This window comes from Parus major, chromosome 1 (assembly GCF_001522545.3).
Source record: "Parus major isolate Abel chromosome 1, Parus_major1.1, whole genome shotgun sequence".
NCBI classification, from domain to species: Eukaryota; Metazoa; Chordata; class Aves; order Passeriformes; family Paridae; genus Parus; species Parus major.
The window spans coordinates 64936371-65080549 of record NC_031768.1 but is presented as its reverse complement, the minus strand read 5'-3'; the positions used below and the strand labels follow the sequence as shown (position 1 = coordinate 65080549).

Here is a 144179-nt window from a genome sequence, read left to right as displayed (position 1 = left end):
ACATGTGACAAAATTGTTTCCCAGTATGCTCTCAGCCTTGTGGTCTGGGGTTTTTGGTTTGTCTTTGACTGCCAGCTCTCAGCTGCAGGTTTCAGCTTTGTGGTAGGTGTTGCAGAAACCTAAAACAATCAATTCTGATTCACACCCAAGACTCTGAGGTAATATTATAATTAAAAAAAATGAGAAAGGGATGCAGTTCTGGCTATGGATTGATTCTGTGGTCTTTGTTCCACATAGCAGGGCCCCAGGCATAAAACCTGTAAATATTCTTTGTTTCAGAGTTATCTTGCAATGTTCATTGGTTATTTTGCAGGTAAGACCTCTCCATCTTCATCTTTAAGGATGATACGGTTTTGGAGAAGCAAAGTCCTTTCCTTATACTTCCTTTATAGCTAAAAAATTTAGCCTTCAAGAACAACTTCATCTTTATTGTTTCTACATGCTCTGATTGCATGTCATGCCTAGGGAATAAAGTCATGTCACATTCAGAATCCATTCTTTAAACATAAGAGGGTCCTAACATCAGAGCTGACAAAAAGGAGGAACCTGAATCCATTGCATAATTTCCTTCATGTAGGGTGACAGAAGTTACAGACTATGTGAAACTTTTTACAAGAGTACGTACCCCCTGTTTTCAAATTCCAACAAATCTCACATGCCTAAGTCTTAAGAAAAACAAAAAACAACCAAACAAAAATACAAGGGGGGGGAAAATGAAAACAAAAAACCAAAAACAATCAAACCACAGAACCCACAAAACCCCCATGCCCAGAGAAGTCATTACTTTCAAATAAAGAGAAAACACGACCACACATCTCCAAATAATCTACAGCATCAGCATACAGCCATGCCAGCTCTGAACCGTATGCATAATGAAACTAAATGTAACTGAAGCAAAACAGCTCTTTTACAATCTCTTTCCTTTGGGACTGTCTTTCATGCAGTTTTGTGTATTTAGCTCTGGGATGACAGTGGCTGCTGTCTCATTTCCCCCAAGAGCCTCTCTGTCTTTATGTATCTCATGAGAAGGTAAGAGTACAGGAACTTCCTCACAGGCATAAAGGCAAAAAAACAACTCTAAAAATCAAGGGTTTATACATTTGCTTTCCATTGCAATCACCAAATCAATGCCCCCCCCCCCCCAATCACGTAAATTCATAACACTCTCAATATATTAATTAGTGAATTCACACAGGAAGGGAATAGCCTCACCATGAAGAAAGCAATGCTTCCTATTTCAGTAGTTGGAGCACAAATGTCATTTGGCAAGAGGCAAAAATCAAGTGATTTTCCAGCTATTTAAACACAAAGCACAGCTTCAAGCTAATTAATGCTGTACCAGGCAAGCCAAACGCTAATAAATTTGTATAGTAAAGAGTGCAAGGGGCTTATGCAAAAACCATCACTGAGCTAATAATATATGAACCCATGCTCCACTGTGAAGTTCTGCAAGTGAAACAACCTACCCTGCCATTTTATACAAATAAACAGAAGCCCCTTTTCAGATAGAATGAGGATGTAGCTCTCTTCTTCCACACAAAGACTGACTTCTGTAAATCCCATACACTTAATGGGACAAGAAAACAAGACTGTCCTCCTTGAACTATACCAGTAAGGGAAGATGTATTCACTGAAAGGGTAAGGTATGAAGTCCCACAGGACAAAAAGAAATCCCAATTGCCTTCTTTAAAATAACCCTAGGCTCTCGCACTGTCATTCATTTTGACTGACTGATTAATAACTGGCATTATTCTTCACTAGGGCGCCAAAATAAACCAACCTTACAGGTTGCTGGATTTATTTCTGAATTCAGTTCTTTTTCAAAACTGGTTCTGACTGGCTGCAAAAGGACTGTGCAAATCAACCTTAACATCAATGAAGCTTGCTTCTTGTTGAGCATACCAATCAAATAAGCAAATGCACAAAGATTGCTTTTAAAACAGACGTTGATTAATATTGGTCTGTCCCCCCAGAAATTGATTTTCTCTAGCAATTAAATACTGTCCTGACAAATGTAGTTTTAACTGTGCCTTAAAATTGATAACATTGCTCCTAAGACCAGTTTCCTTTCTACTTCACTACACCTCAGGTCCTAACCTCCAAACCTGTTACTTAGACAGACAGTCCCGCCCCTTCAATTTTCTTCCAGGAGCATCTTCATGTTGTCCCCTAGTTTCCTTTTAACACAAGGAAGATTATCAAGAATATCAGGCTCTCAATACTGAAAAAGCTTTCCTCTGCTTTGACAAAAAGGAGACAACCCAATGGTGGCTGAACACCTGCTATGCAAAGATGTGGTCCTCCTTCAGGAGCCACATTTGGCATTACCCTTTTATTCTTCTCATTTTTCCCATATTAGCCTTCTTCTGATCCTCTCATTTCCTCCTGGTACTGCAAGTTCTCTCACCTGGTGCTAAGAATGAAAATCACATATAAATTACAATCTCTGTTACAACTCTAAATTGGCTGTCTGGTGGCCATCTATCCATTCTTTATTGGTTTGTCCATGGCACACTGGGGCCAGAGGTAAGATGGAAACAAAAATGAATGAATTGTTCCACCTTTATTTATTTGGGACACAATCAAGCACCTGCATTTAAACCTCACAGGTAAGAAATTCTCATTTATGGCCATGTGATAGTCAATGTCTTCATACTCTGCACATTCTGATGTTTTACACTAAAAATCCACTGCAGTCCAGAAGCGCTTCATGTAGGAAAAGCTACTTTACCTATTCGTAAAACTTGTGAAATGTATTATTAATTTTTAAGTGTAATACTCAAATTGATTAATGCTGACAGCTTCTTTTGGCAGTAGAACGACCACTGAAGGAGTGATAAATTTGTTCTCAATGGGCAAATTAATGACTGTCATGTCTGACATTTGAAAGTTACCATGAATTGTCAGTTCTGACCAAATCACTGGTGATGGCTTGTACTGCAGGTACATGAGCCTCTTTTACAGACTACGTAAGATCTCTACAACTACCCGAAGGAGGTTGTAGCAAGGTGGGTGTTGGTCCTCTCTCACAAGTAACAAGCAACAAGACAAGAGGAATAGCCTCAAGTAGTGCCAGAGCAGGATCAGATTGGGTGTTAGGAAAAATTTCTTCATGGAAAGGGCTGTCAAGCATTGGAATAGGCCATCCCTGTAAGTTTTTAAGATGTGCAGACGTGACACTTAGGGATATGATTTAGTGGTGGCCTTGGCAGTTGTGGGTTAATGGTTGTACTCAATGATGTAAGAGATCTTTTTCAACCTTACCAATTCTATGACTGGGGAAAAGGGATAGGCTACAAAGGAAAAAATGTTTACAATCTACCCCAGCTGAATCACAGCTGCAATATTTATGCCACCCAATGAGAAGTTAGCATTTTACTTAAGGCATATTTACCTGTAGAGAAAAGATAGAGCTCTTCATTAGGCTGCACAGACTTAAAAAACCAAAAACATCTGAACTGAATTTCACACAGGTTTCATTAGCACCACAGACCTTTTGAAGTTTAACAGACTAAACTCTCATTGGTACTTTACCCTGCATCTTTACGAAAAGAAGGATAGATGCAATCTTCAGAATCTAGGAGTTCAACACTATGTTGAAAGGAAAAGGTTAGACACGTTCAACAAATAGGAAATAAGTAGCAAGGCAAAAACATTTCAAGATTATTATATTAAGATATTCACAATTCTATTCAGACAATTGAAAATCCTTTCTTTATCAATAAGAATACCATTACCTCTTTTTGAAAGACTTAACAGATTAGACAAAGGCTGACTCAAACTTAGCCTTACACCTCCAGATCTTACTGCTCACCTTCTACTAGCTGGTCCAAGGAGGAAATCTTCTTGGAGCCATCAATTGTATAGATTGTTCTCACTCCCTGGGGCAGGTTCACATTGTCGGACAGAGTTCGGGTCAGGTCAGCCAGGAGAGCTTCAAAGGATCTAAACCGGTCAGGGGAGATGGCATATACAATCCCTTTGAAATACCGGTCTCCGTTACGATAGAAACGAACTTTCTTGGCTTTCTTCTCAGAACTCAGGGTCTGTAGAGTACGGGTTCGGTAAAAGCTGCAGTGGGCACTGTGAGTAGGGCTGGGTAAACCATTCACCCGGGACCCTCTACCATATCGCTGCGCTTTATCACGCTCATCAAAATGCTCCAGCTCCATATCTCTCCCAAGGGACATCTTGAAATTCAACCTAAGGAATGCACAAAGGAGAGAAAAAGCTTAAGAAACTAAGAAGTTTTAAGGAGGACAGTTTAAGACTTCCTGTTCTATATGTGGTTCTTACAGAGGACTACTTTCTAGGTTGAGAAAAATGTTTGAATAAAACCACACTCCATTCACATGGTCATTTTACACATAAGCCTCTTGCCATGCTGTAAGAACTACAGTTAGACGTGTAACAACATCACTCATGAGCCCAAATGCTAACGATATGCAAACACTGAGAAGTGTTTGTCCCAATTCAGTATGTTGGAAAATGAGGTGACGAAGCTGACCTACTGGAAAAAAGGAACAAATGCATCAGCTTTCTACTTTTTCTCATGTTATATTCAGGTGCTATTTGAGTCTCATCTACCTTCTAAACTGTTTGCCACCACCAAACTCTTGGTTCCAATCGTGATCTCAAGAGGTGTTGTTTCAGAAGGACAGCCAGTTGCCAACAACTAAGCAATTAAGAAATTTGCAGAGGAACAGATCTGGCATGTTGGAAATGAGAATCAGGACTATCACTCATAGTGGGTCAATCCCAATGTTAGAATCTACCTGCATATTCCAACCATTGGTTTCCTCACAGCCTAAGCTTTGTAATAAATTACTTCAGTTGTCTTTGTGCAAATGTTTTACACAGTCTGAACCAACAGAAGGGCTCAAAGGACATGAAATTCTATAAAAATATGTTAGAGGGAGACAGTGTTTTTCAATGAGCAAGCTACTTCAGTGCTCTATGTCTTGCAAGATGTATTACTAATATCCTAAGCCTAATACTCAAATTGATTAAGGCAAACAGCTTCTTTTGCCATCACCAAAGGACTAATAAAATCAGTGTAATTGAGCAAATCAGCAGTTGGTGTCTTCCATGTTAGAAACACCCATCAGCCCTGAACAAAACAATACCAGTTGTTCAATACAGTTTACATAAATTGAAGTTCACATGTCCTGAAATAAAATCAAGGAGGAAAATACTTCTGTTCAATTTTGACAACCAACCCAAGACTAAATAGTACAAAGTGCACATTACTCTTCACAAATAGAAGACACAAAAATACCAAAAAAATAAAATTATCAAAATATCATTAGCTTCAAAACATATTCATTTTCATTTAGGAGCCACCTAGATTTGCAGTTGTCTGCAGAATAGTAAAGCACTGTAAGTTTATTTATAGCACAGATACATAGACCTAATTTAGAAGTGGCCTCTCTCATTGATTTCCAATAAAAAGACAAAAACCAGCAAGCACTAGCTTTGTTTCAACCACTCATATTGATGTGACCATTAAGAAAAAAAGATGTATTCAAACCAGCTGTAGAACAGTGGGAGGAAATAGAGAAAAACTTACAGATGCTCTTTGGCTTGCAGAAGTTTGTACTAAACCAGTGATTATATAGCTGGACCCTGATGCTGCAAAGCTGTAGGTGATGTGCTCAGCACCTTCTCAGAGCAGTCCATGTGCTGGACTAGCACAAGCACCTAAGGCAAATGTGGGGCCCCAGTGGAAATTATTTACCCTACTTTGGTTACAGCTCACAACTGATGACATTGTTACATTGACACAGGATCACATGCTTATGTATAAATGCAGGATTTATACTTGTAAATCCTTTAAAAGTACCTACACCTAGTACAGTGTGAGTGTGTGTGTGTGTGTGCTTTCCTATATATATAAGAAAAAGACTAATCTCTGCTTTTCCCATGCACACTACATCCCACTTCAGTGAAATGAACAAGAACATTTGCTGTGGCATTTCACTGATGCTTCTTTATAGGTTAAATGCAAAATATAGCTTAGTGGCCATATTTTAGGATTGAGAACACACCACCACGGCTTCCATGTTTAAAAAAAATTTGTCATTTATTTTAACTCACATCCAGTCCCAGTGGGAACCTGTTATTGAGATTTAACTATCCCAGAATGCACAATTCAGAAACTGTATCTCTGTAGAAATTCCCGTGCCAAGAAAAATGGATTTTTCTTAGGTCTGCTGATTCCTTTACTCAAACCATCTCAAATATACACCAAAATTCCACACACGCCCCCCCAAAAAATATAAAAATAAGAAGTTTAGAAGAAGATATACTCTTTCAGCTTTATTAATTTTAGATGAGGGGAGGAAGTAGTGCCAGTCACTGTCCTTTCTTTCACACGTTTATGCTTTTATCAATAATGCCTATAATTCCCAACTACGTCCTTAAAACCGAACTAGAGCTCCCCTTTAGCTCCACAGTTCTGGTATGTATAGAAAAGCATGTTTAAACCACAAGGTCAGAGCAGACAAAGAAATCCTAAACAATTTGATCTGATATTTCCGTTTGTATGCATAAATACATAGTCTTATACAGGCAGATACAGAAAAACGAACAGACACGCCCCTGAAAAACCACCATGCCAACACTTCACACCCTAACATCTGTTAAAGAATCATTTATAATCCAGGTGTGGGTGATCATTCCCATGGAAAAAAAACACACATGCTGATAAAAAACCCGCACACGCCGCGATGTGTCTGGGACCCAGCGCAGATCATAAGGCGACGAAGCAGCAGGATGACCACGAGTCACCTGCGGAGGGCGGCGGGTTTGGTGGGGGAACACGGATACATGCGGCAGCGGGTTCACGAAAAGATGGGTTTCATTCTGCTGGGGTGGGGGAACGGCGTGTGAAACATCCCCACTCCTCTGGAGGCGGCACCAGGCTCCTCAGCCCCCCGCGACCCTCAGGGTGCCCGAGCCGGGACCGCCCGGGGCAGGGCAGCGCCGCGCCCGCTCCCCGGGGCCGCCCGGGGCTCCCGCAGCCCGGCCCTCGCCCAGCACCCGCGGAGCCGCCGCCCCACACAATGGGCACAGGTGCATCGCTCCGCTCCGCCGACCGCGCCCCGGCGGCCCCGCACGCCGCAGCCCCCGGCAGGACAGGGCAGGGCAGGCACGGCCCCGGCCCCGGCGCTTACCTGTTCTCCGCAGCCTGGCGGGCACCTCCTCACTCAGATTGCCGGCCGGGCGCGGAGGGAAGGCGGCGGCTCGGAATAGGAAGCGGCCAAAGAGCGGCGGCTCCCGCCCTCCCCCCGCGACCACCCGGCTGCAGGCGCAGTAGTTGCCGCAGAAAGCGGCTCCGCTGCCTTTGTTACGCCTCCCCTGGCTGTAGCGCGCTGCTGGGGAGCCCGGGCTGCAGCTGCTTCGCCTTTCTTCTGCTGCTGCCGGTTGCAGTGATTTGCATTAGCCCGGCCCTCATTGAAATGCGGCTCTTCACACCAGCCTCTCCCAGGCGCTCTCCAGAGGGCGGCGCCGCCGCCGCTGTCTCCCCCTCTCTCCCCTCCCGTTGCGGGCTCGCTCTCCCATCGGCGCTGCGGGAATGCCGGAGCCGCTCCGGGCACGGCGCCCTGCCCGCGCCGGGTGCCAGCCCGGCCCCGCCGGGACCATCGGGCACCATCCCCGCGGGATCGCCCCGGGGAGCATCCCGGCCGCACCGCGGGTCGCTGCCCGCCCGGCGCCTCCCTCCGCCCGGACAGCCCCGGCCGTGAGACGTGCCCGATCCGGAGCTGCCGTACCCGGGGCAGAGATGTGCCTGGCGACGGGGGCATCTGGCCCGGGTCCGAAAAGCGCCTTGGGAAGCAATTTTAGCAAATGTGAATGTTGGCGTTTCCAGGAGGTTCGCCTGGGCGCGAACTACTGAAATCCCACCGAGTCCCCAAAGCCCCATGACACGGTTTGGGTGCTGAAGGTGGGATCGATGTGGAATTTCGGTATTACAAGAAGTGGAGCCATTATTCACACCACCCACTTAATTACAGCTGATCTTGGACGTGACTAACTTCCATAGATGCTACGGGTTTAAGGCTGAAATTTCTCAGAACATGTATGGCCAAAGGTATCTCGGGCTTACTCAACACCTAAGCCCATCAGGTTTTGGAGTATGTCAGCTAAGTCAACCTCCACCCAAAAATTCAGCCATACTTGATGCTGGGAAACATTTTGGGGGTGAGATCCTTCTCGAAGTGAAGGTTTGTTCTCCTTTGTGCAACAAAGGCTTCAGCCCTCTTCTGCTTGTCAGGTAAACAGCCTATGGTCCAGGGGGACATGGAAGGGAAGAAAACAGTCTGTCCCTTCTGTTGGAGCTGCTCCACTTTGAAAGAATTAAAAATGCATTAGATCAGAGAGAGGGAATTAGTCTGTAATATCATGGTTATGGCACTCATTTGGGAAGGACAAAAGATGGCTTTGTGTGTCTGTATTACGGACAATTTATGTGTTTTATATCCATAAGTCCAGAGACAATCAGTGGAGCAGGGACTGAAGCCCAGAACGCCCTGCTCCCGTTGAATGGAGGCTCCCATTGAATCTGTCTGAAGGCAAACCAAGCTTTCCATCTACAAAAAATGTAAGAAGCTCAAAAGAAGGGGATGGAGCACTCCCTTTCTTTTCCCCTAGAGAAGTCCACATGTAGGCTCTTGGGAGACAGGAAATTCCCTAAAGGAGAAAAATGAATTGCCCTGTGTTCATCATCCTGGAGGAGTTTTTTAATCACTGAAGAACAGATTAGACAGAAGTCTTCTGGCTACACATATTTCCTTATTTTTTGAAAGAGAAATGAACACCTCAAACCTTCAGAAAAACCTCTCCCCAAAGGAGTAATAGTATTAAAATACCCAAACATCAAAAAGAGTCAGAACTCAATGGACAATTGTGTCCTCAGCACACTGTTATCACCTAGCTTAGTTTTTGTGGATCTTGTTCCAAGACACTTAACTCTTCCCCTATGAGGTGCAGAGTCACTTTACTATAAAGGCTGATGTTTTTCAGGTGCAAGTTCCTAAAAAATGAGCATGTCCACATTGAGTATTTCACCAGCTTTTTAGTCTGCTGCATTTGAAAATGTTTTGGTCTGTGCTTAGACAAAACAGGTACCAGTGATATTGTTAGCTTCGGTATACTTGGGGGAAGAATGGAAACTAATATTAAAAGAATTCTGGTAGTCTTACAACAAAACTTTATTCTTTAAGACACTTCTTTTGTAGGTCAAAAATCAAATAAAATATTCATGACAGTCTTAAATGATAAGAAAAAACAGACAATCACAAAGATTAGAAATGAAAAATACCATTATGGTCCTGAAAAAGGAGGGTTCTTTAACATTCTACAGTGCTATTTTGTTCAGTTCATTTTAAATGACTCATTTAAATGCCTTGCGGCTTCTGCTTCCCAAAGGAAACATCCCTTTAAAGTTGAATTCTTCCAGTGATAATGATTTTTCTTTTTCCTGATGATCAGGTTAATGGAAGTTTCTTACATTTCAACTCGTTACTTTAGCTATAGTGCCCTGCATTCACGTGCATAATTTATTTCTCCCATTGGTGTTTACATCTCTCTGACATGTATTATTTACATCTAGCCTAAGTGTTCAAAATATTTCACAGATGTTCAAGACCTTCACTCTGACTATATTAAAAAAAAGGTCAAAAGAAAAGAATACAGTATGAATCAAGGCAAAAGTATAAACCCAGTAGGAAAGAATCTTTTAAAATGTGTTGTTTTGTTCATTTGAAGTTCTGTGTCTAACGTGAAGACACAACACCGTAATGTTTTTGTCAAGCATTCTTACCATGCTTTTATTTTTAAAGCACTTTAAAATACACTTTACCTTTTTTCTTTTGTTTGTTCTCCACTTGAATTAAAACAATGCAATTCCAAACAGACACGAAGCCTGAATAAAGCATTTCAACACTTATAGAATCATCCTATTAACAAAGCATACTGTTTTCCTAATAGAAAATTATCTTTCCTTGTTGGGCAGACTTTGAAATATTGTGTATTTCTAAGACCCCTGTAAATGCATTTTTATAAACCGCAGTACAGTCTTTTCACTTTGGATAAAATAAGTAACTTTGACTTCTCATGTCTGTTAATGTTGATCAAGTTTTCAGATCTAAGAGTCTTCCAACAACTTCAGCTTTTCTGAATGCTTGTAATTTTTGAGCACCTTTGCCAAAGTAGAACTGGATACATACAATTATGTCACCACCCAACGCTCCTGTATCTGAAGGCTGCACCAAATGCCTTGGAACATTGTTCTGGGAGCTTCTCTTTAGTTGGCTAACCACTGTGACCCCTAAATCCTTTTCAGAGTCACCGCTTTCCAGGACACAGTCTCCAGCCTTCTAAACGTGACCTACATTCTTTGTTCCTGCTGAATGACCTTGCATTCAGCCGTCTCAAAAAGCACGTTCAAGTGATCCTGGCTCACTAAAGGATGTCAATTTCCCCACAGAAAAGCTGGTTTTTCCTTGCATTATTTAGTGCATTATGCATTTCATGTCATCTGAAAATTTTACCATTAATGTTGTTAACTATCTCTTCAGATCACTCAAAAATTCACGCAGTAGCAGAGGACAGCATTTTCTGAAGCGCGGGACTCAATCCCCCACGGCAGCGGTGTCAAGGGTGCGTTTACAGCTCACTCCACTTCTTGTCAGAGAGGCACTCGGCTCTCAGGCTGCCCTGACAGGCCGAGGGAACCGGTGCTAGCACAGCCACATATGCCCAGCTCAGCAAACAGCCTGTGCCAGCTCCCAGCAGGGATGTGAGCAACTGGAGCGGCACCAGCCAGCTGGGCACTGCCGAGCCCTGCGCCGGCCTGGGCTGGGCTGGCAGTCCTGGCACCAGCCGCACGCCGCGAAAAACCCACTCAGGAGAAACAGCAGAACTCTACCAATTCCTCAGGAATTACCCGAGGGATGGCGGTTGGCTGTTTGTACTTACACTTGTAGATCCGCCATTTAGCCGTTTTGCAATTAATTATTATGTGTTGCACTGATTTTGTACAGTGCTAGCCACTTAATTAGGTTGATATACTGCTGTATGTCTGTCGCTTTACAGGAGCATATGTCAGTGCAGTCATCTTTATCAATCATACCCAACAATTGCACCCAGAGAGCTGCACAATTTGACGTGCTCGTTATCACTAATTACACAATCATTTTTGGTATTGATTACATCATGCATCAGGACCCATTGGTTTTACCTGATGGCAACTCCAGCGTAGATAGAATTATAAACTCAAGGTTGTATTTTTTATGTTGTCCAAATGTAACTCTGGCTTTATCCATGTTTTTCTTGCATCCTTAACTAAATCCTAGAATTTTTTAAATAGCAACATTAATTGTTCAGGTAGACCAGTAATAATTTCTTTTTAAATTACTCATGTTCTAAAAACTCTTTCCATATTATTTTAGGCAAAAACATAGGACATTCATGACTGGGATAGGACCATATTATGAAGAAATATTAGTTGAATATTTATGTCTTGATATTTTTTATACAATTGTTATTCTTGAGAATAACAATTCTCAATTGTTATCGGAAATTTCGCCTGTTTCCTTCTGATGACAGCCCTATGATTTTGCTAGGATTAATTTTTTTCAAAGTATTTAATTTTTTTTTAATTCCTCTTTCTCCTTAGTGTTTCTGGTTGTAAAATTTCTCACTGATAATTTCTCACATGTTTGTCGTTGCTACTTCACTTGTCACAGACTTACAATAGTGGGCAAAAAGGAAAGTTTTTGCTACATTATCTGTCCTTCTGTATTTCTCTTCATTGAGGGTGTGTTTTAAAAAAGGCAATGCTCTCTCTAAATGCACAACTGGATTTTTGAACCTGGTAAAATCATTCAGTGTAACAGATTTTCTTTCTCATTTATATTCTTGCTAGTGACTTCTCCAACAAATTCATCTTCTTAAACTGCAGACCAGGAGTTAATTCTCTTTATATACAGGAGATATAATTACATGCTGGTCATTGGATAAAACATTCTTAAAGTTATTTCTACATCTTTGTCCACTGGAAAGGGGTCCCATTGTAAAGGGAACATACTCAGTATTGGAAAGTTATCTTATTTCACTTTCTGATATTCCATGAATGCTTTAACTATGTCAAAAAAAGACCTTCAGCATGTCTTGTCAGACTTATGTCTCCTATTTTTCTTTCAGATATTATTATTTCAGGTACGAGTAAGGACATGTTTAAAGAGCTGTTTTGCTGGTTTGATTCACTCATATTGGTTACCAAATTAAATCTAAAGCCCTGTCCTTTGGGTTTAGAAATTATAAATGAACCATCCATGTGGCAGGTCAAATCCTACCTGTGAAACAACTCTATCCATCTCCAAATATTCTCCATCATCATGTAGTATAGAAAGATATATATTTGAGTAAACTTTTCCTATATTTTTTCTCCTTTCCAGGTTGCAAAAAAACTGAATTAAAATAATTCTGAAATGTAGGATCTGAATTTTTGCTGGTCTTTGGTTTAAACTAGTTAAACAGAATTGATACTCTTCTGACTGGTAACCTTTAGCAGAAGCAATTTAAATAATTTAGGATATGTATGTTAACAATAACCTCAACTCAATCTCAGTGGTATTCACATGCTCTAGGCTGAAGATTTCAGGACTGTCTTTTTCATTTGGAGAGACAGCTGGAATGTTTTATGAATATAAATGCACAAACTGTTTTTTTTCTTAATGACCTAAGAAGAGCATATGTGGTAGTTTTGTTTACCAGCATTTTAAAAACAAGCTAGAGGGGCTAGGGTTGGGATACAATTTTTACAAACGTTGCGTTTAAAAAAGAACTGCTTCCCAAAATAATTCAAAGTGTGAAATTCTTCACCAACTATTGGTACTTTTGAAGTAGAGTCCCAAATAATGTATTTTTGCCAAGGGGCGTAGCTCAGGCTGGATTTTATGAGGAGAGGGAGGGATAGACATAAGCTCATCCTCAGGTAGGTAATCAGCCAGTGTGTGTCCCAAGTCCCTAAGGAATGTGTGAGGGACATAACAGGAAACACCAGGGAATGACTCAGGCCATTCAAAGAGCAGAAATGAAGCGGGAAGACTTTAGTGACACAGGAAGTGTCTCAAATTTTCGCTGCATAGGAATATTTTTTCACCTTCTAGATAGTATTTTTTGTGACCCACTGGCCATACGAGGCTGTCGAGCAGTGTCTACTGGGTTCCACAGCTCCTGTTACAACCCAAATCAGACCCCTTGGGCATTTTTCTGAGTGAGGACATCCTCTCTCACAGTCCATTCCCAGGTTAAGGGTGTAAGGCAAAGCTGTTGCTGTAACAACTGTGGCTCTTACGTTGTCTACACACCTTCCACTCAACCACCCCAGGAAAGAGAGCTGCAGCAGGTAGAACCAATTCCACTGGGTTTGATTAAAGATTTATCTACATTATTGCTGAGAGTAAAAATCTGATTAATTTAAAGGAGATTCAACCCTCAAACTATTGTGGTAATCTTAGAGATTTCAGCCTGTCTAATACTATCAGTGTATGCATAAATAGTAAGTATTATTTTAAGATGCTGAGCAGGAAATAATTTTATTTCCAATTTAAAACATAAGGTCTAGAGAGATGCTCTTTAATAATATCTCTGGTGACGTTAATTTGGCTGTTCTTAGCTACCCTAAATTTGGGTACTGCTGTAAGGTTCATCAGGTAAAAGACAAACAAAATGATCACAGATACCAATCCTAAATATTGCTAAAAAAACCTAAGGTAACAAGGCAGTAAAAGCTTTGTGTCTGATGGAGAAGACTGTTTTAATTAGCAGTGTTTTAATGGAGTAATTGTGACTGTTGTGGTACCATGGTTTAAGGTAAATCAGATCCAAGTATAATATCCCACAGACATCATAGATAATGTCAGGGATGTACAGACAACTAAATCAGCAAACATGGGGGAAAAAGAATGAAAGCTGGAGACTCCCTGAGAGAAACTAAATAGACAGTAAATGGAGAAGGCAATTAAATGTAGCTGATAGTCTTCTTATCTTCCCCCAGAGAAAGAACTTAAATGCCCAAAACTTGACTCAGACTTTAGAAACCTAAATACAAAACTGAAATCAGCCCAACATAGTTCTGGATAGCTCCAGGCACCTCCGGTTCTACTGCACCAAACCAGAATTAGCCTAAAATTTGTCAAAAACTTGACCTTGAAAAGTCTTCAGCCAGTCTAAAAGACAATGATCTGAGATGATTCAAAATTAAATATCTTTAAGAGTTGCTATTTTAGAATTACTTGTTAAAAAATGTAAGGCAAAAGTTCTGGACTGGCATAGATTGATGTTTTCTGTAATTTTAAAACTCTCTGGATTGTCAGCTCAGTCCTTTGATAATAAATAGGGCCATTGTAATCTACAGGGTAACCATGTTTGTGGGGGGAAATTAATGAGGTCTAGAGGAGAATAGGGTAGCAGGCCAGTAACTCTTTTTCTTCTTGTCCATGTATGTAGTTGCATTTTGATGGTTTAGGTGCAGTCAGTGTGAAATAAACTCACATATAGGTTTACAGACAAATTTTGATAAAAAGATGCTGTTACTATTGGTAGCCATAAAGAAGTCAAAGAAAAATCTTAAGATTACATTCAAATCACTGTTGAAAGAAAGGAAATTTGTATTAAGAAAGTTAATCCACATGCTCTTAGATAGTAACAAAGCAAAATCTAATTTGCCATGAAAGTGAAATTCAGCGTCTTCTGTTTTGAAGAACTAATTAATTTTGCTTTAGTATACAGAAGTTTAGTGTAAAATATCCCTTGAAAATTTATGAGAAAGGCTGTTTTACATAAACAGAATTATACCTTATTAAAGCTTTAAAGAACCATAAGTCATGCATAGTTTAAGTTTGTGAAGCTTCAATAAAGGAAGTTATTGTAGAAAAATAGCATTTCTTTAGGGTTAACAATTAATGAATGATATTGCAGCAGATAGTGGTATTAAAACTTGTCTTTTCTTCCTTCCTTTTGGGTTGTGTAGGCCTAGGGGAAACTGCCTCCAAATAATTATTCTTTTTTTCTTCCCTCAGTTTAATTTTACCAGGGTTATTACATTAAGATTTATCCAAATAACAGAAAACCCCCTTATAAGTCAAAAAAAAAAAAAAAAAAAAAAAAGGCTGGGTGGTTTTTTTGGTTTTTTTATGCTCTGGAGTGGCACTGTGGAAGGAATCAGGCATTAAGAAGATATATGAAGCTTCCATGGACTCAGAAGCTGTCACGGAAGCTAGTTTTAACCATTTTTCAATCTTGTTAATTCCACAATTATCAGAGAAGAGAAAGATCTTCTCTTTCATTTGCCAGCTTCCTTTTAAAGTATTTCTAATTCTTTAATTAAATTTCCTTTGTAAGGGATCTCTCAGAGTGATGTCAAAATTTCCACGATAAATCAAGGTTTCCCTGTAAAGCCAGGAGACAAACACTCATTTCTCAGTCTGTAACGCTGCTTGCTGTCTGGTGTGATGGTAACATCTCACTTTTCTCAGCTGCAAGTTATTTTGAGAGTTGAAGAGTAACCAATGTCAAGGTTGCCGAGAAAGATTCAGCTAAGCTTTATTTTTTTTTTGGTCATTCTGAGTCTGCCTTTATTTGTCCTTTGTGGAATCTCACCGTTCTCGTATCCCTCGAGCAGTTTTGGAGCTGAAGCACTCTATCATCCATGACTTAGCCAAAGGGATTAAGGGATTGGGTGAGTTTGAGTCAGTAACCTGGGAAGTGTCACACAGTGAAACAGGTCCTGCCTCTCCTCTTTATCTCTGCCTGTGCCTCATGCACTCGTGCAGTGTAGCACTTTGCTTTCCTAGCCTGACTATCGTGTTCCCCAGAGGATATCTTAGCTCTGCAGCTCCCTGCTTCCCTCCCTTCCTCCCTCTGCTCAATCACATGCTATAAGGTGCCAGACACATCCCACACCATACCCTAATCTGTACTGCTCTCTCATGCTCAGGAGAAAATACTTAAGGAATGCACAAAGATGTGAATCCTTCCTAAAAACAAAATGTGATTTATTTTGGAGAAGAAATAAAGCTCTTAGACTTTTTTTAACAATCTAAAGACATGTTTACATTACTTTAAGATATTAAATTTTGTGATAGCCATCCATAAAGTCTCAGTTTTATTCAAATATATCAAGAAATGTTGACTATGTCTCAGTTTTGTCCTTGGAAACTTGTTTTTGCCTCTGGCTTACAGGATCCTTTTTTTTTCCCTTTGCTATCATTCTTTCAGCCTGTGTTCCCAAGCTATGACTCTTCTGGCCTTGTCTTCTCAGCAAGAGTCTCTAGGACCTATGGCTGTGGTCACTGACCCTTAACAGCTTATATGTCTGTAAGAGCAGCTACACTGAATGTCTTTTCTGCCTGTTTCCTCAGGCACTGTGCTGCCAGATGCCAGAATACAGCAAACGTCCCATTAACCAAGAAAAACACATAATTTCTCTCGGAACAGCACTAAATTTAACATGGTCATTAAAAAAATGCTGCTAGGGATTCATTTCATAGACCTGCTACTATTTTGCAGCCTACAAAATAAAAGACTAGCACGCCATCTTAATTACACCAAATAATTTGAGTTGCAGTCAGAGACTCTTAAGATACATTTACTCCAGAAACTGAGGGGAGCATATGAAAAGGGGAGGGAATTAAAATGAAGTTGATAATAAAGCTGAGATTTTCCTTACTATGCATGTTACCATGTCAACCTGAGTTATGCAGCATCACATTTTAGATCTATTCAAGACCCCTTCAAAAGCTTAGCAACTAACCAGGATATTATAGATGGATTTTCAGCTGATTTTGACATCTTTTGCATGATAAATGCTACTTAACCACATTCTTTTCTGGTTTAATATCAAATACAACTGAGCAAATGTTTAATTATATCCATGCAGATGGTTTATTATGTAAGAGATAATTACTTGTCCCACTTTTAAAGTACTAAACCATGCAGAAAACACGAGGCACAATCATTTTAAGACCACAAGTAACTTAATATAAAGTATTATTTCCTGCACATAGCAGAGAAAAATGTGAAACCTCAATATCCTGTATGTGTATAAATCTCAGATGGTTTAATGGGGATTCTTTTATGTTACTGTGTGAATATTTCCCCTGTTTTAGCTGCCTTCTTAATGTCAGCATAGCCTTCCCACTGCTGTCTGACAGTGGCCTAAAGCCTTCCACTGAAAATTCAAGCAATGTAAATTTTGACAGCTGATCTTTCAGAAAATGCATCTTTCTTTATTTTCAATTACTTAAATATATATAATGTTCTTTATAATTCAAAATACCTTAGATATGTTATGAGAAGTATTAGTTGCAGTTTCAGTGTAAATTTGAGCATTATATAAGCTGGTACACAACAAAAGTTGGTAAATAGATGCTATTAAAGAATTACAACATTTTTACCCACTTCCCATGTTAGTTAAGCTACTTAAATGTTTTGAGGAATAAAAGATGCAAAAAAATATGACTTAAAAGCAAAATAAAAGTATCAGCATGAAATTGTTTAAATTTTCACTCTTAGTAAAGAACCTGGACTTATTTTAGTAAAACACTGCATTAAACCTGCAAAAGGGAATGACTCCAGAAGTGAGAAGTCCATTGCACAATATTATGACAATCACTTAGCTAGATGAAAGTCACCAATAATGTAAAAGTGATTAAACACAATTTTCCATCAGATGCAGAATGTTCCCTCACTCTTAAGACAGATGCTGAAATAATTGCTCTCAGAGCAGCAGAGCAAATGGAGTTTACCTAGTTGCACATCTTGCCTATATTGTTTCTTGGATGTCCAATGGTGAGAGTTTCTGAATCTTTTCCTCAACTTTCTCTCTAGTTAGGTGTTTTATTTCATAATATTTTCAGGTGTTCAAAATAGTTTAGTTCTCTTTTCCAATTTGATTACAGTTTCCGGTGCCTGCAGACGATCAGGAGGCAGCTGATGGATAATGACTTGCTCAACGAGGGCAACAAGATGGCAGTGATCCTCCAGAAAGTGTGAAGAGTCTCTGTGAGAGAACGGATGGTTCACACCTGAAATGTTCACAAGGTTCACATACTGAAAATTCAGATAGGTGCTCAGTCTGACAGTGTTTGCTCCTTACTTTAGAGGAACCTAATTTTTAATTGAGGATCACTGAATGTTATGAGTTTTATATCTTTAGATAAACCAGTAGAGAAAACCTCTGTCTCAGCAAAAGTCTGCCAGACAGATCCATTTATGCAATCCCTGCATGTTCCTTGGGCAGCTCAGCATATTCCCCAAACATACATAATCTCAGTAAGAAAATTGTCTTCCTATGCTTCTTCATATTCCAGGATGAAAGTAGGACTACAGAATAACCAACACTCCCCTCTGGCTCAAGTTATGTTACATTTGCACACAGATAACATGCAGGTGCATAACCATACTGCCTACTTGCTCAAACATGTAAACCCTGGACTGTGGTTTCCAGGGATCCCTGCTTTTATCTAATCCCTGAGGATGCTGGATACAGAAACAGTCCAGCAGAATGTGGGTATCTGAACCCAGGATTACTTGTGTTGCTTTCTGTTTTCTCCATTTCCATTGGCAAACAAAAATAGGAAGCAAGGCGAAAGAAGCAAAGGGCAAAGGTGGATTAGAAAGAAAGAAAAAAATAATCAGAATAATAATTACTTTTCAGTTGTGTGAATAGTTTTGAAAAATGTACCTATAGCAAAGCCTTGCTTTGGTCAGGCTTATGAGACAAAAATAATACTGTTAGAAGTGGATAGCTTTATTTTGCAAGGGAGCTGAAGTGACCCTTTATGAACTAAGGCTGAACTCCATATGAAGATGAATCCTTGAATATCTGGTTTGGAAAATGCTTTTTCCTCCTTTCTCATTAAGCAGGGATTGCTTTATTGTTGCTGGGCATACACAGCGAGTCCTTCAGTTTCCCCATGGCCACATACTGTATAGTGCAAAGCTGGAAGAATTGCCCTAGATTCTGCACCTTTTCTGCTGCTCTGTCTGTGTAAGAAGCCATGAAAACTGCAGAAAGAAATGTTGTAATAGCGATTTTCCTGAACTCCCTGCAGAGTTTTTGGTGTTCATACTTTTTCATTCTCGAGCTAGAGAGGAAACACAAAGCTTCAGGGTGAGAAAGGATAAAACAAGCACAAAGCTGGGTGAAGAAAAAAGAAGAAACAAAGTAAAGATAGGCTTTAAAACGTTTGCTGCATGTTTTAATATTATAACTGTGTGCGATGATAATATGCCTGTTAAAAGCCTCTGGTCTAATCAGTAGGAATGTATTCTCTTATGTGTATCTAATATCATATGCTCTCAGAGATGCATGTTAAGATGAAAATTGTGAGTATAGGTTTTAAAGAGTACTAATTTCCACACATGTTGGGTCAGCCCCATCTATATTTCACAATGCGCCAGCTTAAAACAAAGAGGTGCAGTGTGTCTACCCAACTTAAATAAAGCAAGTTTATTAGATTATATTCTAAATAAACCATGTACATGATTGGTTTTGTTACAAGATGCTATAGATTAAAATACTCTCCCTTAGGGACATAAGGAGTCCTGGCATGTTTTCCCACAAATAGGATCTAGAAGACAAAAGCAGAACAGGTACATTCCTGAACTTATGAAAATTTAGATATGTGCATGTGCTGAGAACTGATGGACTGCATAGTTATATGGCAAAGAGGGGGTGATTGCCATGTGGGGGCTGAGAGGAAGAAACTGGCTGCTGTGCTGAAAACTGAGGGGGAGAGTGGTTATATAAAGATGAAAGACAAGGTACTGCCTACAAGCCTGATATAAGAAGATATACTTTGGGAAGAATCAGTGATAATGAGACATCAACAGGAAAAGGAAAGGGTGTATGTGTACGCCCATGTACATACATCAGACACAATGCAAAATAAGACAAGGGAGGTTAACTGTTTAGTAATTGTACAGACCCTCTTATGTTGTACATCCTAGCCTCTCCATCCAATTTATTATAAGTTTCTTATAAGTATTTTTTTTTCTTCTTGGTTACAAGAATGAGCTAAAATTCAAAGAAAAGTAAATTTGCTTGTTTGGGATTCTTTTGTTTCTTTTCTTTTCTTTTTAAAATACCATCCAGCAGACTTAAAAGGAACTTAGTCTATCCCAAGCAACCATAAATATACCCCTCAGAGAGCCAGGGTCAAGCCTATAACGTGTATAATATATGCAACATACCTGCTGTTTGAGAGGAGCAGCCCATTGGTTTCTCAGGCTTTCATTTGAAAATGTTTGCCATGGTGTGATTTGTGCACTACTCACAAGCATATGCTTCCTACATTAACAGTGCTAAAGAAAATACTGTCATTTATTTTATGACTCAGTATATTGCAGTGGGGGCCCTTTGCTGTAATACAAATGATGTATAAATAACCCCTAAAAGCAGAGGGGGGTTGTAATGGGCCACTGGTATAAGATATTCTTTTATCTTCTTAGTCCCAGTTTATGTTGTGTGCAGGGAATTCTTACTCTTGCAAGTATAGGGTTATGTGTTGAGTGTTAAGGCATTTATAAAATTAACAGTTCTATTATACTGACAGTTGGAAACTTGCATCAGTTGTTAATCATGGAAATGAGAACTGTGTGATAATGGGAGAAGGATCTATGTGTGGACACTGATTTCTGCCTCTCCCTCCTAAGCACTCTGGAAAGCCTATTGCCACACGGTGCCCGGGCTTTAGCAGAGGGAACACGACTGTGTCTTGCCATGACCAAACCCTTTACCCTTCTGGCCACGCAGTTCTCAGCTGAAGGACTCAGTACAGAATGACAATACCAGGTGTGCCTCAAGTAATGACAGACAGCATCTTCTCAGCTTAGTTTCTACACTAGATCCTCCTAAAGCTTTAATCCTAAAGCTTGTCCTTCACCCTGGTGTGCCCCTGTAGTCATCAGATACTAATTGTCTCTTTGCGTCTATTATCCTGGTAGAATATATTCATGAAGTATTCCTATGTATCCTTGATGGCAGGCTCAGAGTCTCTGCTTTCTTCTCTGCAGACACAAATTTGCAATAAAATATAATAAAATGAAGAACTGTGATGATTGAAGAGCTCTGAATATTGTCTTACTTTCCCCAAAAGGGACAAATGAAAACTAAATAGGAAAAGAAAGTTTCCACTCCTCTCCTCTCCTAACAGTTCTTGGTTATGAAATTTCAAGGGCTGGAGCTGTGTGTCTGCAACCACATTCCAGATTTCTATGAAGTGTCTTCAGAAGGTTTTTGTTGAATATTTTCTTTCTGAGACTGGGTTTAAAATAGAGGTGAGAATATAAATTTTATGTTTATGTTTCATGATTTATCTTGATCACAGCAGTAAAACGGCATCATCAGGCTGAAGACGTTCGGAAGCTAATATTTCAGCTGATCATATTAATTGTAAAATAAAACCAAATCAATTCTCCTTAGATTTGAAGCATCCCTCAGTAATTACAGATACTGAGCTTTGATGTTTAGCAAGTGATAGAAAGACTGATTAGGTGTGGTATCTGTAAAACGAAAAAGGTTTGTTTTCTAATAATAAACAAAGAAGCAGTTTCTAAATAATGGAATGGGCAAATAGAGAACAAATATTAGAGGGATAAGATGAAGAAGATATCCAAAACTAGAGCTGAGCATGGGTGAGATAGTGTCCTGTCTGATACAGGACAGATAATGCAATTCATGAAAAACAATCCAGAATTATGACTTAGCAGAACATTTACCTGTGTGCTGATTGAAGTATATACTTAAGCCTGCAAGAAATCCGTAAACCTAATAGTAATAACCTAATTATAACCTAAAATAAAAATATAAAAGTAACCTAATAGTAAACCTAATAATAATAACAACCTTACTTAGATCTTTGCCTTTAATTAAATTGTATACAGAATTTTACTTCGTTTAGAAATAACATTAAATAGCATGTATGCCTAATAGCTTTAAGAAAGTGCTAGGGATTGAAGAAAAAAGGGTAATTATATAAGGAAAGATTATATGTGCTGCTCAAAACTGTGAGAACAGCTCTGATGAATAAACTCAGCTTCTCTCAAGCACAGCCAAGTTTGCAGAGCTGAAAAGCTGTGTTTAGCTGTTCATCTTAGGTTTGCACATTTATATTAAAGAAAATCCCACCCTGATTCAGCATATTGCTAACATAAGCAAAATTCTTCATAAAATTTCAAGGGTTGCAGCAGCAGTAGACCATTGGCATATGAATGAAAGCTGGGGATGGATATAACAAAATGTAGTCTAACTGGGCACTGTTTCCCCGGATCAAAAATGCATCAATTTTATTACAGGTAAATATTATGAACTCAGGGGATGTTTGAAGTCACTGGACTGCAGATGTTTTTATTTAGAGGTCATGGTGGAACAAACCTGTACCACTTTTACTCTGAACACAGTTTGGGACCCAGTGCAAAAAACACCTGAGTGCACAACTAATCACTGAGACACAATGAAGCTATTTGCATTAGTAAAATAATATTATGTCATATAAGTATTATTATTGCAGAAGTATATGCCAAAGACAAATACTTTCTGTGGAATGATACACATTAAAGTTTGGATACCTCATCTAGGTACAAAACCTATGAAACAGGCTCTGTGGGACCAAAGCACACATATTTTCTGCAGTCAGGTGGAGCAGTGGAGGGAAGTTCTTCTGTTGGTAGTTTGTTGCCAATAACACAATTGTGAGTTTGCCATCAGTTGCCTGAATAACTGGTAAAGTTTAATATCTTTGGCTGTTCCTGCATTGCTAAATGCCTTTCCTACAGGGACAACCTACAGGCACTACCAGATGCAGGCTGGCTCCTGACCACGCTGGGACTTCCCCTGCCTGAGAAAGCTGGCTGCATCCAAGCTAGCCCTCCTCAAGGACCTGCATGGTGCCCTGGTTGCTGAGAAACATAAATGGTTTTTAACAGCTTGCATATTCTAGTGGAAATTGAAAAAAAAATTGTTTCAGCCTAGCAAGATCTGTATTTTTATAACATGAACCAGAAAGAATGTATCACCTTTTTTGGGGAGACACATAAGGCTGCTTGAGGCTGCAAAGCCCACTTGAGAGTGGGTTGCAAGAATGAAATGCAGGAGTTAATAGTTTGTGTAGTGTCATATCATGTTTGGAGAACGATTTTTGAACTGAATTTTCCCCAGAACTGCATCTAGGCTTTATTTTGTGGGGAGTTGAGTATTTCAGTCCAAAGGAGTGCTTACCCTGAACCAGTATATACAATATAGATGATCAGGGAGCCAAGACTCAGAAGATAACAGGAAGAGTAAGGTATTTGGTAATTCTGAGGTACCCCTTGAGAAAAGTTTATGAATACACAATTCCCCATAAACCATTCAAAGAGCCTAATAGCTCTCTGAAAAAATATAAACAAGTCACCTGTGAAAAATGACAAAAGGAACCTTATTGCTTTTCCTCAGTCAACTGCTGCCATATAAAATGTTTTTAGTTTGACAATCTCTCTCTTATGGTATCCCTCTAGTATTAAAAATAAATGCATTTAAAAATTATTTTAATTTTTAAATTAAAAAAATCATCTCCTCTTATTACAGGCTGACTTTTTATTAGAGGCTTATTAAAGGCTGACTTTTAACTAGAAATACAATTTCAAAGATGTCTAACTCAGTGCCTTGCTCTAAATTAGTTACAATTGTTTGTGACTTTCCCTTAGCACTGCTCACATCACTGGAATCAACCACTTAAATGGCACGTGGGTTACAGGTTTCAGCTTCACCAGCTCTGTAATTATGAAAGGCACTGTTTCATCTCCTGTTCTGAGAAGTAAAAAAATAATTATTAATCATACAAGTATGTATGAGGAGCACAGAAAGGTGTCAGCTGGGTGCTAGGAGATCTGCCCTTAACTTAATCCAAAGCTGTAGGAGACCCAAGAAGAATGATCATAAGGAGCTGAAGTTTAAAAAAGTTGTTTGTGCTTTAGGCATCTGAGTCCTTTCACATGGGCCTGTGCTTCCCATAAAGTACACATGGGGAATGAGGAATGTCAAAACAGGCTGCAAAGCTGGGTGAAATGAATGTTGTCCCAAGTTCCTAGATCTCAGTATGTTTTAGGGGTGAGTGCTGCTGAGTGTTTCACCTATGCAAACTGATGCTCCTGGACATGCAGTGACACAGGGTATTATGAATATGCACAGAAAGCACTGCATGCCAAAAAGAAAGGATATCAGTCAACTTCAGGTGCATCAGTCCTTAGTAGAGAGCTGTATAGGGAGTTACTGGCATAAGACTTTCTTGCTGTCCTCCATCTAATCAATGAGAGGAGAAAATTGACTAAAATAATCATTGCTATCTGTGAGAAAATGAGCAGCAGATTGCAGTAGAATACAGCAGATTTCAATCTACCAGGCACACTACAAAATAAAATGTATTAAGATGCCTTTAACTGCATAACACAGGAGCAGGAACACTGTATTCTTTAATACTCTACTTCACCATTATGTAAAAAAATGAAATTAAACAAGTCTTCAGGCTCAGGAGAATTTAAATATTAATATTTCCTGTAGAACTATGATCTTATTAAAAGTACATCTTTTACAAATTAGGTTTTGTGAATGAAGAGCAAATTGAATTCATATTTTTTAAAGTTACTTTAAATTTATTTCCTAATGGAAGCTCTTATTTTAAAATTGACTTTTTTAGCAGAACAAGGGCTCATTAGAAAGTAAGTCATTTGTTTTATAAAGGCAAGTTCTACTATAGTTATTCCAGAAATAATCAAAAACTAGTAGAGCACTATATAAAATCATTGTACTTAGAAACTAAAATGTTTTGTCTTAGAAAACTAGATGATATTAAAGGTTTCAAGAGGTAATTGATTTTTTTCAGTAGAGCTCTAAAATAAGTTCCTTTAGCTCAACCAATATTTACAGAAGACAACACCAACAGAAATCAGTTTCATGTCAAAAATCATTACATATTACACAGCACCTTGGGAACCTCCATCCTGTTGAGCACTGTTTGAAAATTGTGTTTTCCATCAATTAAATCTCAGATAAATGAAGCTGTTCTCGAACAATTTAGAAAATAATTTAAAGAGTTCATGTCAGATCACCATAGAAACCTTTACTGGGTTATGCAAAATATCTGGGGGCTTTTGCAGTCCCAAAATCAAGAGCGGGTCAAGAAGAAAATGGGGTAATGAGGAGTTACATGGTACATGATAGTGTTCGACCTCCAACCTTGTGGCCAGGTGTGACATCAGCAAAATACCTGTATTCCAGATTAATTCAGAATTGCAAAAGGCAGAGTAAACTAGATGGCTCAAGACCCTGCTTCTCAGGTGACTGATGGCAGGCTTGGATAACAGATAAGACTGTACTTTAGATTAGCAGAACCCCTACATTTCTCATGTTCCTCCACTACAGTGCTCCTTAGCAAGAGATCAGCTTTGTTCTCGGTATCTCTGAGCTGTGAAGATGTGAGCCTCATAGAGGAAAGAACAATATCAACTTTGTGAAAGAAGATCTGTAAACAACGAGTAGCATTGCATTGTTGCATGATTTATTTTAAGCATCACACAGTAAAAGCTTACTGAATCATACACAACAAACTGGCTGAGCTTCACCAGCCTGAATTTGGCCCATTGCTTTTGTCTAATACCCTGTACATGTTGGGCTCTGCACATTCATGTTCATGGTGTAACAGGCACAGAAAAATATCTGGATAACTAATTAATATTTGGAAAGCATTTGTGCATTCAAAATTCTTTGGTTGTATAAAACAATTTAATTTTCATGTTTAGTACAACAGCTTGTCTGAACTGGCCATAAATTACAAAAATCTTAATAATTATTTCACCACAAGAGTGATTGCATGTCACATTTTCTTCAGAAAATTCTTTTAAAAAGTATGAGATGTGCCTTATTTATATAATGAAAAGGGGGAAAAAAGTGTCCATTCAACTGGGTTAATGAATTTAATTAAACTGATTTTAAAATACAGATAATTCTCAGATTAGCCTTCCATCCTGTGTTCCAGACAGAATCTAGATGCTCTTCTGATGTACATGATGATTCCCACAGGATTCCATAGTGACAACACTGTGTGTATTTGTAGACTATCTTCAGTTTCCATTTTGGTGGCTTCTAGAAGAATCTGTCTCTAACTGTGCATGAATCTGCCAATTCCTCACATCAGCTCTGACAGTCTACAGGCAATCTAGTGAGCTGAATTAATTAGGAAATGTTGGGGTTTTTTTTAAATTCTACATTTGGATACTAAGTCATTCTGGATGCTCTTAGGCATCATGCCTGATTGCTCTTAGGCATGTCACAATATTCTCAGACAAAACAGACAAGGTTTTCAGCACTGTGAGATGAAATCTGACCTTGCACTTATCAGTCAGTTAAAACTTCTATGTGATTATTTGCTTCACTCAACACACTTTTATAAGTTAATTTTGCTAGTGTCTTTATTGCATCCACTTCCCATTTTGACAATGCCCAAGAACTACATGAAATTGTTTCAAATTAATATTGGGCTTGGCACATCAAACTGATTAGTAGCTGTTACTACGATTTTATATTCCAGCACTGTGAGCTCAATTGTTTTCCAGTACATTGCATGCATTATTTTACAGCAAAGCTTAAAAGACTTTTTTGCTGCTGAAAGCCTCTTGCAAATTCATTCTGTTTTGACTGGACAACAGGATATCAGCAGGGGATGACTAAAAACCAGCAATAAGAGAAAAAAGTTTCCCCCTAGGAGACTCAGACTCAGCTGGAATGCAGACTTCCCTTTAGATAGGGAAGAATTTTTAATTATGTAGAAAGAATAACTGAAAAAAGAAGAAAATGCAGATAATTAACGAGTGGCTTCACTTAACAAGAGCAAGCATTCATCTGACTATTTTCAAACAGAAAGTAACTATAACAATATTCAGAGTATGAGCAATAAACTACTTCTTCAGGTATTCTTTTCTGTCTTCTAGAATAAAACACCCCAAAGTGACTGTGTCACTTAAACTTTTGTAAAGGGAAGAAAATCCTCTGAGTCTTCTTATGCATATTCTGATCAGCTCGTGGAAATGTCAGAATCTTCACACAAGTAACTGGTGTGTGAAAGTCTTCAACATTCAAAGGAAAAGGGAAGAAAAAAGCCTGGATAGTCTGCCTTCACTGTAATCACGTGGGTTTGTAATCAAATGGTATTATCCCAATTTAAAAAAGTTGAAGAGCAAGTCCAGAACAGAAGTTAACCAAAGAAATGGGACTGTTAGCAGCTGTTAGAACTTGCCTTCTTTGACACAGGGATGTACACTGTTGACTTTTCTTCATCTTGTCCCACTAAAGCCACCATGTCCTTCTCTGGAAAGCTGTTTTTCAGCTCTTGGTCCCCAGCCTGTGTTGGTGGCTGGAGGTTTTCAATTCCAGAATTTCAAATTTGAATGTTTTATTTGGTTGTATTTGTTTATTTTTTTTGTTTCGGTTTTGTTTGGTTTGTTGTTTTTTGGATTTTTTTTTTAATTTTTGAGTTTTCTGAGGTTCTTAAAAATCCATATGTCAACCTATATTCAACCCTAAACTAACTGATTTTTTATTAGATTAAAAAATAAGTTAAAAATTAAAAGATATTTTTCTTCAGATGGAAAAATTTCTTCCCTGAAAGCCTTGTCAAGCATAGGGACAGGCTGCTCATGGAAGTGGTTGAGCCACCATCCCTGCAGGTATTAAACAGGTGGGATAAGGTGGATATTAAGATGTGTGGATGTGGCATTAAGGGATGTACTTTAGTGGTGGTCTCGGCAGTGCTGTGTTAACAAAGATCTTATCCAGACTAAAAAGTCACATCATTCTGTGATTCTACAGTTCTCCAAAGCATTGCAAACCTGCAAGGCTGCATTCTGCTAACCACTGAGTAATGTCCGAATGCAAGTGGTGATGCTAACAAATACCCCTTGGTTAGAGAACTGTTTTCAAGAAACAGAAGGGCAGTAACTCAGACACAACACTTGAGTTCATCTTCAGAGCCACCATTTTACTTTGACCGAGCAGCAGTGTAAAGATTTCATTTTAGAAGGAAATGTAGGGCTGAATGAACCTTCTCAATTTTTTTTAAATTTTTTTTTTCAAGCTTCAGGCTACTTAGATCAAACATATTCATACTGAAAGCAGACATTCTTACTCATGAGCCTGATATCTCTCCTTTGTGAGACTTAACTTTATTCACAGCTTGTATATATGGGCAGCTACAGCCATTTCAGGGAAAAGGGTTACTGGTATCTTTATCATGATTATGCAGGTATTGCTGCTAAAATATTTTGCTTTTAGGTTCTCCATGGACCTAAATGGACATGGAAAAATGATGGATAAGTGATGGTAAACAGCCTTTAATCTTCTTATTGGCAAGAATTATACTTCTCTGGGAACTGATGGAATTTTTTTATTCTGCCTGGAATAAAAAAAAAAAAAAGATTATCTTATTATTGCTATTATCACTTGCAGCACAGTTTCTCCTGCTGATGGCAAGGGTAATCAAGGTGATGGAAACCCACACACTTGATTCTCACTCAGTGATATTAAAAGATGTGAAGAGGCAAGTCCTGGGCTCCTTAAATTAGATAAACTCCTACTGAAAAAAAAGGCACCTGAAGAGTAATTTACACTTAAGATTAAATTAGGCACATAATAGTTATTTTTTAGTCTGTCTCTCAGCTTATATTTGTGTCAGTTATAATTATGTATGCTATATATAAACTAACTTTAAAAAAAAATCACATTTTACCCTGCCCAGATTACCAGACATTTAACATAACATATTTATATGACGTGTGAGGAATTTATTGTCACAAATTTCAAAATTTGCTTTACCCTGATAAACTGTCTCTACATACAGATGCATATTCAAACTATTCTGCAGTGCTTCCAAATGCCAACTGGGAAAAAAAAGACTTTAAAGATAGTGATAGATAAATTCCCTTAGATGAACAAAGGGAGAAGGAAGGTACTTAAAAGACACTGCTGATGCATTTTCAAATGACAAGAAGTGTTGGCAGCATCAGAACAAGCAGAAATAAGTGGTCTTGTAAGCTTTTATTGATGCTTACATTTTTGTGCCTATATCAAATCTCAGGACAGAGACTGCATCCTTTAGTTAGGCTTTGTCATTTCACTTTTACTGATTTCCTGTTGTTAGTAATCTAGAGCAAACTATCCACACTATGCTAGAAATAATGTCTCTGGTCCCTCCTGTGCACACCACAGCAAGGAAGGAACTCTGGTGAAGATGGGCTAACCCACACAGAACACCATCCCACCTTCTCCTAAGAACCCCTGAGTTGTATGAGTCCATTCCTGTGGCTGTCCTGATGTGGACATCTGGGCTGTGATTGATAGATGGAAGCTGAATCTAATGGTCAACTGCCTTTCCATTCCAGTTAGCTACATGGCCTTTACTTTCCCTGAGTCATTTACCTTCCATATAGTTTTTCATTACACACATCCTTACACACATTCATGACTGTTAATTTCAGGCACTCAGCTGAGAGGTGAGAGGGAAATGTCAGTGAAAATGCACTTGCCTCAAAAATGGAATAATTTTCTAGGAGCAATTCTCTCACTTTCTTGGTCTTGAGAGGGAATCTTAAGAACATTTCTCCAGCTTAAGGAGGGGTCATCACTCCTCTAGGTTTATAGTTGGATGAGTTCCTAAACATGAGGAGAAAAGAAACCCACATCAAATCCCCCCAGTCAACAGATTGTCCAAGTCTTTCTAAGATTGCTGGAGCTCACTGAAGTAATACTAAAAACATTAATTCAAGTAACAGCATTAATAAAAAAAGACAAAAAATAGGGTCCTGACCAGTCAGATTTTGTCATCCCTGACAACTGTATCTCCTGCATTCATGAGGTGCTTTCACTCATGAAAACCTCTCTTAGGAAACCTCAACTTGCAAATATGGAGAAATGACAAGGTTCTGCTTGGTATTTCTGCATGCTTTAAGAACTGGCTGAAAGACAGTGGTGAGGGCTGAAGTTAAAACAGTCATTAAGGAAAGTGGGATGCTGGCATGAAAAACTAGAGCAACCGACACTCACCCACCATCAGAGAAAGGAGTAACTTACGGTCTTTTTAACTGCAACTGCTTTACTCCTTTTTCTGTATCTCCATGGAGCTCAGCTGCAGACTGGCTGGCTGACCTGACAGGAAAGGGAAGATGGGTACTTGTGTAAAAAAAAAATTACAGCCACACACTGCCTGTAAACCAGCCCAACCAAGGTCTTCAGCAAGATCCTCAGGACAACTGAAAGCCAAACCCATGCTCAAAGCATCTTTATTCCTTTTTGATTGTGAATGGAAACCTAAAGTCAAATCTGGTCTAAAGTCACTTAAGCCAAATCTGGTTTGAGAGCCATGAAGTACCAGTGCAAGCTACAACATTTCTTTGACAAGGGTATTGCTAGTGGCTTGCTGCAGTCTTGCCTTGTGTCTCTTGTTGGCACAAAGCCCCTTTGGCAGCTGTGAGGAGTGAAAATTCTCCCTCTAGGCTGCTGTGTGGTCATTTCTATGGAGTTTCTGAGCCCTGTATTCTGGTGTGTTTTCCATCTCATTAGAGAAGGTGATACATAATCCTGGGACAGAAGTCTGGCCCTGGCTTCTGGAGACCAAAGCACTGCACAACATAAATATAAAACTGTCAGAGCTGCTTGTGGGATTGCTTCCAGTTAACTCACATCAGGGTGCCAAGGGACTTGGTCTCAGGCAGCAACTATGACAGATCTACATAAACTTGGTGCCATTGAGATGACACCTACAGCCACACAAACAGTACTCAGAAGAACAATGATCCAGGCTATTTTAATATTAAGAAAAACTGCTCCTGCTGAGGGACGGGTTATACACTTGCCAAGATCATGGAATCACCCATGGCTTGGGTTGGAAGGGACCTTAAAGATCATCTTGTTCCAATGCCCCTGCCATGGGCAGGGACAGCTTCTCTAGACCAGGCTGATCAAAGCCCCATCCAGCCTGGGCTTGAAGACATCCAAGGATGGGGCACACACAGCTTCTATGTGCAGCCAGTGCCAGTGTCTCACCTCCCTCACAGCAAATTCCCTCCTAATATCTAAATCTACCCTCTGACAGTTTAAACCACCACCTCTTCTATCACTACATCCACTTGTGAAAAGTCTCTCTCCTGCTCTCTTGCTGGTGTCCTTTATGTTCTGGAAGGTGCTATAAGGTCTCCCCAGAGCTTTCTCTTCCCCAGGCTGAATAATCCCAACTCTTTTTCTTAAACTGTCTTGCACATGATGAGTAGACCTGACGTACTGACACTCAGAAGTGAAGAAGCATAACTGAGATACAGATCCTGAAGGACCCACATCTGTCAGAAATACCTCTGTGACATGACACGGGCTGGTGGTGATGGAAGCCTAGGCATCAGATGCCTCTTATGTGTCTTTTCATTGCTTTGAAGTGTCTTTGTGCTGTAATGAAACCAGTTAAGCACAGGGAAATATTTTTAGGCAGAGTGTACAATACTTTAAAATATCTAGAATGAGTTCTGAGTGCCTGAAAAATCCTATTTTGGATATACTTTATATAGCCAGATAGGACTTGAAGAATTACTAAAACATCATTTTCACCCCCTTTATTTGCTTTTGGAGATCAAAGTAATAACTTCATAGTAATAGCTTTGTTTGATCATAGTTGAATACTAATAACTTCACTTATTTTCTAGTTAAAATAATCAGAAGAGTTTATATTCTCCTTGAAAGCAAGCTGTGTTGTAGTAGCTGCTTAATGAATTAGCAACACTCACCATCTTGGCTTCTTCTGGTAGGGAGAAAGCAGCTCAAGTTCTTTCCAAGGAAAATAATCCCATTTCACTACATGTGTCCTTATTTTGTACCACAGTGGAGGAGCTCAGAGGAAAATTGTTGCTTTCCTTGAAAATCAATGTTCATAGAAGTTGTGCATTATGACATCTCAGCATGATCCAGTTAAATTTTTCCAGTTAAGTCAACTTAAATATATTGCTTAGTCTTCTGTGTCCTTTACAGACACTCACATGTAGTGTTTGCTCTTTTTTCATTATTAAATTATGAGATTGTAAAACCAGCATTCAGAATTTTCTTTCAAAAATTCAGAAACTTGGTAAAAAGAGAAGCCAAATAAATTATGAATTTGAAAATTCTTTAACCTCCACTTTAAGTGCTCCATATTGCAGTGACAAGTCATAATCTGATAGTGGGAGACCTTTCAATGTGTTGTTTTGAGGTTTTTTTCCTAGAAATCTTGCATACTGGAATGATTTAAGTGTGTTGCATCTTTTTCCTGCCAACACGTAGTAGTTTCAAACCAGCCAGGCTGATGTGCATGGCAGTTCTGCAGGGAACTCTGCAGTGGCAGTCATGGTGTTTTGTTTCCAACAATAAATTCCTGCTAACTCATTAAATGGAAGTTTGAAAATGCCTTGAAAGAAGACAGGCCTGTGCTTTCATCCTTCTAAAAGCTGTGGGAGAAAGAGTGTGTGCTATCATTGCAGTCATGTGGTATTTATTTCCCATCTAGCTAAATGTCAGCCTTTTAAAAATCTGGCTTAAGGACTCATTTCAACAGCACACGTCAAAGTCAGATTCTCAGGTGAGCTGGATGGTGTGGAAAAGTAGAAAACAAATAGCAATTTGCAGACATGGAGAGTATCCAGCTGTGAAACCACATTTCTGTGTTAATCTTAAAGGGAGTTCAAGAAAAGTTGAGAGTTTAATCTGCTCTTTATTCTTCTGGTCTATTTTTGCTTTGGAATGGGCAGAAAGGTGGTTTCACCTTTCAGTTCTTATGCAACAGAACAAATTTATAAAAATGTTTACATTTTTTTCCCGAAGGTTTTGCTCTGACTGTGCCTATTATAAAAGTGTTGTAACAACAAGAGATTAAAAAAAAATGTTTCTTGCCCTTAGGTTGTGCAAATAGCAGCACTGTGTGCCCTCTGCCAACACGACTCAGTGACTTTTAAGATGAATAAGAGGGCCTTTACAATTCAGTTGGTTCTCGTTCCTTAATAGCTTCATTTTCCTAAACCTACCAATTTTTTTTCTGATGAAAAAAAATTCAAAGGGAAAGAAAAAAAAGGAGAAGCAAAGAAATGGAGGAAAGCATGGACCACAGGCAAGGCTAGATCAGTTTCCAGCTCTTTGAAGAAAGAAGCAGAAGGCAGAAAGCAGAACTTTGTAATATAATTTTTTGTTATTTCCTCTGCTTTTCACAGCACCTTGCCTATTTGATCTCTAGCAAAGAGGCACTGTAGCCATTTTTACACCAGAGGCTTGTCTTTATATACCCCTTTTTTTTATACCCCCCTTTTTTCACACTGAATGGCAAGAGAAACTACTGAGTGATCTTCAAAACCACTTGCAAGCAAAATGGCAAGCTATCACACCATTGTTGTCGTAATTTTTCTTTCTGAGGCTCACTTTAATTTTTTTCTTTTTTTTTTTTGAATTATGCTCTCCCTGTGAATGCAGTGCTACTTGACCTTTAAATATCAAAATCCCTTTGAATGGCATTACTATGAACTCTGGAGCCATACACCACATGTGAATGGCTAATATACATAGGAGTCAATAGATATATTTCATCATGCACAGTCAGGCTTATGAATTCATTTTATTATTCCTATCACCTCCCCACCCCCACAAAAACAAATTTTCAACTAGCTACGGCTATTTTAAGAAGAGAGCAGGGAGAGAATATACTGGCAGGCTGATTGACATAAGTCAGCCAACTCTTCCAGCTAAAGGTCTGAGTCTGCAAGCTGTTTCTTGTGGGTGGATCTCTGTGCTTAGATTGAGAAGCCTGAAGAATTCAAAATGAAATCAGCTACCGCTAAGTTACAAGCCATAAACTCACACTTTAAAAGTTATTCAAGTGAAGAAACACTTACAGAGTGCACTCACTTTACATATTATTATTATTATTATTATTATTACTATTACTATTACTATTATTACTATTATTACTATTCATTACTATTCATTACTATTTATTACTATTTATTACTATTTATTACTATTTTCCATTTGCTCCCAATCAGTTTTAACATACAAGTGTTCTCTGTATTTTTTGTGTGCGTTTCTCTCACTTTGGGCAGTAAGAGTACATCTACCTGGACAAAATCCAAAATCTGAGCCAAATATCCTTAGCTCTTTCCTTGGAAAGGTATGGAGAAAGTCAGAGCAGGGAAGCCAGAGATGAGAAGGGAACTGAAAACATTCCCAGTACAGTTGACAGTTTCATTCAGGCTCATGTCCTTAACCTAAGGGTGTTTGGCAAGGATTCAGTCATAAGAGATGTTCTGTACCAATCTCAGCTAGGACAAAATAGCAAATTTGGTCCAGTTCTCATGCCAGTAAAGAAAGGAAGAAAAAAGGGCTCTTTCCTCCATCAGTTTCTGAAGCAGAACATGACAGATCTCGAAACCATTAATTCAAAGTAATGGCCATGGCACTCTGCAGAAGAGACTATGAATTTCTACTTGTGGCTGTCCTTTTGCCTGCAAAAGTGGACTGCTCTGTTTTAACCTTTGGAGGATCCTTGTCCCTGCAGAGAAGGCATTTAGCCTTCAGGAAGGGAGGATGAAAAACATTATTAACTTGCTATGATTTCTCACACTCACTTGGTCTAGACTGGTGGAAGTGGCTGTCACAAAGAATCAGGATCAGGGCTCTGCTGTGCTGCAGAAGCAGTCCATGGCCTGAGCAGCCTGCAGGAAACTAGGCACTGCAGAAATCTGGGTATTACATCTTTCTAGGTGGCCAGCCAATAAGCCCAAATAATCCCATCTTTAATGTACAAAAAATATTGCCATGAACAGTTTCTACCATTCATTCAATTTTCTTGTTTCATTTTTCTGAGTTAGAGGACTCTTGCAGAATTTAACCAGTAATGCCTGTCACGTTGAGTTGAAACACCTCTAGAACATGACAGAATTATAGTGCTTACAACGCCCACAGGAAACAGTTGTTATCCCACAGACAAGTGAGAAACTGAGTCACTGTATCATCATCATCATCTCCTACAGCCCAGCCGTGTCCTAATTATAACATCATTCCACATTCAGGTCTGCCTAAATAAAATGAAGCCTTAAAGGTAAGTGCCTCCATACACTCACTGCATTGTCCTGCTGTTTCACATTTGAATTACAGACCCTAGGCTGGGTCACCACCTCAAGGGTGACCTTGGGAGGTGGTGTAGACCAAAGTATTCACCTTCAAAAGCTTCAAAAATGCTATATCCTGAAGATCCAGTTCATGGCCATCACTGGAACTTTCCACCCAGCCACGTGAAGCTCCCTCCTGTGTGCTCACTAGTACACATGCTGACCCAGCACTATGTTGGTTTACTGAGTTTCCTCCCAATCAAAGGAGATCATTGCATTACTTAATGGCCCTTAGAAAGAAAATTTAGAAGTAATCATCTATTCTTAGCTCAACCACTTCCCCTTTTAAAAATGTTTTCCAAAGAGCCCAGCCCAGATGAATGGGATGTCACCCACGGAGCTTTAGAGCTTGCCCACAATTCCTACCCAGCAGCCTGAAGAAGGTACCCAATAGTTAAAGGTACAATACAGCAACAAGAATGAAATCACTCTTTTTATGAACCCAAGAAAATCCTCTTCCTGTTAGATAATTGTCACCTGAGAACAAAACTACAGGTATTGCAGATTTGTCTTCAATAATAGTTTGTGAACTGTGGTTTGTCATACACCAGCTTCAAGTTTTCTCATGGAATGCACATCTCCTCCAAGTGAGCAGACAGGCTGTGCATTCACTCCCTACTGAGCACAATTCCACTGGTAATAGTGATGGCAATAGATAATCCCAGAAAACGATACCTGCATTTCTCCATGCCAAAACCACTGCTTCCAGCAGCTGAAATAGTGCCTTCTACCTGAAAATTCAATGACAAAACCAAGACTCATAAATATGAGTCATTAAAAGTCATTAAAAACCTTTGATATTAAGTACTTCTCACATATGTGTCCATTTTTAAAGTTGAAAATACAATACATATTTTAAAAAAATAAGTGTCAACATCTGGTAGTATATTTTCTTTTTTTCTTTTTTTATTTCTTTTTTTTTTTCTGATATCAAATACTATCTTTATTCCAGAAAAGCTACATGCACATGTTGTCTAGACTAACTTCAATTTCCTACCTTTTCTGCCAGAAAAATCAAACAGTTTTTCTTGAAAACTGTTTGCATTTCTCTGGTTTGTGTTTCCACTACCCAGTAAAGAGTCAGATGCCACAAAATAACTTTAGATGTTGTCATCTTTAATGCTTCCAGCACAGCTTTGGTTTAAAACAAGATGTATACAAATAGGAAATGCTTATTTGATAACAGTGTCATACCTGGAGAGAAAATGTTCCAGTATTTCTACACACACTGAAGAAGCCTGAACTTATCAAGAGTCACCAGCCTGATTAATCAGCTCATAGACAAAAGACTTTTCATATCACTGCCTTGTAAAAATTTTCGAAATCATGACTTCAGGCTCTTAAATATCAGTTGGTATAAGGTCAGTGAAAAAATAGAAGAGGAAGACTGACCCATTATATTTAAAATAATGATTCTTGGGCAACGACAAAGTGAAATAACTAAACTGGAAAGAGCATCGCTCATGGAGATGTGCATAATTGAAACGTTGATTTGCCTCTTGATTTGAGTGGGTGAAAAGGTTACACAAAACCTCTTCAGCATTCCTTAATAAGGAAACCTTTTTCTTTTCCTTGATTAAGATTACTCTCAGTGTTTTTATACACATACATTTCAAAATGTGAAATGTCATTTTTTTTAAAAAAGGCAACTAATAACCTATTTTATTTAACCATTTCAGCAGTGTTCTCTGTCAAACACCAGAGAACTCTGAACGACTGAAAAGCATGTGTGTTGCAATGTACATGCAGTGACATCAGAGATGCATTCATTTATGCTCTGTAGAAAACTCCAGTTACAAGAAACCCTCTACAGGTTAAAGTGTTCCAAGGATGTTTGAGAGTTCTGAAATGGAGCACAGTACAAAGTTTTCTGGTTAAGTCTCATTCCATCATGTAGTGGCCAATAACTGAAATGGAAGCTCTCCCCACTTGGGCTGGATAAGATAAAGCAGAGTTGACAGGAGCTCTTCACCACTCCTGATCATCACCCTGGACTACTGGCTGGCTGGCTTAGGCTTCCCCCCAGTCAGCATCTTAGTACTGAAAATCTCATCCTACAATTCTTAACTTTTCCCATGCAATATACAGAGTGTCAGCAGCACATTCCCTTCTGGAAAGTAACTTGTCAGTCCTATATAATTCAGGCCCTCTTTGAATATACTCTCAAAATTCCTTTGAAAATCTGGCTCTTAGCATAAAACACATTCTGTATTATCTGGACCATTTTTTTAGGGGTCCCCAAGTCTACTAGATGCTCTTAGGCCATCTTCACACCATTAAATGGGTCAAGAACCTCAGCTATGCTTGCACTCCCCAGCTCAAAAGAATGCCAAAAGCATGCAGATTTACTTTAGAATATCTATTTTTTCTTTATATAAGAATATTACTAGTCCATTAAACTTGTTAATCTTTATCTTTACAAGTAAAGAAATTATGGCCTCAGCAAGCCTCTTTTGTTCTGTAGCAGAAGTATCTTCTTTGCCTCTGAGCACTATTTTAGATTTAAAATAGTACCTCAAATGTATTTCTTAAATAAACCTTTCAAAGGCTTTTATAGAGTAACCTTCCTCCTCTCCCCTGCTTTGTGCCTGTGTTTATTTAAATTTGAAGTTTATATGAATTTTGATTCTACAGTGTTTTTATAGTCATGCTGAACTTTTCCTCAAAACAACTCAAAATTTATTCTGGCTTTCACTGCATATACCTGTTATTTAGATTTTAGGGGGCGTCATTTGGGGTTGGGGATTTTTTGGGGTTGGGGATTTTTTGGTGGTGGGGGGGTTCTTTTGTTGTTGCACCTCATCAGAGCACTGTCTGAGAAAGCTGTAGGGTGCTTTGTTCTCTGTAGTGTTAGGATGTTCTTTTTCCTATTTTCTGTATCTTTATCCTATTTCTGTTTTTTCTGTATTTTCTGTTCTTTATCCTATTTTCTGTATCTTCAGGGCACAGACTGTTCTGTCTTTCCTATTTGGAAATGCCATGGGCACTGCTCCTAAACAAGAGTTGTCCATAGAGCCATCCTAAGCAGTACAATTCAAGGAATTTACAGTGAAAGTTTTGATAGTGAGAGGACAGAGGACAGTTCAGAGAGGACATAGCAGGCACCGCTGTGGCACTGGCACGAGGAAGCAGATGGTTACCAGGCCAGAAAATAATAATTGAACCCTTCTTCTATGGCTCAGGCTGCAGGTGACCAACTTTAATAAAACAAGTTGAAGCCCTAAGCCTGCAGCCCTGTGAAATGTTGCAGTGAGAAAGGATGTGCTGCAGACATCAGAAATCAGAAGAACCAGCAATTTAAACAATTAAGTAGGCAGGGGAGATTACCAGGAGTGAGACAGCTATTTTTGTCAAGATTTTTGGAATACGTGCCCTAGAAACAATTATAACTTCCCCCACTGAATGCCAGCCCAGGGGAACAGCATGAAATGCCAGATGTCTGCAGAGCCTTTCGCACAAGCTCCATCTTTTTATCCTTCTTATTCTTCTTAGGAAAGGCTAATTGCAATGATATCCACATTGTGACAAAATGAGCCAATGGTGGAGAACGTGCTGATGTCCTGAACCATGAGATACTGTCAGGTGCTGATATCTACCATTAAAAGCCTTCATGTTGATTGAACTGTAGATTTTTTTTCTGATTGTCACATGTCTAAAACGTGTGGCTTCCGGTTACATGTGAGATCATGAAGCAGGGTCGTGGAGAGGACAGGGCAAGTGCACGAACCCACCACCCCTGTAAGGTAACTCTTGCACGCGTGCCATGTGCTAACACTGTAAACCCCGGGCTGCCAGGAACAATCTGGGGCATGATAATCCCATAATGAGCAACAGCAGGTGCTAAAGTGCTTAAAGTAAATCACTCCTGCAGTCAGCGAATTGTTATTTATGTCAGCACCACCAAAGAGTGAAAATCTGACGGGATGGGTGGCAGCCAGTGACCCCTGAAACTGGGGACTGGGAGCTGCAAGGGATCCCTGGGCAGACAGGGCAGGGACCATCTCACTGCCCCCACCAGGAGCAGCACAAACTGGGGATGGAGCACCAGGGGCATCTCCCTGGGGACAGGGACAGCCAAGGCTGGGGCAGGACAGCCGCCTGCCAGGGGAGATGGGGATCAGGCCCTGTGAGGGGAACCAGGGTCAGGCCCAGCCCAAGATGACTGAAGCATCAATGCAGAGCCAAGGAACTGAGTGTTTTACAAGATCAAGTTGGTTGTTTTCTAATTTTGATTAGGCTGGAAAGAGAGATTTCGTCTATCTCCTTCAAGCCTTTTGTTGATTTGTATTGTGAGGAATTCCTAGTCCTTTTCCAGCTCAGTGTGTCTGTGGGTACACCCAGGAACACCAGCCACTGGGTGTATTAATACAATATCAGCCAAGGCAGCAATGAGCACAGCATAACACAGAATGTTTCCAGGATTGGTGGTTTCTTCCAGATGTCTGGAGTAGAAAATCCAGCACAGACATACGGTCCTCCATTCCCCTCCTCTCCAGGCAGTGAAGGACCTGGGGCTCGCGCACCTCTCTGAGCCGTGGCACGGGAGCAGTGTCCATCCTCACTGCACAGGTGTCCATGAGGCCAAAGGTCTGGCCTGATAAGGGATTGCTAATGGCAGCCTAAGGCAACGCAGATGATTTCATCCAAACACTTTAAGTGTATTTGGCAAATTATTCTTGCCCTAGGAATATATTATACTAATGAAATTATGCTGTCAGCCATTGCAGGCCTGGCAGGAATTGCAAACTATTTTAATCCTCCAAGAACACATTTGCCCAGGCAATAATTTGACTTGCCATCAGTAAATCCTTAACTCAGCTTTTTAAGAGACAGGAAGACACAAAAAGAGGATCGATCTCTGGGTTATTGATTCCTATCACAATTGCATCAAATTTTCTTCTAAAGTCTGTAGCAAATTGATCTATGGGTTGTATTTTCCCACCTGTATATTAGAGGTCTACGGGTTTTAGGGAGGGATTTTAGCATAATGCAGCAGCTTGTTGGTTTGATTTCAAAAGAACATGGAGCTTGCAAAATGTACTCAAAGGGAAGAAAAAAAAGGAAGGTAATTTGTCCTTGTAAGTACTGATGCAACATGAGAATAGATCTGTGGGCCATGTAAATTCAATACCTAAAGAACAGGTCTTCTGTTGAGTGCTGGGCTGCTGCAAGAGAAAAAGATCAGCCCAAAGGAGTCAAATTGCAACTCAGTATTACTTCTTGGCTGAGACCCTCTACTGATCTTGGGTGTCACTGTCCCTAGCCAGAGCAAGAAAAATAAAGAAATTTACAAGAACAGGGTTCAACTTGCCTTTCTACATGCTGAGCAGGTTATTCTGAATTTGTCATCCTATATTCTCTTTCTAGTCAGGGGAAAGAAATCCAGTTGATGTGTCATCTGATCCATTTTAAGTATCTCTGTTAGAATGAAAGGAGCTGCACTCTGAAGGTGTCTGGTTTTTTTTTTCCCATTGACTACTCATTGAGTATACAGTGATTAGCTCAGATTTATACATATGACTTTTAAGCTGCAAACTGGGACAAATGATTCCCAGGCTAATTTTCCTTCTTTTCATCTTTTTTAAAGATTTCTCAGTATCCTATTCGTAATCAGCACAGGATGAGTCAAGAGTGCACAGCCTTGTTGCTTCATCCTTCCCCCAAAATAACCCGTCAGCTGTGCCTAATTTTTCTGGTCCCAGTCTGCATTGCTCTGTTGCACCACATCATTCCTGAGCAGATTCCCCACGGGACACTTGCTAGTTGTGTGGAGGGATCACACAGATGCAGGGGGAAGCGCCTGCTGTAGGGTGCGGTTGTGAGGCCTGTCCTGGATCTCCCATGGAGTCCTTCTCCTTTCAGAGCTGACATTTTTCCCTCTGACAAGACATGCACAGCAACTGGTGCCACAGTGCTGTGTCACACTGGGTTGTGCTCATCAGGAAATACCCTGACATCAGTCTTTGCTGGTAAATCTCTTCAGTCAGATGCAGTCTGTTTCTACACCAACAGAGCACCAATATTATCCATCTTCATTGTAAGACAAAAAGAAACCCATTTGATTTAGGTCAGACTTACTTAGATTCATTGTGGTTTTACCAGCTGGCTTCCCTCCAGCACTGGTGTATATATCTTTGTGTCACTTCTCAGCACCAGAAACATACTGAAACTTCCCAAATTACAGATGGGTTCCTGAAGCAGAATTCATCTCCCAGGCAACAAAGGGAGGGGTGAGAAATTACATAGGAACCAGAGCACAGGAACTTCACCAGCCAAGAAAAGGAGCCTGTGAGAGCCCTTTCTGTGGGGTGGTGCATTGAGTTGCCCCCTGAACATGTTGCCCCACCTCATGCAGGGTGGGAAGAGCCTGGCCCCACCTGCATGCTACTCCTGTAGACACAAGACTCATTTGAACTCTACGTGGTTCTTAGCTGGTAGTTTATGGCACAGATTAGAGAAGTACAGAAAAACTGGATTCTAAGATGGAGCTTAAGGAACTAAATCCAATGTTTTTACTTTTGGAAGAGAGGGTTAAACTGATCTGCCAAGTAAATAAGGCACTGCCACCTTTGAAAAGCCTCATTATCCAGACTAGAGCTGTCTGCCATTAGTGTGACACCTGTGTATAAAGAGACAAAACTGTGGCAATTAGCTCTAATTTTAGTCCACGCACATTGTATCTGCTTACAACTAGAGTTAGTTCAAAGTACAGTTTATGTTTGACACCAGTCTGGCAAAAACAGCAGAAGCTTAATAACACAGAGGTTCGCTTGCTTATTTATTAATTTATTTATTTGCTTGCTACTGTGTCAATCACATTTGTAAAAAGGCCTGCACAGCATCCTCCTCTACTGGAAATGTATTAAGGCTCAATTATACACTTCATCTTTACCAGTGGAGATGGAATATCATAGGAATCAGGGAAACTGTCAGCTGTACCACCTAGTCAGCTTAAATACAGAGAACCCATTAAACAAAGTATTTAAGAAACAAAATATCTTGTTTATTATTAATGACATCCTGAACATGAGGAAACTCATCACTCCAGTTCCCTGCAGCCTGTGGTTATGCTGCGTAATTACATAATAATCAGCCACACAGTCAATGCCTGTACAATAAACATTTTAATTTTATTCCATCAAAGAACAGTACACTGGTGGTACACTGATTAATTAAAAACAAATATCATGACTCAATACCATCTATAATCCTGAAACTTTAAAAGAAAAAAATAAAAGGTTTGTTTTTTTTTTTTAAATAAGGAGTGTGTGCTTACCAGCATTTGAGATTCTAAATTTATATTTTCCAGAAACACTGTGGTTAAATACTTAGAATGCCTTAGTTGCCTCAAAATCATGACTCATCTAAAATTAGTGGAATTACATGAATAACTATGTAAAGGAAGCATAGTCTCAAATGCCATGTTAGGTTATCAAATTTCCCAGTCTGTGAATTAAAGCTACTTACACACTACAATCAGTATATCTGGAATCCCAAGTACACTGAAGGAAGAAGTTTGGCCAGACTCAAACCTTCACCTCTGATCCTGTCTTCTTCTGATGTTTAGCTCCATTCAATCACAAACCACAACTGTCAGCAATTCAGTTTCCCATTTTTGCTTTCAGATTCCTTCAGTGCCATGTATGATGCACAAAGACTTAAGAGGAGGCAGACTTTATCTTAAAATGGTTGTCAGAATTACAAAAGATCACTCTGTTGTGGAATCAGGGGAAAACCAGACATCACTACACTCCCATATCACTTTAAATAAACCTAGCTCTTGATTCTGTCTTCTAGGCCTAAAATAATACTGCATACTATGCTTTGAAGGATTAATTAATCCTAAATGTACTGAAATATTCATATAGAAGTTATTATATAAAGCCTAATAATATTAGGTAATATCTAACTGTTCATTGCTGAAAATGTAAAAAAACTGCATTTCACAGGACAACAAAAGAGTAAGAAAAGCCCAAACAAGGTAAGTCCAGGAATTTCAAAACACTCATTCACCCAAACCCAGCAAATCAAACAAAAAATTCCTACTTCTTTTGTGAAAGCTAGAAGCTATTTAGATCCAAAGAGACACTACACTTTTAAAACCAAAAACTCTCTTTTTGTTGTTGCAAAGAAATTGGAGTAGTCAAATTTCATTATCAGGTTCGTCCTTATTTTCAGAAAACCAGGAAGGAAATGAAATGCTAAGCAATTCAAAGAGTATGAGTACAGAACTATAACCATTTTTCACAAAAGAGATTACAGCTGGACATACAATTAGAATGGTCAAATGCCACATGTTTTAGCAATTAGTTATCATACTACTGCATTTCAAATCCTGAATCAAATCAAATTGTTCCTGGCAAGGTGAAACAGGGACTAAATAAGACATAGTCTGCTCTTCTCCCAGGTCATTCCTGTACCAATAAATATCTCTTTAAAGGCTTCAAAAACATCTCTTTTTAAGTCCTCAGTGAGGACTACCCTTGAGGAAAGCATCCAAGTCTCCTGTTGCAAAAAAATACTCTGTCATATTTGCGCAGTGTTTCCAGTTACTCTGAGGTGCTACACAGACCAGACTTGAGTGCACTAACATTTGATTAAGACAGCAGTAGGAAATGTTTGCTGCATTAATCCAAGAACTGGATCTTCTTTATGCTGCAGATGTCCCTTGTATTTGATGCCAATAGAACCATTATGGAGATTTTTCCCCTCTCCTTCACCACAATGACAAACGGCAGCTCAAGGAACATTTGGAAATTTTTCATGTGAAAAACACAAACAGAAGAGTGCTAACCTAACCAGCTGTGCTATGCTGTGAGGAAAAAACCAGCCAGGCAGACCACCCTGCTTATGAAAGAATTATAGCACGTACATCATGGTAACATGACAAGTATCTGTAATGAATTTCACACTATGTGGGAGAAAAAAATGGGACTTCCATACTGAATATGCTGTACCATGCTTCAGGTCTTTCTTCTCTGCATTTTAGAATTACACTATTAGTTTCTCTTTTACTGTGAATTTAATGACAGTGTCACTTTAATGCTGCCAGTAATAAGGAACTATTAGTACTGCTCTTAAAAGAGGCAAAAAAACTTTATTGCAAAGAGTTAGGAATGCTCTTAAAATAATAAAGAGCAGTCAAGCAACCACATTTGCTCTGCCAAGAGCTTTTAAGATGTAACCCAGAGGACTGAGGCTTCATTACCAAAACATTTTCCCATTGCCACTTGAAAAAATTTTGCCATATTTAATAACTAAAATGTAGGTAATAAAACCTCATCAATAATTGCATACTTAAGAACAAAAAGACAAAGGAGTTCTACTTTCACTGAAGAGATGACTTTTAGAACTGGCACTACTGTGGACCCTAAAAATACAAGGATCAATGCCACTGAAGAGGACAGAGATTTTTATGACCCTGAGAGTGTGGAAACAAGGGCTCATCTGAGAGTTCAAATTTCAAAGAGCAACATACTAATATCAGGATATGTGTTTTTTCATATATAGTGTTTAAAAGAAACAACACTTGATGAACACAAGGTAGTCCTTAATAAAAAGTGCTCAATTTTTTGTCATTTCTATCCATTACTAGTGATTAAAGCAGTTGGAAATGGTGCTTTGCTTCCAAACCATGCAGACAGAAAGTGGTAGTCAACACAGGATCTGTGGAAATCGAGCTTTTAAAAAAGTTATATTTAGACAATACTTCAGGTTGCATCAGCCTGCCTTTTTCTTCTTGGTTGAGAGGTCAAACATGCTAGAGGGTTGTTTGTTTTCCGTGTCTGTATAGTTCAAGGATCTACACAGTGTATAAAGACATTAAATATTCTCTAAGACTTCCAACACCCTCACACTCAGAATCACTGATATGAAGCAGAATGGAAAGGGTCAGAGATCACCAGTACAAAGATGGCAACTAGAAGAGAAATTCCATTAGGCAGAGGAACACTTACACTAAGGCAGCCAAGAAGACATTCCAATCTGTGTCTGGCATTGCAATAAGACACAAATACTTTCATTTTCAATTTAGAAACTTTCAGTCAAATTAAGTTTTTTTAAAAGTGACTGGAACTTCTTGACATTAATATTAATTCAATGCTTTAGTTGTGGAAGATGGTTCACTCCTACAGTAATTTTAATTGATCATTTTGAGGATAAACCATCTTTGGGTTTCCTGGAACACTGTGTCTTCCTCTGAAATAAAATGGGTGAAGTTAGTCAGCAAATGTCACATTGCCTGTAAGTTTTAACTGCTAAAAATGTGCATGCTTTCTACATTTGCATATCTGATTACTACTGTGAATTAATAAACCTGAGAAATGAAAAAAAACAAGTGTATTTCTAGGTTCGCAGGTTAGCGGAGCATCTAATTATTCTGCAAACTCAATCTTCATCTCATGATTCCTGTTACCTAAGTGATGTCATTTGAAGAACAAGAACAGAATACTAAATATTGGCACTAGGAGAGTGATAACTGGCTACAGAGACATTTTCATCAGTTAAAGAATTCCCACCAGAAAAGGGGAAAACACTTCATGTAGATGTAGTTACAGCTCTCTGCAGGTATTCCACTCGGGAGAGCCAGGCTCTTGAGCCCATGATCACCAGAAATGCCTGCAGGAGATGCTGCCAGCAGACTTTTGAAGTGGTACTTATCATGGATACATACACCATCTACATGAAACCAGCTAGAGCTCCATACTGATCTTCTAAGAAATCAGTGGGAATGTAAAAAAATCTCCAGGGAAAGAAGGGTGATTCCCCAAGCTGGAAGGGTCATTCTCCTGATCAAGAAGCCTGCCTCTCTGCTCCTGTGCAACATCCCTTTGTTTCTCTTCCTGTTCATTACTGCAGAGGAAAGGCAGCACTTTACATACTCTAACAACAATATACAGAATTTCAGTGTCTTTCTCAAACAAAGGCATTTTGAAGGAAAATACATCACCACATCACACCATTACATTTGTCATGATGCCCAGGTATGTGATAGAAGCTACAATGATGGTATCTGTATAAGTTTCAAATTCGCAGGGAAAGAGCCAATGAAGTCAAACCTAGGGCTCACTAGTCTTCATGGGATTGACACATCCTTTGTTTCAGTTCTTACAAGCAGTCTTGGTCTTGGGAAGGAGAACTGTCCCCATACAGATATGGAGCTACTTCTACTCAGAGCTGGAAGATCACAATCCAAGACCCCAGTGTGCTCGATAATTAATTATTCAAATTCAAAGGAGTCGATTACTCAAAACCAATTGATTAAACTGTAGAAATTGCTGGACAAAGCAAACAGAAAATGCCTGTGTGGAATTCTGCAGGCAGCAAAACCTCTTCCACCCAAAACCAGCTGTACTTACAGGCTTAGAAGCCAGATAACTGCAGCAATGCAGTGTTGAAACTGAGCTAATAAGCCCCACCAAAAGTCTCAGTGGAACAGCAAGGCTCAGAATGACAATAAATTGGCTGCTCAAATTGCATCAGAGATATAAAACATTGAGACATCCATGTCCTTCCAACTGTCAGGTAGCCTATCTTCTTGTTCTATAATAACCACAAAAAGGAACTGCTGAACTTGCTTCTGTTTGGGATGGCCAGGAAACTGAATGCATCAACAATGAGTGTTCACAACTACTACCCAAAAATGTTTTCAGTGTTGGTTTAATGCACAGATAATAATCTCCATTCTTACATTCATGTTGCCAGCAAAGATCAAAGTTTGTCCTGAAAGTTCTAAGTCACTGGTTATAAAAGCCAATCATTTGAAAGCTAGGTCCTTTTATACTAAGGACATTTTAAAGGATGAATATTTATCTTTATGTGTTTAAAGAACGTTGAAAAGTAAAATAAATCCTCTTAGGGAAACTGGATTGAAAAGGGATATATATTTTGTTACACCACACATCTTCTGATACCAGTAGTTACAGGATACTTTATTTTCTTTTACACTTAATTTTCTTTTGTTTGATATAAAGAAAAATATAGAAAGACATTGTCATCAATTTCAGTGTAAGTAATGGTACACTAAAATAGACTGTTAAAAAACACACCATAATAACAGATCAGTGCTAACCCTCAGCAAACCTCTGTATCTGGCTGATGATATTTAATCTCATTGCAGAGGCAGTGAATCCTCTTGGTTCTAGCTTTCTGACCTTCTCCATATGAACAGTGTTAAATATCACCAGGGCCAGAAGTGATACAGCGGCATATGGGGCACTTCAAACCCACACAGTGCTTCTTATGTATTGAGAAACTTCAGTTATAGAAATGAATTCATATTGTACTGCATTAATTCATATTCTATTCATACCCTCTCCTGGAACAGGAAGATTCACTGTTCCAGTTTATGAAATCCTATGATCCTGTGCTTACACAGAATGAAAGGAAAAGGCCGGTAAGCAAATATGTCTACACAATATCATGTTTATAATTTACTCATTACATTTTTAGATGATCCAAATATATATTGTGTATGTGCATTTTAATAATATAGATAAGTGAGATAATATAGGACTGTGAAATGCTAAATACATAGAAACCATACTAGCTTAGGAAGTCTCCAAATATAAAGTATTTGGGAGAGTTTCAAAGTATTATATCTGCTTACTTCCACACTTTTGTAGGCACCTCTCACTGGAGGCACGTGACTGGGTCCAACAAACTTTTGATATATACTCCCTATATTCCTCACACTTTATATTTTTAACTTATTCAGTTCAGTTAAAAAATAAATCTCCAATTTCAAGCTTATCCATGAGTATTATAATCAGAAATTAATTTTATTTCTATATATCTCAGAGCAGGTAGACAGTTTTCAAATTTATATGTCTAATCCATATAACTAAACAGAAGTCTGTCGAACAATGATTTAAACATATGTATAAACAAATGATTTCAACATTTGCATTAAATAAAACTGATTGAAAAGCAATATAAAAATTATGTTAAGTAATGTCAGTGGGATTATGCTGTGATATTTATCATGAACAGAAAGCTGGAATGTTCAAAACATAGTACTTAGCAAAAAATAATAAACCAAAAAACAGGGAATATAAAGGAAATTTACCTCAGTATCAGTTTTTCTCCTTTGTCAGTCACAGCATCTTTTTGTTGCCTTTCAATAATTTTAAGTTTAGCTGAGACCTGCAATAGCCAAATTTTTATAAAACAAGTTAAATCATAGCCACAATCACAGTTACAGAAGTAAATAGGATTTGCACAGATCTACTTTATCAAAGGCAAGAAATTTTTGTACTTGAGGAACTCCAGTATTAAAGATGATGGCTAGTATAATTTATCACCTTATCATATCTGAGGAGATGTGATTCTGTGACATACAAGGCAAGAGCAATGCCAAGGTTGCCTTCACTGTTTTTTTTAATTTATATGAATATAGAGTGCTAGTATATATGGTTATTATCCATTGCATTCTTTTTGCTGGTACAGTTTACTCCAGGCCTATCCCAACTAAAATTAGCCATTGTTGTACAAGCAGATTTCCAGCTGTAGCGTTCTATAACCCTGGGCCTTTTCTGCAAAGAAATCCCAGTCACAAGTCAGATTCCACTATGCTAGCAACAATTTGTGGCAAAAATCTAACCTGAGAGAATGTCTTTTTAAAGAACCACTATAGTTCTTCTTTGCTTGGTTCTCACATTGATTTCTGAACACCATCAGATAGTGCCTTTAAGATCTGTGGACACCAATCCCAAACCAATGCTTTGCTGATTAAAAACAAAACAAAAAAAGCAAACAAGAATACACCAGAAGCCATTGGTGCCTCTAGTATGAGTTCTCAAGATTGTGAAATTTTTAATTTATTTAATATTTAACTTTATTTAATATTTATTTAATTTTTAATTTATTTTAAAACTATAATTTAAAACTGACTACATCCTTATGGACCAGACAAGAAAAACATCAAAAGCACTCAGAATATAAAAGAAAAGTATATAAGCACTCAGTAATAAAAAGGTAAATAAAAGAAATGGCTGCTCAGAAGCATCTTTGTTTCTGCCACAGGCTTCAGGAGGGATCCAAAACAAAGCACGAAAAACCTAAAACACCTGGTATTTTTTTAATACCTACCAGAAAATCTTTCATTCTATGATTTTTTTTCTTACTGTCAGCTATTAAAAAATTACAAACATAATGAGAAAAAGCAAAGGCTTAAAAGAACACTACATCCATCCTCTGTAAGTGAGAGGGTGTCACTAGGATAGATTGTTGTCACAGGATAGCAATACCCTGTGGCATATTTACTGTGCAAGGTATGGAAATTGTTAGCCTATGGGTAAATCCTTCTAAATTAACCGCAACCAATATTAGTGTGCAGACTCTAGAACATTGATATTTTAATACAGTTGAAAGTCTGTACTGAATGTACATCTACTTCTGCCTCTATTGCTAAAGTGAACTGTTAAAAGAGATATACAGATTTTAAAATAATATAAAAGCCAAATCAAAGTCATGGCAGAAGAAGACCTGTAGGGAACATAAACCACTGATCCTTCTGAAATCAACAGTAAACCACAAAATTACAGAATATCTCAAGTTGGAAGGGACTCATATGGATCATCAATTCCAACTTCCTGCTCCTTGCAGGACTACCTAAAATTAGTGTCATCCAGCTGCTCTTTGAAGTCTGACAGGTTTGGTGCTATGACCAATTCCCTGAAGATTATGATCCAGTGATTGACCACCCTTTCAACCAAGACCCTTCTACTAATGTTCAATCTCACTTCCCCTGATGCAGCTTCATTCCCTTTCCTCATGTCCTATCACTGGTCACCACGGAAAGGAGATCAGCATCTTCCCCTTCTCTGCTCCCCAGGAGGAAGGTGTAGTGTGGGGTGAGGTCACTGCTCAGCAATCTGGTCAACTGCTCAGCCTTCTCTCATCACAGCTGAACCGACTAAGTGACCTCAGCTGCTCTTCATAAAACTTGCCCTTGGGGCCACACCACACTGTTCACCCTCCCTGGAACACACTCAGGTAGTTTGATGCCCTTCTTAGACTGAGGTGCTCAAAACTGCACACAGTAGCTGAGACATGGGGGTGACTGCCCTGCTCAGATCAGCAATGTACAAGGTAGATGTTTAATGAAAGCTACTCACTTAGGCTCTGCTTAGAGCTCAGGAGGAGGGACAGAAAAGTCCCTGGGGAAATTAATTTCATCTTAACCTAAAACAGATGTGATACTTTGCACCTTACACATGATTCTTTCTTCAGAGAATACAGATGATTCCTTTACACCTAGTTTAGAATGGCTTATTGATTTTTAGAGAACTAAAGGTAGGAATATTAATCTGAAGATTATTCTGCTCTCATATGATACTGAAATCATGAGAGTAAATAAGTAATTGCTGAAAGTATAATGCACTAACCTTGAGAGTTGATGCCGAAATCCTAGACCCCAATGCCTCACTATGCAACATGCCAGTGCATATACTTCACTACAAATGGTGTTTTACAAATATTTAAGTGTTTTTACAGGGAGCTGAACATAGGCACTTCTCTCACTAGCATGTTCAGTAATAAAATCTGCTTTTATTTTCTTTCTTCCTCCAGAAGTTCTCAGTTTCACTGCTAATGTAAAGATATTAACAGTTATCATGAGCATTTCCCAGGCTTTTTCTTGGTTTCATGCTGGAAAGTTCATTTAAGCAATTCTTTTAGATTTCCCAAAGTAGCAATGAACCACGTAAGGGAATCAGTTGCCCACTGTGCAAACACATGGCAACATTGCTAATTACAGGCTTTTACCCCAGTTAGCTATGAAAGGGACTCAGTGGCAGCAATTCTTGAATATCACACTAAGCTATTACTTTGACATTATTTAGGAATTTAGAGCTTTTCTAGAATAAGAAGTACTGTAAATCTTTACAGATTCCTTTACAGGTTTCTCCAGTTTGTAGGATAAAATTCCATGTATTACATAATTTGCAGCAATAAAATTTAACCTGTGATTTCGCCAAAACAAGGTGTCTTATCCCTCTTTTACGAAGTTAATGGAAATATGTGTTGTATTTCATTCTGAACTGGTCAGATAGCTTGTCTTTAAAAGAAAAAAAGGAGAAATATGAAAAGGAACTATTACTACTTAAGGTGGGTTTCACTGCTGCTGATAATTTGCTTCTGTTCTGTTCAACTGCATAGCACTCTTGTGACTAATGGATGGCCAAGCATCGGAAAATTGCTTCAGTTTTCCCAGTTATGGGCGCTTTACTATGCTAGGGAACACAAACTCCAATGGAGACAAAAGCAAAAAGAAAGTATTTAAAATAAATTGTACAGTCTTTCAATTTATGGGTTTTAAATTTTTAAAAAGCAGCCTTTGTAACATATTTGGTATACAAATGAAATGATAGAACATCCTGATTTAATGGCATTAACATGTGTTGTTGTTATATTAAGAAAGCGTTAAAAGTTACTGAGTCACATGGGTTTCTTACCTGTAAGATCTCTGAGAGGTACATGCGGTGCTCATCATTAGCTTCGTGGTAAGCCTACAGTTAAATCGATATATGGGTTATCATTAAGCACAAATTTTAAAAGCTGAATCATACAGAAAATTCAGATATACAGCAGAGACTTTCTTCAGTGACACATTTTGTGAAACTATTCTACTGTGTGTTCCACACAGTGTCTGTCACATAACATAACAGCTTTTACAGTCTAGAGGGATAGAGTGATTACAAACCTTTGCTTCTTGTTCCAGTCTAAGTTCATAGTCTTTTAGCTGATTCTGGAGACTTCTCTTCTTCCAGCTGTTTAAGAACCCTCTTCAAGGAACCCTGTGGTTATGGTAAATAAAGCAATGTTTTTAAACTATTTCCATTCTATATAAAGATGTCATCACCATGGTCCCTATTCTTCAAGCTTTATGATGTTTGTCATTCTTTTTGTTTCCTGTGCATCTTTTGTTTTCATGCTTCTGGCTGGCACACTGCAGAGACCAAAGCAATTAAGCATATGCTACAATTATCAGCTATGCATAACACACTTCCACTGTGTTAAAATGATGCAAGTACAGTTTTCCACACTGCTGCTCCCTGGCATTTTAACAAAGTCATCTTGTGGTGACCAGTCAGAATTGCTCCTTTGCTCTGACCAAATTCCCCCTTGTGGCTCTTTTTTGGTAGGAAGATTTCACATCTTATGAGCACATCCATTTTCAAAACACTTGCTGAGAGAGCTGCTGGTCTGGTTGAAGAGCCACATGGGATATCAAAGGTAACTCACACCAATTTGGCTAGGAAGCAGTACTTTGTGGAGAGACTGCCTTAGGTGTGCAGCCATCTACCTTGTCTGCAACTGGAATGAGTAACAATGCTGGCACTGGCTTTGCTTTTTTTGCTTGCTGTCTAAAGGAAGTAAACCACATACCCAAGCAGGTGCTCCTCTACTCCTAACAAAGGAAACTGATTTTCATAATCCCATTCATAATTTGATCCATTCCATCCAATAGAGACATTATTATACAAGTCTCTAACATAGTTTCACCCTCCAAGTTCAGGAACACTGCATTATAACAAAGAGGAATTTGGGCAGACAGGTCAGGAGGCCTGTGTGGATGAACAAGTAGCTCCTGAACAAATTCAAACATAAGAAGGAAGCCCAGAGTGGGTCAGAGAGGGTAGAAACATAGATTGGTATTCTGGGAGGAATACTAGGCTTGTTTGAACAGTCAGTGATCAGTTTAGGAAAACTACAGCCCTGACAGAATCAAACACGGCCAGGGATGTCAAGGGCAACAAGAAAATCTTCTATAGGTATGTTAGTGATAATAGGAAGTCTAGAGAGAATGTGTATCCTTTCCAGAGAATAGATAGAGAGTGGTCTTTAGAAGGACGACTCGGGGATGTTGGCAAATGAAAACCTTGGCATGATCTGGCAATGTGGCTTGCAATCCAGAAAGCCAACTGTGTCCTGGGCTGCATCAGAAGTGTGGCCAGCAGGCTGAGGGAAGTGATTGCCCACCTCTGCTCTGCTCTCTTTACACCCCACCTGGAGTACTGCATCCAGCTGTGGGGCTCCCAAGATAAGGATCTGGACCTGTTGCAGCAGAGAAGGACCAGAGAAGGACCACAAAAATCACAGGGCTGGATCACCTCTCCTCTGAAGACAGGCTGAGACAGCTGGGGTTGTTCAGCCTGAACAAGAGAAGGCTCTGGGGAGACCTTATGGCACCTTCCAGTACCTGAAGAGGGCCTACAAGAGAGACAGAGAGGGACTTCTTACAAAGGTATGTAGTGACAGGACAAGGGGTAATGGCTTTTAACTGAAAGAGAATAAGTTTAGATTAGATATTAGGAATAAATTTTTTACTGTAAGAGTGGTGAGGCACAGATACAGGTTGCCCAGAGAAGTTGTGTATGCCACATCCCTGGAGGTCTTCGGGGCTGGGTGGGACTCTGAGCAAGACAATCTAGTGTAAGGTGTCCCTGCACATGGCAGGGGGACTAGAGCTAAATGGTCTTTAAGGTCTCTTCCAACCCAAAACATTCTATAATTCTATTATTATTCAAGGTCAGTTTACAGTTGTTTGTTATTGTACTTGAATGTGTTGTAAATAACTGTTCGTCCTCCCTGGTGTTTGTCCCCTGCATGTATAGACTGAAGACATGAGCATCTCTTTTCCACATTCATTTTACTAGGATGATTATGCTGAACTTGCAAAAATTACCTTTCACACAGCAGGCTGTCCTTTCATTGAATCACCTCAGTAACCTCTTTGTACACCAGGCTGGAGCTCAACCTTCTTGTGGCTGGAGAACAGAACTGGCCTACAGTATACAGTACTCCAAAACCCATCTCACTGCCTTGAACAATAACAGTGATTCTATTTCTTTACCTATATAAATTTTAGGATTGCATTTTCCTTTTGCACAGCTCCACAATGATGGCTCACAGTCAACAAGGCATCAGGTAGAATAACCAGATACTCCTCTGCAGTTGTATTGATTTTCAATTCAAAACATAATTTCTTTACTATTTTCTAAATCCTTTGGTATACACTATTAAATTTTACTCACCTCTTTAATAATCTAGCCTTCACTGTCTTTCTAAACCACATCCAGATCCCAATTATATTATATAATTGGTTTCAGGAGAGAGATATCACAATCTAATTCTACTTTGTGTATCAAGGTCATGCATTAAATATTAAGATTCATCATAAACCTGGTCCTGGAAGACCTCTGCTTGTACTCTCCCAGCAGACTCCTTCACTAATCACTGCTATCATGTTCCATTTGCCAGCTCTTTACTCCTTTAACAAATCTACTCATTTTCATTTTCTCCAAATTAATCAGTCACTTCCCATGCGACATGATATCTTTATCAGAGGTCACAGTGAACAAGATTACTGTATTTATAGTGACAACAAATATATTGTTTTATCACAGAATGTCAACAGGTTTGCCCACCATGAGCCCCTTTTAATATATCCATACTTCAATTTCACTTTGCAACAACTATTCCTCTCTTTATCTTAAAACTGAAAAAAGGTGCTTTTCTCCAATGCACACAATGTGCACATGTTTATTAGAACTACCTGTTATCAGATCAGTGATGTGACAAGCCAGTTCTTTCAGAATCCTGAGACATGGATTACCCATTTTCCTCATTTTAAGCATACTCATCTCTTTGAGTTTTCCTTAGGATTTTATTGTTGTAATTTCTTCTTCCAAGCACTTACTGACATTAGCTATTTTTTCCTTTCTCCTGCATTTTATTGTTTCCGCCTTTACTTAAAACTTAGGCAATATATACATGTTTAGTTTAAAGTGAATGAATTTATGATCACTTGATCTGACAGATTTTTTGACTGGCTTTTCTGCAATGCTCTTGTAGATTTTAAAAATCAAAATAGCACTGTGACCCTTTTATCTGCTATTTTCTGATAAAATATATTAATTATTCATTGAGTTTTCTGCCTTATCATTATTAGCACTTGGTTTTTAGTCCTTACTAGTCTAACATATGATAAAATTTCTGTCAGTAGTCTTATAATATTATATCCAAATTCATCCATCCAAATATTATATTTATATGTATATTTCACAGGAAGGATGAGATTCAGTCTGAGGTGTGTGTATCTGCATTTGAGTGTCCAAATGTGAACTGAATTCCTGCTAAGAGTCACAGTGAAGACAATCAATGATGTGCAGTTATACACTCAGCTAAGCAGCTAAGGAGCTCAACTCAGTTCCATCTGAGCTGTTCTAGAGAGTCCAAGATGTTCACATGTGGCAAATATCACACATGAATTACATAAGACACAACTTTCTGGAGCAGTAACAGGCTACTGTGCACTGAAACATCTTCAAGACTCTTTGCTTACACAGTTATTCCACTGAAGATGCCAACCAAATAAATCTAGATACACATCTCTTTACTCAGCTGACTGTAGTAATAAGACCTGTAACTGCCTATAGTAGGAATTAAAAGACCTAGCAATGAGGTAAACAGCTACATGTAGAAGGGAAAATATTTAAGAGAGTCAATTTGTATCAATGAACATTTCAATATTATTTCCCAATACCATTGTGACTAAACTTTGTTTTCCAATCCATCCTCAAGATGAATTCATCCAAACAGCTGATGAAAAAAGAATCAACAACATTATTGTCAAAGTCTCTCACATCTGCTACATACCACGTCTATCTCTGTTTTGTTCTTTCCTGCTTTCCTGGCAAGTGTGTACCTTTAATACTTGTTATGCCTTCATGTCTTTGCTATCAATGTTACTACATTCCTAGTCAGTCAGGTTCTTCCATTTGTTTGCTCAGGTCCCCTGTGTAAAATAAATATCTCTTTCAGAATTCTTTTTCTTTTTATTTCTAACACAAGCACCTCCTTAGTCAAAACAGATGAATCCTTTCCTTTCTGTACTGATTACTTGACCATTCCCTTAATAATCTGTTATTTCTTCTCATGACCTTAATGCTTTGCTAGGCCTTTGTTGACCAGATTTTCCTGGTAAGCACTGAAACAAGATAACAATTCTCAAAACATTTTCCCCTTCTTTTTCCATGGGAATTTTTATATTTTTCCCTATTTATCATGCTAGTCTCAAGTCCTGAAGGCCAGCATCCATATATGGTTTATATTTCAAAGAGTTTATGAATGCTTGCTGTTGGTAAAAAAGTTACATCTGCCTGTTTTAAGTCTCCAGTCTTTTCTAGCATCTGCAGATTTTTGCAACTTTTATTCTTTTGCATAATTTTCTGCATAACATGTTACTTATTTGGCTCCAAATTTTATTTTTAATTTTAAAAATTCTGTGTTTCATGAAGATTTCCCTAGGAATAATTTCTGTTAAACTCAAGATTTTGCAGGAGCATAGCAAAAGGCACAGTACTTTTAAAACATGTTGGGAGAGAATAACCCCTCCCACTGTTCAAAAGAAAAAAAGAGATACAGAAGAGCTGCATTTTTGAAGAGTATTTTTCCCCTGATTTAACTGTTGTTAACTTTAATCTGTTACAACAGACATACTGGAGACATGAAAAGACTTGAGGGGTAGTTGCAGGGTTTTTTCCTAATTAAAGCAGAGGTACCTTGGATGCAGATGAAATCTTTGTCCAAATACAGAAGGTTCCTACAGTCAATTCAGGCAATGTTAGCCAATTTAAGGAGAAAAAGTAAGCTGCAGATTAAAGAGATTTGGCTTAATTCCACTAGGGTCATGTGCTATTTCATTTCAACATCAGTGTCTCTACAGAATTAAACAAGGCAGAGAAGACCTCAGCACTGTTGAACTAGGAAACTAAATTTTTTTGCCTTCTTGACCTCACTGCACATTAAAGATTATAACCACGTGACAACATATTTTGTACAAAATCTTTTGTACAAAGACTACCTACTACGTATTTTGTATCACCACAGTAAGCTCAAATACAGTAAACACAAAAGTTCATGCTGCTGTCCTGACTTGTTCTATGTAAATCCACAACACACTGTTTATTTCTTCACTAGATTGTCCATCATTATGTAAGACAGCAAGAGTTGGTGCTGCAGCTGTTACTTACAACAGAGCAATTCGGTATCTCCTCAGTGATGGTACTCATCTAATTTCTTTGAGTTCTTTCACTTACAAAGTAAACTACTTTTAGATCTTTTTTTGTTAGTCCTTTCAGAAGCACTGTCTATTTTTTGCTGCCAATGCAGCTGGTCCACTGCAGATGCCTGGGCATTCATTCAGCTCTGGAGCAAGGATGTTATCCAAATGCAAGCAAACAAACCATGCATTACACTGCTTTTGATGAGCAAGCAGACGGAAATAGGTTGGTAACATGACTAAAAGTATACAGTTACCTCAAAAATTGTAATAAACATGCCTCATAAATTGTAATAATCCCATGGTGACAAATCTCTTGTGAAATAGGAAATCTATAAAATACTCACGATTTACAGATTGGGAAGCCCAGAATCAAAATAGGACTGGAGTTGCAATTGCACTTCAGGCAGAATTTAGCATCTTAGTGCTAATAAAGCAGTCTATGCAATGTCTTACATTCTTCACATCTGCTTTTGTCAAATAACAGGGAGGCATCTGAGCTGTTGCTGATGTGCCTGCCCATAAGACCAAGCTGAACTGAGCTGCCTGGTTTGCTGCTGAAACCCTTCATGGAGTCTCAACACAAAGTTGCCCAGTGGTCATCCCTCTAACAGGGCATAACCTGGCAAGGATGCCCTACACATACTACCTGGGGAAGAAAGCCTCCTCTATCTAATAGCCTAAAATTTAACCCAGAAATAAACTAGCTGAGTTACATTTTAGCTCTCTGCTTCCCCAAGAAGCTTGCATTCTCATATCTCATAGCCTGAGAATGCCCTTGCCACCATCATACTTAACCAGTGCTGAGACAATTACTGAAGCCAGGCAGTCAGTGAGTCAGAAACACAAATATTTGCATGGAGGGAGATGGAAAAAGTGAGAAAGACTGAAAGGTCATGTCTATTTCTGCAGTGAAGGCAGGATTTCAGGCACACTTCTTGGGTTTTTCTTACCAACCTGCTGTAGGTTTTCCATCTCTAATATGCAATCTGCTTGAATCCCTATCTAGCTGCCTTTCTCACAGCTAATACCTAGAAAACTTACTGAGCTAACCCAGCCTGAGAACTTCTATTTCTGCATCCATGAACCTAATTGATGACAGAGAGCTCAGTATGGTAGTATGGAAGTTCTTGTGGAAATCTCGTAACACAGATGTTCCTACCCAACTAAAAGACCTCCCCAAGTCCCCAAACACTAAAGAATGCAATTTCAAAACCAAGCATGAAGAAACTTTAAAAGACAAAACTTCAGAGACGTTCTAGAGGTCTACATTAGCCAGCATTGGTTATAAGTTATCTCCCACTCCTACCTTCAAGGCAGTTATATGGGAACTAGCAGAGTCCTTGTATGTCTGAAGGTTTTAGCTGCTGTACATCAATACAAATCAAGAAGTGAGAAACAACAGCATATCAACCCAGCCAAAACATTAAGAGCTGAATTTGCCTTTCCTGAATTCTGTGGGAAGCATGAAGAAAAAAATCTCACCAAAACAGTTTCAATTCTCTGTGCTCATGGTTGTATAATCAGCTTAGTGCTTCGTACTGTAAAACAACACAAAAGAACTTAAGGCATACAGCAACACTGACTTATAGCATAGTTCTCACATCATGAAAAAGCCTGAAAACAAAGCAAGGACCAGTGAGAGCTCAAGAGAACCAGAAGGAGATTCCCAGCTACACAGATTTCCCCCAGATCAAAAAAATTGTCAACAAAACTCCAGGATGAACCAGTATGTTAAGTTCTGGAGAAGCTTTATAGAAATAGTTTAACTGAATCCTGAATTAATTTTTTTTTTTTTAAAGATAGATTCATTACAAGTTCTTCTACTAAGCCTTGAATAGAGGGACATTGTATGGCTGAAAGAAGGCATAAGCTGACTAAGGCATTTAACCTGAATTTAAGATCCTTAATCATCCTTACATCATCCATGTCAAACCACTCTGAGCAAGCTGGTAAAAAGCAAAAAGACACTGAGATTTTAAATGAATACTTCCTTTATATAACAGAATTTTATGGTGCTTAGCCTGATTCACTCTCAGAGCAAAGACAGATTAATCTTGTGTCCAGCAATGATGAAGCCCAGACTTTCAGAAAGGGTACACCTATTCTCCAGTTCTCTTTTTTCCACCATTTAATTTTCACTTGACTGAAGTTACACATTTGGCTTAATATTGTAAGAAAATTAAATTATATGGAAAGATATTGCCAGTGAATTTTAAAGCCACCCATACAAGATTCTGGTTTTTGACTTGTCCTACTCAGTGGCAACAGAGGTGACAATTTCTAACAACCATTTCACAACAGACAAGGTGACAAATCCATGACATCATCAAGAAGCTCAAAGTTGTTTTCATTAGAGCCCTGCTCATGCAGACTAAGGATCCTTATGGCAATTTGCTTCCTCTTTAATTTTTCTCCATGATTTAGAGCAGAAGCAATATATCTGTCAGTCGTGCAGGAAAAAAAAAAGTGACACAAGAAGGCTTTTCCAACCCATGCTACTGATGTTTTTAATTAAATTAATTTTTTTTAGAAAATAAGCCCCCTTCCCTCCAAGACGAGGAGCTGACATTCATCAGGTGACTTAACTGAATCTTTAGCATATCATTTTAAACTCATTAGCAGCAAAACCAAATAATACTTAGTTTTACTGAACTGAAAATTGATTTTAGATTGGTATCAATAAAGGAAACTTATTTTAGATTGGTATCACGAGTCATACATTGCACAAAAAATTATACCTGAAAATTATTTAGAATAGCATACTTCTCCATGCAACATGCACCTGGATCCTATAAAAGCGTCAGGGCAGGCGAAGAAAGGCTCCCTGCACTTGCTTAAATGCCAAGTGCCCCCTTGTGGTCAGCATCAGCCTTAGATTCCAAACCAGACCAGGAGTGGAACCGCTTCAGTGCACTGCAACAGGGGTGGGATGCTCACTCCCTAAATCCTTATTTCAGTGGTCTCTACACAGTGCTCACAGGGGTTATGCGCTGACTTGGGCAGGGGAAGTTAAAACGGAGACCTCCAGCGCTGTGGTTCAGATTGACAGAAAAAGGCATTACTGATTCAGAAATGCCTCACTTGGCATCTTCAAGTAGGCCTGAAAAGGGCTGGATTCCTTAGACATTTTCTCTGGAAGATATCCCAGAATCCCCATCAATTGCTAAGGAATTCTTGAGAACAGACAGATAGGAATGTCACTTAGCTCCAAGATTTTTCTCTGATTGTTTTCTTTGAAACACAAAGTGTATTCTGCCTCTGGGCACACCACAAAGGGATTTGAGTAAAAGTCTCCTGGTTTGAGCAAGGCCACCAGGAGAAACAACTAACTTTGAAAAGGATAAGAAAAAAAGTCTCTTGGAGGTATTCAAAGTATTTATTTGAGGTCAAATGAAAGGAGTAGGAAGGGGAAGTCTGTGCAGAGGCAGGATAACACCTTAAGGCAGTCACACCAGAGACAGAACTTTATCCAAAATATTTCCAAGTTTCATGAACAGGATAACAGATTTCTTCTTTCCATAGAGCCACCAATGACTTAACCCAGGAAGAGCAACAAGGGTCATGTAAGAGTCACTTGCCAGGAGAATTGTCAACATTTCCTATGCCATTGTAAGTGCTGATGTTCCCTATAGGCAGTTATCAATGCCTAGTGAAATACAAAGTCTTCACTGCATGTTTTCACAGACCCAAGATTCCCTTCCTGTCATATTGCAATCATGTATGCCTTTAGTGTGACAGTGCCACACATTCTGCTCATAGTTTAAGACTGACAGCAAAAACCCTGAGGTGGTTGTGTGAGGCTATCAGTTCTGTGGTCACTGTCCTTATAGAAAGGCAGCTATGCAAAGCAAGTATCTGACCCTTCGTGTCAGAATTTTCTCCTCTGTGGTGCTGGACATTATGAAAAAATGGTGATTTATCACAGAAGCCCTGGTTCCTGGGCTAATCTTAACTAGAGCGTTGCTAAGGCAATGCTATCAGGAGTGTGCTCTTCTGAACTGATTTTGCAGTATGCTTTTCAGTATTTGCATACTAAAGCTGCTATCTAGGGATTTGCTCTTGCAGAAATGGTGAGAGAGAAAGGAATAGTTTTCTTTCTGCTTATATGGGAAATTATGCTTAGCAGAGACATGTATCTTACCAAAACTCATTTTATGAAAAAATGCAAACAAATGAAAGCAACATGTTTAAAAGAAGCAAGTAAAATTCACATCTTGTTATACTTGAGAGTGCATTCCTTCTGTAATTATTTCTGAAGTACTGTATGACATTTGTATTATTCATTGGGACATAAAGGAAATAAACAGTTTTCACTTTTGGAACTCCCTTGTGCTTGTCACTGTTATATTTAATCTGCCCTCAGTGCACAAAAATTATTTTCTAAACCCTGGCAGTAAGAACTTCTGTGTTCAAGGTATTGGTTCTGCATTTATTTCTATATGACATCAACATGATTTTTCTGAATCAAAAAAAAAAGGATTATCTCATATCAGTGAAAGGACTTCAGAATGATAACTGTATATAGAAATGGTGTAGGGGTGTTTTTAACAGAAAGAAATTATTCATCAGTACAATTCTAATTCTATAACAAAAATAGTGCAAGCCATCTGCAACAATTACTGCAATTTTTCAGCACAGAAAATCCTCTGTGCTTCCTTGTTCATCACTCCAGAATTTGCATTTGTATTCTTCTCTTTCATTCAGGTTTTTATAGCTTGCTGACTGCCAAGGTCCCTGATGTCTAATCTCTTTTTTTTTAATTTTCCTTGTAGTGCTTGATATCAATAAAATATTTTATGCTACCTATGTCTAAATAGGTTGAATTACTCTACAGACATGTTTTTCTCCCTCTTTTCACTATAGTAGGACTTTAAATGACTAGTTTGAGTGAGCAAAATCTCTCTAGCATCTTTTAACTCCTCTCTTAAATACAGCTGATTTCGTTTAGCAAATTGGGAATAACCATAATTATAATTTTAAGTTTCTTGGGAAAATAGGTCATAAATGCTTGAAAATAATATTTAATTTTCTAAATGCATTGCTCAAAACAAAAACTACTGTCTACTGCTGCCACATTCAAGAAATTGTATCATCTTGCTGAAAGAACCACTTTTCAATCTTTCCACAGTTTCACACAATAACAGAATCAACCTTCTGAGATCATCAAGTCCAACCATTAACCCAGCAGTGCCAAGTCCACCACTAATCCATGTTGCCAAATGCCACAATATGTGTCTTTTAAATATCTGTAAGGATGGTGACTCAACCACTTCCCTGGGCAGCCTGCTTCACTGCTTATCAACCCCCTCAGTGAAGAAATCTTTCCTATGCAATACACTTAGGATGTATATTTTCATATAGGAACATATTTCTTATTCATATGCAACTGCAAGTTGAAAGCTGAATATCACAATGTACTTTTGATTTTACAGACACACACACAATGCTTTATATACTCACTCTCAGCATTTTTTCTTTGAGCAAATGTATATTGATGACTGGCTAAAAACACTTTGTTTTTCTACCACTCACATCTGCTCTTTATTCTCATCTGTGAAGCTAAATATTCTCCCCTAATACCCTGAACAACTCTCAAAAAACACAAAAGAATTTTAACAAATCTACATCCTTGAACACCACAAAAAATTATCTATGTATTTTTACCAATGTTTTATCTTCTGAAATGATATATATAAAAAGCAAAGTAGCTCTTCATTCTCCATGAGTATCTGTAAATAAACACTGACTTTTCTGATGGCTTCAGTTAAAACCAAAACCAAAAAACAGCAAAGCCCACATAATACCGCAGTATTTTTCTACTTTTTCCATCTCCCAAAAATCAAAACAAGGAAAAAATGAAACATTTAATTAAATTATTAAAGCACTTTCCTTTCTGGTTAGCATAAACTGGAAGAATGAGAGAAGGACCTGAAACTGCATGGCATAGCACCACACGGGGTCCAGACATTCCCAGGCTTCACTAAGTGAGCCTAGGACATTTCAAGCTCTCCTCTGGACTCCTCCTAGCAGTATGAACCTTCCAGTTGGGCTGGCATTCTTCCCTTTATGGGAACAGCAGTCAAACCTCTCAGAACCATGGCTCATTAGTGAGGAGGTAATGCAGTATTTAGCAGGGATTAGAAATGTACTGGATTGTTGGGAAAGGAGATTATCTCTCTGGTAATGCCTCCTGGAGTGACTGGCAAGGTGTAGGTTAGGAGAGTACTGGCAACAGGATGGAAAAAATACTTGTGATACTATAACTATGCACACCAGTCTGTGCTTTACCAGGCTAACAGGAATAACAAGGCCCAAAGCAGATTCTGCAGTAAATTTTCCAGATCAGTGTTCCGTCTTCAAGACTTTTCTTTGAACATAATCCCAGTTGTATTTTCAGATGAACTCAGTGAAACAGGAAAGTGGGATAGGGAAGATTCTGTTCTTTTTTTAATTGACTGTTAAAGAAAAAAAATCTTGCCTACCTACAAAACACCATTGTCTCTAAGACAACACTAAAACTGGCAGAAATGTCAACTGTTTGAAAGCCATGGGTCAGATCAGAAAAAGCAATTAATTATTCACACCGTGCTTACAGTAGATAATTATCCTTCCCACTAACAGAGCATGCAGCCTCCTCTAGGGTCACTAAACTCCCATTAATCTTCAGAATCTGAAGCACCAAAAAAAGTCAGAGGGTAACACTTCTGTAAGCATAAGCAACAGGAATAAAAACTGTAACAGCCCTGCTTCATAATGTTCATTATCCTTGTTTGTGTTACAAGGCATTATTGCATCCTTACCTAACTTCCCTATTTCTAAAAGTGGTAAGAAGCAGAAAAGGTGTAAAATTCTTCAGCAGATGACAGGCTAAGGAAAAAGCAATTCTGAATCTAAAATCATTTTTACTTAATTTACTACCTTGGGAGACAAAATGGAGAAAATATATGCTGGGGATTTTTTCTTGCCATTTTATCCTCGAGATTGCAGAAAAAAATATTTTATGCTGTGTTGAAATAAAGGACATGAAGTCTGAGTGCATTAAGGAATAAAATTTTAAAAATGGAAACAGATACTTCCTTCAGAAATGCAAAAATCTACTGTAAAATGAGAAGTTTTCCTGTGACTATATTATGCAAAACGTTACTGCAACTATTTATCTAGGTTATCACAGCTGATACAAAACTGGGAGTATTGGCTGATATAACAGAGGATTCATTGCCATGCAGAGGGGCCTTAAGAAGCTGTAGAAATAGACAGAGAGGAAACATGTGGAGTGGAAATGCAGTCCTGCCCTTGGAGGAGAAATAATCCTAGGCTGGGTAATAATCCAAGTATATGCTGGGGCTGACTGGCTGGGAAGCAGGAAGGGAGACAATGACTTTGGGGTCCTGCTGAGCAAAGTGACCCCAAGAAATCAATGCACTCTTTCTGCAAGGGCGGCCTGTGGCTGCCTGGGCTGCATTAGGAAGATGCTGCCAGCAGGTTAAGGGAGGTAATCCAACCCTTATCTTTAGCGCTTGTGAGATGTACCTGCAGTGCCAGATCCAGTTCTGGACTCTTCAGTACAAGAATGATATGGACTTCCAAGTCCCAGTATGGAGCTATGAAGATGATTAAGGGACCAGAGCACCTGACAGATGAGGAAAGGTGGAGAGGTCTGCAGCTGTTCAGCCTGTGGAAACGAAGGCCCAGAGGTTCTTATCAATGTGTATAAATATGTGATGGGAAGGAATGAAGAAGAGGAAGCCAGGCTCTTCTAAACAGTGCTCAGTGACAGCTGGAATTCCATTTGGTCACAACTGAAGACATTTTTTACAGTGAGTGTGGCCAAAGACTAAATGATTCCAAGAGGTTTAATGTTTCTATTTATTCATAGATCTAGTCCAGCTATTCTATCTCACATGCATTACTGTAGATTCAATTATAAAACCTTCACTCAGGAAAAAATTTCACTACATAACTCTTCCCAAAACATTCAGGTTTTATTACTTCCTACTTAAGGATTTTACTCTACATTTTATAAGCAATTGCATATATGAAACAATAAAAACATAAACAGAACTGATTGCTTTGGTTTCTAGACCAGGCTGCTGCTATTTTTTGTCATGAAAAAACCAAACACTACACGAGTTTTCCAACTAGACTGTGATTTGTTGTTAAGCCAACTAAATGTCATAGTACTTACCACAGGCATTTTATCAAAGGGGCAAACAATGGACAGTTTATCTACAAACAAGCAGAAAATTGTGACCTGTTGATATAATTTCAACATATCTAATCATCACTAATTATATTGAAAAAGTTATGAATAGCCATTTCTACCTGCTGTATTTCCACGAATAAGCTCCACCTTATCTCGAAGAATATTAATTTGCCTTTCCATTTGTTTTTTCAATTCTACTTGTGTCTCATGTCTGGTTTTCCATTCATTATCTTAAAAAACAAATACAGAAGTATTGTATTTCCCAGATTAGTTCATGTCATTTTAAACAAAAGCATTTTTTAAAACTGTTCCTTTTAACTAACTGGAGTCTGAGAAAGTCTTCACTTAGTAATCCTCATAGCAAGCATCTTTGCATATAAAAGAGCTTGAAAATATAAATCAAGGAAAATTTTCACTAGGCTTACTGTAGTCAGAATAATAACCAACTCTGTGAATTCATATTATTCATAGTTTCATTAATAATTAACAAAAAAAAGCTAGCATGACCACATGTAGCATTTCTTAATTTCACATGTGAAGCACCGCAGTTTTAATAGTCATGTTTTAAAAGTGAAAATTGAAGTTTCCAAATAAAAAATTGAACCCCTGTAGGTCCTTTCCAAAATAATTATTTTTCTGGATTTCCTAAGCAATTAGCAAGACTGTTGTAATTCACTTTCATTATCAATACTGTTAAGACTTTTTTCCAGTTCTGTTACAGTGTTTTTCAGTTCAAATATTGAGCTTTCAAGCATGTGCCTGTGGTATTAAAAGAAGTCAATAAATTGCTACAATAGACAATAAATGGCTCTTGTACTAGTCCTATTATTGAAATTTTAAAAAATCAAGTCAAATATATTTTTAGAAGAAGTATCTATTGATCATTCCCATGTAGTTACATTATCTTGTCCATTTTTAAATGTATTTTTCTCTATGGTTACAATGCCTTTAAAACAATGAAGAATTTCTACTTTATGAATAAAATTACTTCCATAAAAACCTAAGACAGACATTTCCTAAAATATAACAATTTTCTAGCCAACCATCAGAATTAAAAAAAAATGTAGAGGGAACATTGACCCTAATTTTACATCTAAAAGAAGATGCCCAATGAGTATGTTCTTTAAAAGAAGAACATGCCTGAGAGATGTGCTATTTGAAATTCTGAATTCTTTATTTTGACTTACTGCTCAATGATTAGTAGTCATTTCCTAAATTGCATATATATCAAAACCAATCAAAACAAACGATGTTTTATGACTATTAGAAAAGAAAGTGAGTAATTAAAGTCAGATGAGTGTTAAAAAATAATACAGGACCTGAAGCCACCATTTTTTAGGAAAAATATATTCTTGCCCATTGATTAATTCTGTATCCTGTATATTCAGCCAGAAAGCTGAAAGGTACCATGAAAACCAGGCTCTTTCTGCCTTGGAAGGTATGACCAGAAGCAGAAGGTAGCAGGGGACTTTGATGAGAGCACAACCCACCTGGCGTGCTTCAGACAAGGTGCTGGGTGATTCTCACGCTTCAAAGTAGCCAGATGGTAGTTTAGTGTCTTACAATGAACACTGTGATCTTGATCACATCAAAAGGACATTATTGGTAAATTATTGACCATATTCATGCTTTGAGGAGATGTCTATGGAGAAATGCTCCTGCCTGTGAGGTCTCAGAAGTCAGAAAACATCAGGATATGTGCAAGCAAAAAACACAATGCATGAAAATGCAGAGGCAGCTTGTGGTTTTGTCCTTTAAAGTTAAGTTTAGAAGGCAAACGTCTCAAAAAACAGTCAACAGTTCTTGGGTACCTCAATTTTTCAGTGCCCAAATTGAGATATTCCAACAGAACTGAGAACACAAACTGTACAAAAAAGGCCCTTTGGGAAATGCTTTACAATACCAATAGGCTGTAATATTTTGGGGGGTGAGGGGGGAGTTTAAATGAGCGCTTCCATTGTCAACACAGATACTCATTTTCTAAATATGTCCATAAGAAATGCTCTTCAAGATGTAATTATCTAACCTCTGAGAAACCAAAGCTCTGATGACAGATATTGATTACTGAGAAATTGCATCACCTCTTGAACTCCTTGTGCTCAAATTCAGTGACATTTCTTCATAGCTTGAAACAACAGATTTCAACTGCAAGCTACAGAAGCAAACCAACTGCTCATATGGAGTTGAACAGGTAAGCTTGGAATCAGGAGGGATGAAGAGCTGAAACAGCGAAGAAATATAAAGAGTAATTTAAGGTAAGCCAAGTTTGTTTTCAGTGAAAGAGACACACTGGAGAACAGTAGGACAGACATCTTGAATGGCAAGGCTTCCAAACCCTCCTTGCTCCATTGTTCTTTTTGTCTTTACCAACATTAATTTAGAGAGGGGGCATACTGGCAAAAAATAATGACAGGACTGGGAACTTGCTAGAGACAAAAATGTCAAACACAGCCAAAGATAGCATTGAAACATGACTCAAAAACCTTTAGATGCAGGAAAACAAAAGGAAATCTGATTGCTGCTGCCTGGTTTCTCCGACTCGAAATAAAAGGGGCAGATGGCTAGGAAGAAGAAAGACAAAATTTTACGACATTGCTGCTATCATTTCAACACAAATAGATAAGGTTTCTGCAAAGCAGATTTCTATCAACTTCTCAGAGCTTGGAAAAGAGGAAATTACGACGGCAGTGAGTGCTAAAATGGGATTTTTTGAAAGGAAATAACACTGAAAATTAGAAACAGTAAAAGCTGTAACCAGAGCTGAGCTGTATCAAAATGAAATTGTTTTCATTTTCAAAGAAATGTTAAGTAAGTGCTTAGATGTAGAGGGAAAACACAGGAAGAGTGAGTTCTTTTAATCCAGTGGTTCTGGTTTTCAATTTCTGTTACCATTCCATGACTATATACAAAGTTTCTTTTATTAGATTTTATTATTCTTTCTGCACCATTAACAAAATTGGAAGCCAAATTCCAACTATATTTTGTTCTGATGACATATGTACAGAAATGGTAAATTGTCAGGTGTTACACTGTAATTGCTACACTGACAGAAAGCCTTTTTTCCATGTGGCAACAGAAACCGTTTTTTTTTTAAATATATAATTGTTATTAAACATTTAATATTCCCATAGCACCCAGAAGGTATGCAGGGTGAAACCACTCTATTTTAGGCAGTGTATAAAATGCAATCTCAGTCCTGACAGAGAAGGGATGTAGAACTAAATCATTCTGAGTGGCTTGTTATGTATTTCTGGGATTTAATGTATTGGCGTATTTTGCATTTCTGGAGTTATTTCTAATTGTGATAGGAAGTGAAGGTCATGCCATGTATCTGTTACAGTGAATTTAATGAAGCTGTGTATAGCTGCCTACCTGCCCAGAGACTTGGTCTGTGCTTAGAGGGACTGCATTTTTTACCTGCAACTTCACCTGTTAAACATGATTAGACTATTCAAGGCCTATAAATCTTCTCCATGTCAATGGACAATTACAGTCATCACAGAAAGAAGCCTGTAAATCCTGAAACCTCAGATTTAAGTCATCATGAGAACCTAACCACATGCTTGTATACTAAGCATAAAAAAAAACCCTCCTGTGAAGAAAATAAGAAAAAAATGTGCAATTCAGATAAGAATGCTCTGATTGAAACTACAAGAGAAAAAAATGCTAGATTTCTTTTTAAGGCTATCTACAGCTGTTATTTTATTTGACAATGGCAGCCACTTAGGATGAAAAACATTTTCCTGCAGGTTTTGCCGCCCAGGTCTGGATATCTGGAACATGTATCGGGCTGCCTGAAGCGATTTTCTATTGTCAAGAGAGAAACTCGGGAGAAAAGTCAGAAGAGGCTCAGGGCAAGTCATCAGCTCTAGGGCATCAGCTCTATAATATGGCAGATCTTTACTGAGTCCTGTAGAAGATAAGAGGCACAGACGCCTTCAGAATCTAGGAACAAAGCAGAAACAATATTGCACAGTGCAGGGGCATCACATGGAAGAGCACACACAGTATTGAAAGCTATGGACTCCTGCCACTTGCAGTCAGCAGTGCCCTGGGAAAATGCTGCAGCTTTCCTGGCAAGGAAAACCATAGGAAATGAAATCTCACAAGCTGAAGTAATATACAGTTCCATCAACATTATTAAGTAGCTGAAATGCATGTGTATTTACGACCTCTTTGTCTAATAAGAAGTACGCAGCAGTATTATATGCCTTCTCTCTCTCCCAGAAACATTTGCCATTTCCCAATCAAAATGTGTACTGAATCTTGATCACAACAATACAGAGCCAGATTTGAGCTGACTTTCACTACAGTCAGAAAAAAATCTGAAAGATTTCACAGTACTACATCCACAATCATTGAGAATCAGTAGGTACATTAGTAACAGACCCCTTATGGACAGGGATGATTCAATTTACTCTGTGAAGTAAAAATCTCTTCTTCATGACTGCTAAATGACAGTGGTAGGTGGGCTGTTAGCAAACTGCCTAATTGGCACAATAATCAGATATGCCAGTAAAAAGATGACAAGGGTGAGATGGCAGTGAAGGAATGCAGACATCTATCTGCAAGCCACTCATCCTCAGCTTGTTTTCTACCCAAGGGAGAGAAACTGGCACCTCCTAGGGTGTGAGTCATCTCATGCTAGAACAGCCAGGCAAAGTAGGGCAGATGAATCACACCTCAAAAAAGCTTTTCTGTATTCATTGACTATACATGCCACTGGTTTAGATAGAGATGTCTAATGAGCCTGGTCATTGGCAATTAAGATCAATACATAACTCCTGGGAAATTGACAATAATAATATTGTTTATTTGCACACAAAGAAAATAGCTGTAGAACCCACCTGGAGCTGAAAGTCTTTTACTGTCATGCCATCACCACAAAGGTTTTAATTAAATATATATTTTGCTTTTATCCATAAGTAAGTCACCACAACTCAACTTTTTACCTGAATACCATTAATGTCAGGATCATGTGCCAGATAAAAGAAGTGATGGATGTAGAGGACAACTGATCTCTTTACCCTGAGACACTGCTTAGTCAGATTTATTAAAGGCCATTTGCTTACATGTCAGTGCAAGTATGTCCAAGCTACTTTTTGTGCCATTTTGAATATATAAAGTGCCATTTTGACTCTGTTAGTACTGGGTTTTCCCCTTCCATCAATGAATGAACATTTCATACAACTGCAGGACTAGTTTGAAGAGGTCTGCAGCTCAGACACTCAAAGATGAAAGGAACTGTTCAAGCAAAAAAACCCACTATGAATAGAATGCTTGAAAATGGTATGCAAATGTAAATATTAAAGGTCTGAATTATGGCAGCACAGGAGCTTTTAACATTTCCTGTTTTCATTTATTAACACTTGAAAGGCAATCATGTTGTTTAACACAGGGAAAAATGTGTAGCTTCCTAAGCAAACTGGGGGAAAAAAAAAACAAAAAACAAAAAACCACCAGGCATGAGCATCAACAATTATCACAGCACTGAAACAGCTGCTGCTTTAGCAAGGGAACTGACTGCTATCAGGAACAAGTCCTCATCCCTGCAAACTGCATGCAGAGATTGCATACCTTACCTAGAGGTCTCAGAGGTATTTACTGACACTAGAGGTAGGTAAAATCCAGCTTTCCACTTTTACTCAACATTGTGGAAAGAAGTGTGCATAAAGAGAGTCTTGTTGTCCAGTTTACTCATCTTCCCCCAGCAAGGCATGCACCCGTGTAAATGTCTTCTCTGTTTTTCCCCATAGTGGCTTCCCAGCCCAGTGGACTGTGCTTACCTTGGATACATTTAATCCCCTCCGTAGGAGGTGGTATGGGACTATGTTTCAGATTTGTGATGAAAACTGTGTTAATAGCACAGTGATGTTACAGTGTCGAGCATTGTTTACACTGGGTCAAGGCCTTTTCTGCTCCTCATCTAGGGAGTGAGAGGGCTGGGGGTGCGCAGGGAATTGGGAGGGGACACGGCCAGGACAGCTGATCCCACTGACCATACTATATCATGTCATATTCAGAAATAAAAACTAGGGTGGTGGGGCTTTCTGGGGCTGCTTTGCCTCGGGAAAGGCATTGTCCTGCTGGTGGTTTTTGCCACCAAGAGCACCTGGAGGTTTTTGCATCAGGTTTTTTTTGGGGTTTATTTCCTTTTTGTTATTGCTGTTCCTTTATTGTTATTAAACTCTCTTTGTCTTGACCCGCGAATTTTCTCTCTTTCCCCATTCATTCCTTCTCTCGCCCATCCCACTGGGAGGAGAGGGAGCGAGCGGCGAGCTGCCTGCTGCGGTTAACCACGGCAGCCGCCCTATCTCCCCTTTCGGCTGACATTATTTATCCCGCTTCTTCGGGCTCCTTGTGCCTCTCGCATCCCTTGGGCCAGCCCTTCCCGGTGCCCAGCAGAGCCAGCGGCGCTCCCAGCACGGCCGGGCCGCTCTGAGGGGCTCCGGGCAGGCCGTGGGCCCAGCCCGCGGTGGCAGCGGCCATTTTGCCGCAGGGAGGCGGCGGGAGCCCCCCACGGGCGGTGCTGCGGGGCCGCGCCCGGAGCCGCCGCCGTGCCTGGCCTCGCCGCGTCCCCCGCCGGACTCACTGCTTCCGCCTCTCCCGCCCCAGCTCCAGCGCCAAGCGCTCCGGCTCTGCCGCCCGCCGGCCGCCTTCCCCCATTGCCGCCGCCGCCGCCGGCGCCCGTCCCGCCCTTATCCCCCGCGTCGCCGGCGTTGCGCGGGGTGACGGCTGCCAGCGGCCGGCGGAGCCCGAGGGAGCGGCGCGCTGAGGCCACCCCACCCCCGGCTCGGGCACCCTTTTCCCCGCAGTCGCCGCGGCTCTCCCGCTGCCCCGGGAAAGCCGAAGGGGGAGACGGGTTGCCGGGCGCCACCGGCAGCCGGCACCTGCCCCGGCCCCGATGGGCGCCGCCCCGTCCCGGCCGCGGCTGTGACGGCCCGCGTTTGACGGGCTGTTCTGCCCTCTGTCCAGCGAAATGCACAGCGTGGACTCGGGCAAAACCAGAAACGGATGGGGGAAATAGGATACAGCTTAGGCCCGGTTGAGAGTTTTGACCCTGTAGGTTGAACTGTGTGATGAACTTTTCATGACCTAGGGAAACACAAATGTGTGCAGATTTTTTTCAAATATTTCTTTTGGATGGGAAGTAGCACGACTTTAAATAGTACAATTTTAAGTAGACGTTGTGACCCACTGAAGGCAGGCACAGTGCTGTGGAGCCTGGCCTATGGCATGCCCAGCCCATCTTTTAGCACACTCCATAATTGTCATGTGTGCTATTCACAAATCCCTGTGTAAGACCCTAACTTGATACAGAAGAGTTTAAAATAATCTTAATCATCATCAGTGATAAGTCAATGGTGTTAGTTAGTCAATACATATTGGAAAATACTTCAATTACCTTACATTGGTCTCGATTGATGCTTAAAAGTGTTTGATGTTGCATTTTCCAAACAAGGAATTTCAGATCAGTTCATGGGTTTGTCAAGGTAAATCTTTATGGGGTGAGTTAATCAGATTATTGCTGGTATCACCCCTGTCAGGTTCTCCCTGTCACCTCTGGCTGCTTCAGTGCCAGCTCTTGACATTTGTGTGACTCTTCAGTGAGCCAGTACAGCTCCTGAAACATTGAAAACTTACATAAGGGAAAATGTTTAATGTTTGTAGTTTCTGCTGGTTGGTGATCTGAAGTGGCTTACCAGCTGCACAGGAAAGCACCAGTCTTGATGTAAGGGACAGGGTGAAACAGGGAGTAATTAGTGCACTCATATATCAACTCATAATTTCTCACTAGAGGAACTATCTGTTCACTTTCCCAGGAAGGGGGTGGACTTTAATTTTCCTTTACCGATGTATTATGAAAAAGGATATGGTTTTCTCAGTTCAAGTAATTCTGTTGCATGAGTAGTAAGCCAAATGCTGTAGCCTACCACTTGCTAAGTAGCTAACAGTAGGTAACAGAGGCACTGCTCTAAAAGTTTAAAACATGGGTTATGCATTACCATTACTTTAACACAGCATGAACCAGTATTGCCATCCACAAGTCAGTCCTGAAATGTTGTGAATCATAATCCTAAAATGGTAGTATTACACTGGAATTGCCCAATCTGATGCCTCAGCAATCTAATGCAACAGCAGGGCACTAATCCAGAGGGATCTAATGACTGGGAGTAGAACAGTAGGATGGAGAGTGGGAAGCTTGATTCTAAGAAAAAGTAATTTTAATTTCACTTGTCTGATATATATTAGAGCAGGAGATTATTTTTGAGTCGCAAGTTATCAAGCTGATGCTATCAGCTAATCAATGAATTATCATCTTTGGTGTAGGTTGAATTCAGAATTTTCTGATATAATTTAATCAAGAAACAAATTTAGAAGAGTATTGCACTGTTACTGCATTTAAATTTAGCTGCTCATTTTGCCTTCATGTTTTACTGAATGTTACCTTTTTAAGATTCATATTGAAAACACATTTCATTATAAACCAGTAATTTAAGTAATGACTTGGACATAGGTTAGCATTCATAACTCACTGAGTGTGCTATTAACAAACTAACAATTTAATCAGTAACCATTTTTCTTCTTACCAGGTTTAGTGAACAACTGCTTCAAGATTAACATAACCAGCCTGATGAATTGTTCTCAATGGGTGGGCACATTCAGAAAGAGCCCTGGAATCAGAAGAAGTCTGAGAACAGAGGGCAAAGGGAACTCAGGGCTGTATCTGTGCCCACAGCATACCCTTTCTGCCCCAGGAGACTTTAATTTGATCTCCTCTCCAGGATACTTTCAGGTCCTACCCTCACCCAGGGATTACTAGGTGTCTTAACCAGGTAAACTCTCAGGAAGCAGGTCACTGTGCATATAAGGAACACATAAAGTCTGGGTTCTGGATGAACCCAGACCACTGGCTGGGTTGGCACAGCACAGCAGGTCTGGGTGTTTTGCCTGATGGTTTGGGAACCGGAGTGAGAGAAAAGCAGAAGCATCTTGTGGACAGAGGTCTTGTGTGAGTGTGTAAAACTTCAAACCATAAACCATAAACATAGTGAAACTTACAACACATAAGAATTTTCCTCCATTTCTTTATTCCAAATAAATTGGTTAAAATTAGGTATATGGATACCGCTAAAGGCATTATTATTTTTGTAAGGCTTTAAATGGGTTGAGATCAAAAATTTTAGTAAGAACAGTTAAGAAACGTGGTCACAACACAATGTGTTTTGAAAACAGAATTTTATACTTAAATATGTATTTATGATATGTGAAAGCACTAAACACCTAGTTATTTGAAAGCATAGTAGACCAGTTGCTGAAGGCATAAATTAATTTTTACAGTTATTTCTGTAGCACCAGTAACTAAGGAATGATGAATGGCTTTGTGGGCAAGGGGAAACTTGTGGATGTTGTATATTTTGACTTTACCAAGGACTTTGATGTAGTCTCCCACAGTACTTTTATAGCTGAATTGGTGAGTTCTAGATTGGATAACCGGGTCATAAGGCTGCTGGAAAATTGGCTAGGCCATCAGGCTTGAAGTGTGGTGATCTGCAGTATGACTGCTTGACTCTGGGATCAATACCTGAGCCAATATCCTTAATTCCTGACTGACAACCTGAAGACTGAGCACAGGCTCAGCAAATTTGATGACAATGATGAGTTGGGAGGAGCTGTTAGTATGCAGGAGGAAAAGGGTGACCATTCATGGGTGGGTGTACAGACTGGAGAAACATAATGGAATTCAACAAAAATCAAGTACAAAGGCCAATATCTGGCCTGGGTAAAGCCCATGGATCAGTGTCTCAAATGCAATGTTGTAGGAGACACAGGCTCCCTGCTGAAGAAGCTGCCATGAGCCAGCAACAATTTACAGCAAACAAGACTGAAGGGCACCCAGGCTGCCACAGCAGGGGTGGCCAGAAGCCTGAGGGAGACAATTCTTCCACTTTGCTCAATACATGCTGAAGTGCTTAGCTTTTGACTCCCAAAAAAGTCCTAAGGGCTGCATTAGGTCAGGAACTTGGCTTTGTTCAGGCTGAGCAAAATAAAGCATAAGGAGAGCTTAGTGCTGTAATCAGCTATGTAATGTGAAAGTCTAAATAAGATGGGGAAGCCGAAGTTTTATCCAGTGTGCATAATGGAAGGATATGCAATAGAATGCACCTGCATATATAAGTGTTTGGCTTAGTATAAGAGGAAATGTTGAGCAGAGTCAAGTCCGGCAAAGGTTGCCCAGAAGGGCTGTGAAGCCATCTCTAGCCTTAGTGAGTAGAACTGGGGCAGAGTGCTGTGCTCCAGGCTGGACCTGTTTTGAGCAGGAGGTTGTTTACAGACCAGGGGGTCCCTTCCAACCTTCACCATTCTATTGTAAGCTGGTCAGCATGGTTTTTGTAGTGGAAGGTAGTTTTACCAATTGTTTTTAAAGGATTATGGATTTATTCAGGGAACATTAAAAATAGGCGATTCCAGATTGGTTTTAAACCAACATTAAACAAACCCATCAAATGACCCTTGGAATCCAGAGGAATACATTCAAACACAGAGGTTTAGATATAAGAGCCGTGGTTTACATATGCACAATGATGAAAATGCTAGAGATGGCAGTAGCTTGGAATGCCTTGGAGATCATTGAAAGTGATCCTCTCAAGACAAGATTTGAGACCAATATTGTAGCAGAAAAGACTTTGAATAGATTTGGAAATAAGAATGCCTTAGGAAATCAGGTAGTAGCTCCTGCACTACACAGCTTAGTAAAACTTCTAGGACTGCCATTATCAAAAGATGTTCAGTGTTCAAAGAAACAAAACCAAGCTGTGAATAGAAAGCCAACCTAAGACAAGAGGTTTGGGGAGCTTAATATATAAAAAAGGGAGCTAAGGTAGTAAATGTGAGAAGGCTGTTGTAAGGGAAGAGAAGCCTATGGAGTTGCTACCCTGGGCCCAAGAAAAGTGGCAGGTGAAGCAAGGTAAGTTCAAGAGCACCACAGTATCAGCTGGGAAAATTAACTAAACTTTAGAACAATGTAAAAGGGAAGATTGTGGATATATCACATACAAACTGTAAAATGGGGTAGGCATCATTCAAAAGAGTTTTAATCCATTTTGAAAGACTGGATACACATGCAGAGAACTACAGTAGGTTGGGCACGACACCACTACTTGCCTGATACTGAGGGCATTTAAATGTTGTTTTTCCTCAGTGTGCTCCAACATGATCTCTTGAAGACTGTAACACCTTGATCTTAACTGTTGTTTTAATACAATTTTTTGTTTTGATGGTTTATAGACAAAACTGAAGGTAAATGCAAACTAAAGCTATATGCAAAACCTCTAAATGGGAGGGAAAAAGAAGATACAAATACCTATATCCTTATTGTAAATACAGCTTATAGCAGTAAAAAAATGTTTTTGCTAGAGTGAAGTCTTTAGCAGTCTTTAACTGGTTAACTTAAGCTGGCAAGTGGCACATTATAGAAACAGAAATTGTTGCAGTGTACTTTGGATGGAACTTTTTAGTTTGAAATATTTAAGCCCTAGTTGGTGAGCTTGTTTATACCACAGATATACCCCAATACTGCTATTTTATTACTTCTGAAGAAGTCCTAGTTTTTCCACTTATGGATCCATAGAGTAGTTTCATATCATAAAAAGGTCAAGCACAGATTTTATCTTTATTTCCATAAATCAAAGTTACACTTCAAGTGGTTAGAGCCTTTTTTTCATGTTTCTCAACCAAAGCACACACCTGCAGTAGCTACCACAAAATATGCACCTATTACCATTCTAACAGAGTGTAGTTGTTACTCTGTTTTTTCAATCTTCTACAAATATCAATTGCCAAAAATAATTTATAGTTATTTTCTCCATCTACATGAAACGGAGATAAGCTTAAGTTGTTCACATTCTGTCTGTTGCACGTTCAGACAATATTTGAATGTGCAGCATCTTCAAAACTCAGTAGTAAAGTGTTAAATAAGTAGCAGTGTCAAAGCATCTCAAGGATCTAATATCTTAATATCTTATTTACACTTTGCTACAAACAGAATGACAAATCTACACAGTAGTGTCTATTCTACACAACTCTTCAATAAAAGGGTTTGTCTTCATAGTCTGTTTAAACACTTCACACCCTTGTGCAACTATGAATTTAATGGAATAAAGATGAAGACCATTAGAACTATTTGTTCAAACACTAAAAGTCTTCCATTAGGAGGTTGTGATATATAATCTGAATCTTTCTGGATCAGCTGAAAAGTACAGAATGCATAGAATTTCCTAATGCTCTCTAATATTTTCACAGAAAAATACTTTGATTTATGCAAAACCATACTTTCCTCTGTACATAAAAACCTGAATTTCAAAGAATCTGTGTATATTCCTTATGGAGTCAACTGGAAAATAAATTTTTCTAGACATGTAAATACCCTCTTTTAGAAATGGTTGGTATCTTTGGTTTACTTATATGTTGTATGAGAAAGAAAAAAAATCTAAAATGAAAGACTACCTAATTACCTGAAGATCACCTTTCATTTCTCCTAACATGAACTTTGGATAAGATCACCTATTTTGTAGGTGAAAAGAGAAATGCTCTACAAAACAATGAAACACAATGCTTATTTTAGTAGTGCATATTAAGTAAGACAAGGCTTGATTAGTAAAACTAATTCTTAAGGATAGTTATAAAGCCAAAACTGGTAATTTTACTTGTTCCAGAATTAGTAATACTACTCTTTCTGTATCACCACCTCCTTTATAAATATAAAGTGTTACAAAAATATTCACAATATTATTTCTATATTAATCTATTATTCCATATATTATTTTGAAAAAGTGCTTAAAGAGGCAAGTATATGAACTGCAAACTCATATCCTTCCAGTTGCCTGAAGCCCTGATCGAGTTGTTTAAAACCCTTGTTCAGCACAGAACGAGGAGGTGACAACTTTCATTTTTCCTCCTACAAATGCTCTTCCTACTTTTACATTTTCCTGTCAAATTAAGTAACAGTTGCTTGAAAAGTACAGTGTGACTTATGTTCAGTGTCAGATGAGCAATGTAGTTACTTCTAAATAGGAAGTTTTATCTCTAATGTAAGGCTTTGAGAAGTATTTAATTGCTTTCATTTTTTACCCTTCTTCTCATTATCTAATACCTTATATTCATCTAGCACAGCATGGCCAGTTTCTTTGGCAGTTTTCTTTACAACAGATTTGATACCAATATTTTCAATGTTAAATGCTGTAACACCAACATTGATTGCAGAATTCATAGCGTTGTCTGTAGCATGACCAGCGTCCTCTCCATACCTAAGGAAAGAGAGCAGTTTCACAGATTTATATACTTAGTATTTTAAGCTTCACTGGAATTCTTTCGAGAGCAAAAATTCAAGCATTACCAAGAAAAAATAGTAAGCACAGTGCATGAATGTCTGAAGAATAAAATTAGAATTTATAAAGCCATTTGAATAAAGGCTGCTCCTCTATCAGATCAATTGCTCTTTGAAAATACCAGTATGCTTCTACTCTTTTTCTTCGAGAACACTTCCAGTCTTTCTCCCTTTTTTCCCCTCTAATTTTGAAGAGTAAAAAGCCTATCTATAGAATGATAACAAGGGAAGGCAGAAAAGCTTTGTGCAATAACTAAAGGTTCTTTTTCACCTTAGTTCTTAGGTAAAATCCCTACACCCTCTGTAGAGAAAGCCAATTGTATGGCATCCAAAGCAGCATGGCCAACAGGGCAAGGAGGGTATTCTGCCCTTCTACTCTTCTCTTGTGAGACCCCACCCTGGAGTGCTGCATCATACAAATCCCCAAAGGGTCCAACAAAACTATCTTGAGGAAACAATGAAAATTATCAAGAGATAAAAACCTTCGCTCTCTGCCATGGGCTGTGAGTCCAGCTTCTTTAAGCTTTAGTGGGCAAGCTGGCAGTCTCAGACTAATGACTCAATTGTGCACAGAGAGCACAATGAAAGAGGACAAGGGTTCAGTGAGAGCAGGAACTCCAACTGTTCTGGGTAGCCAGACATTTCTCCAGAGAGCACTGCAGTTAGATAAACCAGGGCAAAGGGAAGTATTCCTGGCAGCATCAGCATCCCAGCAGTCAGCAGTTATTTTTTCTCTGGGCTTGTTATGACCAGAGATTCTTTGAGGACCTCAAGATAAGGCTAGAGAGAAGCAAAGAATATTGAATAATCAAAAAATCTATAATATATCAGTAGAGCAGCCAGAGCATGTGGCTGGAACTATCAATGAGACCAAATAAAAAGAATTAGTGGGTTTTTTGTTTTGCCTTTAATTCTCTGATAGAGCAACAGCCTTGAATCACGTCAGATTTGCAGGTCAGAGAATTATCTCACAGCAGAAGTATTTGACAGTTTGATTAGTTTGTCAGTTTGATTATTTTCATCTCAGGAACATCATAAGCCAGCCAGTACAGTATCAGTAAAATATGTAACCTCATTTAAAGTAGGACTGTAGCTTACCCAGTACAGTAAGATTAAGAACTTCTTAATGTCTAATTTTTTAGTTTGCCTGCCTGGATTGCATAATTTTTAACTATTTTTTTTTTAAATTGTGCAAATATATACACTGCATCTATTTAAACAGTTTTTTAAAAAGGCAGTAGCATGTGACTTTGGTAGACATTATTTCTGAAGCTACGTTTTCCCCCATTCCAATCAACATGCATATGATAAGTATCTCTTCCATCCACAAGGGTGCTGCAGCTAAGTTTTAGCCATTTTTTTATTTAGAGACACTGATGGTGCTCCTTTAGCTTTGTTTCTATTAAGTGAAATTGAGCTTATTCACTAGTATTTTGAGTAGCAGACATCTTTGTCACTGAAATAAAAAAAACAGCTCACAAAAGGGAGATTTATATAAAATTTTAATATAATTGTTAAGGATAGATTTTAGAGATTACATATCAAATATTTTCAATCACTTTAGAGTTAGCTGCAACAGGTAGTTACTTATTGTTTTTCACTCTTAGTGTCTGTTGTCTGCTGATCTCCATATTTCCTATATTTGTATCTAAAACAAAAACATTAATGTGAATTTTTGTGAAATGAGTACCAGTACAACTCTTCCTGACATTCCTACTGCAAACAAACATTAGCAATAAACCACAACTGACTAGAACTTTGGTATTTGGCCTCTTATTTGAAATGCATCACAACACAACCATGAATGCCAACCTGTTTAATAGAGTATGCTGATGTTTATCTTGTTACTATGGGCTTGTAGCCTGTATGAACTTTCAGCAATCTTTTAATATCTCTTTTGCTACACTTATCACCAATTCAATTTAAACTGCTTGCTTCTGCTCACTCTTCACTTTCTATTAAATCTACTGCCCTCTTTGTGAGGGGTGCATTTCATGTCTCACAGTTATTTCAGTATATTCCTTTGTACTCCACAGCATATTCCAATACATGCATACAGCTTTCATCTTTCCATCAAATTAGTAACATCATCTTGATCCCAAATGTTATTGTCCTCTTCCTCCACTATCTATTCCTAAGAACATTTATTCTGCAAGTCAAGGCTGTTCTACTATTGCTATATATGCCTTAGATTTCCTTACAAAAACTTCTCTTTTTGTACAGCTTTGCTTTAGCCAAACCTGCTAATAGATGAGGTTCTTTCATTTTTCATAAATTTAGTTAAGTTAGCATAAATTCAGGATTAGAGCTGGGAGGTTTAAACTAGTAATTTTTTTCATAATGATATTATACCACAGAGCAAAGATACAAATCTGAACATTATTTGTAATACAGCCTGAAGCTGTAATACTTCTACAAAATAAGAACATAAAAATATAATAAAATAATTTATGCATTATAAAGTATTATAAATTACATTTAATTAATATTATTATAACATACAATATAAATATGCACTATATTAAGTATATTATATAATATGAATATATAATTTAACAATATATAATCTTCAATATAATCTTTAATATAATTATATATTATATATTTTATTGTCTATTAATTGTTATCTATTATTGTATCTATTATTATATATTTATATACAATTTATTAAAACAAAAATTAAATTTAAAAATACTTCCTACAATCATTTACTTGTTACAGATTTTTGCATACAGGAGATGCTCATTACTGTGCACTTACCACACTATCACGTGCTACATAATTACAGCGAAGGAGGCATTTCAGTTAGCTTCCCTGCACTTTCATAAGCTTTTTTTTTGCCAGTATTCAGAGATAGTAACAGTGTGCTGCAGAAGGTGAAAACAATAAAAACATGACTTACTTGTATTTGACCGTTTTTACAGTCTCAGTTGAAACACTTTTAGCAATGCACTTTGCTGCACTTTCTAAGCCTTGCCACACTGTTGAAAACCCTGTAGAAACAATCAGCTTATTTGAGTTCATATCATTAAAAATATGCCATTAAAAAAAGTCCAAGGAATTTTTATTACCTTGAACTCCACTTGCTGCTACTACCAGAGCACCATCAAAAGTAGATTTGCCATCTTTATCCTTCTTTAGGGATTCTGGAACTAATTTGCTGCCATGCTTCTTCACGTGTGGAGCCAGCTCCTTTCCCACACAGCTCGCTATAGAACACACCCCTTCAACTACCACAAAACAATAGTATGTAGATTATTTAGTAAGAACATAGAACATCCTTCTTTAAAAATCTTTACTCATAATTAACAGGAAGCTTCACTGAAGTCTTAATTGATGCTTCTATTTAAATATATTTATATGAAAGACATTTTAATTCACGCGTAAACGCCCAACTGATACAGAGCAAACTTATTTTTCACGTTCTACACAGCTCCAAATCCTAAGAAACAAGTAAGGTTGACCTTGTGACTAAAAAGTGTCTTAAAAGACATACATACATCTCATAAATTTCAAATTTCATGAAATTGTTCCCACTGCTTTGTTATCTCCAACTTGTAGATAGAGAACAAGCTGCTGCTTTCCTGCCTTCCAGCTCTTCAAAGTAGTTTTATAAGATAGCACAATTTACTTTTAAACTTGGATGAGTCACTATATTTACAATAGTAAATAAATATAAACATTATATGCAAATAAATAACAAATAAATAACAAAAGTAAGTTACTGAGAGCTGTTAGGGTTGCCAGGCACCTCTGAAAAGGCCATTTCTATTTTGATATTTATACATAGACTTTTTTCAGGTGTGCGTGTTTAAAAACACACACATTCTCTTGTGGTACTGTGTGTTAGTAACCAGTGAGAGTAGTTTTCAAAAAACATGGTTATCAACTTTAAAAAAAAAAGAGACACCATTTTTAATTAACTGTCCAAAACTTTCAAAAGCATGTCAAACTTGAGACTATACAGACTATTATTTTAGGAGAGAAAAGGATGTCACAAGGCCAAGCAATATGTACTAGTCTTAAAGCATGTCTCTTGCAGGAGATAACTAGGCAAAAACCACTGATCTCTGAATTTTACCAGGTCAGTACCTCCTCTAGTTTACAGGCTACAGAATCCAGCATGCATTTTACGAAGTTTTTATTATTTAAGGCAAAATATTAAATTCTATGAGATGGAAAATTTTACCTAAGAATTGGCTGACTTTCACAGCTCCTCCAGTAGCCTGTTTTGCTACGTGAAGTCCCTTTGCTACAGTTGGGTTGACTTCCACAGGCTTTTCTTCTGGTTGAATGTGCTCTCGCAGTTTAGAAGCTCCTTTGTGAATAGCTTTACCCGTGTATTCTGCTCCTTTCATTAGGCCCCAGCTTACCCAAGATGCACCTTCAAGGCAAAAATTGTTTTTCTTAGTATGTACAGTTTTATAGACTGAGATTCCTTCAGCTATCCCTCCTCTGCAACAAGGAACATTTAGAAACATTCCTGATTACAGTCTGCAATTATATTCTCCCTTGAATGGGCCAGAACAGAAGTCCTGCACCTATACCACCAACTAACATTCATTTTGTTAAAGTTTAATACAGCCAGCCCATGTCAGCCTAATACAGATACTCAGTTTTTTAAACATCTCCATGCTATTAACAATCAGGGAAACATACAAACCTGACCCTCTAGTCCTCCTTGCAGATATGTTTATTACAATCAGCTAGTGGTGATTACTATATTCCAAAGGTTCTCAGAGGAAAAAAAACACCTGTTTATCTGCAGAAATCACAACAGATGCCTGCTATAGTATGTGTTCAGACAGGGGTAGAATTGTTCTGTGATAGTGGTTTGAGTCCCAGCAGGTGATATTCCAACAGAGTCAAATGAGGAGCTAGACTCATTTGCATGCTGGCAATGGATTTATATTCTGCATGGTTTTTATAAAGCTCATCAAGGCATCCTTTAGAGGATCAACACTCAAACTAGTGAACAACTACTTCTGATCACTCAGCTTCTATCAGCACCCATGCATTTAGGTGAAAATACTATTTAAATGTCACTCATGTTGGTTTCTATTCAACACATGCCCCTTATTACAGCTGTACCTGACAAGATTCCATGGGCAACTTTCTCACTCCATTCTGGTAACTCTTTCTGTTCTTCTGCTTCTTCAGGTTGTGGCTGGATATGTACAGTCTGAGGCAAGTGAACTGCATCACTAGAGGCGTCAGAAGGCTGACAAGTGAAAGCAAACATCTGAGCATCTACTTTGCAACATATCACTATTTCTGGTTTTGATCATACACATCCATTATCAAATAATACTAAAGCTGCGCATGCCTTGGATAAGTGTACAGAAACTCAAGCTAAATTTAACACTCAATTAGTTTTTCCACAGAAAACCTAGATGTCCAAAAAAGCTTATCAAACAGGTCAGCGTTTTTGTATGCTTTTTTTATCCAGCTACAATGAAAGTATTTGCTTGCCAATGCAGCCATATGGCCAAATAAGCAGGGAAAATTTACACTAGTTCACCAGCAAAACAGATAAGAGACTGTCTATCTCTCATTTTTATCTTCTCAGGCAGAAGTCAACTGTTGTTATTCAGCATGGAAACTGCAGTCTTTGGTTAGAGAATCCAGCTGCATTAAAGGAATGCAGCTGTTGAGGTTGTTTTGTTCCTCATCTTTTCCTCCCAAATTCAGAAATAAAGGAGATTATTCATTCTGTGTGCTGTTGCTGCTTTTTCAGACTGGCACAGCCAAGGAAAACATCAAACTGTGCACAATACTGACCCCTACTTAAGGCTGGGTGGACAGGTTCTGGGTTACTTCATGTCAAGCTCTACAGTTTCTGGAGTAGATGTTAATCATTCAAACACAGCAACCACTACTATAGTTTGCTTAGTGCTTCTAAAACATGTAACACCACTTTACACAGTTTACAGACAACATAATTACAGACAAACTTTAATTACAGAAACCTAAAAAACTGTAATAGGTTTAAGTTTTTGTTAAGAGAACTTTTTTCTAATGTAAAAGTAAATAAGCCCTCAAACATTTCAAAGATTGAAAACACTACTAGTTAGTGACAAAGAAAAAACATTTTTGTTTAGTCTGTAAGAGTCTAAAGTGCTCTAGAGAGCATTTATAGATTAAATCCAGGGGCAGATCAGAACACACAATACAGAACAGTATTTGCTGTTACAGGGCATTCTTAAATTCCCCTGAAATATTTACTGGATATAAAAGCAGGTTGTTACACATAGCTGAATGTCGTAATAAAACCAACATTAACAGGAAAGAGTAAATTAAACCTCAGGAGGCTGGTACACAGAAGGTTAACAATGATCACTGATAGGTGCTACATCATCATTTACTGTGTGACAGCAGTGTGAAATCTGGTATTCAAGAAATGTCTTCAGCATGTGACCAAAACACTCAGAGGGCTGGGCAGCAGAAATAACTTTAATAAACAGCTATAGGTAAAAACCAAACAACAACAACAACAACAACAAACTATTAAAAAACCTAAACTATGTTCCAGACGTAATTTAGTTACGGCACAGGTTGGATCACTATAAAAAAATAGTCAACAAGACTTCTAAGATCTACACTAAGGAGGAAAATGGATTCTCTAGTAAGACAGGGGACTCAGTATTGCAATTATATTCAATACAATTTATCAATTAGATCCTCATGATTACTACATAAAACAGACACTTTAAATGGCCATCAGACTAGGCATTGGCATACTTGTGCTACATCACAGTTTTTAAAACTTCAGAAATACGCTGATTTGAAAAATGTGGCAGGCTGAAGTAACTGAATTGATGTTTGACAAGAAACCAAACAACAACAACACCACAAAAAAGCCACCCAACAAAAAATAACTACAAGACACAGCATACACAGCTGCTGTCAATCAAATCAGCAGTTCTACATGCATTTCTGTGACAATTTCTTTTCTTTTTTTTTTTTTTTTTTAACTACAGGATTTTGGAATGTCCTGGGATTTACCTGGACTTTGTGGCCAGACCTCTGTTTAAATTTATCTTCAAAATGTGCTCTCTTAGCTGCTGGGAGCTCTGAAGGTAACCCTACTCTCTCATGGGATCCTGGCACCTGCGACATTGTATCAGGGAACATTAACAAAAACACAAAAGTTTTAGGGAAATAAGGAACTAGTAAGATACCAAATTTGAACTACTTCTACGCAGGAAAAATGACAGAATTTTATCCAGTGAGTCAGTATCATATAATTCTGTAGTACTTTCCCCTTTAAAGTAAAAATTAGTGGCTTCCTGTACTAGTGAAATTCCCTGCTGAACTCATCAGGATTTACACCATAACAGAACTCCACCCTCATGGGATGCTCCAAACTGGTCCTTCATCATCACTGCACTCACATTTTGTGATTCAACAAAGTTCTTGCATGAAAAGATTTAACCTGCTAAAATCTTTTAAGTATTTATTGATTACTGCTCTTCCTGAAATGATACTCCAGGGCTCTTACAGTAGTATTTTCCACTTTGCTACAAATCACTTTATCTTATTGCACATTTGTTAGACCATGGGGGTATTTTTTGTATCCTCTACCTGTCAACATCTTACTGCAATAAGGCACCAGATTAATCTACTTTGAGATCCCATTGGAAGGCAGATTTTTGAGGTACTTATTATTTTCACAGATCTTCTCTATGGCAGCTTAACATTTTTGAATTGTAAACACATTTAGGCATGATATTCCAAGAACGGCATCACCAAAACTACACAGAGTCGTGTGCATGCACACATATAAGGAAAAGCACGCTTTCTCCTGAACACATAATTTCATTTTGGGTCCTATGTTCATTTAGGGAAAATAGAGAAAATATAAAAACTGGTCTCCAATTCCACTCTGTGCTGAAAATTTAGTATTTTAAAATTTCTGTTGTCTTATCTCATAAGACTTACAGTTTCATTACAAAGTTGCCTCATCATGGCTACTTTTATCTATTTCTCACAGATGACTTTACCAAGACAAAAACCTGTCTTTTTATAGGAGTAAATGTAAATGTGAGAATATATTTATGATTGACACCTTTCCTTATTGGCTTATAACAGGCTGCCCAGAAATTTACCTGGATACGTAGGTCAGACATCTGTTTCAAGAGATCCTCAAACAGTTCTCTGTCAGCTGCTGGAAGTTCTGAAGACAGCACTACTCCCACGTAGGACCCTGGTATCTGGGACATTGTGTCAGGGAACATGTAGACCCCAGTACTGCAGCACAGCACAGGAGACTGGGTACACATCAGAGGATACAACCAGTCACAAACCTAGAAAAAACAAGTACATAGAATCAAAGGATGCTTTTAAAAAGAAAGATAGGTAGACCATACTGATACACACCATAAACTTGATTTTACATAAAGTTTCTAGTGGAACCTTCCAGTGAAAGGTTCCCTGCTGATGGCAGCAGGGGTAGAACTAAATTATCTTTATGGTCCTTTCAAACTCAAACTGTTTTACGATTCTGTGATGAAAAATAAAAAGCCTTATACTATCTTGACAAAAAGAAAAAAAAATCCCCAGGTGATTCTGGAACTATCAGTTTTGGTTAGTTCTGACAGTCTAATATAGAGAAGATATTAATTTTCACCAGTCTAGAATTCAGGCTGGTACCCTCTTAACTGAGATCTCGCTTTGAGGCCCAGATGAAAAGAACTGCCAAACAAGTCAGTATTCACAGTGCCTGTACCACTCTGGAGACCTCAGGACAGGTTTATATGACAGGACAAATAGAAATGCATGGCTGTCACTGGCCTACTGTTGAAGACTGCTAACATGAGTGGAGCTGAACCAGCAGACCTCAAACCAGCTAATCTTAGCAGTAACAAGGACATCCAAAATCAGAATCCAGACCAGAAACACCATGTTCGTTATAGAACACGCCCACATGAAACAAGGACTGAAAAAGTACAAATAATGCATCTTTTTATTTTTTTTTTATTTTTAGTTCTGAGTCTGGATAAACATGGACCGTTAAATTTCAAATTATCAGTTGTCGTAACTGCAATACCTTATCATTAATTAAGAATGAGATGGGTAGCACCCCAACCCCATTTTATCCTGATTTGTTACAATAGGTAAATAAAAATATCTTCTCTAGGTGATAAAATAAGTCTATTTTATGAAATGGAAAGATATGTTAAGTCCTTCACATACTGAAATTCACCAGAACAGTGAGCACTTGAAAGTTTTGGGAAGACACAGAGAGGCTTTCCACAGATAGAGTCGTAAAAGTATGTATTTGCAGAAAAACATTTCTGCAACACCTATAACATCCTTCATGTTATCCCAGGGATATTTAAGCTCAGAAGAGCAAGAACCTAAGAAGATTGCCTGTTAGAGCTTTATGACAGCTCTTGAAATTTTAGTTAAAGGAGAAAATTATTTTCCTGTTACCTGAAGAAATGCCGGTGGACGATTCCGAGCAGCTTCACTATCCGTATCCAAGAACTTCACGATGCGCAGATATCCAGGATATGAAGGAGCACTAACCTGCCCATCAGGAGTCACAAAAAATATCTGTACTCCTTGGGGAATCAAGATCAGCTCATCTGCATCCACTCCCAGGTTTTCCAGGGGAGGTGGCTGAGTACATTTGTTGTTGTAGTAGTCCTCACTGACAGAAGAAAACTCCCCGGAGTCTGTGCCATAGGACACAGTGAAGTGGCCATTGGTAGCTTGAGGAGTGTAGGCAGGAGGTGCCTCATTTGGCACACAAAGAGGTTTTGCAGAGGACGGACTCATAGCTGGAAATTGCCCTTGACTCACAGCTGCAACACTTCCACCTGCTGGCGGCAGCTGACTTGGTACAAACAGAGAATTAGGGGGAGGGGGTCTTTCTGGCTTTTCTTTGGAAGGAATGGAGGGGTATAACTTGGGTACCCCAGGAGGGGTATCCATCAGAGCAGGAGATGCTTGGGTGTTTTGCTCTAGACTGCTGAGTCGAGCACGAACATTTTGCAGTGTCTCCCTCATCTTCTGTTGCATTTGCCTGGCAGAGTCCCACTGGGACCCTACACATGCAGGACCCTCTGATGGAATGCTAACTCCTCGGAGCAGGTGGTCAAGCCCTTGCTCATAGTATCTTCTTGCCTCTTCCCTCTGACCCAGTTCATCTGTATTCAGTCCTTTATTGATAAAAATAAAGGCCTTCCTGTACTCTTCATTAATGGCTTTAATATTTGCATCTTCTTGCGCAACCGGATCCTGCAGTTGTTCCATTACTGCAAACTGGAATAAAAATCAATAAGAATATACAGAGACAAAGCCAAACAATGTTTACCTTAAAATAAAAAGTCCTCTTAATGACGACTCTACTGCATGTATTAGCAGAAATCTGTCTAGTTGATTGGAACAGTGTCTGATATGTTATGGTTATCTCCTAATAACATTCAGATTCAGCTGACATGATTCCAAGACAGCAAGGAATCTATAACCATCAAATCTAGTTACATCACAGATTATTTATTTCTTAAAAGTTAAACCTCAGAAGAACATGGATATGCCTGATACTGAATTTTTCATCTTTAAGATCAGTAGCAAACAAGAGGAATAAACAAATAACTTAAAAAAATCTAACTTTTCAAAAAATATCTCTAAGGTATTAAAAAATTCAGTTACCATTTTGTCTATTTAAATAAAGGCTGAACTTACAAACAGTACATTTCCATTTGAATAATTTAAGAGAAAAGGCTCAACTGATTTTTAGATCTTGATCAACCAACATCAACACACAGAACTGTGAAACACTTTGAACAGTTAAAGCTGTGCTTTACAAAATAAAAACACAGGATTACTTATTTACTTTACAGTGTTTATAGAGTGAGAAAAGGCAATTGGTATTTTACACTCCTTGGTCCCCTGGTGACAAAAATTGAAGTACCAATATGTACGGAAGTTTGCAGGTTCTAGGTCTCTTTTGGAATGTATTCCTCAAACTCCCTCAGGTATTTCAACTGAAGATCAGAAAAGAATCCAGTAGGTTTGTTTGAATTCTAAAATGTGTTAATTCATTGTTTTAACTGTACACAGATTGTCAGCCTTGGCCAAACACAGGAAATAGAAATAATTAATTCCAATGAATTTGGGTTTGTTTTGGTTTTTTTTTTTGCTGGCAACCTTGAGAGGCATTGTTAATTCAGGAAAATCAGGCAATTATACTAGAAGAGAATAATGATCGTGGACAACAAAAATGGGTTACTATATTAAATTAAGGAGCAGATATTTTCAAGCAAAACCATGATTCTCTGCTTTAAGACAGATGAAAGAAAGGAGACATTTGTCAATCACAATGAAATTAAGCCACAGAAACATGGAGGTAAGTAAAATACTAAGTGCAAAAATAAAAATACTTCCATTATATGGGCAGAAGTGTTAACACAACCATACAGGGCATTGGTGAGACTTCACACACTGAGCCACACTCAAGGAAGCTGTGCTAAGAGGAAGAAGTGGGCAGGTTACTGATTTTTTTCTTGATGAATCAATAACTCTTCCCTAGAATGGTGTAGGTTTGGCTTACCAAGGCAATACAACAAAGGCTAAGGGATTGGATTAGTCTCTACAAATATAATGGATGAAAAGAAGAAAGTAAATCAGTAAAGAAAAAATAATTATTGGAAAAGAAAAAAGAATTCAATCCAAACTTGTAATAAAATCCTGAAATAGTACCCACAGTACTTTAAATTTACTTAATGTCTCTTCTTATTTTAAACTACCAACAAACTAAAAAAATAATCTGGGAAATATCCTTCCTCTACTCCAACAAAAACAGAGAAAAGACAAAAAGATTTTAAAGAGGCAATGAATGCTCCCACGCTCTTTATAATCAAAATGCAGACAGCATTTAGGTGACTGCTGCATTTGCAGTCACACAACAGAAGTGCCATGTCATCTGGGAGGCATCTGTTTTTATGATGCTACAGAATCCAGTTCCATGTAAAAGTCAAGATGTGCAGTTTCAGTGTGGTAAGAGACATGTAGCTCAGAAGATAACAGGGGTGGCTTGAGAAGGCAGCCCAGTAGAGTGGGTCCGCAGCAACTCAAGTCACCAGGTTCACTGCCCATCATGTAGCAAGTTTTGGGCTGGAGAAGACTTTTCTGATTGATTGCAGACACTTGTTGCCAGAAGCTCAGCGTCTTTAAGCTAAAGAACAACACTGGCATAAGTGTGTATTTACTAATCACCAAGGACATCACCTTCAGAAGTTAAAAATATGCTCCTGACCAGCACAACAGCAAGCAATTAGAGTAAAAGCAATTGGAAAGAACTCCATACAAGGTTGTGAATATAGCTGGATCCTTACAGCAAAAATACCTGGTGACAGCCAAACCACATCACTGTATTTCAACACTTGCATTTACTATTGAAAAATCCACTTTTCCTTTTAAGTAGGGTATGAAGATGAAAACCAATTTAACAGTAAAGACCTCTGATTTGAGAATTGTAGGTTCTTAAAACACAGAAAAAGTTTATAAGAATGGGAAGGACAAGTTTAATCTATCATCACTGGTTACTTCTCTATTGAGCAAAATGTACTGGTTTGAGATTTTTAGTGCCTGTATCCCAAAGCCCATATAAAGTCTCAAGTTCTTATAAAGTTCTCAAGGCTTGAAGTAAATGATTTATTTATATGAACACAAGTGTAGTACAATAGTCCCCTTTGCCCCATGTTTATTGATTTTTTTCCTGGGTAAGCCTAATGCAAAGATATTTTACAGATTTCATATCATTATTTTGCTAGAGATTGTTAGCATACAGAAGAGACATCAAGTAAAATCCTAACTAATTTCAACTTAATATTTTATTGATTTACTCTTCACTGTACAGTTGTCATAGTGACAGCAGCATTGTCCTTGCTAAAGCCCAGTCTTTACTGACACTAGAAAAGGTCTGTAAGGAAATGGAGATGTCAGCACCATCAGTGGCCACACAGCACTGGTGCACAGCAGAGATATAAAAGCTGCCTCAGGAACTCTGATTGTCTGAAACACCCCAAGTTTGCAGTGCAGTTACCTCCAAATAATGCATTTGCTTGGCAGAGCACTTGGAAATGGAGGAAGGACTTCACAGTAGATTTCAAGATAAACATGTAACTAAATAACTAAATGTCAGCCCAAAGAACTGGATTTCATTAATTCTTGGTAACTGATTAAAATTAATACAGAAGAATGGATGGTATTAAATAAGCTTATTTAATTGCTCCCTCGCAACACAGGAATAAATATTCTCTGAAAGAGAACATTTAAATAGAAATCTGATCATATCCAAGGAGTATCCTCATACAGTATTATTTTCAGTGTACCATCTTAAATAGCATGTAAACGTCCTGCATGTTTAATATTTATCTGTAATCCACTTCTGTACAATGCTGAATCTTATTCCCTCTGTAATTAATGTAAGCTGTAATTAATTAAGCTGTAATTAATGGAAAAATGCATATTACTGAATATTGAGAGCACTGCAAGCCAATCTTTGGTCCTATGGCCTGTTCAGATCAGCCCAGACCTGCACATTTAGTTTTAATTAAGATTTAGAGGAACTTGTCTCAGAGGAAACCAGTCCAAACCTGAGATAAGAGCTAAAGGGCACTGTAGATAATCAGAGATCAATCCAGCACTTGAGCCCTTTTTCTTTCATCAGTCCAGATATACTCTGTGGTTTTAAGGGACTTAAATAAGGGAGGCTACAGTGCAGCAATGAAATGTGTTGTAAGCTAACACCTCACCATCCTTCCTCTGAAGTAGCAAAGCTTACTTCATTAAAAAGTAACGTATATTAACAAAAAATACAGGTCAATGGTGGATCTCACCGCTAGACTTTAAACATGAAGTCTAAGGCTTATTAAGAGGATTAAACAGCCTGACTAAGGTAGGATATACTTGCCAACTCACTATTTCTAAAGGACAGTAAGGGAGGAAAATGCATAACAAATTTTAAAAAACCTCAAACTAAAACACCCTTAATCCAAGACGTCTTCTTATCTGTCAACTGCTTTTCTCTCAGCCACCAATGCAAACAATTGTTTAAGCCTTATTTCTGTATGAAAAGAGCATGTAAGAAAGTATTAGTAACTTTCAAGAATTTGAATAATTAAATGGTATCTACAATATAAACTAATACAAGCCAGCAACTAGCTAATAAATTTACCTTTTTATGCTTTTGGTTTATTTAAATTAATTTGCTTAAAGAAGCCTTTGAATTTTTCATGAAGTGGAGGCCTACTCCTAGTTTTTAAGCAAAGAAAAAAAAATTGTCAGGCTAGACAATATCACAGACTAGACAACAGAAAGAGTTAATTAGTTACTCTCAAAATTACCAAATACTTCAGTAAACTACCATCTTCTGACATTTCAACCTACACCTTCTTCTCAGGTCGGTATCCTAGCACCTACATTCACTCAGCCAGCACGTCTAATTTTCCTCATTTACTGCTATTTTAAGATTATTTTTGTTCAAAAAAAGAAGTGTTCCTTCTTGACTCCTTGGTCTGCACCTCCTTCACATGCTGTCACCACAGAGCTTTCAGGCCCCTGGTGCCTACTTGTCACTTCTCTAAAAGAGAAAGCAGAAAACCAGGTAATGCCCTTCATCTCGCAGCTGCGCTGCCCAGCACTGACATTTTTCGCTGCACCGAAGTACAAAGCCACTGTAGTACCATTCCAAAATAATGCAAGATCATCATGGAAAATTCAGTGTTATGTAAGACTGCTATTTAATACTATTTCATTAGCTGTGCGTGCCTGCCGGTTTCTGATCACCACCAACAGATTCAAGAAACTCAGAACTGCCTGACACGAATCCTTTAAAAACAAAACGACGAGACAAAATAAAAGGAGCATTTTCCCGAAGTATTCTGACAAGGAACCTCTCAAGACATTCACTGCATTATTTACCATCAGGATTACTTTAACCTGCCCAGATCACGGCCCCCCAACTCCTGCCCGCGGGGGCTCCCAGCTCTCCCGCGGTAGCTCGGCCGCACCGCGGGGCCCACGAACGTCGCGGGGCCCAGGCCCCAGCCCCGGCCCCGACCCGCTCCGGTGCCTCCCGCGGCCTCCCCTGCCCGCCCGGCTCCGCAGGGACCCCCGACAGCCCGGCCCGACCCAGCCCGGCCCAACCCCGCCGCCGCCGCCTCACCCAGCCGGGCGCCTCCGCCGCGCTCAGGCCGGCCCAGCCCCGCCTGCGCCCGGGTCAGGCGGCAGCGGGCGGGGCCCAAGGGCCGCGGCTCCGGCGTCACCCGGAGCTGGGTGGCCTGAGCTCCGGGAGGAGCTTTATCAATTAATAAATAACACTGAGCTCTGCAATTTGTCCCGGTTTTGGTGGGGGTTTTTTGTTTGTTTTTTATGGGGTTTTTTTTTTTTGGTTTTTTTAATTGCTCTTGATGTGTGGAGGAACCGAAAGTTGTATGTTGATTTCACTTCACTATAAATTAATTTAGCTGGAAACATGGAAGATCGCTTCTCTTTTGTCTTGTGGTTTCTGTGGCTGACACCACCATCTAGGATGAACATGTCAAACTGAAAAATAATGTGTAGCCCCAGTGATAACCATGGGGGATTTTTTCCCTATTGTTTTTCAGTAGCCAAGCGGATTTGCCGTTTGTAAGGAATTGAGTTAGTAATTTATATCTATATATCTGTTCATCTTTTAACAAGAATCTGTAACTCTAATTAGCTGTATATGTGTGTACAAAAGCACATGTACCTAAACCCTAGTTATGTAGTTGGTATGAATAACCAAAAAATGGAAAAATAAGACCTAAAAGCTAACATTCTGAAGTCTTCCCTTTCATGTCATACTTTCACATTTCATTTTGACTGTTACTTTAATTGTGCCAAAGAGGCAGGCTGCGCTGATCAAGGTTGTATTTCCAAAGGTGGCTGTCTCTAGGTGAGACTTATTTCCCAGCCTGGGCAAGCTGGAGCTGTTTGCTGCCCTAAGTGCAGGCCTGTGGGAGGGGGGAACTGCATTTGTGCACTGCTGCTGTGAAATAACAAAATAAAAATGATGTCATTAAACATCCAGCATTTGCCTTAGAACATGAACACTCATGTTCTCAGCCAAACTTCCAACTTCTCAATGAAACAGCTGCTCAAACTACTGGATATAATTTGGCAGTATATCACTGATTTGCAGCTTTGATGATCAGTGCTAAAAATCTTCTGCAGCTTGACTTCCAAGTTGAAAATTTCTAGCCTCTTTAAATCTAGCAAAGTAGTTAATATTCCATGGTGCATAACTCTTTACCCATGCTAGCTCTTCCAAAACTTGCTGGGTTCCAGCCCTGTTAAGGCTCACTAATTTGGTTTCTTGGGTACTGTGTGTGTATACTGACCATGAATCAACCACACTCAGGACCACAGACCATAAGAAATTCATAGTAAATATTGACTTCAGGTAGTGGTAGCCCTGTCCAGCACTGCCTTTGGCAGATGGGATTACCTCTTGGCTTCATTTAGCTCCAAAGTATCTCTAGAAATTCGTCACACATTGTGTTTTCCAGCATAACACTTCCACTAGGAATTCTGTGTGCCAAACTTTTCTTCAGTCCTTTTCCTACTGATAAGAAACAGAGAACAAGCTGAAAGAGAGAAAGTTGTCAACAAATCAGGAAGAGTTCCTCTTTCTGAACAGTAGCGATGATGAGAGACAAGCTGTCCACACATCAGGGACTGCTTTCCAAACAGCAGTGAGGATGATATTTGTGTTTGAAGCAGTGTATAAACAGATGAGGGTTTGGACTGGTGGAAAGGGCCCTAAACATTTGTTTAAACAGATGGTAGGTTGTGCTCAGGTAACTCCTAGATGTCACTGGATTATGTTATGCATGTATACACAAAGCTTATAAGGAAATAAAAAACGTTTTTATAACAAAAAATGGCACTCTTTTTTGAAGCAGGTCTGCAAGATAATAGAAGGACTTTTAAAGATTTTTTTAACCATGCAGAGGGTACATTTGCCAACATTGTTTTGTGGGAGCAGAGCTTGCGAGGTCCAGAAGTTGATGAGGGGTGCAGCAGTGTCAGAAGCAAGGCAGGGATGAGCTGGATGGGTGGGTACCAAGGATGGGTGGGTACTCTGAGCTCTTATAGGAACACATGGGCACATGTGCCCTGACAACCTTTCCTTCCACCACAGGCTGCTCTGCTGTTTCACCCCTGCGCAGCTTGCTTCAGATGAAGCACAGCTTCATCTGCTGTGAATTTATACAAGCCCTAGTACTTTTGCTTTAAGTCAGAATTAGACTGAGGGGTGAATCGCTATCATGACATCTTCCCTCCTACAGCTATAAACTGCTTCCTGAAGCTGCAAATTTTAAACTATGTGTTTTTTCTGCAAGTCTTTAACCTTATTTGTAAATGCTAATTCTGCTTAGGGTAAGCTATATCTTCAGTGATTTCAATCTTAATGTCCACTATGGGCTTCCTTAATTTTTGTCTGCCCTTTCATAAAAATAATTTTCTCCAAATATCTCCTTTTTATGCTGTAGTAACACAAAGTTCTATGCAAGCTAGGCAATATCTGTGAATATATCTGAATTAAGATGTATAGGCATCTCCAACTTATTTGAACATCACAAACCGTAAAATCATTGAGGGATTGCAAACTGATCTGTAAATGCTAAGAAACCTGGCGAAGTAAGGCTGTGAGTAAAAATGATGTGAGAATTCTCCCAAACCACTTAGTCGTATGCAAATAAATTTCATTGACTCACGCCAAATGCCAGTACAGCTGTAACCTGGTTACACATCCGATGGGAATCAGGCTGCATAGACAGAGTGCTTTTAGTCAGCAGCCCCCGAATCACTGATGGAAGCACAATAAATCACTGCTGTGTGGGTACAACTGAATATGTAATTATTTCACAGCTCCTAAAAATAGTAAAAACTTTTGTGGTAGATGAATAGATGATCTCGCTGTGATTATTACCTTTTTTCTGACTTCAAACTCCATAATCGTTTAGAGAAAAATTATCCTGAGGCCAAGCAAGGAAACAGCAATAACAGTTGTCTGACAAAGGTAATATTGCACCTTTTTAAAATTATGCCAGCCACTGACCTCAGACTGAACTGGCGCCTTGTTTAGGTGCAAGAACACATCTTCAGCATCTCTGTGCAGTGTTGACAGCCTTGAGCTACAAGCAGGGATAATGCACTTAGAGCAGATGGGTATGGAACATGTGAAAAGGCACCTACTTCCTATGACGATTCCATCTGGAATGGCCAGTCCCAGAGGGTGGTGGAATAACCTGACTGTTACCAGTATAGCCCTGGGAAGAAGGAGGCTCTAATTCAGAGAAACAAATCCAGATCCAGGCAGCATTTGTGCACTGCATTTGGCAGTGTGCCAGCTGCCATACTGCTGCCATCTTGTGCAAGGGTTTTCCCTGCCTTTTTTTTGGGAGCAATTATGTGCGTGTGTGAAATCACTAAATGCTGTCTCCCCAGTCTGCTGTATTCTTGTACTGAGCAAGCACAGAAAACCAAGACCATTTTATGGGACCCATAAAGATTTAATATTTCAAATTGTCAGAGATAGTACAAGCATGGTTCTCAAGTTCAGCCTAAGGAAAACATTTCTGGAAAGGGATCAAAGTGCTCTTGGAGGGTCTGCTAATGAGGATAGCAATGGGAGAACGAGAGACAGCTAATGGACCAGCTTTAATTGACTGGGAGTTCAGTTTGCTTATTCAGCAATACATAAAATGAATTGACAAAAATGCTTGGAAAAGGAAATACCAGGGAAATAATCTGGCTCTGTTAAGACTAGTGGGAACAAAGTTCTTCTGTTGGATGGTTTGTAGGTGCTGGGACAGACCACAGCAAAGCTGGGCACCACAAAACTCAAGTTATTCACACATGTTGATACAAGATTGAGATGCTGGCTGTTCACTTCAGATGAAGAATGAATTCAAATGCTGATGAAGTGACTATACCATCACGCTCCCCTTCTGGTACTTGGAACAGTGGATACTTTATTAGATAGCAGCTACATGTTTTCCAGAATGATTTGCCATACTGACTGCAGGAAGCAGCAGAGGTGTTGAAATACATTTCTTTCAGCACCAAAGTTGGGAAAGTATGCTGCTGTCAAAAAAGAGATTATTGAGGGGCACTTGCACTTCGTAAGCGCAGTAGCGAGATTGTAAACAGCTAATAAATAACACTGAATCATGACATTTATCCTGTGTTTCTTGGTTGTTGTTTTACAGGTTTTTTTGAAGGGCGTCCAAGGCTACACAGAAGATTAAAAATACAAGATTGAAAGTGTAGAGTCCTAGTTAGCACAGTTATAGAAAATTCTAGATTAAAAATATTTGGTTGTGTCAATTTCCTCTCATCTTATGTTTAAGGTGTGTCTGTCCTAGGATAAATTTCACAGTCTATTTGGGGTCCCACTATGTGTGCTAGATGAATTAAATTTTTTTTCCCTCAGGTGGGAAGTGGATAGCTTTTCCAAAAGCTCTGTACTTAGAGACTGTGTGTTTAACTAGGTGGCATATCTGTCCTGTAATTACATCCGTTTTCCCCACCTAGGAAAAAAAAATTGAAGGAGTCATATATCTCTATTTGTTTTGAAATATAAGCTCCTCAAATTGATGGGCAGGAGTTCAACCAGAGTGATTGTACTTATCCACTGAGTAAACTCAAACAGCAGTCTGGCTCTGCCTGACTCTGTACATAACACTCTGTGAATGTGAAAATCAGTTCTTCTAGTTCCCAAGTGCGGGTGCTGAGACCACCCATGGCCTTCTCAGTATCAGGACAATTCCTGTGCACATGTCTTCTGTCTCTTGGTCCTTTGGTTACCCTTTGGTTCAGTGGGATGCTTGGTGGATCAACATCTTGAGCATGCAATGATGTTCATTCCAAAGTGCCTCCATACACCCACAGCAGAACAAAAACAGTACTGTGAGAATACTGAGGGTTCAGCTGACACTACATAAACACTTCCAAACAGTTTATGGATCAAACAGAACAAAATGGATATTTCTTAAACAAAGTGTTTTGTAGAAACTCTGATCTTTGGTAAATAAATCTTGAACGGGAAAATGGATGTAGACTTCGGTTTACATATGTGTGGTTTTAACTTTATTATTAAGTCCATTTATCTGAAGGTATGTGTAAACCTTTGAAAAATGAAATCCTGCATTTGTAAAATATGTTATTCACAAGGTCTGTTCACCATCAAATGCAATAATTTTAGTGTTGTTGTTCTTATCCTTTCAGTTTGCTGTCAAAATAGTATTTTATAATACTATATTTTTTAAAAATAAAGAATGCTGCAGTCAACTTTTTTAATTGACAGAAGTGCAATTGTAATTTTTTTATCTCTATTGTGGTCTGTTCCAAACTGAAACTGGAAAGGTTTGTGTCTAGCAGAACTAGACTAGAGATATGCTGATACTTTATAGCTAGATGGCAGCATTCACATTGCTTTGAGAAAAATTATAGATATCTGTACGATTTGGCTGCTCTGTTACAATTAAATGGCACGGTCCTATTCTGAAATATGCTGCCCAAGACTGTCTGAATAACTAACATCTGAAAATCTGACCAGTTCATTTAGGTGTCTAAATTGCAAATTTATACTTTGGCCCTACAGATAATGAGTATGAAATGTAGTACTTTCCCATTTATCTAAAAGGATAAAAATCTGATTATGTGCATACATGTTTTAAAACAGGCTAATGTTTAGCCTGAAATCAGGCTTTGCTGTATCTTACACAATATTCCATTTACGTGAGAATTTTGTATCATGAAACAACCTACAAGCTTGTTTGGATGATACACAAAATTACTTCCCGTCTGTTACAGAACAGAATAATTATTCAGCAAAGCTTTTCTGAATGTCCAACAAGCTCCTCCTATCATCTATTCCAAGCCTGACCAGTCTCCTCAAGTATAATCTCACCACCTCTTTCCTTGCCCTGAGAAGGGACAAGGACACCTTTCAGAACATTAGCCCTTTCTTCTCCCTACTTGCTGAAGATGTTTATTTGTCTAGTCCAGGCTACTACACATACAAGCATCCTATCCCTAACACGTCAACCCCCATGAAGGTGAGCCTTGGAAGACCCAGGAGAGGGAGCTTGGGCCCCCCTGGCTCACACAGTCTGAGACATACACAGAACACTCTACTGTGAGCAGTTTTGGCTGTCTCCACCTTGTTCTATCAGCTTTCTGCAGGATGACTTGAGCCCTGAGGCTCATTTACTAAAAGCCTGCTTTGCAATTATATGCAGCTTTGGATGCCCAATGCTCTATGAGAAATAGATTTTGATTGCACTCAGCTGAAGACCAGAGTGAGTTGCAAAGGGCTGAGTGGATGAAAAACACAGAGGAGTGAGAGCAGGGAGATGGGTACTATGGGTGGTAAGAAAAGCAATGGCTCTGTGCAGCACAGACAGTACTTTGTAAATCAATGTAAAGCCTTTGACACCATTTCCCACAGCATTCTCCTGGAGAAACTGGCTGCTCGTGGCTTGGACAGGTGCACTCTTCACTGGGTAGAAAACTATCCAGCTGTTTGGGCTGGTGAGTGGAGCTACACCCAGCAGGCAGCCAGTCACTGATGGTGTTCCCCAGGGCTCAGTACTTTATCAATGATCTGGACAAGGGGATCCAGAGCCCCCTCAGTCAGATTGCAGATGACAGCAAACTGCTCTCAGCTCAGCTCAGCTCTGCAGAGGGATCTGGACAGGCTGGATCAAAGGGCTGAGGTCAATTGTGTGTCAATTCTCTCAACAAGAAGTAGCGCAGTATCCTGCCCTTGAACCACAACAATCCCAAGTTGTAAGAAGGAACCTTTAGGATTGTGCTGACCTGATCTGGAGGAAAAAGGAGATCCTGGAATTTTCTTTTCTGGTAAGCTGTTGCTGTAGCCTCAACAATCAAAACAGGAATGAGTTTATCTCTGCTACCGTAGTTTAATTATTTATGTATTTCAGCTAACTGTCCTTGGAGAAGCTATTGAAAGATTGGAAGAACCTTTTCTGCTGCACTCTGTACATTTTTATCTCTTGTTTTTGGACTTCAAACTGCAGAAAAGAAAGCAGGATAGCTATGTAATGTAACAGAGGTGTGAGCCTGAAATGAAGTAATACCGCAGTGAAAAATCAGGCTTTGTTCAGTGTCTGTACTGCAGACTATAGGCTAGGAGAGAGATGTTTACATCTGTTTTCAATATTTCTGCATAACACTGAAAGTTGTACTGTGGGCATATCTACTTGAAGTCACAATGTAAAATGCAAGCATGATTTTATTAGCTAAAATGCACCATTAGGTTTCAATTCAGTAATTTTGGATTTACAGCCTTGTTTTGACTGCATTTCTTGCTAACCCATTCACTAAAAACTTCCTGAATTTCCTTGATTTCTGTAAGTCCAATGCCTGTGCTTTTTATGAGAAAGTTTTTATATTTACCAGTTTGATAGACAAAAACTGCCATCAAAAACTGACATAAAGCTCCAAAGTTCCTTCAGATGGGTAGTATCAAGTAAAGGGCAGTAAATCTCACAATAAAAAGCTGTATAATATGGAACAATGGTCAATAGTTCATTAAATCTAAGCATCAGAAGCTGTAAATTTGAATGAAAAAGACAGCTGAAAGTTCACAGCTCTGTTATTAATACTTAGGAAACTCAGTGGGAAGCCTTGACCTTGAATATACAGGTAAACATGCTAGGTAACACATTAGTTTGCAGTATGATTGAATTTATTTTTAACTTTGCCGAAACATAGAGAAAAATGAGACCACGATGACACAGAAACCTAAGTACTTTTAAAATGTAATGGACTGACCTGCTGTAAATGGACCTACATCTGCAGAATTTTGTCCAAGTGTCTAGAGAATTTGTGACCTGTTAACCTCACTTTTTATGCTAATTCCCCTTTCCTAGGTTAGGAGGCTGCATCCTTTACCCAGACACACCTCATGGTTATTCTAGCTTGGATATTACAATATTTAAGTACCCAAAGCATATATAAAAGATGAACTTTAAACAAAAGCTTTGCTATTGTCTTTATGTACTTCCTTAGGTAAACTGCCTAGTATAAGCATTGGCAATTTGTTCCACTGTATAAACATACAGTATATATAACCTACAGTAAAACTACTGTTTTATTCATTCAATCTTCTTAAATGAAAGAGAAGAAATATGTAATAAATTTAGTGGACATGAAACTTTCCTGAAATGAAATTGGTATTTTTTTACTTCCTTAAATTTATATTAAACTTCAGAATTATTGGAATTGAAATATTTAATATCCACTTTTTTTTATAAAGGGATTACAAGGAAAACCCTTCTGGGACTAATTTAAAACAAGTCCAAATAACTACCACTGAGAACTCTTTAACCTACAAGATAAAGCATGTACATGATATTGAAATGCAAGTAACAACGTAATATCTCAATGATTACATTTTAATGAGTTTCATACTGTATTCCCTCAGTGCCTGAGACATTATTATATTCCAGAATGATTATTTTATTACCTCAAATATTATTTATTTAATACAATATTTAAGAAAGCATAATATGCAGCTTAATTAAAGCTAAGGGTTTTTTATGTGCATCATCTCTATAAATGTCATTAAAGAATTAACCTGGCTTGAAGTCTGTGCCTGTAGGACCAAAACATCCTTTCACTTTCCCTCTTGCAGACCAAATGAGCTAACAGTCACTTCACCCTTTGAATACTCAGGAATTCATGCTGTTTGCATACTAATGAAATGCAGAAAGATCACTGGCATAATGACCTTAACAGTCAAATCATCCTGGTCTAAAAACCAACCAAACAAAAACAACATATGAAGAACTGTTTCTTTCATTTTATTTTTTTTTATTATTTGACAGTTGTTTTAATGCCTTTATGCCATTGAAGGTAGGTTTCTGTTATCTGCAGATCTGATGGGATGATGAACTGCAGCATGAAGCTGAGAAATTTGTTGAAATAGCCCTGCTGCCAGAGAAAATGCAGCACCACCAGCACCCTAAGGATCTAAAATATGCTCTCTAGGCTGTTTCTGTGGTGTGCAGTAGTTAGTTCATTTCTTTTGTTTGCAAAAGCTAACGAGAAGCAATAGGGCACGGATCTCTCTGCAAAACCAAGGGACTGTGAGAAAGACACAGCTCTGCACCTGCATTTGCGGATAGTGGCTTGCATCATCCTGAAAAAGAACACTTCTGCACAGTACCAGTACAATACCTCACAATGAAAGGTAAATTAGCTTTCCTCACAATATGCTATGTTCCTCCTGGACTGTTCAAATGCTTACTTTGTTCTAAGTTAAAGAAAATGTGTTTTGGAAGATACTCATTCTCTGTGACTTGTTTTTACGTGTGAAGTGCTTTAAATTCAATACATATTTACTCAAGTGGAACTTGTTCTACTGTTCTTGTCAACTGCATATATTTTGTAAGTATTTTCAATAGCTGCCTGAATAAAAAAAGCAGATATTCAAGAGCAGAACATTGTTCTCCTGACTTTAAGGATGGGTGGTTAAGTTTTTTATATAGTTTTCTTGTTTTATTTGAAGCCTTAAAAAAAAAAAAAAAGTTCCTGTATACTTTTTTGTTTTGTAGGCATGAAAAAATCAGTATATTTAAAATACTTCTTGAATGAAATTAAGGAATCAGTTGCAATCAAAATTTGAATTAATCCTTATTGAACTGAATTCTGTTTTAACAGGACTATACACATTAGGGTGAGACAGCTTCTAGTTTTTAGTCTAGTTTGAAATACTTAGAGGACTTATAGCTCCTCTGAAACATAGCACTCTCATTTTCTTGTATTAGATCTTTCTGTCTCAGCTTTTGCACTTACAGTAAAACCAGCATTATAGACAAGAAGATCTCAGAGATTAAAAAAGAGTAATAACAAAAACCTCATGTAAAGAAACAAGGATGCTATATACCACATTTCCCTAAATACATGCATGGACTGCTCCCTCCTAAGAAACATACCTGCCTCTTTTAACCTTACTGAAGATAATTCTATTCATTTGTTAGTCAGCACTGACTATGCTGTCCTGTTTAGTAGCACCTGATGTTAAGATCAGTGCATGATCCCAGGTGTTAGTCTACATTAAATGCACTCAAATAGAGATATAAAAAGACTCTGACACTACCAGAAAGTCTTGAACCAAATTTTTAAAGAGATTGATGGACCAAGAGGAATTGACATGAATCTCCTAGCAGGATGATATGATATAAGAGGAAGAAACAAAAGACTATGACTGAACTAATACAATATAGGTATGGAAAACTGAAGTTTTACTAACAGTTCAGTGATAATCAGGACATTGCACTACCTGTGCCAATGTAAGGGCTCTGGAGGAGAGAAGACCCCAGTGCTTACATACTCTTTCTGACTGTAAAGCAGAAAAACTTGATTAAGTAATGGGAAGGTTTATATAATTAAGAGCAGTGGGCTAACTAATGTTTCTTGTCAACCTGGGTCAGTCTAAAGCACCTCAGGCAGCCACATGGTACAGTTAAATCAAACTTGGCAATTGTGCTGAAAATACATCAAACCAAAGTTGATTCAGAAATTCCTTGAACAAATTCTGTCATTAACTGCAGAAAAACCTAGCTAATTATCGAACAATAATACACTGTTTAAGCCTGAACCTATGATTGATAGACTTACTATGTGGACATATTCTTGGAACAAACATTCTACTTTGAAAATATAGAGTAAATGACATAGAACTTTATCAATAAAATATCTGTAAGTAAAATAATTGAATGCAGTCCTCAGAATCAGCAGGATAATCCCAGCACTTTCCCACTCCTACAGGTGCTTACTGTTGTAAAAGCTGTTGCCGTGTGTGTTCTTGGGGTGCAAAGCACAAGGCAGGGCTCACTGCTGGCAGTGCTAGCCAGAGCAAGTTGTCTGCTTTGTGCAGTAGCCCCCTTCTGAGAAGCAGCAGCAGTGGCTGCAGCTGGTGAGGGCCAGGAGCTCTGAAACTGGAAGCAGAAAAGGACACATGTCCAAGACCTTGCTCATGCCTTGTGATTCACTTTCTACAGAGGCTAGGAAGTGTCTCCCTGTGAGGCAGGTGCACTACAGGGGATTCTGTATTGTACTCTGTACAGTACAACTGTACAGTACAACTTCACAGGTTTTCTGTGAAGCACCTGAAAACTGAAGTGTTTTCTGTCTCCAGACAGAAGGAAGAAGGTATGGAAGGCCACCAAGCTGTATTGTCACACTGACTCCTGAGAAAATCCAGAGCGGTGGGGAGGTTCAGGCAGGCACTCCAGTGCTGCCCTCTCTTTGCCAAAGCAGCTGCATTTCTTGCACAAGTGACAGTCAGGGCCAATAATTTGGAAAACTGCAGGAAGGCATGTCTGCTGTAACAGTTGTAAATCTGCAGGAATGAGGCCCAGGTGATGTGGGGTTCCAGCTGTTCCAGCTGTGCTGGGAGTAGCTGGGGTGTCAGGCAGTGGTGGCAGCTGTGAGAGTGATGGTTGGCATTGAGGAGGAATGGGGGATCCCTAGATGGGCAGCCAAGGACAGGGACAGGGACAGGTAGGGTCCAGCCCAGCTTGGTGCATAAAGTCACACAAGGCTGTGTGTGAGATCTGGGGAAGGCATGTGCTGTGGGAGCTCCTGAAACAGCAGTAGCTTGAGAACTGATAAACTGCATCTTGCTTCATCCCTGCCAAGACCTAAAGAGCTAAAAAGTTCTTGTATTTCCCAGCCTCTCCTCGTGGTACATCCCACTACCCTGGGGGAGCAGCTGCCTACAATGACTGTGATGTAAGCAGCTAGTCCTCTGTATCAGCTGGAGAAGCTGATTTTCACACCTCATCCTTTATCTGTAGAATTGCTTGAGCTCTTCCTCATAAATGGCTGAGCTTCTCTGATTCCTTTGTCTGGTGTATGCAGGTAATTAAAATCTCTGGTTGCAAAACTTTTTTGAATGAAGTGTCCTAAATAAGTATGGTATTATCATGGCTAAAATTATTTTGAAACCATGCTTATCTCCATATTCTATTTCCTAGTTTGGTTCCTTTGGAAAAAGGCATAAAAATAATGAATAATGTGGTGATATCTTTTCTACTGCTTTAGTTTTCTAGATGTGTCAGTATTATCTGTTTCAGCAGTCATCATTGCAGAGTAGGCATAAACTCTTTATAGAAGAGTGCATTACAGCTTAAATTACATGCAGCCATCATCTTGAATTTGCTTGTCTGTCTTTCAGGCAAATTCTAAACCAGAAAATCATTAGTAATACCTTAATAGTCCTGGTGTACATCACCTTTACAAACAACTCAAGTGTTAATAATTTAAATCTATACTAAGAAATAGTGTCCCATGTTCTCAGAAATGAAACAAATCCTATCATTTTATTCTTTTCTAGTTAAAGCTGGAAAAACACTTGGTTTATGACTTAGAGACAGCAAGTAAAGAAGCAATATGCATGACTCATTGACTCTTTTCTTCTGAGACTAGCATCAGCTGGAAGCTGCATATAAATACTCTATGTTGATCAATACACAAATGTCAATAGGTGCATAGAGAAGGCTGCTTTTAAAGAATCATTTATGAAAGACTTCTTAGAGAAGCTATTACTGAAGGAAGAGAGTGGCCTCCCGTGTGTTTGGTTTTGGTATGAGTTTCTACAAGTCCTAGACAAGTTGATGTGTATGCTAGTCCTAATTAGCATGATTGCACATTAGCTGGAAGCGTTCTCAGCCGCTGACATCAGCAGTGCTACAACTCTGTGGAACTGAAGAAACATGTGGCTGTCACTGCTGTACTGTGGGCTTGCATTACAAAGGTGTTGCAGTCTACTAGTAAAACACTGCAGTAAGAAGACCAGGTATTTTGGATCTTAAAGCAGTAGGGCTAAAATCTACACAGAGATTCAAGTGCAGTAACAATTTCTTTGAAATAGACTGAGCAAACCCTTTATTTTTTAATAATAACAAAAGAAATAGATATTTTTAAAAAATCTAGGTACAGATTTGAGCACCAGAGAAAATGCCTGCTAAATGCTAAATTAGAGACCAAAGAGCACTGGAGACAAACATCCTTATCATCTTTTTTTTTTCCTCTCACATTACCTTCATCCATTAGACCCAGAGAGGATGCTGTGCATGGGGCACCCTACCAGCTTTGCCTTCCTGCAGTGCCTTGCAGCAGCCAGCTCTTTGTTTTTCTTTTTAGTTACATTTCTCAGCTTTTCTTTGGGTTTCTAAGTCCTGTGGTTTATCTTTTTTTGCTCACCAGAGGGAGATAACAAGAATAAACCTCTTTGTTCCAACAGTGATAAAAGCAAAAGAGGGAAAGATGGCATCCTTCATCTTCCTTCAAATCAGCAAAAGGCGGTCTGAGAAAACCCCATATGCGTAAGTTTGTGGATTAAGGAGATGTATTGAACCAACATGAGGCCAGAGCAGTTTGCTTCATCCTTCTGACAATCCAGCAGAGAAGGATTTGCAGGAGAAAAATACTGTCTGCAACAATTCCTATACATGTCTATCCAAAACATCTATCTCCTAGGGGGAAGAAAAGCAGTAACAAATTGTTCAAAAACATGAGTAACCAAAAGATCCTGACCCTGCAAGCTTCATATCAGAATCTCTTGTAAGCTTTGGGACCAATTTATAGGCAACAGCACTCCCAGCATTCTAGCACTTCATTTTGCAGGGTAAGATTACATAGGGCAAGTTAGCAATGGCAGTCTTAGCAGGACATGGGGGTTTGCTCTTTCCACCTTGGAGAATTCAAATAATGTCTTTAGCACTCTCAGCCCCATGGGGGCCTGTGGACTGTTCTAGGCCATTGAGAAAATGCAGATCAAGAATTAAAGGATGGCCACTCCGAGTCTAGACGGCACTCTAAGCATAAAAATCTCAACTTTTGCTAAATACAACTTTTTCAGAAAGAGATGTTTAACATACAGAAATCAAAATGGGCATGGAGCCCTTGGTGGCCCAGGTCATTAAACTATAGCTCCTTCTCCTGCTTATTATTTCAGCATTGTCATCACCAGCACTAACAATTTTATGAACCTAAGCTGTTGTTTCTCACATTTCTTGATGGTCTTAAAACAAGTCCTCAGGAAAAAAAAAAAAATCCTTTGTTACAGAATAAAATAAATGTAACTCCCTGGAAATACTTGTTTTATTTTAGTATCCCTTCTTGGCATTTTGGTGGATTTTTTTGGTTAAGCCGGAAAAGAAGAAAGGATAACTCTACGATCTTGACCTAAACTAGCAGCAGATTCAAACCATGGGTGTTTATCAGTGTGAGAGAAGAGGAATTAATCTCACTGGTAGCCCTGTTCCAGGTAGCAGGGCTGTGATGCCTTTGCAATACGTTCAGCAGCATGACAGGAATTATCAGTTAATAAGGATCTTGCTTCACAGCCTGATTTCTGTATGCTGAAAAAATCATGCATGTTCCTTACTAAGAATTTGTACACACTCGTTTCAAAACCATTGTCAAAATCATAAAGAAACAAAATTAATTTTTCTTAAATATAGTATATCTTATTTTTCTTATGTTCTTACTTTGTGGTGGGTTTGTACAGATAATGCTGTAGATGGTACAATATATATTGGCAGTATTACTGAAACGCCAAGCACAAGGGAAGAAAAAATATGAAGTTTATCTCATTATCTTTAGGAGTCTCCAGATAATATTGCAAATGGGTGTGTTTTCATACAGCTTTCCAGTTCTCACCATCTAGTTCTAATTAAAGCTTTGTGTAAATTCTCACATCTTGTCATAAGCACAGAGAAAGTATGGAGAAATTAAAAATTCAAGACATTCATACAATCTTTTAATTTTGCATGTTTTACTGTCTTTGTTTTGAACTTTTGCAGGGGGAGTTAATGCTGTCCTGTTAAGAGAGCTCTTTTATATGTGTGTGTTTTAGCCAAAGTAGCAGTACCTGCGTGTGGAACACAAAATTCACATGTGAAACCGAGCTAATATATACACACACAGACATCCACCCTCTTCCCAAAAACCTTGCAATACAATTTAAAGTGAGTTGCAAGCAAAAGGAATAATCATTGGGAAGAATGTAGGGAGAGCATCTAGCATCAAGATACAGAAGTAATTGTAGAATTAGCTTAGAAAAGAATTAGTAATTCTTTTCACTTCCCATGTAGTGAGCATTTGGCTGGGTGGGTATTTCTGGCTGCCTCTAAAATCAGAGAAAAGCTTGCTCTGCTGGGAAGTGCATAGACAGATTTGTTCAGTGGGATATTTCTCCCCTCTTAAGGCCACATCATATTTCCAGAGTGCCCCCATAAAAGCTTGTCTTGCTGAGAGCCAGGTCACCTTTTTAACTCAGGGCAGTGCCAGGGTGTTATTGTTCCCTCATTATCTGAGGTCTCTTGCTCCTGTTGGTCAGGGTTGCCCCCAAGTCAGGGAGCTGATGCGCTTTGCACGGCAAAACCTTGTGAGAGGCAAGATGAGATGTTCTCATTAAAGAATATGGTGATGTTCTCATAGCTGTGAATCCCTCAGGAACATCCTGGCCTTCAAGAAACTCTGTTTGTTTGAGCTGTTTTCTTCAGAGAGGCTGCTGGAGAAAGCGGGGGAAAGGTCTGACGTACGGCGCACACACTGACACGTCGGGCAGAACCGTGGGGATATGTCATTGATGAATCATTCTGTATTATCACACCTACAGCTCTACAGAGAAAACAACTTGTAAAAAAATCATAAAATGTTGCCTCAGGTACTGCATAGCAAATCAATTAATAATTAGCAATCCACTAATATATCCATAGGTATGTGTTTGGTTTCTTACTTCCTTGGATTTTGTATAATCCTATGAATATGGAAAAAGTGGTGCAAAGCTCCATGAAGTCACACAGACAGCAACACAGTTTAGGGACATTTGCAGGTGACCAGATGGGAGAGAATCACATCTTCTATGAAGCCAGGGGTGAAAGACCAGGCTCCAAAATCTAACTTGGACAATGTGAAATAGGAATATTTTTAGCAATTAAGTAAAAGTGCATTTATGTTACATGGTACTTGTTATAGTGGCTTCTGAATATGTTGTTTTAGTAGTCTCTATTAGCAAGTCTCAATAAATCATGCAAAAAAACTGAATTGTGTCTTGGCAGTCATAACATTAATCTGCTACACTTTTAAACAGACTGTGGAAAGAGAATTTTTAACAGCTGAAGTCCAGGCACCTGGCAAACAGAATGTTTTGCAAGGAGATTGGTTTATTTCACTTGACAGTTTTATTAAACTTTAATCACCTTTTCAATGAATGTGTTGTTTAGTACCTGCTGTTCCTATGGCCTAAACCAGGGACTTTTTAAAAGACGAATGCTTGTTTTTCTGATTCTCAAGCACAGTTCAGTTCTGCTGTTTTTCATTATTAACTGTAAACCAGAGATAGAAATTGTGTAGATAAAAGAAGGCAATAAAACAAAATTAAAGTGCTGTCAACACTAGATTTGTCAGAAATTTAATGAGCTTTGCCATAATGGGTGCTGATTATAGGTAATATTTCACAATGCCATTCATCACTCAACAAAATAATATACTTTTAGGAGGCAGCTGTAACTGTGTTCTGCAATGATGGAAGTACTTATAGATGAGATTGATGTGTGCTGTGAGCAGGTGCCATTGCTACCATGCTCCAATTAAAAAATGTGTGGATTATATGATGTTGAAGTTGTCTCTTACCCAGTATTTGCTTCACAGAAAGCCTAAATAACAGTAATTGAACACTCATCTCAGCTGGAGATGTCTGCTGGTAGCCACTCCTGTGACTTTATGCTGAACTGTTTGTCCCATTTCCCTCTGATCTCTACATCTTCTCCATGCTGCAGCAATGCCTGTGGCATTTGGAGATGAAGCTTGTTATGAGTCAGTAGCCAAAGGTGTATGACAAGGCTACTGCCCTGTCTGGAGACTGTGGATCCCCCAGCACTATGAACAAATACCCATTAGCAGCTGGGCCTCATGAGGACAGCCTTTACAGCAATCACTGTAGAGTGTTAAAATTTCTGGCATTTTAATGGCTCTATCATTGCCCCTGGTACCTAGGAACCTTGCTTCTGGTTGTGTTCTAGGAAAGCAAAAATCCCAGAAAGTTCACTGATGGATTTACAGGCTTGGTTTTTCCAACTAACTCAGAGCTTTCATTTGCCTTCAATGTTTTGTTCTTTTCCACAACTATAAATCTAGTTGTTTCCACTGATTACTTCCCACTTGTGTGGATGAGAAAATTAGGTCAGTCACATCTGCTGGATGTCATCCTCTACTCATTTGTATTTGTGTAACTAGGTAGTTGCCACACCTAGGGACGAGTAGCTCTCAGCACAATGACTCACACCTGATGGATGTGCACTCTAATCTCAGAAGTGTCTTTCACGGTGGGGAATCTTCTTGGAAACTGATCTTTTGTGTCCTCAAAGAGACTTCATCATGGACACAGCTACTCAGACAACCAAAAGCAGGAAATAATTTCAATTCCAGATTCACCTTTATGTTACTTGTTACTTTGGCTGCCATCACACAAAAAGTATTGGCTGGATTCCTTGACAGCAGAGTTTGAGAAGACTATATCAAAGCTAATCTAAAAGGCAGTTTTAGAGGAATGCTATGGTATGTGACTCCAAGTCCTTAAAATCCTTGTTGATCCTGGTAATCTTACTCACACAACCACACCCTTATTATTGGAGCCTCTTTACCTGAAGGAGTACCAAAGAATCTAAAATCTGGTCACATGTTACCTGGAGGTGGCTCTAAAGTTCAACACAAAACTGAAGCTAAGAAAGATTTTAATTCCTACCCCAACCAACAGTATTCAGTATTCTCCAAATATGTAGCCACTGCTTCATTTTAGCTACCTTTTGTCACTGAACCATCTGCTATCAAGACATCAGGACATCAAGGATGTAGGAATGAGCCTATGGACGGTAATGTGAGGCTATGGCAGATGTTCTGGGTAATCTAATATGGATGGGGAAGAAAAAAGCAAAGCCATATTTAGCTGACCATTATCAATGTCTCTCACTGTACAGTGCACATAGGACTGGACTCAACATTGACATTGAGTTACTTAACACTGAGTGGCCCAGGGTAAGTCAGGAAAGCTCTAAATCTGGGATATTTTCTGGTATCCTTCTAAATATCATCTAAGGCATACATAGTAAAGTTTTGCCTTTTTGAGGCATGGCCATTCACTTTTGGACTGAGATTTGTGAAACTGATTTCCTTTCCTATTTTTTGGACACTCTGAAAGATACTGACAGTGTTGTGAAAAAGGCCCACTAGCTCTTTAATGAAGTCCTGTCTCATTAAAACTCAATAAATCAATAATAAATAAATAAAATAACTGGAGAGCCTGATTTTTTCTCCAGGTTAGATGAAGACACAAATCTCCTGAGATTCATTACAAAACCCAATATGGTACAACCCAGTTCAACACCTGGTAGCCTGAAGGTTGACTCTAAAGAATACCTGAGGAGTTTTTAGACCATCGTTTCTCTTTGGTTATTCATAGTGTGTAGACATGTTCAGTTTGGTGTTTCTCTTATTTCACAGGCATGAGATCCAAGCTCAGTGCCCAGCACTGCCCATGCAACACAGCACACCCTCGGTCCAACACCTGCATCACCCCAAGCTCCTCCATGTTCCTTGGTAACCCTGTTTTCAGACCACAGTTACTCAGGGCGTTGTGCCATTTGTTTCAGCCTGTTTTTTATTGATTGAGTAAATAACTCCCTTGACCACAGCAGTCACAGTTTTCCCCAGAGTTACATTTGGCAACAACCCACTCACCCCTCTTTAACTGCACTGTTAATTAGGAGGCCTGTGTTCCCTTCTTGTCAAAAGCTGCTAATCTCCCTGCCACTGGAATTCTTTCTTCTCCCTTCTCCTAGGGTGAGAGAACAGTGATTGTTTGCTTGGTTACACTTCAAGTCTTTTGTATGATTTTAATAAAATCTGTAATTAATACTCTGAGAGGGTGTTTTTTCCCTTCTGTCTGAGCACATCTTGAGCACAACTTTTGAATGGCAATAAACAAAACTAAAGAATAGTTAATTGGACTCCCAGCATGACTCTGACATTACTTGGAGTGTTGCAATGGCCTTGGACGGCTACACGTGAAAGTCTAAAAGAAGTCAGTGGGGTACTTGTAAAAAGCAACTTGGCTCCATTAACATGTTAGATGGAGAAGTTTGGCCAAGCCCTTTCAAATCTTTTACAGTGTTAAAATTCAGAGACCCTGGACTTTCTGGGTACATAGGGCAAGCTATCAGTGCCCTTTTCCTATTTCAGAAGAAAGCAGCAATCATCTTTGACTTGTTAAAAAGTGTAAAGAGGATGAAAAGCTTGCACGGACTCCAGCTGAAGCCAAAACTAAACATGTCAATATAAGCAGGCATAACATTCCCACATGGGAAAATAATAACAGTATAATTTCTAAATACTGAATACATATTATTATTGCCATCAGATATCATAGTCTGAGAGCTTAGTTTTAGACTTTGAAAGAATTAGACATTCATATGCTTCTAGATACAAAATAATCACAAGAGACTGTATTCATCTCACATAACCTGATGAGAGACTGTCTATAGCCAAAGGAGGGAGAAAGGCACCTCCTGAGGGTGACTCAGATTTTCAGTCTCTAGGCTCTCAGTTTAAAATGAGATATTCCCTTCACTTGCAAGAGAACATAAATTTATTTTGTCATCAAGAGAAGATAGTTTTTCAAGTAAGACATACTGTTCTTTTCATACCTGGACTACAAGTCTGATTTATATGTCACTGATGACTATCATGACCAGAAATCTGGAATATAAAGAGGATGCAGCAATTTCTGTAGTCACACAATAGGCACTTAAAAGAAACTTGTATTTTTCTGAAGTGTTGGTCCTTGCCACTGTGTAGGCTGTTCAACTAGATGAACCACTGATCTGCTAGGAAGACTGTCATGTACTTATTAATATCTTCTTATTCTCATCTATTTTCATATTCTTGTAAGAGAATGTGAAATATTACATTTTAAAACCTTGACTTTCTGAAAAAACTTGTGTTTATGCAGCCACTGGATAAAAAATATATTTATTGGCTCTCAATAATCATATTTTTCCCTACTATGAAGTACCCTGTTCAATGCTTACAAATGCTTTAGCACTTTGTACTGTAACATTTTTATATAGCTTGATTTGAAGGCATCCAGCTGGTTCTGAGAATCACTTTGGAACCCAAAAACTAAACTTAGGACAGCAATCACATGTGTATTTAAAAATGTGAGCCTGGGAGAAGGTGTTCTCATGTGCCCTATCCATGCAGCCTCAGGACTGATTGTGGAGATTTAAGAAGCGACAATTCTATCACATGCAAAGTGTGTTTTAGATAAAGTGACAAGGAGGTGGATTGAAAACTGGCTGAAATGGCATGCTGAAATGACTATAGCCACTGTCACGAAGTCCAGATGGAGGAAAATCACTACCAGCAGTCAGTACTGAAGCCAACTCTGTTTTAACATCCTGGATGATGGGAAGAGTGTATCCTTAGCAAGTTTGCAAAATACAAAATAGGGAGGAGTGACTGATACAGGGAATTGGTGTGCTGCCCTTCAGAAGGACATCAGCAGGATGAAGAAATGGGCTGACAAAAGCCTCACAAAGTTCAGTACAGGGAAATGCCAAATCCTGCTCATGGAGGGGAACAAGCATATGCTGGAATCTAACTGGGAAGCAGCTTGACAGGGAACAATCTTGGGGTCCTGATAGACAGCAAGATTACCCCAAGGCAGCCATATGCTCTTGTTGCCAGGGTGGCCAGTGGCTGGGCTACACTAGATAGAACATTGCCAGCAGGTTGAGGGAGGTAATCTGTTCTCTTCACCCAGCATTGGTGATGCCACACTTGGACCAATTCTCGGATCCTCAGTACAAGCTAGAGATTTCTGGAGTCCAGGACAAGGCTACAAAGATGCTTAAGGGACTGGAGCATCTGACAGATGAAGAAAGACTGGGAGAGCTGTGACTGTTCAGCCTTGGGAAGAGAAACCTCAGGGAATCTCACCTATGAGTATAAAAATGTGATGGGAGAGAATAAAGAGGAGGGAACCAGGCTCTTCTCCATGCTACCCAGTAACAGGACCAGAGGGAGCAGGCATAAAATGAAACACAAGAAATTCCACCTGATCACAAGAAAGGACTTTCTTTTTCACTGTGAAAGTGGTCAAACACTGCAACACATTGCTAAGAGAAGCTGTGGAGTCTCCATCTGCAGAGATAATTCAAACCCAGCTGAGCAGAAGGCAGGCAATCTACTGTGGCTGACCGTGTTTGAGCAAGGAGGATGAATTAGGCAAGCTCAAGAGCTCCCTCTCGACCTAAGTGATTTTGTGACTTAGTGATTCACGACCCTTGAAAGTCCTGACATTGCTAATAGTTTATTGTAACCACAGTTCCCTGCAAATACAAACCAAATGGCTGTTTGCTCTGTCTTACATAAAGTTTCCAGAAGCTTAGCTAAAACTAGCCCAAACACATTTGTTGGGTCATTTTTCCCTCACAAAATCATTATTAAAAAAAAATAAAAATATTTCAAGTAAAATTCCTTTACATGGTTCTCCATGTATTTAGTTTTGGAATATTTGCATTTAAAAAAACTTTAAAACTTCTTCCTAATTCACTTTATGTCTTTTTATTTATTCTTTCTAAGTGTTTCATAATAGAAGAGAAATAGTAGTGCTGTGAGATAGATGGAACACTTAATTTTTAGAATCAGTAAAGGATTTAATACATTTTACTGATTGAAATAGCTTTTTAAACATTGTATCTCAGGTTGATTAACTTCAGTGCACAGAGAATTTACAAAAGGTATTGTGTACAACCACAAACCCATCTTCATGATTCTAGAGTAGAAACGGCATCCAGGACAGTGTCTGGACTGTTTCTGGTGGAAGAACATATTGAGGGACTGCCTCATACCCACACTGGCACCGTGTGCTGGGGAGGGACCCTGAAGGGGAGCATCCACATGATGCTTGAGCATGTCTGCTGTGCACAGGAGCTGTCCCTGCCTGCTGGGGCTGACCTGCCACGACAGACACTGGGCCATTCACAATTGCCATGCTCCAAAAGGAATACTGACATTAAATGAACAAGAAGGAGACACTGCTTACAGGAGAAGAGGAAAACGGTGACATTTATGTTTTGGTTTTGGGGTATCTAGCTCCAGAGGCTTCCTTATTCACCCTAAAATGGTGGGGGTTCATGTCTCCTTCACCCTGGTGCTGAGATCATGGCAAGAATCAGGTATAAAGCTCTCTGCAGTGCACCAAAGATGTGCTGGAGGAGGGCCACCATGCATGTCAGAAAATAAGATCTGAAAGATATGAAATCCTGAAAAGTTGGTAAAAAAAATAAAAGGTCTATCTACTCCCATGGCACTAAGCATGTATTAAAAAAATTAAAAAGCAATCTGAATACTAGATACCAAAAGGAAATACTAGATACCAGGAAATGAAAGAGAGCTCTGTAAGTACTGTCTCTGATAGTATATTCTTTTTCAAGAAAGGCATTTATTTCTCTCTGTCTTATCAGTATCCCAGTGGTAGTCTGTGAGCAAGAGATAAACTGAAATTATTTTTTTTTCTGGCTAACAAATGAATCCTTAAAGGATTCTAAAATGGCTACAGTTTGCTCACCTTTCAGATGTCTATCTCTGTTCAGGAAGGTATCACAGGTAAAGTTTTCCCAGGCCTCGGAGACAACCAAAAGATGCCTTTTAACTACCTGAGAACAGGACATGTGGTGGAAAGTAGGGAAGGATGAAAACAGGGAGAAGGCAGCAACTGGAGGACAGAACAGACACCAACCTCTTGACTGTCCAGAGTAAGAAGGGATGAGTTTGTTACTATGTCTTCTGAGGAGAGAGCTGCTTCCAGCATAAGGAATTAGGTAAAGAAAAACACACAGGTGAAAGCTTATGGGGTCATTCAGTCAGTGATGCTACAGCCCAAACACAGCTCTGCAGGAAATAATTTTCAGGGAAGACTTGTTTTGATCTTAAAGGCTAAAGGTCTGTTAGAACATCTAACTGAACTTCCTATTAGCATACTAAAATGTTTTTCTTTTCCCAGTTATTCCAGTATACAGTCTGGTAGCAGGAATGTTTTTGGATAGGATAGATCTTAAATAAAAGCATACTGAAAACCTTGACAGACATCCTGCTTTCCCCTGGGGTCTTGCTGTAATGGGTCATGTTACAAACGTTTGCTTTATGTCTAATTGGAATCTGACTGTTTTCAGGTACCTGTCACTGAATCTTATTATCTCAGTATCTGCTAGAATAATTTGCAGGCTTTGTATCTTCTTCCCAGGGGAATCCTAATGCAATCCTGTCATCTTTCTGTCTTCTGCTTAGTAAGATGTTAAGATATTTAAAAATCTTCCTATAAGGCTCTTTTAAAATTTTCACACAAAAACCTCCCCATTTTTTTTCCTAGCATTTATCCTGTTCCGCATTCCTTGCTATATTTTTAACCCCTTTTTAATATGCAGCCACTATTTTTTCCCCATTAAAGTCATTGTGTTTCCTACATTACAGAGTTATTCTCCACTGGATTGAATTTGGAAATTCAAACTCTGTGATCTCAGAGCTTCTCAAGTTTTCCAAGATGTAGCCAAGATTGATGTTATCAAGCCAAAGAGCAAAGATGACTGACTACCTGAATAGGCTCTTTAAATTTTAAACAACATAAACTAGGTATGCTGAATTTTCCGGTCCTCTATTTTCCCCTACTAATTACCCATCTCCACTGTTTATATACAGATTTGCTCCATATTTAGTAATTGTACTATCCTCTTGTTTGGATTTCTTAATTCACACTACACTTTTAATATCTCTCCCTCCTACCAGGTCATTTTTTGCAATTCTGCATTGCATTTTCGTACAAGGTATACACGTGAGAGGTATACACTTGCAATTTACAGGTTTTCTATAAATCATCATCACTGTGAATCACAGACATAAATAAACAAGGCTGATGCTTTTACTGCTATCAGTTATAACATGAAACGGGTTACACAGACAAGCTGTGACCTGTGAGATCAGATTGGTATCTAGAGCTTTAATCTCTGCTCTTGCTGTGGTAGAGAAAAATGGCTATCATTTATCACTAGCAAAGCATGCAGCAAGCAATAAGAACATGGGAGCTCAGCTGCATTAAAGAGTAGCTGCTGTGTATGAACATAAGCAGTGCTGTGCCATACGTCTACTACAAACAATACTCTGTAATTATGAACACAGACACATAATAGGTGACTTGAAACAGCAGAGTTCAGATAATTGCAGTGGCAAAGTGTAATTGCAGTGAGCAAGCATCTTGAACTAATTTACTCAGATAGTCAAAAGTCAACTAAAATTTCTCCACTACACTGTGGAGAAACCATAAAGTATTCCAATTAAACCAAAAGAAAAAAGGCAGGGGAACTCTCCAAGTAATGGAAGAGTTTGGCTACTTCTGTTTCCTCTTACAACACACTGTCCTGGCCATAGGGCTAATAATCCTGGCATATAGTTTGTGACAAAGTGCACAGTTCTTTTCCTTTAGTTTGAAAACAGCAAGACTGCAGTGCTCCAGGTATGATCGGTAAAGCACAGCCTATTTGCTTCACAGGTTATGGAATCCACATGGATGATCTGATGTCTCATGCTGGAGCTCATCCAACAGTTTTAATGAGTCTAATCACTGACTTCTAGTGGAAGCAGGAGAAAGAGTGCCAGGGACATGAACCCACCTGGCAATGGCTCTGTTAAGCCATCCTCTGTCAAATCTGTCCTTTCACCCATGCATGGTGGCATGTCATCAAGTATTTAATATGTAAGGCATAGAGTCCAGAGGACAACCACTTCTGCAGTTAAAACACTGCCAGATTCCAGCAATGCCAAATCTTGTATACAAAGCAACAGTTACTAGTCATGATTCATCCTGATAAACAGTTGTAATTTTGACCATTTCCTCCAAAACCAAAACATGCACTGGTTTTGTTCCAAGATTTTGTTGTGCTGAGCTGAAGCTTTATGAATAGCCTTTGCCTTCACAATACTATAGAATTTGATAATTGCACCTGCTTTTCCAAACAACAGATATAAAAATCTATTTTTCCAAGATTACAGTTGCTATTACTATAAATTTTGGTTCATTACTAAAATTTTTTGTTACAGATGGTTGATCTTCAACTAGCCATGCATACAAAACTCACATGCTTTATATATACACACACACCACTACATCAGAATTACTAAAACAAACAAGTAGAACTGATAGCAACGAACTAATTGTTCTTTTAATCTTATAGTGGTTTGGGTTGGAAGGGGATCTTGAAGATCATTTAGTTCCAATTCCATCTAGTCCCACAGGCAGGGACACCTATCACCAGACCACACTGCCCAATCCAACCTGGCACTGAACACCTCCAGGGATAGGCATTCACAATTTCTTTGGAAAACTTGTGCCTGTGTCTCACCACCCTCACAGTAAAGAACTTTTTTCTAGTATCTAATCTAAACCTACTCTCTTTTGATTTGAACCCATTCCGTTTTCTCCTCTCTCTTATGAGCATGCCACTATACGCTCTCATAAATAATGTCTCTCCATCTTTCCTGTAAGTTCCCTTCAGGTACTGGAAGGTCACAATTGGATCACATCTTCTCTTTTCCAGGCTGAACAATTCCAATTCTCTCAGCCTTTCTTCATAGAGGAGGTGTTTAATCCCTCTGATCAACTTGGTGACCTCTTCTTGCTCCAACAGATCCATGTCCTTCCTGTGCTGGGGAACCCGGAGCTGGATGCAGCACTGCAGGTGGGGTCTCAGAAAAGCAGAGCAGAGCAGAGCAGAACAGAGCAGAGCAGAGCAGAGGAGAGCAGAGGAGCAGAGTTCTTCCCTCACACTACTGGCCACCTTGCTGTGGATGCAGCCCAGGATATGGTTGGCTCTCTGTCCAGATGCTGCACTCTGAGAATTTGTTTGTGATTTGTAACCTGAGAAACAGTCCCCAAGAGTCAGCTTCCACAGGATCACCAAGTCAGGACATGAGTTTCTTTTGAAACTTTTCAACTGTCAGCTTCTAAGTAGAAATGAGCAGTACCTGTTGATAGCAGCTGAGTAACAAATACCATAAGTATAGGGACCATAAATTAGGGGCCTGACTGAGAAAATACCTATTATACAGCAAGGGCATTTCAGCATTCACTTCAGCAATACCTGGCAGAAGAACCTGGCAGTGGAGCTAGATGATTATCAAAGAGAGTGATTTGAAGAATTCAGAAATGGCTGTTTTTGAATTATGCAGTACTGTTTCAAGGTTCTGTCAAAGTTATGGGTGTTTTCCTGTGTAGCTCTGAAATGAAAACCTGAGTCAAGATATTAATGTTCTGTGAAGGACATTAATTTAAAACATGCACAGTGCTAAAGCTTGCTATCAGCTGCTTTATGATACAGAGAAGCTTGTAAAGGAATAAAATATGGTTAGCAGAAATGCTTCATTTTAAGTTTGATGTTTTCTCTTCACATGCAGCACTAAAGGGTATAGTTTATGTTCTATTATTGTTTTGTTACTGAAAAAGCTTATTTTCTTGTACTTTTTGGTGAAATGGGAGTAACTGCAGGGGTGCTGTGCATCCTACATAGTCATAAAGCTAGCAGGAACAGACTGCTGTGGAGAAGCAACCCCAAAGCTGGAACTCTGGAGCTTTATTTGTCACCTTTTACACCACCTGATTCAGAAAAATCTTTGGGGTCAACTTTAGGCTATTCTACTGCTAACCTATAGCACAAGGCACTGAGGCTACCTCAGTGTAACTTATGATCCAGTAAGAAGGGCACTCAGACTCCATAAGCTATTGTTAAAACCACAATTTTCTGGAGCTAACATGAGAAACATAAAGAATATATGTAATCTTACATCTCTTCAGATGCTGGGACCCCTGAGCCATGCACCATCTCACAGACCTCTAGTCAGGTCATATGGTACAGGTCCCACCCTGTAGAAAGGTTCCCTAACATTTTGGTTTTGAGACCTCTTTTAGAATTTTCTTAGACAGAAAAATAATGTATTCATCGTATCTGTTGTCAAAAGACTGTATGTTCACATGAGAACTTGTTTCTCTTCTTTAAGATAATGCCAGGGCCACACAGGTGGTGTAATTGGAAACACGGAGTGGGAGCTGCCTGAGGGCTCCTCTGTTACCACCACCCTGCTGAGCTTATCCTGAAGGACAAGCCATACATGCAGCACAGGGCAGCACAGCCTGCTCAGGCTGACACTCCTTGAGGATCACCAACTCTCTGATGCACAACAGTCTTCTGGTTAGGACTGTTACCACCCCAAAGGGGAAAATCTTGCAGCTGTTCAAGGCTTTAGGCTTTGCTTCCCTGCTGTGGGCATCAGCTGGTGCTCTGTGACTCACTGGTAGGTTCCACTGCTCCCTGAAGTAAGCTGTGCCTATTATAGCACATGAGACAGTGGCAAAAGATCATTTCTGAAGGGTCCCTGTATTAACTAGCATGAGGGCAATGGGATTTGCAGGCAGGCTGTGCTCCAAGCTTAGGCAACCTACTGGGATAATAAAGATGCAGAGTGCATCAGACTTCTCCCAGCATCAACCACACCATGTACAACACAGCTGTATGCACAGAAGATAAAAACAAGAGTCCTGATGTAGAGGGAACAAGATGCTTATGGTTCTGTCTGTCTGCTTCCCTTCCTTACACACACACCCTGCAACTTTAACGGATTATTTCTGTTTCCTGTAGCAATGGAGGATGAGTATGCGCACAATACAAGCAAATCTCACATCTTACCTTGCACTGCATTTGCCAAGAACACAGACTGTGTACTCTGAAGATATTCAACATCTGGGGAACAAGAAACTGCTTTTGAGAGCTGCTCTAAGATCATCACAGCTCTTCTTATACCAGCTTCATGTGGTTGTCTCTGGGCTCTTCTGCAAAATCGATTTTCAATAACATTCTACTTAACAAGGTCCTACATTTATTGTGTTCGCTGATACCCACTTACATTTAATATATGTGCTATAATGGTATGCACTGTAGCCAGAAGCAGGGACTGTCTCACAGCTCTCTATGTAACAAAATAGTCTGCTTGATTGATCCTGCAAGCAAAGCAATATGAACCTTTCCCACTGGTTGATGATTTGTCTTCAGGAATATAATTCAGATCACTTTCCAGCTCTCAGACTTGATAATATGCCACCACACACATAATGAGTAGAAGTTATTAATTTAGGACTGTTTAGGAAGATAGCTTTAACTCTAAACCTTGGAATTAATGCATTTTATAAAGTCAGGATATTTAAAAATACACAAAAGTTGTGTGACAGCACAGCCACTACGCACAGAGAAATCATAACTTTGCCCAATGTAAAATTATTTGTGTATGGTGGTTTAATTGTTATCTTTCTTATAACTGCAAGGTTTAGTGCATGAAACCTAGTGGAATTTGCTTAATAGAAAACACTAGTAAATTTATAAGAGTAAATTTGATCACTAAATGATTCTGAAAGACAAATATAAAGTATTTATCTAAAGATGTGTAAGGAATACTGATGCATTATAATTAGAATTATGTAGACATCATTTATAGATGCATCACAGAGGGGAAACATAGATGTTCAAGTATATCAGATGTGTAGAAGAAACAATTTAAATAAATACATCCATTGGAAGAAGTTAATTCCTTTTACATCTTGTAAATTAAGGGTAAGTATTACACATAGCCTCAGCTTACAAGCATGCATGTAGACCTATTCAAACTATAATAATTAACACTAGGTAATCACTTCTACCTGCACTATTAAATATAGGTTAAGGGTTAGTAAAAAAAATTATAAACATCCTAATATATTTTCTATGTTCCAGGACTCAGTTATTTTTCTAAAACTTTCCTAAAATATTTAAGAAATATTTTCCTGGTTTTGGTGGTTCAGAAAAACAATGAAGCTCAAGATACAGTCTATGTATTCTTAAGTAATGTGAAATTAATTTACTGGTAGGATGATTAGAAGACACTGCAGACAGGCTATTGCAGTGTGTTGGCTATTCACAATCCAAGGAATCATAGCCATGTGAAAGAAGTCATATTCTCCATTTTTTGCTTTGCTACTTTAGGACTATACAACAAGGTCCTGATGGGACCTTGCAGGTCACTGAGTCCAGACACTGCTCTCAATGTCAAGGAGACTTCAAAATTCTTTTTAGAAACTTTCTGACTCTAAGACTGCTCTCACAGCACATTTTCCAGGGTGTCATGCATCTGCGCATCAAACTTACTATTCAGGGGGATTCCCATTGTTGCTCTGCCATAAAGCTGACCTCAGAAGAGTCTATGGCACACAGGGACCTGCTGTGCTCAATGCATTGGTCTGGAAAGACTTGCCAAATATTGAATGTGACCAGGCCAAAGTCATTGTAACTGTGTCTAACCTGCCTGAATGGGTTTTCCTATATGAATATCATGTTGTTATCACAATCCGATGTGAGACTTAGAGGAGCAAGGCTGGGAAGTTGCAAGTCTTCCATGAACTGCTTCTCATCTCATACTCGTGCTACTCACAGGCTTCAGGCCAAATAACCATTTAGGCCAAGCTGAAAGCCTAAGGATTAAAGCACACTAGGGACCCAAAAATACTTCAAAGGGTGAAGAGAGAAGGGGACAGCTGACAGTGGTTTAATTTGTGGGCAGAGCAATCCATGCCCCAGATTGTGAACTGAAGCCCATGCAGAGCTTGCTGTGTAAAAAGTGGGAATTAATGTAAGTGATTCTCAGAGAATATGCAGGAACCAGTGCTTGTTCCCACAGCATGGAGTACGATTGTTTAGCTGAAAAAAAAGCTACCAAAGCTGGACAACATTTGAAGCAAAGCCTGCAAAAAGGAGAAAGAACTAAGGAACTATGAAAGAGTGACAAGACAAGACAAGACAAGACAGAGTGCTTCAACACTATCTTTTCCAGAGTTTAGGAGGAAGGAAGTATCCTCACCAAGTCAGAAATTGCTCTGACTTCTCTGTCTTCCTAGAAATCAGTAAGATAGTGATTACTGCAAGAATCACCCTAAGAGTCCACTCAGGAAGGCTTCAGCTTCCTCTCAAGCACACAGGGAAGCTCAGAAAAAAATAACTAATGGCCCAAAGCTTTATTTGATTTGCTGCTACAATTAAGTAGTGGCTGGCAAAGCTCACTACTTCCCTCAGGTACTAATCCATACCAGGCTCTTTCAAAGAGTTCCTGAGAAACTGGAGCTTAGATAACCTCATTAAAAGCATTCGAGAGGCATTTCAGTTACATTAATGTATGATATGACTAGTGGGGATAACCATGTGCTGCTCACACATAAAAATATCAGTAAGTCATATGTTGGATAGCTGAGGTTCCTAAGTTATGGCTAAATGGAATAAGGATATGATGGGTACTTGGATATAAAGGATGTTCACTGACTGAACATGAATTTGGTGATCCCATCAAAACAAAAGGGTAAGGAGTGTTTAAAGTTCCACCTAGGCTAGTACTTGATTTCAAAGGCTGGCAACTAGACTCATGGTTTTTCAGAAATTAAACCTTGGCACAAAAATGTTTAAATAACTCCCCAAAGTAAAGTGTTCCTTATGCAAACCTGGGGGTTAGAAATTAAAGAAAGAGAAGAACACAGACATACAGCGTAATTTTCTGTTTCCCTGACTTGCCTTTGCCCACACCTGTAGCTGTGACAGATGGCCTATAGTAACTGCGTGCTTACAACCCTGTTGCTGCAAGGACATGGAGCCCCTCTCATCCAAAAGGAAAAACAGTGTGACATGACCAACAGATCAAACACAGGTAACATTTTTCACTTTCAGATATACCACTTGCCCCTTATGGTAAATTCCTTTTTGGAGGTTCAGAGGGTTAAAAAATGCAAGCAAAGTGTGAAGAAAAAATACAGCCCTTTAATGCAGATTGGATCACAAGAACTGCAAAAAACCAATTCTGGCATAAGATCCTGCCTGATATATCCAAATTTTGGATCATAGCTTCAACATTTCATTTCCTGGAGAGAATCTCAAGAAGTATTATCACTGCCAAGGCACAGACAGTTTTGACAAAATTCTCTTTAATTTGGTCTTATAAATCTGCAACAAGCAAATTTCTCAAATTTCCCATGCTGACTCTTCTGGGACATCACAATTCTGGTATCTAACCTAAATCTCATTCTGAGGTTTCAGCTCCTGTAGTTCTTGCTTTTTTGTCTTCACTATGGATTTTCAGAGGCGATCATGTGCCACACAGGCTATACTCCTGTTTGTTCCTGCTCGGACAGCCTTGGTGAATCATGCTCAGGCTGAGATTCACTGTAACCTCCTGATTCTTCTTCACAGAGCTGCTACCTTCCTGGCTGTTCCCCATCCCGCATCTCGGCACCCACTGGCTCTGACCTTGCACTTGTGCTTCAGGAGCATCCTGATTTTCCCGAACATTTCTCTAGTTTGCCAAGATCGTTTCAGAAATCTAATCGTGTTCCCCAGCACGGCCACAGCGTTCCCACAAACTGAGCACTTGTGCTGCCTGTATCACTATCCACATCACCGGTGACAAACTTTGGTGGTTTGTCTGTAGGAACCGCTGCTTTCCCCGTGTGGGCAGCTGAGAACCGCTTAGCCATGCAACAGCACAGCCAGGTCGGCACCAAGCTGTCCCTTGGCTTGGACTTGGCACGGGAGTCAAACCCACCCTTAAACGAACTAAAAGCTCCTTTTTCTCGCTCGTCCTTATCGAAGAGAGACGTCCGAGCCCAGCAGTTCCCACAGCGCCGTTGCCGTGGCTTGCACGCCGCTGTCGCGTTCGGAGCGCAGCCGGTGCGCGGCCGCAGCNTACACTGAGGTAGCCTCAGTGCCTTGTGCTATAGGTTAGCAGTAGAATAGCCTAAAGTTGACCCCAAAGATTTTTCTGAATCAAGTGGTGTAAAAGGTGACAAATAAAGCTCCAGAGTTCCAGCTTTGGGGTTGCTTCTCCACGCCTACATAGGGGCGGCGGGCGGCCTGGGCGGCGCTGCGCGGTGCGGGGCGGCCGGACCCCTCGGCGGGCTGGTGGCGAGCGGAGCCGGGCAGCGCGGTGGGCCACCCGTCATCCTGCGGGGCGGGCGGGAGCCACGGGTTGCCCGGGGCGCATTTGTGGTCGTTCGGAGGATTTATTTTATTTTTTAATTTACTTTTTCCTCCCAAGACTTCGTTTTATTTCTGTGGGTGTTTTATCTCTCCTCCGAAAGGTACCGACGTCGGGGCGATGCGTCGCAATGGAGAGAAGAGCCGTGCGGGGCGGCGGGAGTCGTGGCCCGCTGTTCCCCGCAGCAGCGGCGGCCGGGCCGTGCTGGGGGTGCTGACGGAGAACGGGCAGCAGCAGCAGCGGCCCGGCGGCCAGGTGAGCCCTGCTGCCGGCGGCACAGCCGCCCCCCGGCCCGCAGAGCCCGGGCTGAGCTCCCCGGCGCTGGGCCGGCAGTCCCGCAGTGACTGGCAGCGAGCGATGCACGCACCTGCCTTGAGGCTGCCGGCACAGGCCTGGCGCGGCGGGCTGAGAAGGTGACTCGGGCTCCGGTTCTTAAGCGTGAGTTTCCCGAGAAACACGGCTAGTAACCTCGCAGTCCTAATCTGTAGGTGTTTCCCCGTGCAAGTGCTCTGTCTAAGTAATCCATCCTGGAAGGAAGGATTACTTCTCGACCGCTTACCCTCCACAGTGTAGGGGATGATTAAGGAGGGGCTGTCCACTGACCCAAAATGCTCACTGCTGAGTAGCTTGCCATGCTCAGTTCAGGGTGCCAGAGCCTTCAAGAAGTTCAAGTTAATGACATGTTGTTTTTTCTGTCCTTCTGTTCCTTGAGCCCTCTTGGAGTCTGCTGGTGGGGCAGGAATAATGTTAGTGTCCTGACCTAAAATAGCAGCTGATATGTGTACACAAACTCTTCTTGGTTTTGGCTGTGTAAAGCCCCCAACTCAGCTCATGGCATACTGGCAGTAGATGGTGTGAAGGATTGTAGCCTGGTCACATGTAGTCCTAGGGGTTGCGATGCTTCAGCTCAAAAATTCAAACTTCATTGTTTAACTCTGCTTGAAGTGCCTTCCTGCCTGTGCAGGCTTTCCTAAGTCTGTGGCAGGGCTTGAGCACTTCTGTTAATTTGCTGCACTTGAAACTGCTCCTTGCCAGAACTAGATGTGGAGCAGACTGCACATCCCAGCCCCATTGGAACTGAGCAGCACCCTCATCCTCTTTGGTGGGAGGCACTGAATATGATGCTGCTTCCCTGATTTCCTGACTTTTTCTACACATCATTCTTTCTCTGAGGAGTCTGTCACTGCATTACAGCACCAAGTTTAGAGGCACCAAATGTAATTGGTGGCTTTTCCCATGAACTTTGTCTGTTGGTGTCTGTTACACAAGGAACGTGATTTTGACAAGTGGCACTTTCTGTTTTCTTCCTGAGTTGCCCTCCCACAGTGTTACCATGTGCTCTGATTTAGGGTGCTGCTGTTATCAAGCGCTTCTCTGGCTTTGAAAACACCATCCCTTCATCTAGAAAAGATGAAGTGCCCAACTGCATGGTCAGTGCTGTATCAAAGCAAGGTTTTGCTATCTACGTAGATGACCCAGAAGATAAAGAAAACTACAGCTGCCAAGTGTCTGAAGAGCTTGAATTAAGCCAATGTGAACTGGATACCAGCGCAATGACATCCAGTATTCACCTGCTGCTGGATCTGAGTTCAGGTAACTCCTGTTGCTACTCAGATGGTTTCCATAGCACAACCACATGTAGAGTGGTTATGAGTTGTGAATTGTAAGCTAGTGAGTAGCTTATGTTACAATAAATAACACTACTAGCTAACTTGGATTGTGTCTACATGAGGGGCAACACTTCTAAGCTCAAATTAGCAAGAGAAAGTCAAGAGATTAATTATACAAACGTCTTGCTGCTTCCTGTTACCTGTTAGGCTCTCCTATGGTAGTGGACACATCCTTCCAATCCCAGCCAGAGGATCACATGGAAGATGTTGTAACTCTGGCTGTGGGAGAGTATGCAGAAGACATTCATCAGTACCTCCGAGAGGCTGAAGTAAGTTCTGTGAGAAGCTTGTAGGTATCTGTGGTAGGCTGCAATATTGCAGAGATCCAAGGCTGCCACTGGACTACAAAGAAGAGAAAGTAAATAGTAAAAGTAGTTTCTTAAGGCAGCATGTAGTCAGTGATAAGTTCTTTTAGAATTAATGCATCCCTGGTATTTCCTATGATGGGTGCATCTCTTGACTGGTATGAAGAATTCCTGCAGATGGGTGTAGAATGCTGAAAAAATGCTAAAGCAGTTTGACATGATCTCACTGATTGCTTTCTGGCTATAGCAGTAGTTTTTCCTACCTGCTTGTGTTAGAGCAGTGAAGTACAGCCTCCTGATGGGAAGAAGGGGGAAAATCTGATTGATTTTCATGTCCTCCTGAATGGATCAGTTGTTTGATGGCAAAGGCTGTCTATAGCCCAGGACATGTGTTTTACTATTTTCCAGCTAACACTGTAGCTTCAATCTGTCTTTTCAGTGCAGAAATACTAATTTCTAGAGATGCCACTAGCTGAGAATAATTATCAGTAGCACAATAATTGTAGTTAGTATTTATAGTTATTAACAGTGGGGACAACCCCCACTCCTTTTAGTGCAAGTATAAAGAATATTCATTGGCTCAGCCATCCATGGCTCTCTTCAGAGTGATCATCCTGATTCTTCAACTCTTTCCAAACAGGTAAGATTTCGGCCCAAGCCCTACTACATGAAGAAGCAGCCAGATATCACAACAGGAATGCGTGCTATCCTGGTAGACTGGTTGGTGGAAGTAGGGGAAGAGTATAAACTTCGGACAGAGACTTTGTACTTGGCAGTGAACTTCCTGGACAGGTTCCTTTCCTGCATGTCTGTTCTCAGAGGAAAGTTACAGCTTGTAGGAACAGCGGCTATCCTTCTGGCTGCGTAAGTGTTTCATCTTCTGAAATCAGTGATCATCTTCAGATCTTGATGATCTGAAGTCTATTTTTGGGCTTAGTCTTGTACAGCAATTTGAAGGAGGGAAGGTTGTGTTGCTACATAGCTTTTCATGATGTCTCAAGATCAGCAACGTGGCCTTCCTGGTACTATTAAAATTAAACATTCAATGTTGTATGTGAAGAATTGTAGTGGGGAAAGCTTGTAACCATAAACACAGTAGCAGAAACAGCAAGGTGTTAAACTGCTAGCCTGTAAGGCTGTAATAGACTCAGTTGCAATCTACTAGTTAGCCTTTAGCTGCTCTAATAAGACAGGGTAAGCAACATAGTGTAGGAGTGCATGGTTGTTTGTCTGGAGTGTGCTGTGTTACTGAGACTTCCCCACTGAAAGCTTGCTGTTAAAAGCTAACAATGCAAGTTTTTCTATCTAGACTGATGACTCAGAGTTCCTCTAAGCATATTTGCCCAAGTTTGAAACTAAATTGTTAGCTAGCCTGGAGGACAAGTAAAATTAGAGCTTTCCACAAGTTTTAGTAACGTTATGTTCTCATTCTGATGTGGGTCCAGCGCAAAGATTTCTTTTACTGTAACTTCAAAGCTGACAAATATGGCTTCTATATCCCTTTTTCAGGAAGTATGAAGAGATCTACCCACCAGATGTGGATGAATTTGTCTATATAACAGACGATACCTACACAAAGAAGCAGCTGCTAAGAATGGAACACTTGCTTCTCAAAGTGCTGGGTTTTGACCTAACAGCCCCAACCATCAACCAGTTCCTCCTTCAGTATATTCAGAGGCGTGGAATCTGTATGAGGACAGAGAACTTTGCAAGGGTATGGACTGTCTGCCTTCTGGGACTGAGGGGGAAGAAGTGATCGTGAAAAGAGTGCTGTTTGCATTTCATGAATCTGTATCTGCAATAGGCCTAAAACTGTGTGTTTCATAGCGGTGGCTTGTGTGCTGAGACTTCTGGATAGATGCCTCATGGAAATCCTAGGTTTGGTCTATCTTGTCTGGTCAGGATAACTCACTGACTAGGCAATTAGGTGGTAAAAATCTGGTGGTTTTTTCAACAGTGCCTGTATAGCAAGTCTGTCCTGCATTAGGTGCTATTGCATATTGCTCCACAGTGAAAAAGAATATACCTGTACAGCTGCATAGGAGTTGCCTGAAGTAGGCAACCATGCCTACTAGAAACAGCAAAATTACAGTAAAACATCTGACCATGTGCTTCTTAGAGCTATCCATTTACCCCTAATGTCCAAGTGGGGTCTACCTATAGAAGCAAGAGCCTTAGCAGATGGCAAGAGTGTGTCTGTCATTTTTATGAAACTTGACTTTTCTGTGTCTCTACCTGTAAAATCAAGTCAGATCTGATGATGGAACCAGAACTTCAGGTTAGAGTAGATGGGTTAGGTTTTGGCAAAATGTCTTTCTGTCCCCCCTGAAACATGATAAAGGCACTCCTGTGAGATCAACAGGACCAGAGTGCTAATTCTCCTCACTAGATATGTAGCTTATGCTTTTGTGCATCATACTGAGACCATTGCCAGATTTTAATACTTGCTGTATTGGACTGATTAGCAACTAGCAACCAGCTAGGTTGATTCTTTTTGAAAATCTGGAGTTTTCTTGTTTAGTATCTTGCAGAGCTGAGTCTCCTTCAAGCTGATCCTCTTCTGAAGTACCTTCCTTCACAAATTGCTGCAGCAGCCTACTGTTTAGCAAACTATACAGTGAACAGATCTTTCTGGGTAAGAACAGCAACTGTGTGTTAATAAATAGCTCAAACATTTTGTTATTGTTAGAACTGAGCCAAGAAGGATGAGGAGTAACTACAAAGTATGTTGTTCTAAAGGCTGAAATCCTAGGATGAGTAGCTAGCTATTCTTGAGTTAATGAGACTAGCTGATAAATGGCTGTTAAGTAAATCTGAAATATCATGCTTCTTCTCTGAAACATAAGGGATTTTACTGTCTTGCTTACTTACATCAAGGCTATACCTCACAAATCTCCAAGACTATACCCCAGATGGAATTCAGGGCCTTTCTGGGAGAAAGGGGAGAACTGAGCGTGTCTACTTGAGTAATTACACTGTGTGGCTGCTTTACCAGAAGCCTTGGTAGACCTTCCAGCTGTGTATTGAAGGATACACATAGGTTATAGTGAATAGGTTTAGTACAGAGTAAGATCCAGAAGAGATGTAATGGATGCACGTGCTTAGAGCAGAAGGAGCTTGTCAGACCTCATGGCACCAAGGAAGACCTGGAGTGAAACTGATGGCACAATACAATTGAATGTTTTTCATGCTTAAGGAATCTAGAGTGAGCTCTGACATAGTGAAAAGGGTTTCTGCTTCCATGGGAAACCCATCTTCTAGATGGCTGCTGACTACAATAGAGTAACACTGTTTTTTCTCATCTGTCCAGCCAGAAACACTTGCTGTATTTACTGGATATTCATTAAGTGAGATAGCACCTTGCCTGACTGACCTGCACAAAGCATGCCTTGATGCTCCCCATTGCCAGCTGCAAGCTATTAAGCAGAAGTATAAGCAACCAAAGTAAGTAACCAGTATGCCATCCAGTGTCTTGGATGGCTGTAAGCACAGGAATGGCTCTAGTTTTTCAGCTTGGACTGGGTTTGCTGTAGCTCTCTCATAGTTGTCAGCTTCTAGTTCTGAAACAGGAGCCTCCATCAGCCTCTTAAGGGTAAATATTTTCTGACCAGAAAAGTAATTAATCCACAAGTATGTGGATGCATTGGGTGACAATTTTGTCTGCAGTGTTGCAGGATGATGCTTCCCTTCTCCAATATATTGCACAATCAGGTGATAGTTCAGCTGACAAATCTGAAGCCAATATTTGTAGTCTTTGCATTTCTATTCCAGGTACCTGCAGGTGTCTCTTCTGGAGCTCCCAGCAATTCTTCCTCTACACTAGACACTGTGGATCCTGGACTTGAAGATTACTGTGTCCCAATCAACAAAGCTGGTCTAACATTTCACAGAGCACTGCGGGTCATGTGTCTGTAACCATAGTGATCAGAATAGTTTTTAAGCTAATATTTTTTAATGAGATGGCTTTTTTAAAATAGATCTTAGACTATAGCTTTTAACATAACTGACAGCACTTTTAATAAATGTCTTATTACACTCTACTTCGTGAATCTTCTGACTACAGTTAATACCTAATACCTGCAATAACAGTGAGTGGAATGAATTTTGGAGCTTGTTTGTTTGTTTGTTTTAATTTTTGTTGTTGTTGTGTGTGTTTTGTTTGGTGCAATTTGTTTTTTACTAAATTGCTATAAGCACTAATAAGCTGGCTGGAGTGGATTTATCAGAGTTTGAACCACCACAGCCTGACATTCCTGTAGACACAGGTAATTGCTGTAGTCCTATTTGTTCTTGCTTTTGAAACTTTCTATTGGAACAAGGTCACGTGGGCATGAACAGAAGCTATTTTCTGTGGCTTGTTTACCATATCAGACCAAAAACATCCACATGTAATTGTTTTGTGAACTCTGAATGCGTTTGTAGAAGATCATCAATGTTGAGGTAGAAGTCTGACTTCCCTTTAAGGAGACAAAATAGGGGATTGTTCTGCAGATAGTTGGAAGAAGGGGAGATTGTGGCTGGCAGAGCTTTAGGAACGTTTCATACACTGGTGAACAGACTGCATTAGAGAGCATAGCTAAAAGCTGTGCTAAGCAGAGTTGATGTAGATGGCTCCTGAGCCATTCTTGTGTAGAGTGGTGTTAGAACAAGCCTGTCTGAGATGACCCCTCATGTCATTAGAGCACCGGTGATCATGTGTGAAGGGAGGGCAATGTAACAGAACTAATAGCTGTCTTAGCCTGAGCTGCTACATGGTCTTGTGTCCCTCTGTCAGTTATTTATTAGGTAGTGCTTTGAGGAAAAATACAAACATCCAGACAGAACACCACCCTGTAATCTCAAACACAACCCCTGTTCAAAGTAGTTTAAAAATCAATTGATCGTATTGGTAGAGAACTATAATCTACTTGTCTAGGTGGTAAGGTAAGTCTGAGGTCTGCTCTTAGTGCAAGAGTTTAAAACTTCCAGGGCTTACCACTTCCTAAGAGAGCAATCTGTACAGTGCATTACATGTTTCCAAGCAAGAGTAAGTTTAACACTTTGACACCGGTATGCAATCCAGCAGACATATTAAGTACCAGCTAACAAGCCTCTTGCTTTAATTTTAAACCCTGCTTATGCCAATATGTGTGTCATGGGGCTCTTAGCTTGGGGCGTTCCCTCGATGTATGTAAGACTTCCTTTCCCTTAATTCCTCCCTGTGCAGCCTGGTGGATCTTTCTAGTAAAGCAAACTCTTGTGTTTCTCTGAAGTGGAGGTAGTGGTCATGACTGCTTCACTTGTCTCAAAGTAAACACCCTTTAAAGGTGGGGAGTATTCCATTTCAGTCTAGCATAGTCTCATGCTGTAGTTTCAGTCTAGTTCTTTGTCTCTTGCTTCAAACACTTTCTAATCAGTTAAGTGAATTTGTCTTGATGCATAATGATAGAAATGACCTGACATCCCGTGCTAGTGTCTGTGGTATTAATTTTGTGGTGGGGGCCTCAATCCATAGATTTTGTCCATGCACTGAATTTCATGGCTTGTGGACATATGTCCTAAAGGTGGGCTATGAATCTCACTTCTGCCCACAGTCAGCTTCTTTAAAGAGAGCATCTCAGGGCAAAGCTGTGCCAGTGGCACCTGCAACAGGCAACTCTTGGTTGCTTGTTTCACAAGGAAGTGGTGAGTGCCCTGAGCAAGTCTTGCTAAGTCTACCCAGCTTATAAGTAGCAGCTTGTTTGGTGTTTCAGGCTGAACATAAGATACTGTGAAACTCCATGTTAATAAGACTCTACTTGTAAGTAATAGTGCTCACTGAACTGCAGATGACTGTAGCGTTGGGTATTTCAAAGCAGAAATTAATGTCTCAAGTGCAAGAATGTTTTCCTTGTGTTGCAGGAGATTAAAGATTTGTGTGGTCATGTTGCAGTAGTAATGGGGAAGAGATGAGTTTTGTTCTTATAAACAGTCTATAACATGGTCATGCCTCATGTTCTTGGGCCAATAGCAAAGTAGGAGTCTGAATTTATTAGTGTTTTAACATCTGGAGACTTTCTAGAAGCAACACTTCTGTTTTACTTTTTTAGATTTAACTTATACCTGCAAGGCAATTGCAGCAGTTTCACTTCACATTTTCGGAGCTTCAATCCTTTGGTATACAAATGTATCTGGGGCTTTTTTTGGCTTTTTTTTAAGCTATATTACGTGAAGACTGTGTCATCAGCTTTCTTGTTTTGTAATTATTTTTCAACTCAGCTTTTCACTTAAATATTGTTTCAATCCAAGGCTAAAAAGGGAAATAGTTAAGGTGAAGAATCACATAATGCTGCAGTGTGAATGCTAATAATGAGTCTGGGAAAGATGGATTAAATTTAAATTTGTGAGACACAAGAAACTCATCTTGAAGTGGTCTCATCTGAGATCTGTCATAATGTCATTTTGAATGTTCCTGTAGTAGTCTCACTTCCTTTTATTGGATTTGTCATACTCAGAGCAAGGAAAAAAGACTTACTGCTGTTACAGGAGTGAGCCTTGGCTCTTCCAAGATGGTAACTGAATGCTATCTCCTCTCTCCTTCAATATGAATCATCACACTTAACTCTGGCCTGCCTCTTGTGGGCTGTTCTCTGCAGATGATACCTGAGATCAAGGGATAAAAGATGCTGCAGTTGGGCATCAAGTGGTAATGAAGGTGAAGTAATGCTGTTCTAATAGATGAAGTACTTGAATACAGATGCAAACACATGTAGGAGTACTAAAGGTTGTACTGAAAATCATGTACAAAGGAAGATGGATTTATGAAGAGGGAGATGAAAGCTACCCAAAAGGAAGCTTTATGTTTTCATTGATGTAGTGCCTATGCTATAGGGAAAAACTAAGAGATACAAAGCTCACAGCCTTTTGTGATGCTTGAAACAGAAAATAGGTAAAAGGTAATCAGCATTAAAGCTGAAATTAAGACAGTCTCAATTCTTGACCATTGTCCTTAGTGGCTTGTAGACGACGGCCACAAATAAAAGCTTTTTTTGGGTTTTTTTTGTGTTTGTTTGTTTGTGGTTTGTTTTTGTTTTTTGTTCAGGAAATACTTTCAGCTGTGGCAGCTTTGGAAATAAAAAGGCTGATCATGCTCAGTTATCTCTGCTATGAAGATCAGTCTGTTAAAGGTTGGAACTGAGAAGTGTTGAGGATTTTCTTTGACCTGTGATGTTCAGTTCAAGAGGTCTTTAACATTTGTATTAGAACAAACACAAAATTCCTAATCTTATTCTAGCAACTTCCATATTATCTTGCTGTGGCTTTCATGAGACTTGGCTGTATGACCGTGGTTTTCTGTGTTGCAGTTAATATTTTTAATCAATAATTTCTAACAACATTTTGGCCATCTCTGGTGTTCTGAGAAAGCTGTTCTTATAGCTGGAGATGTAATGTGGATCCATCATTCCCTTAAGATTAAAAGGGATAAGTGCAACTTGATGCTTTATGGGAACATACTGGTTTAAAAGCTATGTTCTGCCTTTGTGTTTTCCTCTACTCTGGGATGATTTAAGATGTCTGAGAGGTAATTAGATATTTAGAGAGAATGCTTTAACTGTGTTCAGAGCAGTTAAGCAGCAGAAGGTTGTCTGCCTTGCTGGGAAATCTGTCTGTGTGATTAGTCTGTGTGCATACCTGCTTGTCATCAGGTCTACAAATGACTCAAATTGGCTCTGATCGCTGAGGGGGGTACTTCTTTTAGCTGGTGACCTTGAAGCAGACTGTGGAGCTACTCTTAAGCATGAGAAACAAGACAGCAGCACCAGTGACTGCTTCCTGGGTTTAAGCTTTTAATTTTGCAATTTTCCTCAGCACCTGCTTTGCCAGAGCAGGAGCACCTTCCTATACTGAAGAGCTGTGCAGACTGTGCTAGGCAGATGTGAACTGGAGGCAGTATAGGCTCATCCCCTGCTACTTAGATGTTCTAGAGCCCTGTCAAGCTGACTCCTTTGAAGTTTCTTGGGTTCTCTAGCGTTTACAGTGGATGCATGTATTTTCTCAGCACAGACAAACTTACAGGACAGCCTACAGATGGATACTGACCGCATGATAGAGTTAATCATAAAGTACATGCCTACCTCCATCAAATTAACTTTTGTCTGGGCCAAGAAAGACCAGGCAGTCCTAGTCCTAATCCCCCTTAAGATGCTAAAATTATAGTCCTGTCTTGGAATTTTGTACAGTGCTTGCTTAGTTAGGCTGTGCTGGTACTGAAAAATAATTGTGGACTGAGCAAGGACCAGTTCCTGGTCAAATTTGGCTTGTTTCTGTGATGCTTAGGGCTGGCTAATTTTTTAAGTAGCTTTGTCTTGGAAAGGGCTTTTGGAGTAGGACAAAATACTCAGTGTGAGCTAACAGGCTGTGCTGATGTTTTTGCTCAGAGCTTGTGCTTGCAAGTCTGCCCCTCTTTTGTCTTAGCAATATGTCTAGAGTGACCAAGTGTCCCTGCCATTAATACCAGTAAAGACCTAATTAAACCATTAGGGAGTCCTCGGCCCTTGTTTTTCAGATCTTCTTTCTTTGAACACAAAGTCTTACTGGAGCCCAGTGCTGAAAAACCAGGCTCATGATGAAGCTTTGAGCTCTGGCAATAAATAGTCTCCTCCACCATCTGCAGCCAAGCTGCCTTTTCTGCTTGTTTACTGTTGTTTGTGTTTTGATGTGTAAATAACTTGATAAAGTAAGAGAGGGCGCTAGACCCCACAACATTCAACAGATGACGTGAGCTCCTTACAGTAGAATAATGTAAACTCCAGCCCTGTTTAGGCAGACACTGAAGTGACATGCATCTCTAAACAGAATAATCCATTTGGCTGTTTTTTTCCCCTCATAAAGAGGATATAAATATCTGAGCATTAACAAAATGGGTGGCAAAACAAGCGCAGGTGAGCAGCAGGAGCAGTGCTGTTTCTCCATGTGACAATGAGTGAGCCATTGAGGTGGCAAAAGCAGGTTCACTCGGAAGCACATTTGCATAGCACATGCTTTCAAAGAGCACAGCTGTCCCAGTGCGTGCTGCACTGTCACCTCTGTTTACTGAGGAGGCACAGCCGGCTTCAGGAAAACACCTGGAGCGTTTCGTTAAGGCAGAAAGACGCCGTAACCCGATGGTCTCCGAAGGACAGGACCAGAAGAGGGCACCAGCATCCTTGGTCTGGGGCTTGAGGGGACAGCCAACCTCAGCGTTCCGTACCTAAAAGGGTCACAGCCCAACGAGGTGTTTGGTCTTCTTGGGTTCCTTTTTACACGGTTTACATGTAGACCAGCAACACGCGCGATCACTGCAACAGCACAGCTTTGTTCGATTAATTGTGCATGAAGTGTAACCAGGATTTAGCAAAGTTGCAATGTAAGGTTGTCAGCTGTGCTGCCTACCTCTCACATCTGGTGATCCAGGTATACTTAAAGTAAATGTCTTTTCAGAACATCTCTAGTCTTGTATGTGAAGCTTGACTCTTTGCACTAGTGTCAAACATTTTCTGTAAGATTTTTCTTTTTCCTCTCTCTGCCTATAAAAATCAGGCTAACTCATGTTGACTGAAAGCTTGATTTGGAGAGGATAAAAATATGATGGAAAGTGCTCTGCTGATATTCATGACATAAGTGTTCTGTGGAAGCAAGTCTGATGTAGGAGTATCTCCTTATATTGCAGATTGGGCAGATGAAGTGTTTCTAATATTACAGATCTTGTATGGTTTGTGCAGGAAAGGGGGAAATTAGCTATAATTTTTAAGTTTGGATGTGTTTCTCTTACTCATTAAAAACTTGATTTTTATTATTTTCTTTTTAAGGTAATCTCGCTACATAGAGAGTGTTATGTATGACAAATGTTGCCCAGTTCAGGTATTTAAGTGTCATTGTTTTATCTTGGTCATTTTGTCCTTGTCCTGTCCCAACCTGAACTGAGTTTTATTTTCACAAGCTGCTCACACATTCAGATTTACACTTGTCTTTTTTCTACAGCTATTTCTAAAATCTATTTGTTCTCATCTTTAACCTGTTAAATTGGAGGCAGAAGCTGCACTGTCAGAGTCAGTGGAAAACTATCCAGAGCAGTCATCTGAGTGCTGCACTGGTGTCTAACAGTTCAATAAAAAACTTGTCAGTGCAGCTTTTTAAGTCAAAGGGAAATGTTTTCTCCTTGGACAGTTGTGTTGCTGAGCTGTGACTGAGCCTGTGTCCCTTACTCTCTTTGAGCTTTTGCAGGTATTTGTATACATTTATTTTAATACAGTTGCTGAACTCCATGTCATGTGCACAGAGGCATGGGCTGCCTGAGGCACTCAATGGACTTTGGCTAGAGGAAAACAAATATTTTGTTCTGACTAACAGTAGCAGCTTTCAGGAAGTGCTGTTGTCTCTGAATAGAAGAGCTACCAGGGAGAGCAGTGTGTTCACATCATACAGGCATGTCTTCAGTGGGTACTTGAGCAGCTGTGAGCAAATGCAATTTTCCACATATGCCTGTGCACTGCTAGCTGGACATTGTACTCCTTCCTCGCTCTCTTGTCATTTGGTGACTGCTCACAACTTTCAAATGGAGTGGAAGGGTGATGTGGCCCTGCAGAGGCTCTTTTGCCAGCAGGATAACACTGTGCAGGGCTCTTGGCCCAAAGCCAGCAAGTAATAAACATCCCATGGGGCAGGACTGATACACTAGTGTTGAACAGACCACACCCGGTTTTAAAAGTATCTCCCTACATCTAGTCTTAAACATGATGTTGGCTCTTAATCTTTTGTTGGCTACTTGCCCTGTATCATCTGGTGAAAAGACTGGCCCAACAGGGAGTAAAGAGGCTCTGATGGCCCTATTTTTCCTGCAGGTAATCAGTGCAGAAAGCTCCGCTGCAGTTTGCCAGATTTTGCCTCACAAAACTTTTTGTAAACTGCTTCTTGTTTTAGTGCATGGACTTGAGGCCACCATGACACTCATAGCATAACCACTGCTCATGTTCCCAGGTCACTGAGCTGGGCAGTAAGTGATGTACGGGTGGGTTCTGCTGTTGAGTATCATTCTCTGCTTACTATATGGGAACTGCTGATCTCTGTAACTCCTGTTTATGTTAAATGCTGACTGCACTTAACCGGGGAAAAATCCTTCATTGTATTTTCACAGAACCTTTCACAGCTGTACTGTAAAGAGAGAAGCAATTTTTGTTAAAGATAAAGAAACAAACACATGAAAGTTATAGAAAACTCAACACCCACCAAACTTAAATTCATTAATCAAAGCATCATAAAGACTCTGCTGACAATGTTGTATCAATACTGTACTGAATTGTCTCCAGCACAACACAACATTAATCGAAATTGGCTATTTCCTCTATCTGGAGAAGCTTGTGGATGCTTTGGGATGGGAAAAGCCTCCATAATATTGTTTGGTGAGTGTCTGAAAAAATAACAGAATGTTTGCTGGTTTTCCTGGTATGGTGTGAATAGAGTGATCATTCTATGGATGCTTAAGGAGATTATGGGAATTTCTTTGTGGTAACTCAAAGGTACTGAAAAATTCAAGAGTGAAATTAACTGTAATGGTATGAAATTCAGTGTAACATTAAAGCTAAAGAAAAAAGCTCATTACTATATTGAATGTAATGAATCCATCCGCCCTTGATGTATAAATGGGTAGAGATTAAAGCCTATCACTAGATTTTTGTTTTCTAACCTTACTGACTGCCGCTATCTTCAACTAGTGAAATCTTTGTGGAATCTCACACAACCATCAAATGCAGCCTGCATTTCATCATCAGAGTTTAGGGTAGGAAATTTTGCAAATTTTTTTGCCATACGCTGCATCCAGGGATGATGCTAATTTCTGCCTAGAACCCTCCATTTTTTGATAAAGAGCTTGGCTCCTATTTTTTCCTAAGAAAATATCTATTACCACTGTAGAAAGACAAGGAAACACATGAAGCCTCCACTGCTCATCAGTAAACATTTGTACAGAAATGAGTGGGTAGTCTTATTGTGGCTGATCCCATTGTGCAGGGGCTGAACAGGATCATGGCTTCTTGTTCAGAGAACATGATTGCTCTTTTGCTTAATTCATTGTCTCATTTGTATTCCGTCTTTAATTTGTAGGATCCTGGTGAGCAGACTGCTTTTCATTTGTTTCACCAATGAGCCTTTTAAGTTGCTGTATGTGAACAGTCTTGAATTGTACTTCAGCTGTAGAAGAAACCTATGTGTATAATTTGAAATAAGTAGTGTGTTAGCATAGTTGTGGGTGATGGTTAATTAGAAGGCTTGTTGTGGCTCAGGCTTTGGCAATGAAAAGTGATGGGGTTTTTTTTGCTCAATATTGAGTCAAAGTGTACAGAGGCCTTAGCTGATGTTGTCTGTATAGATGCATTGATTTTTAAGGTCAAAAGCAATTATCAGACTTTCTAATGCCTTTAACCATGTTTGGGTGCTGCTAAATCCCTATTGATACTAGAACTCTTCTATTTTTAACTTCTATGTATCTGACTCTAATTTCAAGTCCTTTAGTTTTCCTTTCACCATCTAGGCTAAAGAGTCCTTCCCTAACTGCATTTTCTTCTCATGTGAAAACTTAATCACAGCAATTAAGTTAGCCTATGGTTTTTCCTCTTGTAGACAAAAGAGACTGAGTTTTCTATGCTTGGGTTTGTTTGGGGTTCTTTTTATGGTAATAAATTATTTCTAGCTCTCGTGTGTTTGCAGCAGTCCTCCCCAGTTACTGAACATTCTCAAAAATCCTGGGCACTGGGGAATGGGATGCAGCTCTTGTCATGCATGGTCTCATGAAGGCAGGAGGTGTAAGCTGCAGGTCTGCAAGGTCCACGGTCTCCAGGAAAGTAATTTCCTAATGAAATTCCTGAGAGTTACTGCTGGCAGCTTCATGCAGCTGAAGATATGGCTGTAGCTGAAGCCTGCTTGTAATGAAAGCTGATTCACCAATTTTTTTCCCAGTGTATACAAATGAGAGGCAATCTCTCTGCCTCCTGGCAAGCTACCCAAGCCATCAGTTAGGCAGGATTTGGCCAGATGTCTTCCATGCTGAGAAGCACCGCTAATGTATACTAACTGTAATTATGCTACTGTTATATATCACCTTCTGGTTTTATCTGAAATCAATGTCACTAAACAACTTCAAGATCTTCCAGTATTTCTTTAAATTTCAGAAGTAATAGGGTAATGTGATCTCTATTTTGTTTTAGTAATGCTCACCCCAGTGTTGCTTGGATGGTCAGACATGGCTTTTACTTCTTAGCTCTCCTTTTTTCAGAGTGTACCAGAAGCAGAAAATTAAGGTAAAAGCGGATAAACAGTTTATGAAGTTAAAACTCTGAAAGGAGCAGGCAACTTAGCCTTGAAGGGCACAACAAGGCCTGAGGCATGCAATGGTGCCTTTCCCCTAATCTTTCCTGGCAGCATCATGCTGGTGCCTTCCATCTGCAGTGGAAGAAGATTGAGTTAGGGAACATCTAATTACATGGCTCTGCTGGGTGTCTGTGGTGAGGTGCTGGCAGTGGGGGCCAGTCCCAAGCAGGACACAGATGGTTCCAGTTGCCTCTGACCCATGCAACACAAGGCACAGCTGGGCCCTGCAGCCAACATATTGTTCCTCAGGGAAAATGTATTTGAGAAAGGGGGAAAATACCTGACAGAAGGAAAGCTGAGGGAAGAGCAAGGCAAAGGATTCCTCTGCAGCATTAGGAAACGTCCCACAGCAGAGCAGAGGGAAGCATAAGGGATGTGGAGTGTCACAGACAAGCCATTACAGACTGACTGCATCCCCACAGTCTGGAGGGAGGCCAGGCCTTGGGAACAAAAGAAGGAAAGCTGTTTCAAAATTCACCTCTTTCTTTCCCACTAATCAAATCAGTAGTTAAATATTTATTTTAATTGGCAATAAATTAAGTTAATTTTCCCCAACTCAAGTCTGCTTTGCCCACGACTGAGGAAGCAAGATTTGTTTAGCCTGGGAAATGATGGCTAAGGAAAATTGCTTTCAACTGTTAGAAAGCAAGCATGGGATTTCTCTGAGCACATAGCTGAGGTTGGGATGCAGCAGCTGCAACAGCAGCAAGGAAAACTGTCTACACTTGAGGAAAAATACTTCATTATGAGACTGGTCTTAAGCAGAAATATGGTGGAATTCCTCCCTTGGAAGTGTCTAGAAGTCAGTGGAACAATCCTGGAACACCTACTGTAGCTGTGAATTTAGCTCTGCACTGGGCTGGGGGCTTCTAGTGGAGATGTGTAATCTGTATTTTCCTGTCATCACACAGGATGTTCAGATGGAACAGGCAAGTTTAAGTGTAGAGGGGCTGGTTTCTCCCTGTGTTCAACAGCTGTGCTGAACAGCTAAATGTTAATTAAAATGACAGTGAAGGATGACAAACAACATTCTGTAAAAAGATTGAGCTACTGTGCAAAAGAATGTCTGCCTTTTAGCATGTTCTGTGTGAGTTTGTGATTTTTTTATGTATATCTATACATACACAAATATATACCTACACATTGAGGAAAAAGGGTGAGGAGTTGTGCCTGACCTGAACATGTGATCTCAAAGGCTGAGAAAATGCTGACAGTTTTGGTCACCACTTTCTGATACCTGGACAAAATTAGGAGCTGTAGTGACTGAGAAGTAGTCCAGGGGCAAGTTAATCCTCAACAGTAAGCAATCTTCACAGCGTTGAACCTTGGGATGCATAATACAGCTTGGGAGATATTCTGCAGAGCCCAGGTTGATACAGCAGTTGTGTTGCTGTAGCTTGGAATCACAGGTATGGTGCTTTGCTTCCATCAATGTCAGAAGTATATAGTTCTCATAACTGTGAATCATATATGCCAGTAATACTTTGGGTTCATCAATGCACATCAAAGCCAGGAGAATAAAACAAACAAAAAAGGATAAACAGACTCTTCCAAAAGCAGAAGGCAATATCTTCTTCAGTAAATTTTATTTGACAAGCAATCTGCTGCCTTCTCCAATTTGATGGCTTGAGCCTTAGAAGTTCCAAGAGGTAGGAAATGTAATGGTAAAATTCTCTACCATGTTTGTAGTTATGGTCTGTAGAGGGGGTTTTCTACTTTTTGTTGCTTTGTGTGTACCTGTGCACACAGCCTCTGACAGGTTTGAACTTGTTCTTGGTCACCTGTGTGCCAGCATGCTCTATTAATTTTGAGATTCTGCACAGAGCTCCAATGTTTGATCTGTCACCTCTGGCCTCCATTCTGTTACAGCCATCTCTGTCATAACTGATGACAAAAATGTTGCCACAACAGTTTTTATAACTTTTTTCATGCCTGTTTGATCCTTTGTGCCATCTGCTACCACAATGAATAGAAAAGTTATTTGGTAGCTTTGACCTTTGTAACCTAGAAAATTAAATGAAACCAACCCAATCCATGGCATCCTGTAACTTTATTAGAAACAGTCATGGGCTGAACTTGATATTGGGTGTGACAGGTTTCAGTTGACTGACACAGGACCTGGAGAAAGTTTTCAGGAATGCCTGAATGACTAAAAAGCCTAGGACTTCTGCAGTTTTAGAGACTTTCTCTCCTGAATGATTTAGGCATTCAAAAACTGTCAGAATCAGAGGTGATGTTTGTCCAAAGTTCACTGAGTAGCTTGTTCTCATTTTGAATTGCAGTAAGAAGATGATTAAGTCACTCATCTCTAATTTATTTTAACTGATTGCACTGCTGATATAGCAATGGGTTGTTGTAAACCATGGCAAGGTTTCTTTGATGTTATTTAGGGAGAAGCTTATTAGTATTGCAGGAATTGATGTGTTATAAGGTACCAAGAGAACATGTTTGTCTGTGAACCTCAGTGAAGGTTTTGGATTTTCAAAGTAGTGTCAGGCTCCACCTCTAACATATAAGGGGGACACATACTGCAATTTTTTTGGTAATCTGACACTTTGCTGAACATTCTACCATTGATCTTGGTTATGGTAGTAACTTAAAATAGTTTTGCATTTTGAAATTATTTACTCAAACTTCCATAGGAACCAGTGCTGTAAAAATGTCTCAGCTGTAATCCAACAAGAAG

At 39.4% G+C, this 144179-nt stretch overlaps 4 protein-coding genes across 9 annotated transcripts in view; 1 reads left to right on the top strand and 3 right to left on the bottom strand.

Moving 5' to 3' along the window:
- DCLK1 (doublecortin like kinase 1) overlaps positions 1-7509 on the bottom strand; it is a 237088-nt gene extending 229579 nt beyond the window's left edge. For 2 of the 3 annotated variants that reach the window (XM_015632177.2, XM_015632203.1), the window contains exons 1-2: positions 7176-7509; positions 3815-4203 (exon numbers count right to left, since the gene is read on the bottom strand). In XM_015632177.2, coding sequence (XP_015487663.1) covers positions 3815-4190 — 376 coding nt within the window. In that variant the 5' untranslated portion in view covers positions 4191-4203; positions 7176-7509. The remainder of the gene's footprint in view (positions 1-3814; positions 4204-7175) is intronic. The other variant, XM_015632186.2, reaches the window with a different exon arrangement.
- Positions 7510-42430: 34921 nt separating this feature from the next.
- On the bottom strand, positions 42431-71294 carry LOC107203037 (coiled-coil domain-containing protein 169-like). The gene is given in 9 exon segments (XM_033514063.1): positions 42431-45422; positions 45425-45465; positions 48335-48411; positions 51723-51776; positions 51971-52022; positions 52024-52064; positions 65523-65563; positions 65660-65770; positions 71264-71294. Coding segments are annotated over 9 exon segments (507 nt in total). The 3' UTR covers positions 42431-45363.
- A 5893-nt stretch (positions 71295-77187) lies between these two features.
- SPART (spartin) lies at positions 77188-94171 on the bottom strand. Of its 4 annotated transcripts, none has more exons than XM_015642225.3 (9): positions 94106-94171; positions 88363-89196; positions 87036-87233; positions 85933-86037; positions 84019-84148; positions 83117-83311; positions 81999-82157; positions 81830-81920; positions 77188-78847 (listed from the first exon to the last, which is right to left on the bottom strand). In XM_015642225.3, the coding sequence occupies exons 2-9, from the start codon at positions 89185-89187 to the stop codon at positions 78661-78663; spliced, it is 1890 nt and encodes a 629-aa protein (XP_015497711.1). In that variant the 5' UTR covers positions 89188-89196; positions 94106-94171; the 3' UTR covers positions 77188-78660. The 4 variants fall into 4 exon arrangements, with proteins under 4 accessions (XP_015497711.1, XP_015497736.1, XP_015497727.1 ...); XM_015642250.3 differs by lacking the exon at positions 94106-94171 and adding an exon at positions 80487-80575; XM_015642241.3 differs by lacking the exon at positions 94106-94171 and adding an exon at positions 80515-80575.
- Positions 94172-126046: 31875 nt separating this feature from the next.
- CCNA1 (cyclin A1) lies at positions 126047-132183 on the top strand. Its single transcript, XM_015628926.2, has 9 exons — positions 126047-126108; positions 126263-126414; positions 127509-127752; positions 127977-128098; positions 128775-128998; positions 129644-129848; positions 130656-130769; positions 131445-131578; positions 131906-132183. The coding sequence occupies exons 2-9, from the start codon at positions 126280-126282 to the stop codon at positions 131955-131957; spliced, it is 1230 nt and encodes a 409-aa protein (XP_015484412.1). The 5' UTR covers positions 126047-126108; positions 126263-126279; the 3' UTR covers positions 131958-132183.
- The last annotated feature ends 11996 nt before the right edge of the window (positions 132184-144179 follow it).

What these genes read in the sequence shown, in the direction of transcription:
- SPART (XM_015642225.3), bottom strand. Translation starts at nt 89,187, where the DNA reads ATGGAACAACTGCAGGATCCGGTTGCGCAAGAAGATGCAAATATTAAA. An exon ending in GGTCTGGCCACAAAGTCCAG is followed by an intron (nt 84,149 to 85,932) that starts GTAAATCCCAGG and finishes TTCACTTGTCAG; the next exon opens with CCTTCTGACGCCTCTAGTGA. An exon ending in GAAAGTCAGCCAATTCTTAG is followed by an intron (nt 82,158 to 83,116) that starts GTAAAATTTTCC and finishes GTTTTGTGGTAG; the next exon opens with TTGAAGGGGTGTGTTCTATA.
- CCNA1 (XM_015628926.2), top strand. Translation starts at nt 126,280, where the DNA reads ATGCGTCGCAATGGAGAGAAGAGCCGTGCGGGGCGGCGGGAGTCGTGG. An exon ending in AGCAGCGGCCCGGCGGCCAG is followed by an intron (nt 126,415 to 127,508) that starts GTGAGCCCTGCT and finishes GCTCTGATTTAG; the next exon opens with GGTGCTGCTGTTATCAAGCG. An exon ending in GCTGCTGGATCTGAGTTCAG is followed by an intron (nt 127,753 to 127,976) that starts GTAACTCCTGTT and finishes GTTACCTGTTAG; the next exon opens with GCTCTCCTATGGTAGTGGAC.